The 107763-nt window shown below is 40.5% G+C and overlaps 4 protein-coding genes and 2 long non-coding RNA genes across 6 annotated transcripts; 5 read left to right on the forward strand and 1 right to left on the reverse strand.

Annotated features, from left to right (window-relative positions):
• Positions 1-10530: 10530 nt before the first annotated feature.
• On the forward strand, positions 10531-14053 carry LOC138612175 (MAM domain-containing glycosylphosphatidylinositol anchor protein 2-like). Its single transcript, XM_069685488.1, has 6 exons — positions 10531-10614; positions 10709-10823; positions 11121-11232; positions 12410-12506; positions 12593-12668; positions 12750-14053. Exons 1-6 carry the CDS (start codon positions 10568-10570, stop codon positions 12843-12845), a joined length of 543 nt encoding a protein of 180 aa, XP_069541589.1. The 5' UTR covers positions 10531-10567; the 3' UTR covers positions 12846-14053.
• A 573-nt stretch (positions 14054-14626) lies between these two features.
• On the forward strand, positions 14627-17990 carry LOC138611082 (peptidyl-prolyl cis-trans isomerase FKBP1A-like). Its single transcript, XM_069683992.1, has 4 exons — positions 14627-14866; positions 14960-15007; positions 16523-16635; positions 17239-17990. Exons 1-4 carry the CDS (start codon positions 14830-14832, stop codon positions 17365-17367), a joined length of 327 nt encoding a protein of 108 aa, XP_069540093.1. The 5' UTR covers positions 14627-14829; the 3' UTR covers positions 17368-17990.
• Positions 17991-19456: 1466 nt separating this feature from the next.
• On the forward strand, positions 19457-29645 carry LOC138611565 (plexin domain-containing protein 2-like). The gene is made up of 14 exons (XM_069684742.1): positions 19457-19483; positions 20568-20688; positions 22254-22480; positions 23011-23154; positions 23304-23373; positions 24243-24365; positions 24498-24616; positions 24691-24790; positions 24900-24995; positions 25253-25334; positions 26413-26473; positions 26582-26810; positions 27879-28036; positions 28390-29645. Exons 1-14 carry the CDS (start codon positions 19457-19459, stop codon positions 28603-28605), a joined length of 1773 nt encoding a protein of 590 aa, XP_069540843.1. The 3' UTR covers positions 28606-29645.
• LOC138611081 (uncharacterized abhydrolase domain-containing protein DDB_G0269086-like) lies at positions 29202-62617 on the reverse strand. Its single transcript, XM_069683991.1, has 16 exons — positions 62409-62617; positions 60346-60521; positions 51245-51466; positions 48133-48269; positions 44379-44459; positions 42345-42442; positions 39351-39431; positions 39003-39149; positions 38238-38373; positions 37366-37958; positions 33948-36143; positions 31787-31966; positions 31398-31559; positions 30954-31052; positions 30773-30836; positions 29202-29964 (listed from the first exon to the last, which is right to left on the reverse strand). Exons 2-16 carry the CDS (start codon positions 60453-60455, stop codon positions 29951-29953), a joined length of 4320 nt encoding a protein of 1439 aa, XP_069540092.1. The 5' UTR covers positions 60456-60521; positions 62409-62617; the 3' UTR covers positions 29202-29950.
• An 8999-nt stretch (positions 62618-71616) lies between these two features.
• Positions 71617-72767, forward strand: LOC138611835 (uncharacterized). Its single transcript, XR_011309617.1, has 3 exons — positions 71617-71793; positions 71954-72013; positions 72200-72767. It is a non-coding gene; the product is annotated as an uncharacterized lncRNA (long non-coding RNA).
• Positions 72768-85353: 12586 nt separating this feature from the next.
• LOC138612153 (uncharacterized) lies at positions 85354-86321 on the forward strand. The gene is made up of 3 exons (XR_011309622.1): positions 85354-85512; positions 85673-85744; positions 85931-86321. It is a non-coding gene; the product is annotated as an uncharacterized lncRNA (long non-coding RNA).
• The last annotated feature ends 21442 nt before the right edge of the window (positions 86322-107763 follow it).

Raw genomic sequence — 107763 nt, forward strand, 5'->3', positions numbered from 1 at the left:
GGAGGATGTTTCTGCCTGCGCTCTTTAACTCTTTAAAGTGCATTCTTACAGAGGTGGAAGAGCTGAATGTGCTGCTAAAGGATGGTCCAAGGACCAGCACACTGTGGTGGCTATCTGGTAACCATGGAGATTCATGGCATCACGTTGAAGTAATGGTCGGTCGAATCCCTCAAGACTTCACCATCCTGTTTGATGCCTCCAGGACCTTCACAAAGCCAGGACACATCGCTATTGATGACATAGACTTCACCAACTGCACCCTGCCAGGTGAGCTTCCTGCTCCAGCGACACACTTTACTATTTTATCCCTTGGCTCCTTTTTTCATGATAATTGATATTAGTCTTTGATATCATTTTTTTGTCTTCTCTCTAAGAGCCCCAGCCCCAGTGTCCACAGAATACGTTCATGTGCAGCAACCGTGTGTGTATAGAGCACAACCAAGTGTGTGACTTCAGCGATGACTGTGGGGACGGGTCTGATGAGAACAACTGTGGTGAGATGCTTGATTATATAAGGAATACTGAAGCACTGATACAGTACACTCATATACATAAAGTCCCTGCACACTATACAGCCACTCCCTGTGTACTTCCCCCTGCCATCAACATCAATTCATAATTTCCTTTTTCAATCGTTAACAGTAGCAGACTAATCGTTAATGTTATTGTTTGTTTCAGCCCCACACCTTCACAGTTTGATGTTCTGAGAAACAGTTTATAAAATGTCCTCCTCTTCTTCTCTTCTTCTGAAAATGCCAACAATGTAGAGAAACAAGGTTTCGAGCAGCGCTGCAGCTTCGAACAAGGCATGTGTTCCTGGGCAGAAAGTGATGTGGACACACCTGGAGCTGAGTGGACACGTCACAAAGGACAGGAAGGCTGGCCCAAACATGGGCCTCCCAGAGATCACACCCAAAACTCTGCTGCAGGTCTGAGTCTCTCATTACACTGAGATAATATTTATGGGTCCGAATAACTTGACTTGATAGTTGGTTCCTCTCATCTTATTAACTTTCTTTAACGCGATACTTTAACTTTCATTGTATTTTTAACTTTTATTACACAGGTCACTACATCATCCCCGGGGCTCACCTTACAGAGGATGGTCACATGTCAGAGATTCTCTCCAACACCTTACTGCCCAGCTCCAACTGCACTGTGAGTATGATGAGTTACGCAATATTGTAGTACTCTTATTAAAGTGCTAATATCGAAGATCTCAGTTTTGTTCTCTTTGGCGATAAATGGTAATTGCAGGAGCACACTTCCCAGATATCCAGACAGTGCAGCATGTGTGACGTCCACGGTTGGCTCTTGATTTTCCTCGCTGACGGTCGCTTTCCTTTTTAGACTGTTTGCCTTCATCTGAGCGTTGAATTTGTTTCTTTTTCTTTGGATTTTCACTTATGTTTGAAGTTGTATCTGTAGTCATCGATCTTTTCTTTGTTTGTTCAGCCATAGTAGATTACTGTTTACTCGCAGCACTTGCAGAGACCGGAGAAGCAGCCTCTTTGTTTGCCAGTGGGCCCAAAATACACACATGCACAAACAGAACCCTATGGACATGCATTTAATGAAGACATGTCAGAGTGAGGGGGCTATGCATGGACCTGCGCCCCGAGCAGTTGGGGTATTTGGTGCCTTGCTCATGGACACCTCTACAGTGCCTAGGAATGGAACCATACGTAGTCTTTACCGGGACTTGAACCTGTCACCCTCCAGTTTCCAAGTCCCTACAGACTGAGCGACCGTCTACCCCATTATATGAATTTATTACTTATTGTTTTCAGAGAAAATCACGTCACTGCGATGTCACTTCCTGTATCCATGTAGGTGCGACTCTTCTACTTCGGCCTGGATGATGCCTCAGCCAAGCTGACAGCTCAGTCCAGGACGCAGCACTCTGGTCGTGACGACACTGTGTTGTGGCTCAGGGAGAACTCACAGTCTTACAGCTGGCAGAGAGCAGAGGTCACGTTCTCCTCCTCCTTCAATAGCAAGGTCAGTGAGGTCACATACAGATAATGAATTACAGATTAGACTTCAATCAACCATCTCATTCATGAAAATGTTCCAAGATTTCTATCATAGATCAAACTCTGCAGGTCAAAACTCTGTAGAGTGTTTTAGCTTCTTTGTTAGCTCGTTGTTTTGGTTTTACAGCCGTAACTCTCATCATTGTTGTCTCTAGCTGCAGCAGGCAGATGTTTTCAGCTGTATGCTACCTGCCTAGCAACAAACAGACAGACACTATTAGCATTATCAAACATAGAGTTGAGACCAAAAAACAAACTACATGGAGAGTTAAAGTGGGTGTTTGGTGCATTAAAAGGCCAGAAACAGAACTGCTATGCTAATGCTAATGTTGCTCAATGTGATAATGAATTGTTGGTATTGGTAAATGTTCCCAATTCGCCAAAGCTGATGCGGGTGCAGACAGACTCATATCAGAGATGTTTATGGTCAGAGAAAGTAGAAAGCATTACTTAACAGCCATAAAAATTCAGTATCCAATCCAGCATTCTCTTGACTTTAATGATTTGTTTATCACTGATAATCCTGACAATAAAAGTAAATTGTAGCATCAAGGTCAGAATGTTTTTTAGATCATTTCCTTCTCAGATTGTCTTTAGATATGAGCGAGTTGACGGCCGCAGAGGGGTGGTTGCGCTGGACGACATCTCTTTCTCCAGAGAGTGTGTATTTGATCCTGAAAACAACAAACTGCCTGACACAGCACCCACCGCTGCCCCAGCAACATCCTCTAACACACCCGCTTCTCCTGCCACATCAGCTAGACCCTCCCAGCCCTGTCAGGTAAACTTATCCACATTACAAGCTCAAAGCTACAAATGTAATTCTGTATTCAAAGTATTACATAAAACAAACGTGTCAAAAATAATTCACATCCACCGTCCTCTTTCTCTTGCAGGATAATGAGTTTTTCTGTTGGCGTTCAGCTGGAGAGAAGTGTATTCTGGCTACTTTAAAGTGTGATTATCATCCAGACTGCCCCCAGGGGGAGGACGAGGATGGCTGCGGTGAGCTGCATGTGACACTTACTGTATTCACATTGTCTTTTCCTCTGCAGCACAAAATGTCACAAAACCAGATGACTGAGAAGCTTTTCTTAAGAAATGTGTGATTCATGAATCAGCATCCGTCTGCCTTTTTTCTCAGCAGTATTATTCACGCTTCGTTTTAAACTTTCAGGTCCGTGCACATTTGAGAGTGACCAGTGCAAATGGACTGACACCAGCGCTGGACCGAGCAGGTGGCAAAGACAGAAAGCTAGTAACAACACTGAGCTGCCGACTGATCACACGACAGGCGCAGGTGACTTGAATGGCTTACTGACTGAATAGGTCGTTAATCTTATGGACCCACAGAACAAGTGATATTGGAAATAACATGAAGGTCTCTCATTGTTTTTTCTCACTTCAGGACACTACATGAGAGTCAATTTCAGTCAGGGCTCCACACAGAGTGAGGCCCGACTCCAGAGTCCCCCACTCCCCCCTTCATCTTCCTACTGCCAGATTAAGTAAGTGATAACTTGTTATTTACTCGTGTAATCATCTCTGATGTTTGTATATTTTTTTAAACAGTGGAATAATTAAAGTATGAATTGCTCAATGCTCCCCCACCTCCCCTGACTTTTACCACGCAACTGTCTTCCCAATCCAACACTGTCCCCTTCTTCCTTCCTCCTTTTCCAAACGCAGGTTTCACTTCCACATCAGTGCAGAGAGTGCTGGGTCACTCAGAGTGCTTATGCAGCAAGCTGAGGGGAGTGAAGCAATCCTGTGGTCACGCAGTCACAACACGGTCTCCCACTGGACCCCAGAGCATCTGCCTATCGGCCTGCAGCTGCAGCCTTATAAGGTGTCTAAAGCCCCTTTCACATATGAACCTGATGATGTACATTACCAGGGAGGCAGCATGTGAGAACGCAAATCTCAGAATCAGTCGCCCTGGACATTAAACAGTCTTAAACCTGTCTTAAAGTCTGTTTGATATCTGAGCGGGCTGATGTGTGAACGCAACAGCTAACAGCCCCGGCCGTTTAAGGCGAGCGAGTGGGCGTGTTGATGATGCTGTTCACATTGCATGGTGTTTTGCTGCTTCATACTCTTCTCTGCTTCCCTCAGTAGCATGTGTATTATCTTGGATTGGCCTTATACATGCCGTAGTGATATCAAGACAAAAACAGACACAGTTATGAAAGAGTCCTCCTTCTCCTCAAGCAGACTCACCTGACATACAAACATACATTTAGAACTACGATATATACAATATATCTTGGAGCATCTAAGATGATATTGATTGTATAAGTAATTGCACGATTGTTGACGACAAAGAGGGCGACACCATTTTTTAAAAGGTAAAGCAAATGCATTACAAAACAAAAAAGGAGTGTGGGATGTGAATGTAAGTGGTGTCAGTAGTGTGGGGTGTCCATGAGGGCGAGGATGGTGTGTGAATGTTTGAAACTGCATAATATGTTCCATTCTATGTACATGTACAGGGTGTTTAAATTGCGATGCAAAGTTTCCTTTATTGTTGAGGGCACTTTTTCTTTAAATGCATACATTTATTAATTCAATTATTAATCATTTCTACTCCAAGGTTTCATTCAGTGGCGTGAATGAAGTCACCTCTGGACGCCACATGTTTGCTGTTGATGATATCTCTTTTCTGAACTGTGAAAAATCCTACAAACCACCAGGTAAATGAGGCTTCATCATCTTCAGCATCACATGTTTATGTATTGGAACAGAGCAGCTGCACAAATTGTCTCAAGGTAAGATTATTGGGATGAAAGTTTGCTAATTTCCAAACTCTTTTTTTTCCCTCCTCAGCTCTGTCCGCCTGTGGCTGTGCTTTTGAAGACGGTCTGTGTGGTTGGGTGCAGGGGGCGGCCGATGAGTTGGACTGGCTCAGCAGGTCTGGTCCCACTGAAACCCCCAACACCGGGCCAGCAGGAGACCACACAACCGGCAAAGGTCAGCTTAATTCTAGGCTGTATTTGTGAACTTTAAACAGACGTTACACTTCAGGATTACTGTTAATACATGATGCATCATTTCCTGTGTTCAGAATTTTCCTTGAATGAAGCTTTTGTAACTTTTGCTGAACAGTAGACACGGTGACACATGAGTGACTACACAGCACAGTTACTGGAACAAATACTGTCACATTAGCACAAGCAGAGATGAGTCTTGATAACGGAAAACTGACTCATTAATGTCAGTAACACAGCTGTATTGGTTATCCTGGCCCGAGTAAGGCATCCTGTACCCATCCCTAGGTGTATAGAAATAAACTGCGGAGCATTTATCTTTCTATTATTTAAGGACAAAATATCTTGTGTCTTCTTTTTAAGTTAAACATTTCTGGCTACAGATCTATGATGTGAAAAACTGGAGGTAATAACAAATATCAGCTGACTCGCTTCAGGAAAAAATAATTACTTGCCAAACAATAACAGTTTAGTTTTACAGTGATTTCCGACAAAACTAAGTAACTAAAGAAACAAAGGAGTCAAAAGATGATTATCAGAGCCAGAACAAACATTAACTCTACCACCAAATGTTTTTTCTGCCTCTTCTCCTTTTTATAAGAAATACCAGATTTTCTCACTTCTTAATTAGACCTCTTAAAAGTGTTGAAATTAAACTTCAAATTAACTCTTCTATTGTTTATGTTGTTTCTCAGGGAATTACCTTTACATCAAGAGTTCCTCACCAAGTGTGAGGGGAAATACGGCCCAGCTGAAGTCCTCACTGCTGCCACCTGCTGGTGAAAAAGGCTACTGTTTCACATTTTGGCACCACATGTTTGGAGCGACTGTTGGCTCCTTGAGGGTGCTTCTACATGCAACAGATCCCTTGAATAAGACTCTGGTAAAACATGCATGAAAATTGAAGTTATATTAGTTTGACTGTGTTGAAATAAAGAGACAAGCGAGGTCACAGAAGGCTACTTTTTTTCCAGCCATAAATCTGTTTGAGTCTGGACGCTTTACTTCCCTTTACTACTTCAGAAAAATGGCTCTGAGGTCGATTGAGAAATATTTGTCACTGTTCCCACATGGTTTTGTCTCTGTTATGATACTTTTTACACAGTTGTGAAATACTGATTGCAAAATAACATTAATGCATTATATAATGAAGTGCAAGCTGCTCAGTTTCAGTACATACTCGGTGTTGCAAAAACCTCAACATCCTCTTTGAGACGAGTGAATCAGCCTCTTGTCCTTCCTGTAGGTGTGGCAAAAATCAGGAAACCAAGGGGATGAGTGGCAGCTGGTGCAGATCCACGTGACCCTGCAGAACGTCCACCAAGTGATTCTTGAGGCCACGGTGGGAGGAGAGGCAGGAGACATAGCCATTGATGACATCTCTTTTATCAGCGGACCATGTCCTGCCTCTGGTAATAAGACTGAAGCTGCAGAAAAATGTGCATTTAAATTGCCAGTTTGCTGATTTTCATCCTCAGTCCTATCGTGCTTTTATGGGGAGCTAATGCCATTATGGTAGAAAAATCAATGTTCTTGATTGGAAAACGGTAGTATTCCACTCCAGCGTCTCTCGCTGGGCCGTTCCTTTCAGAGGGAGGAGCGCAATGCATGCTGGGTTTTGTAGGAATGTAGAATGGGCGAATCAGAGTTGTTTGTACAACTTTCTCCACAGCTATGGCACCAATTTCAAATATTATTGCTTCTTATCGATTACAGAGAACAACAGCTTTGACTGACAGTGGCTTTTTCCTAGGGATGAATTGCTCCTTTAAGATCATAAATGTTTTAGTAACTTGTTGACTGTTTCAATGTAACTTACAGCAGATAAGAACCACATTTTCTCCTCTTTCCTGAATCAATTGAATTCTGTGTAGCCGGAGCCTGTGCCGTAGAGCTCTATAGTACAGGTCCAAAACCTTACAAATACATAATTTATACCCACTGTAGTTTATTTCAGTACATCTCCATCAAAGAGTTTGTCTTGCTGTCTTGAACTCTCCCTAAAGAGCCAAATCTGCAGCTGACAATAGTCATGAAATGCACAATTTCCTTCTTCCTCTCTGTTTCCTTTGCTTGCAGAAATGTTTATCTTCTGTAAAAAACAAATGTGCTTAAAGAACACTTTTTTTTTAAATCACATTTGTTGACAATAATAAAAGTATGAATACCACCAGCCTTTTATTTATAAGAATTGTGAGTAGATGTCATAACTTCTGGTTCAGAAAAAGAATGAAATTAAAAGAAAATACATAGTAAACAGTGAGGAATCAGAAATCAGATGTTCTTGTACAATTTAATCCCACGTTAATATGCATACAGAAAATAATAATAAGAAAAGATTTTGAAGCACTCGGAAACCTCCTGTTAAGTCAGTTAGATTGGGTCTCATGCAACATGTTTGAGCAATAATGAGCACTATACTTATTTTTTCTACAAACCTCTTATATAATGTGTCCTTCCTCATCATTTTCTTGTAGATTTGTGCGACTTCGAGGAGGGGAGCTGTAACTGGCAGCAGCTGACTTCAGATGACTTTGACTGGATCAGACAGTCGGGATCCACCTTTAACCCCAACACCGGGCCGGACAGCGACCACACCACAAACACACCCACGGGACATTACTACTACCTGCAGTCCTCTGCTGCCGACCGCGAGGGCCAGACGGCCAAAATGTCCTCACCGCTGTACCCTGCAGGTCAGACAGAGCTCTCAGCTGCAACTTTAGTTTAGTGCATCTCACTTAACTCACTCAGCTTATTGATCACAATCTGTTGGGTTTTCTTCATTTGTAAGGGATATAACTAGAAAGAACACTGAGCCTACTTGAGTGCAGGAGGACGACTGTATGCAAAATTCAGCCTTATCAAACAAGACAAAACATGACTCAACAATTCACTCACATATTTCTTTCCACCGTGTTGCTCTGAGTTGCTAAGTAAATCTAGGTGATACTTCAAGAAGTGCCTCAGGTAACAAACACCAAAATGATGTCATTGTAATGCAGTAAGAACTACACAAACAAGTTACTTTGAATGGTTTACTTTTGTCATCTCACAAATGTCCTTAATCCATCTCATTACTTTGTTTAATCTGCAGTCCAAATCTCAAATGAATTCAGTTTGCTGTCATTTAGGACGAAGAAATGCAGAAAATCTTCACTTTTGAGAAGCTAGAATCATGAAATGTTTGAGAGTTCTGCATCAAAATGACAAATACATCTTTATCAAAGTAGTTTTCATTTTCTGTCGGGCAACTAATTGCTTAGTCAGCTATTCATTTCAGCTTTAATTTGGTTAGTTTGTTGGTGTGCAATGATCCATAATTAGTTATTGAATTGATGTGGTGTAGAAAAAAACGAGTAAAGCATAAAGTAGCAAACATTTTAAATACTCATTAATATGTAATCACAGTTGAAGTAGAAAGTGTACTGTGGTTTACAGGGGTCGGATGTGAACAAAAAGTAAACTGTGCTGCTGTGTTTCTATACAAAAATAATACTGTTTCCTTCCTCTGCCCCTCAGGTAAAGGAGCATGTGTGCAGCTCTGGTACCACATGTATGGCGCAGACATGGGGATACTAAACGTTTACCAGCAGAGTGAAGAAGGAAAGCAAGCTCTGATTTTCTCTCAGACAGGAGACCAGGGCCAGCTGTGGAGGTTCGCTCAGGCGTCACTTCTGCCTCGAGTTCAGCCTTACAGGGTGAGTCACAAAGATCTGCCAACAACTGTCCAGTAAGACAGAAGAATTTTTAGGAGAAATATACATAGACAATGCTGGAAGGTAACTACATTTACTCAAGTACAATATTAAGCTACCACTACTACGTATTAATACTACTGCATTTCAGAGCGTTTATTTTGACAGTTTTAATCATAGATTGTATAAAAAGATGGACGACATGACAGCTCCCTAAAAGTGAAGTCAAAACATCTCTAGCGCCCCCTGCTGACTGGCTGCAGTATAGCTCATAAAGCCCGCCTCCTCCATGGTCATAGATGGGAGTCAAACTATAAAATCAAAATACACGTCAAATAAATGGTTTCTGTTGTAATAGTTAGATCTTATCATGCTGACTTATGTCCAAGTGTTAATTTTTCTGCCAAGTTTATTTTTAATTAGTTATTTGATGCTGTAAAAAGGATGATTGACAGCTTTGTTGACAAATCTGGCTCCTGCAGCCGATCTGTTCTGGATTAGCAGAGTAGAGGAGGAACAACGAGAGGAAACGTAACTAAAACAATCACTACAGTCATTGAAGTTTCCATATTTGTGAACATCTGCTTCAGACCAACACAAGAAGCTGTTCTGCTGTTAAATACTTCAGTAAGTTAAGCGTGTGTTCTGGTTAGCGAAAGAGGCTAAAGTGGCTCCACCCGCCTATCTCTAATGCGCAACTCTGGCTCCAAAGGACGTCACCAGCCAAGATGGCAGCGCCTATCACGGGGGGTATTTTGGCATCAATTCCGCACAATGAGAGCAGATGGAGACGCGTCGTCTATCTATATATACAGTCATTGTTTTTAACGCTACATTTTTTCAACAGCTAAAACTAATAGTTACTTTGCAGAACAAGCTTATGTATTATGGATTGCTACACAATAAATATAACCACCCAAAATTATACAAACAAGTTAGAGTTAGCTCCACCTCAGCCACAAGCTATATACAACAAATGATGCTAATATGATAATGCATATGATAATAATAACTGCTTATGTAATAAAATGCAAGTGGCATGAGCCCTTAAACCCACATAATGAGACCTTTGACTTGTTGATCTTGTGAGACTTAATATCTTAAACTCCTTCCAAGTATAATATAAATTGAAAATATATGTTTATATTTAAAGTAGGCACTTTCAAATGTTACACGTTCGTGTTTCAGATTGTGGTGGAGGGTGTGAAGGCTGGCCCCACTCAGGAGGGAGACATGGCTTTTGATGACGTTCAGCTGACAGACGCTCAGTGTCCTCCTCATGGACGCTGTGACTTTGAGAGCAACCTGTGCAGCTGGACCAACCTGAGAGGAGGAGTCGACCAGGGAGACTGGCTCCGCGGCAGAGGAGCCTCCCCAAACCCAAACACCGGACCCAGTGTGGACCACACCACCAACTCCACAGACGGTAATGTTCTGTACATGTAATTCCAGGATTGGACAGGATGAAGTTCAATCAAATCGAATCTATGGAAAACTACAGAAATGTGATAGTTACAGGAAAGCAAGGCTCATTTTGTGTCCCAGAAACTCAAATGCTTTTCATAAGAATGCATACAGTAGGAACCCCACAGACATAAACAAGAAAAACACAAAAAAAGACAAGACGCTCATCGGGTAACTTGCTCCCGAGGACAGGGCCAAAGCAACAAAAAGCACCCTCTGTGTATCACTGATCTGTGTCTTAAGCTGGGATCTTGCCTTGCTTCCTCCAGGATTCTATCTGTACGTGGATAGCTCAGTGGGTGAGTGGGGATACATGTCCTTCCTGATCAGTGATGTGTTCCAGCCGTCCACTAGAGGTCACTGTCTGTCATTCTGGTATCACATGTATGGCAGCCACGTTGGGACTCTCAGAGTTTATGTAAATGACAGGTAAATGTTTGAGAAGAACAAACAATAAATCTGATCTGTACTCTGATGACATTTTCAGTACATTCATTTAAATGTGTGACGTCCTCACGCATAGAAAAACGCATGCTGGTGGCAACGAAGAAGGGACTCTGAAGTGGATTGAGACGGGAAACAAAGGAGACCAGTGGCAGGAGGCCAGAGTGGCAATAAAACATGAAGAGGCATTCTGGGTAATAACAAGCTACAATTAGATTTAAATGTATTTTGTTTTAATTCAACCTTTCAGTTTGATCAAATCAGTTGTTCTTCAATTAGCTTGAAAGATAATCAAATGAAAAACAACTTTATTTACATCCTGAATAAAATACTACATATAGCAAGTTAAGAGCAAGTTTTATTCACATGAAAGTCTATATGAAGGTAGCTTTTTTTTTTAACAGATTATAAAATAACACCAGTGACTACTAATGTGTCTGATGATTTTTGTGACAGCTGTGCTAAATTTAAACTCTCTTTCTTTGTTTCAGTTTGTGTTTGTGTATCAGAGAGGGATGAATACAGGTGGGGACGTGGCTCTTGATGACATCACCATCCTCCCTGGGGGCTGCTACTCGGAGCCTCCTATTGACCCTCCTGATGGTAATAATGGTCATCTCAAACTCTTTTTTGCTAACATAACTGAGCAGACACTTATTCCTGAAGTCAAAGTTTATTTATAAAGCACATTTAAAACAACCATAGTTGACCACAGGCATAAAACACAATATCAAATTAAAGAACCAACACAAGTAAAATGAACAATAAAAACACAATACATAAGAGTTAAATATAGTTGCATAATAAAATGTGAAGCTCCACTAGAATTTAAAGCCAACTCAAAGAGGCGGGTCTGAAGCAAGGATTTAAAACTTTCAAGGGTCCGGGCAGTTCTGATATTGACAGGTAGACTGTTCCACAGGTTTGGAGCATCTGATGTGTTGACCTCAGTGCTCTGACTGGAGCATGATGGTGCAACAACTCTGATAAATTGGATGGTGCCAGCCCATTTAAACAAGATGTTAAGATGTTTTTTTTTTTACTACAGGAAACAAGATAGAATCATGTTCTTCTGATGCAAATGTTTTTGTTATGAACTGACAATTTATCTGACATAATAACAATTATGCAAAAATCCTTAATCCCTGCTTAGGACAGATGTGCTTTTGACGACATTTTCTGGAAAGATTTTTTCTGCATCATTTGATAAGCCTGGTTTTGATTCATTATTTTCTCAATGTCAAAAATTCGTATGAGAACGCCAATGTGTGTTTGTCCTCCCTTAAGATTTATGGCACTCAGCTCCATGCAAATTCCTTCCTAATAACAACATTAATCTTTAAAATTGGTCAATAGTTATTTCCTATTGAAACAAACATTATGCAAAGAGGTGTAAACGGAGAGTTTGGTAGGGACTATTCAGCCACAGATTAATTAGTTGTGTTGTGCTGCAGGACAGTGTTTGTAGGATTGATGCACCAAGTGTAAAGGTGTAGCTACTTCAGGGTTTGACCTTGCGGGGTATACTTGTTAGTAAGATAAATTCAATGTTGATTTTTTTGTCTTTTTGTGGGTATCACTGAAAATGGAGAATATCATCAGCCTCATCCTGTAAGAAAATGTTAGTTTTAAAACAGTCCAATCAGTTAATTTCTAATGCAATTGCTTTGAGGTTTGGGATGTTAACACCTTCATGCAGGGGAGGAGTGTAATGTACAACGACATGCATGCTAGGAAGGAGTCGATGTCAAATGTTGATCATGTTTCTCTGTGTTTGCAGACATGTTGTCTGTAGGTCTAGCAGTCGGTCTCACTCTGCTGGCTGGAGTCGTCATCTCCATCTTCCTCTTTATGCTGAACAGGAGGTGGAGAACAATGTAAGCGATCAGACATTTACATAATGGTCTTAGAACACAGAAAAATGCAGGTTCATGCTTGCTGAGATTTCCGCCTGTTTTCTTAGGAATCACCCGACGATTATGAACAATGACGAAACTGACCAACACTCTGCATTGGACCTCTCTGACTGCAAAATAGATGTAAGTAACAGGGTTTAGTAGGAAAACATCTTGACTGGTCTTCACGGCGCTCAGGTGAATAAAATGTTTGTTTCTTTGAAGGGCACACAACATGAATCCGACTTGTCCTTCTTCAACAATCTGTATGATGCATCGTCCAGTGCAACTGACACCACCATTGCTTCATCTGATGCTTAGTCCAGATTAATGACTACAATTAAACATATAAACCACATCTAGTTAATTAATTATGCCTTTGATCTCTCAGATATTTGTCCTCCATTTAAACTGTTAATAAAACAATGAAATACTGATGTTAGGTGCATTCTGCTTAGAAAATGGATCAAAGGAATGTAATGGCAGTTCAGTAAGGAAGGATCAATGGCCTTTACTTTTAATATTAACATATTTATTAAATATTCTGCCAAAGAGAGAAACAGGACTGCTTTGCTGAGGATAAGTGAAGCTTGTACTATGAAAATGTAAACACTATGTAAATGCAAATGTAACTGACATCCTTTGTTAACTTAAATAATGTTCTTCGTGTGAAACGAGCAGAATGAGTTCTCCTGTTGGGTTTCGTTTTGGTGGTTGATAAGCAGCCGACAAATTCTGAGTAAAGTATTTTTGCCTAAACCTTACAGTGTTGTAGTTTTAAGAAGCTGTACGTTAAGATGACTGTTTTTCTGCTTTTTTTCGACTGCTCACATTACAACTCTCTGTTTTGCAACAGTTAATGACTGCATCATGTTTGGTTATGTGTATATTTATAGCTTTAATGACAACAAGAATCGTAGCAGCAGGTCACATACTATTACAGTGAAGTGCTGCTAATGCATCAGTATTGAATATTGAATTTTATCATGCATAATAATATTTTACTGTTGACACTTCAAACACATTTTGTTGATAATAATTTGGCTCTATTGCATAAATTGAATCTTAAATTGCTTAAATTGTAGCAAAGAAAAATAATCAAATCCTCACATTTGAGGAAAGTTTTAGCATTGTTGCTTTAAAAAGGATAAGTGTCAAAACTTTACAAACATTTTCATCATTCTTAAACCTTATACTTTCAAACATTATCTTACAAATATGGTAATTTTGCCAATATAAAAATGCACCTGTTGTAATAACCGTTTTGAAAATGTTGCCTAAGATTTTTGGTATTTATGAATACTTTTATCAGTTATGGAAGGAGGCCAAGTATTTGTACACACAAGGAAATGACTCCAAGAACAATTTAGAGGAAGATAGACAAGGAAATCAAAGCTTAACGAAGATAAGTGCAAAATAAACATGAAACTACAATGTACATTCATGTATGTGAAAAAAATATGTACGTGTATATCTATACTGCATGTAAGTTTATATTAAAAGTCAACAATATACTATGAGTAAATTCTCAAAACCTTGTATAACAACTTTTTAAATTAAATGAATGTATAAACTGGCATTTGTTTTTCTTGTGAAAATAAAGCTATAAAAACATAATTTATGTTATATGTTATGTTTGTTAAGCATAAGGCCTTTAAATAAAAACACAACTGGTGACCACTGATCACAGAAAAACGAGTACATGTTGTTCATGTACTTGCATTCCAACACTTCCTACAGTCGGTGCGGACTAAACCATGTTCACCCATAAGCGGGGTGGTGGTCCCTGAGAGAGTCTAGTATCGTTTAGGATACAATAAATAGTCCGCCAAGCTATTTAGTTATCCAACGGATAATGTTTTCCTACATTGCATATTAAGTAAAATGTTTAAATTGTTTTTAAAAGAGCATTTTATCCGTCTACTTCTTTAAGATCCTCCCCTGTTTGGCACCCTCGTAGACAAGCTCTCTTTCCCCTTTGTACAACGCCCCTGCCATGCCGCCTGTTTTAGAGTCATTAAGGCAAAAAATAACCAAACAAACCTATTTTACATTTCCCACTTGTGTTATTCTATGTTAAACAAGCACCCACATTCAGACACACACACCCTCACAAGCAGTAAAACACGACACACATTGCTGTGAGCCTGGAGCCATCTCAGCTATAGCGAGATCATTCATGCGCGATACATGTTACAGTCTTCACTGAACGAACCAATCACGTTGCCTGTAAGGGAACACACTATTACACATAGAGCTCGTGCTCAAGGAAGTGTGAGAGAGGCAAGAGTGCTCGGAAAGAACAATGGGAGTCGACGTGGAAATCCTAAGACCTGGAGACGGTTAGTTCTGTATTATTCCAGTGACTTGGTGTTAGTAAATTAAATCATCTTATATATGCGTTCCGTTTTTAACGTTCGTTTTTCTCCCTCCAGGAAAGACTTTTCCGCAGAAGGGACAGACGGTTTCCGTTCACTACGTTGGTAAGACAGCCCGTTATTTCATTGCTGACTAGTCAAAGGTTACTCTATTCAACCCCTTTCTTCTATAATACAAAATATGCAGGTTCACACTGTGGGAAATGGCGTATTCGGTTTCTTGTCGGGAGATCTCGTGAACGCTGGATAAGAGGGTCGCCCCTCTCGTGCCTGTGCAGTATTATGAAGCACGAGCGCTGTAGCCACGATACAGCTAGCTTAGCTTAACACAAATATTGGAAACGGGGGCTAGTCTGACTCCTTTTCGGGCAAACAATACCTGCTTACCAGCATCCTGCTGTGCTCAATGGAGGCTTTTTGTTTGTTCTACTTCTACAGTTAACATGAGTTCACCAGTCTGATCTAAGCTAGTGGTTTCCCCTCTGCCAGTCTTTGCGCCTAGCTAGTTAAGCTAACCCTGCTAATGCTGTAGCCTCATATTGTATGTAACGTTACAGGTAGTGGTGCTTTTATATAATGGCAAGGCAAGTTTAAAGTGCTTTACACAGTTAAAAACAGCATTATGACAGCCATAAAAAAACATTAAAATAAATGAGACACAGAGAAAAAAAAAGAAGCAAAATATAAAATAAAAAATAAGTTCAGGTCCGGTCAGAACACTACAACAGTAAATGCTAAAAAGGTATTACTTTGACTCCTTCCTATCCTATCCCTAGTACGTTAAAGACATAATCTCGAAGTTCTCAGTTTTGTTCTATTTGGCAACACCTAGTGGCAATAAAAAGGAACTGCGGCCACATGCGTCCCAATTTAACTAGACTTTCACGGTTGTAAATCATGATTTTCCTCACTGACGGTCGCTTTCCTTTTTAGACTGTAACTTCATCTGAGCGTCAAATTTGTTTCTTTTTCTTTGGATTTTCAATTATTTTTTATTTTTTTATCTGTAGTCATCGATCTTTTCTTTGCTTGTTCAGCCATAGTAGATTACCGTTTACTCACAACACTTACAGAGACCGGAAAAACAGCCGCTTAGCTCCGCCTACCCTCTCTGGCACACCAACCACTGCTGGGTGATGGAAACGCGTCACTAAGTGGGTGCTGCTTGTGATTGCGAATGTTGCACCAGACACCGACTCCATAACTATATACTGCAAATGCAAAGGCTTTCATCAGTGAGCCATAGGCTCAATCACCATTGTGTTACCTCATTCTGTGATAGTTAGTGACTGTGATTTATTTAATGAAAATCTTAGGGATTATTACTTTAACTTATTCTCTTATTAAATAACCTTGGTCTCAGTTATTTATGAGTCCTCTTAACTCTTTGTTTAGTATTATGACATGTCTATTTACTACCCAGTGTTTTCCATAACCTTGGAATCAGTTATTTCCAACACAGTCCATCCCTTAATTTTGATCAATTCATTAAAGAGTTGAAATACTACAAAATTGTATTTGTTTAAAGGCTTCAAAAGCACTTCGGACAAGCTTCAGTATTTGTGGAGCGATAGTGTAGTAATTGTGTGCTTAGTTTTTGTTTTATTTTGTGCTTAACAGGAACGCTGACAAATGGAAATAAGTTTGACTCTTCCAGGGACCGATCCGAAGCCTTCAAATTCAAGATTGGATCTGGTCAAGTCATAAAGGCATGGGATGTGGGTGTAGCCCAGGTATGCAAAGGAATTTAAAGGGGTACTTCATATATTTTATAACAAATCAAGATGAGCTCAGTTATATCTCAGGTTACTATCCAGCCTTTGAAATAGAGCTTGGCAATATGGCCCCTTTTTTAAGGTTATTTATTGTGAAAAAACCCACACGACTGTGGACTGTCAATCCAAAGAGGTTCAACTATGTAAGCCAAGCCTCTGACATCCTATGATAAATCAGTTTCAGCATTGGTAGAGCAGAAAAGTTAGCTCATGGATTCAACTGCTCCTACTGTTTGTAGATATCAGGCTGATGTTAAGAAAGCACAGATAGCTGACTAGCTAGTGTTAGCTACAAAACAAGTAGAAACAGACAAAGTTTGACTTTGAAGAAACGTAGGATCCCTGTGTTTTTGGAGCTTAATTCTTACCATAGACTGAAGGTTAGGAAGCGTCAGCATCTTGACAAATCTTTCCTTAATATAACTCTTGCAATTACCCCAACTTATTGGAAGAGCGTTACTGTATCACTGGAATACCCCTTTGACAGATTTGCCAAAAAATACAGGTCAGGTTCAATATTGAAACTATATTAATGCAACTTGTTCCTCACCTCCTCCACAGATGAGCGTAGGAGAGTTAGCCAGGCTGACCTGCTCGCCGGACTTTGCGTATGGCAGTAGAGGGTTCCCTCCCGTCATCCCAGCGAATGCCACTCTCATTTTTGAAGTCGAGCTGCTGGGTGTTAAATGAAAGTTGCTCTTCAGAGTTTCTCATTCTACCCACATCTCTGACACAAATAACTGTTTAATTTAAAGGTGCTTTTGGTAGCATTTTCAACAACAAATCTTAATGTTTGAGACAAATGTGAAAAACTGTTCTGAAATCCAAACCAGTGGCACTTAATCTGCAAACATCATATTTGTCCAAAAATGTATATTCCAGTGTCTCAAAGCAGTTAAGTGATGATGAATAATGTGGAAAATGTATTTGAAACACCTTTTTAATGAAGAGCTTATTTGTTTTTTCTAGTGTGATCCCTTATCCATGAATTCCCTCAGTAGATGCATTCAGTTGTTGGTTAAAACTTTAACACAATATAAAGCAGCACTTCATGTGTTTGGAAACAGTACTGGTTTATGATTTCATTTTTCATCACTGCTTTTATTGCCATTTATAGGAGGAATACATTTCCAATTTCGTCCCTTCTACTATTACCCTCTGATCTTTTTGCCATAGTTAAAGGCCTGAAGTGTCCTTGTATTGTGGCTTGACATTTGTTTGGTAATGTTTTATTCCTTCATGTCATGATCCTTTAGAAATTGTCTTCTCAGTGGGTTTATTGCACTCTTGAATTAAAATGAAAGTATACAATATTTATGCTTCGTTCCTTTTCATTTACATGATATAACAAGTGGTTGTGATTTTGAACAGCTGCACTGGAATATGTTATCTATGTTAATATATATAAGTTGTCTGTAAAGTTCTTTTATTCCGTCAGGTTTGTAAGTCATTGACGCATCTGAACTGTAACTAGAAGTGTTTTTGGTGTCTTGTGATAATGGCAGGCTTTCAAAGCTTAAACCACATTAAATATTTGCCTTGTAGGGATTAACATGGCAATCCCTACAAGGCAAATATTAAGTAATGTTTTCATGTAAACAGTATTTGTTTGTTAAACTAAATTTATTCTGGGTTTAGATGGATACAAGCAAATCAACTGCAGCCATCTGCACCATTTAAATAATATAGTACGACTCCAAGTCCTGCAACCAAAGTATTACTTATCCACATAACTGCTGCTGGTTGAAGTGGAGGCCATTTTTTACTATACAGGTCCGCAATTGGCAGTAGGATTTTCTTTGCTGATTATTATCCTGATTATTTTCTCAACTAACCAATCAATTACATGGTTTTATTTTAATATTTTCAATGCCAGACTCTGACTTGTAACTTAGCATTTGAGACAGTTAAGTAAAGAATCCACAACATTTAGAAAGTCTAATTTTCATCAAATTATCAAGATGACAAAGTGCCAAATTACCAATTTTCCAAATCTCAAAATCTTTAATAATTTAAAATATAGGCGGTTTATCGTCACGTTTCAGACAATGGCACCACCAAAGTGCAGTTACAAGAAAGAACAAAGGGCATGAATACCTATAAAAAATAACACACAAAACAAAGATGAACATCGATTTGAGTGAATAAGAGAATAAAAGACTTATTCTCAAGTTAATACACTGAAAAAAAATATAAACGCAACACTTTTGTTTTTGCTCCCATTTTTCATGAGCTGAACTCAAAGATGCAAGACTTTTTCTATGTACACAAAAGGCCTATTTCTCTCAAAAATAGCATCTTGATATGCCACACCTGTGAGGTGGATGGATTACCTCGGCAAAGGAGAAGTGCTCACTAACACAGATTTAGACAAATTTGTGAACAATATTGAGAGAAAAGGGCCTTTTGTGTACATAGAAAAAGTCTTTGAGTTCAGCTCATGAAAAATGGGAGCAAAAACAAAAGTGTTGCGTTTATAATTGAAATGTATTTATTTGGATAAACCCCTTGAGATGTATCATCTTGTTTTCGAGGGGGTCCAGACATATAAAAATACATGGACTCAACATACAATCATAAACTCGACAATACAAAAATAATAAAAATAAAAATACAAAAAAATACAAAAACCAAAAAAAAGCTCAGACCACAGTTAACATAATGACGACATCAGAATAATACAACCACAAGAAGGCCACAATGGCCAACACTGATACTGAGACAACAGCAGATAATGAATACAATCAATTCACCAAATCAGAAAGTTCTTGCAGCTTCAATGAAAACGAGAGCAGGCCAAATTAAGGTGAGAAGACAGAGCACGCTTAAAGATAACAAATGAAGAAATGGATCTGATATTAGTCGGTAGGTTATTCCAATCTGCTGGTGCTTTAAACATAAAAGATCTTCTGCCGAAAGATTTATTGACATTGGGAACAGAAAAATAGAGATGGGCAGAATGTCTGATATGATAAACTGCTGTAGATAAGGTGGATAATTCAAGTAAATACATTTGAATATAAGTTGCAACCAGTGCTTATGTCTTCTCACATTCAATGTTTATGTTTTTGTTCAGTGTAGAACTGTATGTTAATCTAAATATGAACACACAGGCTTCAGTGTATTTATTTATGCATACAGATTCTAAATCAGACCATTAAGGATCACACCACACTATCATTTATAAATTAGTCATCCTCATCACTCTTTAAAATGCTAAAATAACTTCATATAAATGATTGAAATGTATATGGTGTCATAGGTTGTTTGAAATTGTCGCCATCTAGTGAGGAGATGTCAGAAATACATCAAAGGCATCTTATTTTATCCTATTACCTCTGCTGCCTTCAATTGCTCCAAGTAACAAACAAATATAGATGTAACATTACAAGTTTTAACCGGCAACAAAGTTGACGTCAAAGGATCCATTTTTATATGGAAAAATTTTTTTTTTTTTTATTTAATTTTTAAATGCATTACATTTACGTGTAACATAGAGTTTTGACATTTTGACATTAGTACTTATAATTGTGTAAAGGCAATGAATTTGTCCTACACCCCTGGTTTGTTCTCAAAATAGTGCTATTTACGACTGCACTTGAAGGCATCGTTTCTACGAGTACAAGCTCTCATCACCGTCACGGTTTCATTCCAGAGAGGACGCAACTGGCGCAAAGATGGTTAGGGGGCAATCTTAAAGGTTAAAATGGATATAGATGATGAGAAAAGTTATATAGGGCTATTTAAATATTTAGGTTTGCATTGTCAAAGTAAAGTTATTTTTTCCGTTGACGAGAGGGCGCTTAATTTTTTTTACATGGCAAGTTTCAACAGTGAGACGCACACTCACATGGCGCTAATTTAAGAGTGTCATCCCCAGTTCTTTAAAGATGCGCGGTGAACTGAGAGGAAGGATGGCGATGACACTGACCAAGACAGTTAATGTGATCACAGGACTGGTCATTGTTTTTCAGTTTCAATTGAGCTTCCTGAGGTTTAAGTCCGTTTACGGTAAGTCATTAAAACTGTCTTTAAAAAATCTTAAATAACAGTTTTGGGATTTTTATTTAATTACTGTTATTATTTATTTATTTTATATTTATCTATTATTATTATTATTATTTGTTGTTGTTGTTGTTGGTCTGTTTGTCTATCTTTGTCATCGTTGCTGTTGTTTGTACACATTACCAGTCATGTTTATGTATCATCCTTGTCAAGCACTTCTCTTGCACAAAGTAGTTTTTGTGCAGCAACTATTCAGAGTAACTGCAACTATTTTGTATAATGTATCAGAGACATTTTATTTGGTTAACCTTTTATTTAATCACGTAAATGCATTTCATATTTTAGTGATTTTAGTGATTTATATATAAATACGTCAGTACACCAACTAGCTAACCTAGCATTAATTAGCTACCACTAAACCTTTAACATTAGCATTTAACAAAGGATTTCCCAAAATGCTTACATGTGTTAGTGTTATTTTATAGCCTATATTTTATATTTTAAGTTTTTAGTGACTTAACACAGCGTTATTCAGAATTCTATTTTTAACCCCAGATATCTTAAGAAATCATAATAAATGTTATTGTAATTGTTGGAGCGAATTTTCTTTTCATATGTGCCTCCACCCGCTACTGATAGAGACTAATAGAAGGTGTAATTAGGTTCAGGTGCGCAGATGTTGCAGCTGTTTTTGACTGTGTGTTTTGTGTGTTTTATTTAGTTTATTTTAAGTAAAGTTAAGGAAACATTTGGCTAGACATCAACAGAAATTAATGCGCTGTATTAGACACAACACCCACTGCTGCCCGGACTCACATGCCTGGTCCTGGACCTGCTGGTGTGAAGAATGTGAAGCATGCTTTCACCCTCTGCTGTGAAGAGGAAAGTTAGGCACACTGTTGTCACTGGAGGGGCAGGATGACGGGATGACCACCATGTCTGCCACATGGTGCAGGAAGGGGGGGTTGTTTATGTCCTGTTGCATGATAGAAGAAGATGCAGGAGTGTGGATGTTTAAGGAGGCGTTCTGCAAATCTGACATAAAAATGTAGATATTTCCTTTAATCGTAAGAATAATACTCTTAATTTGCTGCATCATTTAATTGAATGGAAATAAGTTAGAAGTCTTGAGCTTTATTTTATACAGACTTTCCCCTAAAGGTAGCCTGATGTATTTTGTTTCTTTGGACTCAACACTGGAGATTTAAAATTAAAGTTCAGTTGGGTGAATTTTTATAAATAAGATGACTGAAGGTGAATTAATCAACACGTTTTTGCATAATCTGTTGCCAGTTTAAGTGATTTTTAGAAGCTAATTGTCAAACATTTGACGACTCTAGGTTCTAGAATTAGAATCTATTGCCTTTCTTGGTTTTATAGTTGTTGTGTTTAAAAAGTAAATTTGTACTGAGGATGCACCATATATGTATTTCCCATATCAGCGTTAGCATTTATATTCTATGCGTAGTAATAATAAATGAGTAATGGTTATTAATAATAATGATTGAAAAATGCTGAGTCAGAAAACATGCAATCAAAACAATAATGTCTCCTTCCCTGCTATCCATCAGGACTTTACCGTACCGACTCGCAGAGCCTGTCTCCTCCTGAGGGAAGGTCGTATGTTCTCTCAGAGAACAACAAGACCAGCGAGAGCAGGTGGGCTTCCAGGCCCAGGTCTGGGGCCCCTGGCTGGGCCGCAGATGAGAGGGGTCTCTACAGAGACCAGCACAAACCAGAGGAGTCTGATCCAGACCTGCTGATGGAGGAGGGACATGACAATTCCACACAGATTGTGGTAAGGATATGACGTCCAGCATATGAATAAAGGCCTTCACTGAAAATGACAGCACAGGGATGTCTCACTTTGGACGTGATGTTAGTTTTTAAACACTGTTCCAGTTTCTGCAAATTAGACCATAAAAACACAATCAAATTAAATTACATTGCATGTGAAATTCATGATTAAGCTGTCTGCTATAAAATTCAAAGTGTAGTTTCCTGGAAGAAAAAGTAAAGAGATTTGGACCAATTTTCCAAAGAAATATATCTAGAAAGGTTGACGGACAAATATTTATTACACTGGTTCTAAACTGTCCGTCTTTTGTGTCTGTAAATGTTAGTATTTGGGAAGTAAGAAATTGAGCCTCATATCTTGTCTTTAGAGTTAACTGTCTTGTTCGTTTCATGAGCGTTACCCGTTTAAATACCTGTTGAAAGTATATCCATCTTATATTTAAAAAAGATATATTAACAAAAAATTGCTCTTATTTTTTTTGTCCATGTAATGTATGTTCAAAGTAAATCCATGTCTTCATTTTTGGACAGGACATTGATCACGCCTACTACACATCTAAAATCTATGGCCCTGGTGACGCAGCCGGTAAAGAGCTGTGGGTGAACATCGAGGAGATGAAGGAGGACGAGTGGAAGGTCTCCGGCTTCCTGTCCAGCACCCACAGACAAGCCGAGGTATAAAATCAGTCTGTGTGGAAATTGAATATTTAATGTTTTATGCAAATACCTCCATGCAGAAGAAGGACAATCAGCTTTTAATTTGTGTGTTTACTTGGCAGCGACCTTCTTCATCATACAGTTTAAATTTGACTTTGCCTTCACAGAGAGTGAATCTTTCCTTTGACTTCCCTTTCTACGGTCATACGCTGAGAGAAGTCACAGTGGCAACAGGAGGTAAGGAGGGAAATAATTGAAAGAATACAATACCCTTTGTCTAGTAGGTAATTTTTATTTCACTATTTTGCTTGTACTTTTATTCTCTGTCTGATTTAGGTGTTAAAATTACAAACTACTTTATTCTACGAAGCTTTCTTTCCTTAAAGGAGCAATTCTCCCCTGCAAAAAGCCACTGTCAGTCAAAGCTGGTGTTCTCTGTAATCGATCGCAGAAATAATATTTGAAATTGGCGCCAAAGCTGTGGTGAAAGTTTTACAAACAGCTCGTGGTATCGGCCATTCTACATTCCTTCAACACCCAGCATGCATTGCGCCCCTCCCTCTGAAAGGAACGGACGCTGACGTGAAATACTACCGTTTCCCTGCAGGCAATGACTCAGAGCGCTACAGAATCTGAAATACGACGAGAATATACCGGTGGATCGCCTAAAAAATCTTCAGGTCTGCAGTCTACATTTCAAACGTGACGATTTTGAACGAGACATGACATCAGAGGCGGGCGCCCTAGATTGAGGAAGTGTAGTTTAGCGAGCTCCCTGGCCTCCACCAGATGACGCGTTTTACATAGTCTGGTGGAGGTTTTCCAGGGCCCATTGGAGAAGCAGATAGTGTCCTCCAAAGGCACAGAGCCAAATTGCATTTTTTTCTACCATAACGGCATTAGCTCCCCATAATAGCATGATAGGACTGAGGTTGAAAATCAGCAAACTGGCCCTTTAAGTTTTCTTTTCCAAGACGCACAAACCTACACCTCTGGTCTCTTGCTGCTCTGTACGTCTGGTTTCCAGCAGAGAGGGATTACTCATGGATGATTCTCCTGCTTTGCATAAATGACTAATGGCAACCTCTGCCCGTTCCCCCTCTCAGGTTTTATTTACACTGGAGATATAATCCACCGAATGCTCACAGCCACTCAGTACATCGCCCCTCTGATGGCCAACTTCGACCCGAGTCTGTCCAAAAACTCCTCTGTGTTTTACTGTGATAATGGTAAGAGACCAAGAGGGAGGAATTTGCATTACCATGTTTACTCTCATTCTGGCTTTTGTTTGCTGGTCTAGGGAAGAATATTAACACTAAATATATCTGCATTGGTTGTGTTGATATACGTCTCCTGTGTAGGTACTGCGTTAGTGGTTCAGTGGAACAAGGTTCACGTCCAGGACAACATCAGTCTGGGAACTTTCACCTTCCAGGCTGTTCTGCACAGCGACGGACGCATCACTTTTGCATACAAACAGGTAGCATTTACTCTTCTTTGTGCTCTTATATTGGTACTAAATGTGTTTAAATATATTGCAATTTTTCTTCATAGATTCCTGTAGACATCAGCGACATCAGCACTGAGAATCATCCGGTCAAAGTGGGCCTGTCAGACGCTTTTGTGGTGCTGCATGCGATAGAGCAGATCCCAAGTGAGTGAAACGTTCAGGCTGTTAAGCTTTGTCCAAGTACCAATTCAACTTAGTAAACTGGATCCCACATGTAATTAATTATCATCATATCCTCTCTGACGTGCTGCAGATGTTCGAAGGAGAACCATTTATGAGTATCACAAAGTCGACATCGTCAAGTCCAAAATCTCCAACTCGACGGCTGTGGAGATTTTTCCTCTCCCCAGTGAGTAACTCTTAAATAAAATATACAAAGAGACGAAATACAGATTCGCATCTATGCTCTGTTACACATTAACATTTTGTTCTTTGTTAGCTGTTGAAAGATAAAACATGAATGGCCTATTGTGACAACACAGAGGCAGCAGTTGCACGTTAGCTCGACTGTGCAGGACGGCCTCTGAGATGCGTTCATGTTCAATTTACACAAGTCAAAGCTGTCTCCTCCTCCTCACTCCTCTTCACGTGTGTCATTGTTCCCAGCATGCCTCCAGTTCTCCAGCTGTGGTCCATGTGTCACTTCTCAGATTGGCTTCAACTGCAGCTGGTGCAGTCGGCTACAAAGGTGAAAGTGGAAAGGGTTCAAATGCGAATAAAGTTTCACTACATTTATTTTAATAAAAGAAAATGTTCCAAATGTTTTATATGCAAATTAAAACAGACCACTATTAAAGTACTCATAATGATAAATGATCTCGGTTCAGGGCAGGCATTAATGGTACATAGTTTAGGAATATAAGGCCTTTGTACAGTAAGGAACTTTTTATTTCATTATTTTTAACTTATCTGATGACTTTGACTTTTTATTTCATAATTTTTGCCTTTTATCTTAAAATTCTTTAGATTTTTTATCATATAATTATGAATTTTAATCAGACGATCAACTTTTATCTAATTTTGGCGTTATCACATAACTGTGATTTTTTTATCTAATAATTTTGACTTTTTAATCTCATACTTTTTTTTTTTTAACCCTTTATTTAACCAGATTTGTCTTTTATAAGGGAGACCTGGCCAAGAATAGCAGCAACAAGGTTTCAACAATTAAAACGTATCAACATAAAAGCACATCGATTTACTGACATTACAAATGATTGGATAAAACATTTACACACAGACAGCCTGGACTATGTTTTGCAGTTTAAGTTCAGTTTGTAGATTGTTCCATGCGGTCGGAGTCGGCTCTCTTTCCCTGTTCGGTTCTGAGTTTGAGTCAACAAAATGTCAAAAGTTCTGAGAGCGGAGATATTCATTTCCATCATTACGATTTAAAAGACCAGATAAATAGGCGGGAATTTTAACAAAAAGAGCTTTGTAAAGAAAAACATACCGGTGACTTAGGCGGCGTCTACATAAAGCAGGCCAATTCACTTCTGAGTACAAAAGGCAGCGGTGAGTAAGAGAGCCACAGTTTGTAAGGAACCTCAGTGCCCCGTGATACACGCACACATGAAGACACTGAGCAGAGGCATCACCATAATCAATGATCATAATCTACTTGACTTTTCATCACACAGTTAGGACGTTTTAGTACTAATTATGACTCTTCTGCTGTCACAGCATCTTGTATGTTTGTGAGGGTAAACCTTTTTATTACGGCTCTGTGCTTTCCATAGAATGATAATATTAACTTCCTGTCTCAGGTGCTCCAGCGGCTTCGATCGTTACCGGCAGGACTGGGTCGACCTCGGCTGTCCGGAGGAGGTTGTATTTTTTTTTTAACCTTTCATAAAACTGCAGAAAGTTTTGAGTCAGTTAGCACTCGTGTCTGTCCGCACAAAAAAAAAAGTGTACCGATGTTTGTTTCTCCAGAGAAAAGATCCCCGGTGTTTACGCACGACTGACCTCACAAACGCCACATCCCACCACTTCACACATTCCACCACTCCTGCTACAACCACCACGACGCAGCGGAGGACCACCAGCGTGACCTCCACCCCCCAGAGCAGGACATCCTCCGTCCCAAACCCCCCATCACACGACAGCTCAAACAGACGAAAAAAATCCTCTCCACAGCCGCCCACCAGCAACCCTGCAGAAGGTACACTGACAAAAAACATTCACATCATCTGCTGGAAACAAGATGTGGATGTTTTATTAAAACTGCAGTATTAAAAAAAACTGTATTTGAGTTTAAGTCTCATCATATAGGACAGGTTACAGCTCAGGGCAGGTGTCATTACGTTGTTGTTGAATAGTGTCCTCCCCTGTGTGTTGTGTAAAGTCTGACAGAGTGAGGGTCAACTGGTCAGCTATTTCCCAGCCCTCTGTGAGCTCATAGCTGAGTGTATACAGCGCCATGTTAAATACTGCATAGTGTCCCCAGCTGCTGAACGATGACTCAATGTATGTGCTTAGCTCTGATTGGTCAGACTGTGGGAGGCCCGCAGTGGCTGCTGTTTGTAAGCTGAAAGCTACAACTGTAAAAAAAGAAATCTGCTTTTGAATTTGAATAAAAAATAAGTTTTGAATTAATGCTAAAGGAAATGAGGACAGAGTTTGGCATAGTTAGTCATTTGAAGTAAAAAAAAACCATTTAATGCAAAATGCATTTTACAGTTCTTGATTTTAAGCTTTCACTGCAAACGGCCCACACGTTTCCTTTTGTTACACCTGAGGGAAACCAAAAAGATCTGTGCATTATTTCACTTGTACTCAACATGATTTCAGTGAAAACTTCCAGTTAAATTAAAAGGATAGACTTTAAAGACTAATGTAGTAGCAGCTCAGAGAGCTTCTCTGTTACAGTAACATTGATATGGTCTATTTCTTTTTTCTGTGAAGTTTATTTTAAATCCTTACAGGACCACGCAAGTTTAAAAAAACACACAACATTCTCTTAATTTAAATATGTCATCACTTTTCTGTTTTTTTAGACGACACTCAGATGTCTTTGCACATCAACGGACCACGTAAGTCTTTATTTTTCACTCAACACTCTTTTAGCAGCTGGCCATGTCGATTTTTCATATCTGTAAAACCTTTTTGGATTGTTAAGACTTAAGGTGTCAAACGCCAGATAGTTTAAACTTCTACGCACCGTGGTTTTGATTCAATGATATGATACGACTGTCGCATCACTGAGAGTCCCAACCTCACCTCTGTGCAGCAGGAGACGAGGACACCACAGCAGCGAGTGACGAGCGGCTGCAGGTCGGTCTGCTGGCGGGCATCATCATGGCGATGGTCATCATGGCAGCAGCCGTCCTCACGTCCGTCTACATGTACAACAACCCCACATCCAGCGCCAGCCTCTTCTTCATGGAGGTCAGTGACATCTGACTGCTCTGCACCTCTTTTTGTATTTTTCACCATGTACTGCACATCACAGCACCTAACTGAAGTGATGTCACACGTCATCCTTCTATGTGCACCAAAGTGGAAAGTAACCTCTTTAAAATGGAAACATCTACCAGCCCCCGACAGTCAAGGCTGAATCTTTATTTTGTGTCTGAAATGAACCAGCCACTTTGATATTTTCTCTGGTCAGTTGTTCCTCCTGGAAAATTACTCTTATGATATCGGTCATCACAAATCATACTGCTTAGTCTAATAAATAGTTGTAAAAATGACTTTTTCCTGGAACAAACCCACATGTATGTTAATTTTATGTTTTTCAGCGGCGGCCGACTCGCTGGCCAATCATGAAGTTCAGGCGCGGCTCCGGTCGGCCCTCGTACGCTGAGGTGGAGGCTGCTGGTCAGGACAAAGACGGCACAGTGGTCATCGACCCGAAACAATCTTTTGTCATGATTCATAGAAGAGAGAGCGAACTAAAGGAAGGGTTCATAGTTCCTGATCAGAGGGAGCGCTTCCTGGTCTCAGAAAGCTCCTGACCAAAACTACATATCCCAGAAGGCTTTGGGAAAGAGCTGGTTCTCTACAGCGGGAAGCAGTACTTCCTTGAAGGAATGCTTTAAAGGACATAATGAGAGCATTCAGAGTGTAAAACACCAAACCTCCAGGAGGAGATATTTTTTTATGTACAGTGTGGCTTCATGTTTGCGTTGGCTGGTGAGCCGTCGGCCTGTTAGAAGATGTTGTTCCTTTCCTCAGGACACTTGTTCATGTTTGTTACAGAGAGCGAGAGGGGGATGCTGCTGAATGTTTGTATTTCTCTCAAAGGCGGCTGTTATTTTCCAGAGTCTTTATGTGTTGTTCCCACACCTTCTTCACAAAGAGGAATGTCATATTCAGGTGTTATTTCCTCATCTGAAAAATACAGACTAAATTCCTCACATTACACCCACCTTCACCTGAGGGGCAGACAGGGTGCACAGTGTTTTCACTGCTGTTGGTGTCAGAGCTGAACATATTTTTACAGAGGTACAAATGTCTGCAACCTTTTTAACTTTAACTTTATTTTCTGAAATTAATAATAAAACAACATATTTGCTGACTGCTTGCTGTACAGATATGTACACTACAGCAGTGCAAACAGCCACAACCATGGAAAAATACAGCTCTTTTTATTTTGGACATCATACAGTCTCACAACAATTTTCTAACATGATGAAATTGCTCCCAGGTGTGTTTAAATGTGTTTATCATATATCTGTAAAAACAGTGTTAATTCAGGTTTTAATCAGTAGCTGTGCTGCTGATAATCAGTGTCTTTTCAGTCACTGTAAACCATATGTGTAATGTGATTTATCAGCAGGTTAATTGGCTCACTATTGATGTTAATATGAAGTCTATTTTAGTTTTATAATTAGAACATAAACAAGATTTATTGTTCACATGTTGTGTAAGGTTAAAATGTAATCTCACTTTTTAAAATCTAAAAAAGGTTTAAACTCAGATGTTAATGATTTCCTTGTTCTTACATGTGCAGAGCTGAGGGTTTGTCTGCTCCTGCTGTTGACAGGATTGGTCAGTGCTGATACATTTTAAAAACTGTTTGGTAATCAATCTGAAAATAAAATTGTTTTATCTACATCACATTTCCATAACATGACAGAAGAATCAACATTTTCCTGCACTATCAGTGACACACAGCACAAATACACTAAATACACATACAGTAGGAGTGTCTCGTGTAATTTTAGGCATGTTTAGTTTTACATGAGATTAAGGCAAAGGGTTCCTGAAGGGGTCACTTAAGACTGGCCTGTAGGTCTGCAGAGCGGCAGGGTCAAGGCACGGCTGTGTTGGAGGTTTCACAGGTCCTTGGTTGATAATTTAGGTTTCCTTATCTGAGAGAGACGGAAGAAATTAAAACAATGCATTTATTGGAAAGTGATCTGAGAGACTGTTGAAAATGAAGAATCAAATGTCAGTAAAATAACACTTTTATCTTAGATGTTTCATTCATGTCAGCAAAATGTAGAATACTAAACTAAACTACAGTACATTTTCATTTTATGTCCATAATTTGCATTAACATGAAAAATCAGAAAAAGCTTTTCTAGTGTTTAAGTCTCCAACGTTTACCAAGATAAATCAAAGCAGCACATTTTGATTTCCTGTTTAAATAAAAACAGAATATAATAATAAAACATGTATTTTTCACAGTAATGTACTTCATATAAAGGATATGCATCAGTTCCTCTTGGTACAACAGACAGACACTTTATTGATCCAGAGGGAAATTTAGGAACAGTAAAATCCCGAATATAAGTCGCACCTGAATAACAGACGCTGTCAGTTTGTGGGTATCCCAGAGGGAAAAATGTTTTCTATGGTATTTATTAATAAAAACATGTATACAAGTTATTTCAACACTATCTGCGGTAGCTGACAGCCTACGTTAAAGATGGTAGTTGTGAGGGTGGCGGCTGCAGTGGCGGTCATGACGGTGCATGTCCGGGAAGAAGCATAGTTAGCTCAAAGCTCCATCATCTTAGTGTAATACCTCTCTCTGCATTTTATACTGGTACATTGGTCACACTGGGATATAGGACCGGTAATTACGGTAATTACAAAGATGTTTGTTTATACTCAGACAAATAGAACATGATGCCCTGTTTACAGTCAGTATGTTGTCTGGAATATGTTTCTCACCCTTCACAGGTGGTGGTGCAGGTAATCTCCTCCTAAACTGCCTGGATGAGTCCAGGGTGACAGGCTGCAAGAAGGAGCAGGTGAAACAGGTGTGTTTTTAATATTCTTGTACATGTTTGACATCATGTTGTCGCAGTTACTCTCATGATGAGATGTATATGAACAGATACAGGTATGTTACCATTACTGGAATGGTCCTGGTCTTAGCAGGGCGTGACTGTGTGTCCACATTGAGGCCTGCGTTCTTCAAAGCAGCAATTCTGGACGAGATGTCGTAAATCTGGAGAAGAAAAAACACAAACACGTATGAAACATTACAAATTGACAAAGATTCGGTCTTATAGGTACTATAGGGGTGGTTTCATTCTATGACCTTTGGCCTTATGTAGGAACTGCAGTCAATCAATTGCCAGATAACTCCAAACTTCATCAATATTTGTTCTGCAAAAATAAAACTGCAAATTTCTAGTAACTTATGCTAGACGAGGAGTTAGGCAACCTTTGCTGCTGTCGCATGCACGTCTTTCTGTCAGTCTGCTTCCTTTATGAAGACTCCACAAGCACTGCTTAAGAGCAGTCAGGGCTAATATAACCAGCAGAGACTTTCTATCCAGCTTCAACACACCTTTTGATCAGACTGCTGAACTTTGGCAGCTGCTGAGGCTACCTGCTCCTCCAGGAAGGACAGCTCCATGTCAGACGTAGCGCCGCTGATGCCCCTGGCCACCTCCTCCAGGTCACCAAGCTCCGCCTCCAGACTGTACACCGAGCCCGCTGCCACGTACACCTGCATTCCAACACATGATTTACTTCAAACTGTGGTATTTTGATTTTAAAACAACACTAATTGTGACGAGCTTCAACCGGTGTTACAGGAAAGTCAACTGTTGATGCGAGGACGTGCAAACAAGTCTGTACAAAATTATTAATGCACACTTAAAACAAACGGCACCTTAAATCTAATCAGCAGCTTTACCATTTGATATAAAAATGTAATCACAAAGCTGGACTTACTTTCTCTTCTAGTTTGGAGAACTGTTGGTCCAGTTTCTTGGGGTCAGTGTTGGGGGGCAGTGAGGGGATGGAGGGCCGGAGCCTGTCTCCTCCCTTCACTCCCTGCAGCAGGTCTTCAGCGGTGTTCAGCACCTTCAGGACCTCGGTGGTGACGTTGCGCAGAGACACTGCCGAGTACCTCTATAACATGGACAGACATGCAAGGGTTAATTTAAGGCTCATTATTATCTTTGTACACCTGATCTTTTGCTGTGTAAAATGTTAATGAGATTGTTTTAACGCTCATCTAGAGAGTTTAGCTGATGAGCAGGTGGCCAACGTGGGCCTTATGTTTTGTAAACGTCACGTAAACAACAGCAAAATTTAACCACAAAAACATCAAAGCAATGAGCTATAAATCTTACCTGTTCTATCAGAGTTGATATAAATTCTATAGTTTTGTAAAGCTCCATGTCACTATCCTACAGCACACAGAGTAAGGCAGAAGGAGAGAGGAAAACAGAGGACAGGCAGAGGGAGAGAAAGTCAGCATCAAGCAGAGATGTGAAGTGATTAGTTAGCTGGCAAAGAAAAGTTTATAAAGAGAGTTAGTCGGATCAAGTTTCTGCACTCGCTTTCTTTAAAGTGAACCTGAGATGATGAGTCAAAAATAGAACACAAAAAACATTAACTCCCACTAACTAGCACCTTCTTATCAGTAAGAACTGTCAACTTTATTCCCTCAATTTGACCGCTATCATTAGTTTGCTATCATTAGCTGCTATAAGCTACTAGCTGGTTATTCCTTACCACTTAAGGCTCAGAAAAACCCTCAAAGTAGATATCAAATAATATAAAACCTCAAATTTATATTTGGCATATTGAGACAATGGAGGTTTTTCAAAACACAACTAAGAAGAGTTGGTCATTCAGAAAACTGTTTCAGTAATATCAGTTGCAAAACAAATCTATCATCAGTTTGCTAACATTAGCTGCCATAAGCTAATAGTTGGTCATAGCAGACCGCAAGGGATGTAGCAGCAAAATCCCTGAATGTATTGAAAGCTACTGAACTTTTTTTATTTAGAAATATTAAACAAAAGGACATGTTGTAGTTATGTGGTAGGTGTGATCTGGTTATTTTCATTTTAATAAAAGTCTGTTAAATCACTGTCTATCGCTGAATGAGGTAACACAATGGTGATTGAGCCTGTGGCCCACTGATGAAAGCCTTTGCATTTGCAGTATATAGCATTATTACAGACTGGGCGTCTGTGGCGACTTTTATGGAAAAAATCACAAGTGGCGCCCAGTTAGTGACGAGTTTTCCATCAGCCAGCAGTGGTTGGTCTGCCAGAGAGGGTAGGCGGAGCTAAGCGGCTGCTTTTCCGGTCTCTGCAAGTGTTGCGAGTAAACAGTAATCTACTATGGCCGAACAAACAAAGAAAAGATCGATGACTACAGATACAACTTCAACAATAAGTGAAAAAGGAAAGCGACCGTCAGCGAGAAAAATCAAGAGTTACAACTGTAGCAAAGAGAGTCAGCTGTGGACGTCTGGATATGTAAGTGTGCTCCTACAATTACAGTTCATCGCCAGAAGGTGCCGCCAAAGAGACCAAAACTGAAATCTTCAAGATTATATCTTTAAATTTAGTAATGTCATTTACAAACATAGCATTTATTAACATTAGCAAACATTAGCTAGATGTGCTGCAAGACCAAGAGAGGCTGCAGCAGCAAATTTGCATGTATTGGAAGCTATTAAACTTTTAATTTGGAAATACTAAAAAATAATTGGGTTTAGCCAACATTAGCTAGTGGCCATGCCAGACCTCATGAGGCTATAGCAGAAGAACCCTTCAGTGTTAAGAAAGCTAAACTTTGAATGTTAATTCATAGATATCAAGAAAGTTACGTAGTGAACATTTAGTAATGTCACTACAAACACATCAATATTGCTTGATAACAGTAGCCAACATTAGCTACTTGTCATGCCAGACATGCCAGTGTTAGTGGTGCTTTTAATTGCTAATTAATTTTCATTTGTAAAATTAAGTGTGTGATATTTCTAATGCAAAGTTAACAAATGCTATATTGCTGCTGTTAATCTGTTAGTGGAAACTATAAAATATAGTGTACTATAGTTTGTCTAAGTTCTAAACAATTGCAGCCTACTTACGATTTGAATCTCCTCTGGCGATGGGAACGCCTCCTGAAGAGAGGACCTCCTGCTCTGCACTTTGTTGTGTACTTTTTGTTCTTGACTCTCCTCAAGCTTTTCCTTCGTGTCTGCAGCCTCTCCCTGTGTCTCCATCGTCAGTCGCATGGTCGACACTTTCCCTCCTCTGTCCTCTTGTCTGTCATCATGCAGTCCTATTCTTTTACATAACTGTTTGGCCTCAAACGTCTCGAGCATCTCTTTGATTGACATAACTGTTGATTTTTTCGCTGGAGTTGTTTTCACTTCAGTATCTTTTTTCTGCACCTTCTTTTCTTTCCCACTTGCAGCATCTCCACTCTCCTCTTCCCTCGAAACATTTCCTCCTGGTGTTTCCTTCACAGCTGATTCCGGCATCATGTTTTCGCTGGGGCTCTGCAACTCTTTTTCACTTCCTGTCTCCTTCGGTGCTTCTGTGCTTTGTGCATCAACAGCCTGCTCCTCCAATCCACTTTCTCCCTCTTTTTTTACATTTTCATCCACTTCTTGTTGCTTGAATTCACTTTCTCCCTCTAATGTGACATTCTCCACCACCTGCACTTTCTCCAATCCACTTTCTGCCGCTATTTTCACATTCTCCTCCGCCTGCGCTTCCTCTGGCTCTGTAATTGTATTCCCATTTTCTGCTGCTTCGTCCTTCATCGTCTGAACCTGCATGTCCTCCAAAGTCATCATCAACATGCTGCTGATGATTCTGTCAAACTCTTCGTATTCCTCAGAGTGTTCTTCTTCTGACTCCCAACTCCCCTGACTGTCTTTGTTCGCTCCGATCTTATCCTCTTCCTGTCTCTCGGGCAAATTCTCTTGTTGGACTTTTGTCTCCTCATTTTTCTCGCCCTCCGCAGCAGGTTTTAACTCCATCTCTTGTCTTTCCTTTGTGTCTCTTACCTTTGCACCCTCATTCAAAGCCTCACACTCCTCTGTGCCATTTCTCTTTTCCTCCACCTGTGTTTTATCGTCTTGAGCCTCCAAAACTTCGTCAGATGTGACATTTTCATCACCGTTCCCCTTCTTTTTTTCCTCGATTTCATCCCTTAAATCAAACATATTCACATCCAAGTCTTCAAATGATTCTTCCTTGTCCTGATTGTTTCCCTCTGCGTCCTCCCACATACCGCTTTCAACCTCTCCATGCACTTCCTGCTCCGTCACTCCAACCAGACTGGCCAAATCGCGCAGTTGAGCGGCCTGGACTGCTTTCTCCGCCTGCAGCTTCCACAGCGTCTCTTCGTCTGTGGCCTCCTCCTCCTCTTCACCTCTGCCCACTCTGTCTAGCTCGTCCTCGGTGGATGAAAATTGGTTGGCGTTGACTTGATGAGCTAATCGGCACACTTTCAATGCCAGCTCCTCATTCTTCCCCTCCTCCTCCTCCTCCTCTCCTGTCCTCATGTCTTCGTCCAAAAGGCCAACACTGTCTAGCTCATCCTCTGTGGACGAAAATTGGTTGGCGTTGACTTGGTAAGCTAATCTGCACACTTTCACCGCCAGCTCCACATTCTTCCCCTCGTCCTCCTCCTCTCCTGTCTTCTCTTCATCCGCGACGCCAACTCTGTCCATCTCGTCCTCTGTGGAGGAGAACTGGTTGGCCCGAACTTCCTTTTCCAGCTGGCAGAGTTTATACGTGAATCCGTTTGTCTTTTCCTCCCTCGGCTCTTCATGTTCCTCCTCCATGTCCTCATCCTTGTCTCCCTCTGATTCTTCTTCACTCTGGCCGACTTTGTTGAGCTCGTCATCGGTAGAAGAGAAGTACGTGAGTCTGGACTGAGCGACGAGTTTGTTCAATCTGTAATTCATCTCCTCATCGTCTTCTTCTTTCTCGTCCTCGTCTTTCTCTTCATCTTCCGTTCTTCCTCCGTCCGACTCGATCTCCATCCTCCTCAGCCGCTCGTCTTCTTCATCTCTGTCCTCATTTTCTTCTTTCTCTTCCTCCATTTGTCCGTCATTAGCAGAATCTCTCGCTCCATCCACTTCTTCTACTTCTTCTTCTTCTTGAACTCGGCCTGCTAGCTCTTGTAGTTTCAATGTGAGCTCCTGCTCCATCTGATTGGCTCCTTGTCCTGTGATGTCACTCTCAGGTTCAGGGGTTGTCATGGCTCCAGAGGTCAGAGTGTCAGGGGTCACAGCATCAGAAGGATGGTTGTCGTTTTTGCTGTTATCCTGTAAATGGAAGAAAAATGTATTTAAAAATCGAATGTTTATTTCTGTGCTTAAAGTGATAATCTCTAAAATGTTCATGTAAATGTTTGTTAAGTCTCTATCGCTGAATGAGGTAACACAATGGTGATTGAGCCGATGGCCCACTGATGAAAGCTTTTGAATTTGCAAAATTACGTCTGTGGCGAAAATCACAAGCGGCGCCCAGTTAGTGACACGTTTTCCATCAGCCAGCAGTGGTTGGTCTGCCAGAGAGGGTAGGCGGAGCTAAGCGGCTGCTTCTCCGGTCTCTGCAAGTGTTGCGAGTAAACAGTAATCTACTATGGCTGAACAAACAAAGAAAAGATCGATGACTACAGATACAACTTCAAAAATAAGTGAAAATATGAAACAAATTCGACGCTCAGATGAAGGCAAACAGTCTAAAAAGGAAAGCGACCGTCAGCGAAGAAAATCAAGAGTTACAACCAGAGCCAACCGTGGACGTCACACATGCGACACTGTCTGGATATCGGGGAAGTGTGCACAATCAAACACACACACACACACACACACACACACACAGAGACTGTTAACACTAAGGAGGAAAAATCTTTCAACCTGCTGCTTTTCCAGCTGTTTCTCTCCATCGAAAACAAGCAGGCACAATTTTACATTAAACTACGGAACGTGGAAATACGGACCCCCGGCAACCTGAAGACTGAAGTTTCCCCTTCATCATTATTTTCTGCTAGTTTTCCTGTTTTTGCTTTGTGTATTTTTGTCGCTTTGGTACTGAAAGTGGAGCCACCGTTGTAGTTACAGTATTATAAAGAGCAGTGATGGTTTTTTTCATTACTAGTAGAAGTGGTGCTTGTAAACATGTCTGTTGTGGAATCAGGTTTTTCCAGCTCAAAAACAAACCAGACTGGAAGGATTAAGAATTATTTAAAAGATTGTATTTTACTTGTAAGTGTTATCGGCATCAGTGCCGCCAAAGGGAAAGAAACTAAGATCTTCAAGATTACAACTTTAAGAAAGTGTGATTTCCCCTCATGTTCAGTATAATGTAGATAAAGTATTTGAGCATCTTACAAGTGGAGAAATTGAGAAATGTAACAAAACTTACACGTAGTTATGTAAAGTCTACTTTGTTTCATCATTATTTTCTCCTCTTTAAGAGATCTTTCCATCTCATGTCAGCAGTTTGTAGCTAAATGCAATATATACTGTATATGTTTTTTACCAGCACAGAAGAAGACGACTCTTTTTCACTCTTCTTGTTCTTCTGTGATTTCTCCACTTTTCGTACGTCCGGCTCTGCAGCCCCTTTGTTCTCTTCCTGTCTTGCTCCTTCCAGGTTAAAGTTCACATCGATGATGCTCGTCCTGCGGGATGTCGGTCGCCTGATCTCCGCGGGCACCTTCATCTTTATAACACCCAGCAGAGGTTTGTTAGGCTTCCAGTTCCCCTCGGAGTCAGACAGCACGTTGTCTCTGCTGTTCCTGCGGCCCATCTTTGGAGAGAGCATCCTGTCTCCGCTGCCTCGGCGGCTCATCAGCGGGGACAGGATCCTGTCGCAGGTGTCCTGCAGGTTGATGTTGGAGTCCATCATCTTCCTATGGATTTCCTGGATGGCGGCGCCCAGGGAGCTCTCAGGGTCCGGTTTGGTTTCGTTGTCGGAGCCCATTCCTTCGTAGGCGGACACCACTGCAGACTCCCTCTCCAAGGCGCTGTAGACCTGGCTCTTCCTTTTGGTCAGCAGGCTGGGACGAGACAGCTGGGCGCTCTGCAGGGCAATCCAGTTCCCGTCCATGCTGTGGAGCACTGCGGACACACCTTCACATACAAAAATAAAACACACACACACATGAACATATGCCACAAAAAGGAGAATCACACATGCAGCAACAAAAACAAACAGTGGAGGCAGGTATTAGCTGACTGTTTCATACAACAGATGACACAATAACTCAATTATTGGTATCTCAATACATGTAGTACAAGCAAAACTATAGTTTGCTAGTGATAGCAAACAGAATATTTTAAGTGCACAAAGATGACATGAAAACTAAGAACGATTGTTGTGTTTAAGAAGTTAAAGAAATGAGATCTCACCAGCATTGTCCAGCCGGTCTACACTTTTCCAAGCCGTCATAGCCGGCCCTCCATCTTCCTTCATCGACGCCTGTGAAGAGTCTTGGATCACACCTGGAGAGTCGTTTTCCAACAGTGAGTAGGCTGAGTGTGACCTCTGAGAAGAGACGCGACAAACACGGATCGATTGAAAAGCTGAAAACAAGAACTACATCCCTGCTGTGTCACCTATTCTAGTTCCATCTACAGTCATACTGCACGCTGGCTGCAGCACTGAGATAAAGTCGGCAGAGCATGTGGACAGTTTGACCAGCAGAGGTCAGCACATATCACCATACAGGTGAGAAGATATGTAGTGCAGGAAACACGACATATCCTTTTGTCTCAGTGATGGAGGATAATCAGATGCTTTATTTCAGTAAAAGTACAAATACTACAAACGCTCCATTACAATTACATGCTCTTATTTTAATATCTCAGTGAGGTAAAAGTATCATCAGCACAGGAACACAAAAGGAAAGTACTGCTCAGAAAAATGGTGACTGATGAGCTCATACGGGTCATTATCAGATACTGATACATGAATGTGTAAGCAGCATGTTACTGATTGTGTCCATGCGGAGCTAATGACGTAGACTTTATATACAGTTTGGTTCTTTAGTGTTTGACATGCTGCACTTTAGTGTGTAGCTTTCTCTTTTATCAAACACTGGAAAGTTTAAACTGTTACGTTTTGTGTTATAAAACGTATGCGATCGTGTCTGTGATGCATTTGTTTCTGTTTACAAAGAGGCCTGGTTGCTGTTTGACGGAGCTGGTGGCATGATCGCTGCTGGCCTGGTGATGCTGATGAAGGTCAGTGTTGTGTTCAGCTGGCCAGTCCTTGACATAGTCTGCCCTCATGTCGGACAAAGCCTTCCTCCGATTGATAATCTAGGAGAGACAGAGACCTGATTAGTACTGCGAATAACCACACAGAAGTATCTTCCTGTTTCCAGGCAAATAAATGTTTCTGTTTAAATATGTTTACAAGGTATACATTTAAATGTTTAGCCCACAGCGTTCACACAGAGTAAATCAGCCTGATTACACAACATAAAACAACTCTACAAAGTTTAGATGACTGACTCTTACTTTTTGCACAATAGTTTTGGCCAGTTCTTCAACGAGCTCTCCTTTGTGCTCTCGCAGATAGTTCGCCTCATTCTGCTTCTCCTGGTGAACAAACACACAACTAAGAAAGCTATTCAGCACCACGCACACACCAGCACACACCGTAAGCTGATTACTCCTCTAACGATACGTGTTCAGTTCAAAGCTTTGGGATACTTCAGCAGATTAGTGATGGGTCGTTTCCTAACATATTATTGTGGTACCTAAGGAAGTGGCTGCAGAACCAGAAGCACAATGTGCGATCAAACTTACAGACTTGTGTTGACGTTATAAATATTTGAAGAATTTATAGCAGTGGTGGTCATCAAGTAGAAAAGCGTCCCTTTTGTGTCTCTCTGGAGCCAGTTTGCATCCCTTTGTAGTCCCGAGGGGGATCTGTGTTATCATTTGTGTCTCCTGTTTTTGTTTTGCATGTCTTTGTTGTAGTTTTGTGTATAAGTGCAGTTTGTTGTCCCTTGAAGTCACTGTGTGTCTCTCTGGAGCCCCTTTGCGTCTGTTTGTGGTTGTTTAGTTGTTTTGTGTATTAGTGTAGTTTAACCTGCCACATGTAAGAACACAAGGCATGACAGAGCCTCACTGAAGTAAGTGTTATCAATAGTTTCTTTTGAAGGACAATCAAATGTAATGACTTCTTGTTATTTGTTATTTTACAAGCCTCCAAAAACTGACTGTGGTTGTTTTGATCAATGAAAACTACTTTATACATTCAGTATGACCAACGCTGTCGGCACTAACAGAGCTTAAGGCAACAACAGATATGAACAATTGTGCATCATCAGCATAACTATGAAAGCTAATATCATGCTCCCTCATCATATTACTAAAATGAAGCATGTACAGTAAGAACAGCAGATCTGTAAGGAATGACAAACATTCTGTCATGTTTCTCTGACTCACGTCCCAAACATAGAAATCTTTCTGTAATGTGTTTGAGCCGGTTTAGAACATAACAATCTACTGAGTCATATGTACTTACAGGACCGTTGTGTAGTATTTATTGGCATTTAACGGTGACGTTGCAGATTGCAACCAACAGACCCCTCCCCTCACACTACCCCATCATCACAAGTGTGATGGAGAATCTACAGCGGCTGGGAAAATGTGCAAAAATCTTATAAACGCTGTTCTTTGTGAGAGCAAGCTATGAGCTGTTATTAGTGGTGAAACCTCTGATGGAAATCTTTCTTCTTGTATCTTGCTTAAAAACAGAAGGTTTGTTCTGACTGTGTGCGAGAAGTGGACGTAGCCACTGTGTCGTCGCCCATTGATGTTGGTGTCCGGATTTGAACCCTTGAGTTTGGCAGTTTGGCTGTTTCCAACCCGGTTATTTAGAGCCAAAAGTAACCCTGATTTGGATGACAGGGTGGATACACAGAGCTTCACCTTTAATGCATATCTACGTCTTTATCCTGATCTAGAGGTCGCTGTGGCAGCAGCTTGTTAGTCACAATGTAGCCACACCCTACAACACACACAGCTTTAATGTCTATTTAACTCTAAATGGGAGCATAGCTTCATGTTGGTGTTGATGTAGACTTAAAAATAGCAGTTGAGACCATAAAATTCATTGGATTTACTGAGGTTATAAATCAAGTAGGGATAGATCGATTATCGGCCAGGCCGATTATTGGCGCAGATATTCGGCATTTTGACGCATATCGGCATCGGCACCGTGTCCCTAACAGCCGCAGAGAACTCACACACGGTGGAGAGGAGAAAAAGTTCATTTCTTTGCAAATTTTATTTAACTTTGTTTTATTTACTTAATAAAACTTCAGGAAGTTATTTATTTATTTATTTAAATTTTCAGTTCACTTTATAAGAGATGCTGCTGACCCTGGGAACTCCCTGCGCTTTTTGTTTGTTTGTTTGTTTGTTTGTATGCTTAAAGGCATTTAAACAAAGTTAAGTGTTGGAGTTTGTATTATTCAAAATTTTGACGCTAATATTTTCACTTTTACTGCAAATGAATATCGGCTCCAAATATCGGTTATCGGCCTCCTTGACTACCAATAATCAGTATCGGTATCGGCCCTGAAAAAACCATATCGGTCTATCTCTAAAGTCAAGTCACAAGTAGTCTCTTCACAGAGACTTCTAAAAGTCTGACTACATCTTCACATGCTGACGTGAGATATAATGCAGTTAGGTGCTTCAGAATTGGTTTTGCTCTTCAGACCCTCCTCAGGGTTATGTGCACGACTTATAAACAGTCTTTGGATACAGGCCTAATATATTACGAACAATTCCACAGTAGAGATTAAGCTTCTTAAGTTGAGGTTTAATGACGGCCGTTTGGAAAGCCCACAGGGCAAAGTCCAGTTTCTAGGGATAATTATTTTCAGGATAGAGTTTGGGACACGGTTGAAAACACTCTTTGGAGCTTATTAGAGTAAAAAGGACGACTGTTTGCTTAAAATAACAGAGTTCTGGGTTTGATCACATGCTGTGAATTCACTCATGGCTGCCTGCCTGTCACATGGCTGAATGCACAGTTGCCAGCAGCTCTGATTTTGTGATTTTACTCTAAAAAAAAGATGGTAATTCCTCACATTTAGGGGCAGCAGCTTGGTTTGGACAGCTTCAGGGTGGGGGCTGGATTTAATAGTGTATCAATAGTAGAACTCAGTATTCTAGAGTTATTTTTGTCCTCTGTAATGATCTTAGAGATTTAAGCTCTTCTGTTTTCCATAATCTGACTCTGACAAAAACAGACAAGTCAGATTAAGGAGAAACTTAATGAAAGGGCTGCAGAGGGTACTTATAAAGTAGACAAATAAAACTGCAGCTTCTGTTCTGTCTGAAAACGATTTGTCACATGTCGAGGAAGAAGACAAATGCTAACAAATTAAAACAGCAGTTTTTAGGACTCAAAGTGCAGCTTGTGTAGATAAGCAATTAATCAATTAATATATGATGACAAAGTAATAATAGAATATAGATAACATTACTAACCTGACTGGAAGTGTCGAACTCAGCCTTGGTAATGGCCTCGTCTATGGCCTCCTCTGCCACCCGCAAGGCCACAGTGAATGTCTCTTCCATGCTGTGCTCTAAGGAGAAGGAAATGCAATAATTACTCGTTAACTTGATGGTCAATTAAATAAAAATAAAAATCTAAAACATGATTAATTTGGTACAGGAGGACAGGAGGGAGTGACTGCATCCTTTACAGTTCAATTCTGCTTTCAACTCGTGTGTCACTAATCTGTTTCTGACCGTGTCCCTACAGACAGAGACACGAGCATAAGGCCTCTGCAGCTTTATATTCATGTTACAGTCACTTCATCCTGTTAGTGCATTGAACTGGGAGAGTGAGGATGAGGAGTGGGGAGCAGGGGCAGAAAAAGAGGAGAGCAGAACAGACTTTAAAACATCTGTTAGAGATGCTAAAGATTACATCAAGAGAGTCATAACCAAGATCATTTGATGGTCAGTCCACTGTTTGATCTCCTGTGAAGCATTACACTCAGGCAGCTGGGGACAAATACCAGTTTATGGTTTCTCACAATGACCTCAAAATAACCTTGAACTGAATAATGTGGCCTTTGAGAGTCAGTTTATTATGGAGAGGGAATTAAGCACTCACTACTGCAAAGCTGAATTACCAACAAGGGAGATAAGGCAACTTCCCCGAGGTCCCAAAGGCGACACATTCACTGTGTGGCAAACAGTTTGGGCTCATTTGATTCAATTATTGAATTTGACACGAGGGCTTTGTTTTGTTTGTAAAGCAATGCCAAATACAACAACAAGGTGGAGGCTGCTATGGAGGGAGATCTTTTGGGATTCAGGTACAAACGAAAAAAGGGTGTGGGTCTTTGAACAATGAAAACAAAAGATGGATGACGACAGATACAACTTCAACAATAAGGGGAAAACCAAAGAAAAAGAAACAAATTTGACGCTCAGATGAAGGCAAACAGTCTAAAAAGGAAAGTGACCGTCAGCGAGGAAAATCAAGAGTTACAACCGTAACAAAGGGAGCCAGCTGTAGATGTCTGGATGTCGGGGACGTATCCACCCGCAATTCCCTTTTATCACCATTAGGTGCCGCCAAAATAGAACAAAACTGAGAACTTCGAGATTATATCTTTAAAGCCCTGTCTTGTAAAGTGTGTCAAAATCAAATATTAACAGACCAGTCTGACATTTTGGGAAATACTCTTATTTGCTTATTGCTTGCATGTTGCTGCCGGCTCCGCCGATTACACTGACGCCGTTTCGCCTCTGTTACTACCTCCGACGCCGGCTCAGAGGCAGAACGACTCTGCCTCATCATTCCGCCTCTGTGTGTTTTACATGAAAGATGATACATTAACAGAGGCGTAATAATCCCGCCTTAACCTGTCAGTGTTAAAGGGGCTAAAGACCAGAAACAAGGAAACAGCTAGCCTGGCTCCGTCAGGGATGACAAAATCAAAATCCACCTACCAGCCTCCCGAAAGCTCGCTCACCCACACACAGGTCTCCTTTAATCCTTTAAGGTGGTCCTGTGAATCTCATGTTGCTACCTTTGGACAGATACCAGGCTGGCTGTTTGCTGTTTCCATTCGTCACACTAACCACTTTCATCTGTTTGGTAAATATGAAGCTACAGGCAGGAGAAGGTGCAGATCCTCTGATGTAACTCTCAGCATGAAGCTGACATCAAACCGTCACTTTAATGTCTATAAAATATCAGAAACTATTACTACTATAATTTTACAGCACCACTAATATGTGAGTACATACAGAATAATGCATAGGATTTGGATTTTCACATTTCAAGCCTTTAAGATGAGAGAAAAAAGCCCTTAATCAGGATCAACTCAAAGCTTATAGTATTTATTTTCTTTCTTCTGCTATAATTGCACATTTTACTTGAGGTGCTTTACATAAACATAAGTCAATGGGGGAAAGAGGATATGTTGTGATTTTTGTGTGTGTTAACAGAAAATGTGTCACAAAAAAAACGATTGGTGAAATAAACATAAAACATGTCTGCACCTTCAGATTGTCTGTAGAAGGCTGAGTCGCTCCCACAGATGCTGCCCTCATTGCAGATACTCTCCTCGTAGGCACTGCCCTCTGCGCACAAACACACACACATGCACAGATGTTAAAATGAGAGACAGATACAGGAGAATCACATGAAATTAATCATCCTGTCATTTTAAGTTTTAAATTCTGAATGAAATAGATGATGGGGTATCTGTGCTGTTAATAAGGACATGTATGAAATGTACAATTTGGAGTTGGGAGCAGAAGAGAGCTGAGTCACAGTGTAGAGTTTCCCCTTCCAACCCTCAGCCCTGAGCTCTTTTCACGTCATGTAAATATTCATGCAACAATGCAGCCGTTTGTGGTTATGTAAGTGCATTAGAGCGGCCTCGCGTGTGGCATTACCAGGGGACCTCATCTCTCTGCTGCAGTCGCTGGTTCAGAGGTACGGTAGAGTACACAGGGTCACTTCCAATCATTTTATAGGGCAAGCACAGGACTTAAACAAAGTGATATTAACTGTACTTAATTTGAAAATGCAGACGTAATCTCCTGTAGAGAAGCTATAGAAAAGCATCTGATGCTAGATGCTAGATAGAAGAAATGAAGCTCTTGTGTGTATTTGAGGACCTGGAGGATGGCTCGCGTTGACCCCTGACATCTCTGTTGTAACATCTAATGCATGCGGACACATTTTGCCCAGAACAGGAACATTTAAAAGACTCATGAGCAACACTGTGTTCTGTTCCACAGCAGCTAAAGGTCACAGTAACCCCAAAGGCACAAAAGACCCCGTGGACGAAGGTGAACTGGCAGTGGCATAAATGTTTGTCATTGTATTATATACTACTAATGTGATGTGTATCATACTGTACTGTATATGTACACGATAGCAGGTTAACTCAGATAGAAGCTACAATCCTTATTCCCTAAGTCATTCTTGATACTAGGGCCACCCTCTAATAGTGGACCCAACGTCAGTCGATTAACAAGTCTGCCAAATTTTCATTGGTCGGGTAGTTGGAGGAAGAAATCAAACTCCATCGAGAAGCTGTATCTGTTGTCTGAGCCTTCCCCTTTAAGGAACGTGGCCTTTAGGGTGACTTATCAATGTGACATAGCCTCTGCTGCATATTCTGACAAGCTTTAGGTTTAAGTGAAGCGCAGTAAAAGGGCTGTTTAATGTGTTCACTACACTAAGTGACTAACACACACGTTTTATGCTGTCTCACAAGTAACGACCACTGTTTTATACTAAGATAGTGAGCTAGTTAGCAGCTACATGCAAGACTTTAGCCAGCTGAACCAGCCCTCGGGTCAAAATGTGTCCAGTTCTCTGTTTTATGGTCTAATACATGCAAAGCTAACACTGCTACTCCAATTAGCCTCATGTGGACTTTGTGTTAAGTTATAATTAGCTTATTTTGGCATGCTAACTACCAATTGTCACATATCTGCTAAACCTCAGCATGTCAACAGTGTCACTGTAAGCATGTTAGTATGCTAATGTTAGCATTAAGCCTTAAACACAGCTGTGACAAAGTTAAGTCTCAGAGCCGCTAGCACAGCGGCAGACTCTTGGTCTTGTTTTTGTTGATGCTAGGTTATTCTTTCTTAATGGAAAATTTAAATTAAATCCAAATAATATATTTATGTTTTTGTACTTCTGATTAGCATAATTTTGAATGCTAGCTGCTTTCTAAATTGCTCTTTATGTCTGTATTTCTCCTTTCTCCTCAGGGTAATGATGTCATTTGGCCTTACTCCTAAGAAGAGGACATCTCTGTGCTATATAGTCTCTGTGCCGTATCGTCTCTGTGCTATATCATCTCTGTGCTGTATCGTCTCTGTGCTATATTGTCTCTGTGCCGTATCTATCGTCTCTGTGCTGTATCGTCTCTGTGCTATATTGTCTCTGTGCCGTATCTATCGTCTCTGGGCTATATCGTCTCTGTGCTGTATCGTCTCTGTGCTATATTGTCTCTGTGCCGTATCTATCGTCTCTGGGCTATATCGTCTCTGTGCTGTATCGTCTCTGTGCTATATTGTCTCTGTGCCGTATCTATCGTCTCTGGGCTGTGGCAGCGTCTTGAGGTGAATGTTTCAGTGGTAAACAAATACTCGCACAAGATGCTGCCTTTACCCCCAGTTTTAGTGACCAAATTCTAATGCTGTTCATTCAGCTCATGTTGCTCTTGTGCAAGGCAACATTAGCAGGTTTTCCATGATTCAGACTATGCAGATCGGATTTGGCAGCTGAATTAACACGGCTGGGTGAAAAACAAATTAAAAAGTGTGATAGTGTGCATTCTCATAGAGTGCATGTGAGCGGAAAAAAGGAGCCGAATGAGACGCTGAGCGGTGGCCTGATGGTGGTCAGCCCGCATCAGTCATCCTCCCACAGGGGTCACAGCTCTGCATCATCTGCAGCCAGCGACCTCTCCACCACAAAACACTCGTAATACTCCGAAATCCCTTGTCCGTTCAATCAGATCAGAGAGACTATCTAATGGCCAGAGGACGCACTCCTCCGATCTGTGACTATACGAGCGGGCTGGAGCATATGCTGCTGGGTGAACAGTGTTATTGAAGCACTGTAGAGAACTATGAATACATTCTCAGCATGGATGGCTCCAGAAAAGCTCCGAACCCTGACTGTATTTATGCTTCAGCTGCAAAGGACTGTTTAAAGCAACACGCTACTTCTATATAGACTCAGGGAAATGACTGAGACAGCTTTTCTGCTAAATCTAGTCTGTGTCTTGCAGTAGCTGCTACATGCTCCTTCATGTTCACCAGCTAGTCGCAAACTTTGTCCGTCTGCTGTTTGCTGCTGAGCAGGTAGTGCAGGTAGGGTTTATAGAGCTTTTTACTGCAGTTGCCAAAAACCAAAACAATGGGCCTTTTTATAAAGAGATTCTGAAGTAATGCTGTATAAAAGCTTTACTGTTAAGCTGGCTTTGTTTTTTTAAATAGAACCAAACAACGCTGTCATATTGCTGCCTGAGTGTGTGATTTCACCCAGCATGTCAACACTGAAGGAGCAGAATGAGTCATTTGATCTGTTGTAATTAAAATAATCTTAACTAGAAACCGAATTTTCACAGGTCCTGCAGGGCAAATATAAGATGATAACATATTACATGGAATTCACTTCAAATTCAAGTTGAAACAGAATGTGGCACCAGAGTCGTACCATTTGTACAAAAACAAGCTCTTTACAAAAAACACAACTGCTGACGTATGATATTGAAGAAGCAAACAAACATGAAATAATATTTGGACTCTGGCAGCAGCAGGACTAATCTGCTGAAGTTATGCGAGCTGAAGCCAAGCAGGAGCTTAATCCTGTTTCACTCTCCTCCTAACTTCCTGTCCTACGCTGCTCTGAGGCGTCAAACTGCAAAAAAACAAAACAGACTCACCGACGTTTACACACCAGGAACATGCATCAGTGTGTTTACTGCATGTAGACACATATTCTTATAAAACACAGTGTGTTTCATAAGAATATGTGTCTACTTGCTACATGTTTGATCCTCTCTACGTTAATCTGTTTACAGAGTTCAATACAAGATTAGTTTTATGGAAAATATCTGAACACAGATTTCAGAATAAAACATCTTAAAATGTGTCAAATAAGTTTGTTTTCTGCTTCTGTCCAGAGCAGGTTAACCATTAATGTTAAATGGCATCAACAAATATATAAATAATTATTGTAGCTGCCACTGGGTGAATGAAATGAACGGTTTGGTGTTACCTGTAAGCTCTGAAAGTGCACTGTGCTCCACCAGGTGCTTCCTGTAAAGAGTCTTCAGCACTTTGGCGCTGCCGAACCTCTTGAAGCGCGTCTTCACGTTGGTGTAGAACCACTCCAGGGACTGCGTCTTCAACAACCTGAGAGAGACACAGACATGTGTTAGAGAGGCTTATGCTACATGTCTGAGTATTAAACGTCAGTAACTCACACCTTTTGTTTTACTTGTATAGAAGATAAGCGCACAGAACATTTCAGAGACAGTGTATGGTGTGTGGGTTTTAACAGCAGGGACATAGAATAGCATATTATTATTTGAGTATATGATAAATACTATATAAGCTTTCTTATTTTGTAGGAATTACAGCAAATGTTAAATGTCTAAAAGGATGTAAAAAGAAAAATCTAAAATCTAATATGTTTAGAGAGAACATAGAAACATAATTCAGGCAGAAGGCTTAACCCCTCACATATGTTTACAGTCCACATTAACAAACTGAACTTCAGGTATGAGTAATGTTCTGCATGCTTAATGGACTGAACTGTCCTGTGAACACATCCAGCTGCAGGCATCTGTGCAGGTTCACCTCTGCTCTGCAGCTAACCAGCAATTTAGGCCAAGCACTGGCAGGAGCCGCTGTGTAAAGCATGTTGACAGGATAGTCACCTGGCCTGAGGACCTGCTCCTACTAGTGTGTGTTTGACTGTGTGTGCATCTGCATCATGCATAACTATGAATGTTTATGTGCAGATTCAAACCAGCTGACACTGTAACCTTCTTTAACCGTCAAAACAGTCAGTAAGGTGAGTGACGCAAGAGTGTCTCACATTGATGTTTACAGGACAGAACTACCACAGTGGCTCTAAATAACAGACTGAAAAACATGGATCTGACAGATGAAGCGACAGCTGTGCAGTTTCCTGACTACTCCTCTTGAGGTTAGAGGGAAAAATACCCACCAGCACGTAACACAGGAGAGCATACAGAAATAAATGCAGAATCTGTAGGCATGTGACAACTTTGGGAGTCAAAGCGTTCTGGTTTCTGTTTGCAGTCCGAGTAGTAGTGTCCACTAATGTTTCAGCAGGCATTGGCTGTATGCAGGAAAACAGTCTGTGTGGACAGCAAAAGAGGTGGAACGCAATCCGGGCACTTCAATTAAGCTTTAAAGGAGCAGTTCGCCCCTGGAAAAAGCCACTGTCAGTCAAAGCTGGTGTTCTCTAAAATTGATAGAAGCAATAATATTTGAAATTATTGGCACCTCAGAGCGGTACAAAATCTGAAATAGGACAAGAATATACCGATGGATCGTATAAAAAATGCAGTCTATATTTTAAGACATGACATCAGATGTGGGCGTCCTAGATTGAGGAAGTGTAGTTTAGCGAGCTCCCTGGCTCCCTGTTCTCCACGGCCCATTGGAGAAGTGGATAGCGTCCTCCAAAGGCACAGAGCGAATTTTACTTTCTACCATAATGGCATTAGCTCCCCATTATAGCATGATAGGACTGAGGTTGAAAATCGGCGAACTGGCCCTTTAATTAATCTCTGTTATCACCTATTTTATCTTAAACAATTATGCCGATTATCTCATTTAACAAACATGCCGACATGCAGATAGAAATGTGCTCTTAGACGACTGTAAACAACGCAATCGTTGTCAGACGACAGCTGACGAGTTCCAAGACTGGGCGAGGTCAAATGATCAATTTGTGCCTTCCGGGGTCATCATGTCAAAATCAGCCACCTACAGTCTAAAGATCCTGTTTTACTCCTTGAAAGTTGCACCGTCAAATTTGTGAGCAAGACAGATTTCTTAATTTTTAGACAGATATCTATGTTGCACAGCTGCTCAACAGACTACCATTGATACCATTTTTTATCATAGGAATGGGCCCCGCGAGAAATTAATCTACAGTTTGCTCCAGTTCTACAGTTGGTCTTGTAGGTTGTTCACATTTACATGTATCATTCATCCAATAGGTATATTATCAAAGTGGTTTTCCAGCTATGTGTCTCTATATTTCAGATGAAAATGAACTAGGATTTAATTGAATGTTTATGGGAGACAGCTGTAGCAGAGATATTCATGTCAGCGTGTTTAATGAGTTACCATCTGCTCACTGTGGGGTTGAGTTGCAGTGTGAAGGAGCTGAGTGAGTGTGCTGACAGGAGAGGACGCTGAAAGTCTCAAAGTGTGACCGCCGTTAAGAAGATTCAAACCAGTTCAGTTTGTAACATAAGCGCAGGATTACGCCTTCTTCCTGACTTACGTCTTCTTGTTCTTTCTTGGTGTTCCACCTCATATATACTGATTACATACATCATGACAGAAACAACAAACTATCAACTCTCCTGTCAGAGAAAAAGATATCCACAGGTGTAGAAAATAAACACATTTATCCTTATGAGAGATGAGATCAAAGTAAACAATAAATAATATATAGTTATGACTTTCTACCTTCTTCCCAATGCATGCTGGGAAATCTATAGCCATTCAGAAATGATCCAGAACAGATTGTGTACCGAGTGTGTGTGTGTGAACAGAGAATAGACTTAACATGCATTGTATTTAATTCACTGCAATTAAATCCAATTTAACATGTACTTGCAACACAGTGAATGCCCTCCAGAAGAGACTGTCTCAAAGAGTGTGTTGTTACTTGGTCCATTACTTAAGTGTGGATGTTCAGAGAGCTATAATCTCAACATCATGTAAAGTAGTTCTTTTGTAGCGTACCCGAAGCTTTAGAAACACACTGACACTTTCTTTTAAAGGATAAGACGGGTAACACTTATTTATTTAACACTTCAGAAAAACAACATTTTAGAGCCTTTTTACAGATTGTTTTTGATGCTCCACATCTTCAGCGCGATAGCCTGGAAAGTCTCTTTCTCTCTGTCATGTTGTGTTTGGCTCAGATAAAATATCAAGCTGGAGGCAGGCTTTATCCCGCAGTGCATCTTAGTGACTCTGTTGTCTGTTATAAGTGCCTAATCCGTCTTTCCGACAGCAGAGTAAGACTTTAACAACATCAACGATTTCTCCGTCAGACTCTCATTCTTAACTTCGCACACACACAAATGCACACTTACTAACACCGCCACCCTTACCTGCTCTTCTCGCAGGAGGAGCAGAGCCAGGCTTTCTCCCGCTTGCTGTAGACCCGGCAGGCCTTGCACACGTTGTACTTGCAGTCTCGGCACTTGCGCCTCGGGTTGAGCAGGAAGGTGAAGGGCGAGCAGCAGCGGATGCAGCAGCGCTGGTTGAAGAAACCCTGCCGTGACAGCAGGAGGCAGCGACTGCCCTCGTCGTCCAGCTCCTGCTTCAGCTCACTGCGGGGAGGAGGGGGGAGGGAGAGGGGATGGTTAGAGGGTGACAGATAGTGAAACCGGGAATGTGTGTGAGACAGAGAGTAATATATCAGGGGGGGGACATTTAACTGTGGGTTTAATGAGTGGGATACAGTGGATAAAACAGTCGTGGGTTTACTGAGACAAATAGGATGAATATTACAATAAGGGAAATGAAATGCACGTAAACACTGAGCACGACACACTGATCCTCGACCTCCCTTTAATGAAATGGAGCAGAAATTAAAGTGGTTTCACAAAGTGGGTCAATCCATCATTTTCTAAACATCATTTAAAGGTAAATTGAAAAAACTTTTACAAATGTCTGATTGAATATTAAAGCCGAGGATTTATCATCTCATATTCATGTAATATTAATTCATTTGTGCTCATGTAAAGGTTAAAGAAGCAGCGTGTTTCCGTCAACAGCAGCAGCAGCAGCTTCTCTGTCTGCTGTTGTGCTGCTGTTTGAGAAAACAGCAACACAAGGTCCATTTAGCAGCCGCTCTGCAGCTTTTGATCATATGAGCAGTTTTCAGCTATTGTAGGAGCTCACATTTGCATTTTTATTCAATCTGAACCTAAACACATCGTTGCTTATTAACACGTGCAGCAGAGCAACATAATTACCGTAAAGTTCGGTGTATAAGATGCACTTTTAATGTAGCTGAGCGCAAGTTCAACCCGGAAGACTGTTCATGCTCATTCATTCATTAGCATCATTCATTCACGTCACGTTTTCTCTCTCCCGCTCTGTCCTTCCTGTCTGGTGATCAGCTGATTATGGGCGTATACTATTTAAGTACTAAACCAACCAGATTCAGCCTCGACACCTGTCGACCAATCATCCTGCTGCTGTCAAATTTTAAATCTGTTCTCCTCTCTTCCTCTTCCGTTTGTCATTTCAGCTCGATCATTGCGACCCTCCTCCACCCTGTTCACCTCCAATCCATCTCATCAGCTAAAGTTGTCAGGTGACGTCACATCTTCACATTAAACTGTTGGTCCAAGCCACTACGTCTCCTATTTACAATATGCCACATTGCTGTTTTGTGTTTTCCTCCCTGTTTTAATCGAGGAAAACTAACTTGATTGTTGCTAACGCTTTGTCATGGACATGCTACGTCATGATCGACAACTATAAACGTTACTGTAGGCTGCCAGCTACGCCAGCTACAGCACTGGTAGCTAGCAGGATTGCAAACTCGACATGGCGAGCAGTATCAAGCTACTAATGTCCACAGTGGATGAACTCAGAATAAAGAAAGTGTTTTTGGCAAACATAAAACTTTAAATGAATCCTTCTATTGTGGTGAAATACTGGATTACAAAACGTGTTTAGGCTGTTATGAAAGGTTTGTGAGTTAGGTCAACAGAATCCCTTTATTCAGTTCAGTCTTTCAACTAGCAGTGATGAAATAATAGTAACCTAATCGAAGTAATTTCTTAGCTAAATCATAATCCCTTCTTCAGGATACAACACAGGGCAGGGAGAGGGAGGCTGAAGTGATTCAAGAAGTGAACAGAATACTCTCTTTTGATTTGTGCACAAGCTAAATTCAATTATTCAGGGATAAAATGACTTCATGAGTAATAGCAGTTTAAAGCTTGCTAGAATGTCAACTTCATGCAGGAAGTTTCTTATGTTTAAATGAATACATTCAGTGTAGAAATCAAGTGATATTGAATTTGTTCGAATTACATCGTACACTAACATCTTGGGAAGAGCTAAGTGCATGTGAGTGGGGTGGTAGAGTGAATGAGAGAGGACTGAAGTGTGTGTGCACGAGTTACATGAAGTGTCGGGGACCGGAGCCGCGGAAGAGCACAGAAAAGAGATATCGGTAGCTGTATAAACAACAGAACTAATGTACAGAGTTCAGGCTGTGTCTGTGCATAATAAAGCCTACGACTCCTCAAGACTCGAGCCTCGCGTGTCTTGCTTGCTGTTTGCTGCTGGTGTATTAAAGTGATGGGAGTTAGCCCCGAATCTAGCTACAGCTTCGGCCCTGCAACAGAACAACAATAAGTCTCCACTGTGCTTTCTGACTACGATCGGGACGCTGCTACGGTCAGGAAAAGCAGGAAAGGTTAACAACGGCTTGGCTTGTAATTTTCCTCCATCGGTTTGTAGCAGGCAGCGTATCATCGCCATCTGTTGGAATACAAGGCACACTACTTTAAACGTGAGAGCATTCTGGGACTCTGGAAAGCAGATTACTAATTTGTTCGTGGGCAAGCGTTTTCTGCTGTGCTTCAATTTTGAATTTGATCACTGCAGTTCGAATGGTTAATATTTCACCAGGTTTTCGCACAATATATCACATTTCAATTGAAAAGTGACAGCCCTAATTTCTACCACAGTTTGATGCATAAAAATTCTCCAGAAGTCACAAGAAAAGGAAATAAAGAGGGACTGATGGAAACTGGTGTGAGAAGCGCTGGAAGGAGAGTGTCAAAACAAATCCATTATTTTCACATCAGCCATGACTGAATCATTGATAGGTGAAAAATGCTGACACTGATGCAGTCTGACAACGTGAGGACAGAGGCAGGAAAAAAAAGTCACTGTAGGTTTTAAATTTGTTTTCAATTTTAAATTGCTGAAATTCAAAATTAAATTCCATATCTTTTTGTTCCCCAGACGCAGCTTTTGCATCAGCAGTATATAAGCAATCATATGATCAGCAGTATTTACCGTAATATTCAGTGTATAAGACGCACTTTTAATGCACTTTCAAAGTAGGCTGAGTCCTTTATACCGGTGCGACCAATATACCAGTATAAAATTAAGAGAGGTATGTTATTGTGTTACGGTATTTTACCCAGACGATGGCGCTATAATCTAGCTAAAGTTGTTGGTTGTTAAACGTCACATCTCTGCATTAAACTGGCCCAACGTGCTACAACGTCTCCTATTTACAATATGCTGCAATGCTGTTTTGTATTTTCCCCGCTGTTTTAAGCGACGAAAACTAACTTGATTGTTGCAAACGCTTCGTCACGGACATGCACTGTCATGATCGCCATGGCAGCCGCCACGCTCACAACAAACAACCTTAACGTAGGCTGCCAGCTACTGCTAGCTACAGCACCGGTAGCTAGCAGGATGGCAAACGCGACATGGCAAAAACAGATGGTGGGCTGTAATGTGTGTGTGTTTTGAATGTTTTTTAAATGAAAATAAATTGAAATTGTGTTGAAATAACTTGTATACATGTTTTGATTAATAAACAGCTATAGAAAACCTTTTTCCCTCTGCGATAGTCCCAAAACAGACTGCGTCTTATACTCCAGTGCGACTTACTGTATATTTTGGAGACGTTGAAACCAGCAATAGAAAGTGAGAAACAATGAAAACTATTCATATACACTTACTGTTTTTTTCTTCTCTATTAATCACTTAATCTGTGTGAAATGTCCAAATGCAGTGAAATATTATCCTCATTATATTCTAAGGCCCAAGTTGCCGTTTTTAAATGTCTTGTTTTGTTAAGAAATGTGGTCTAAAACCCAAATATATTTTTTAAAAGATCATCAAAATTGTTGACAATTAATTTCCTGTCTTTTGACAATACACACATATTGACATAAAACATTCAGTTGAACCTCTAAATACTATTAATAATGTATCCTCATGGTGATGCAAAGATATAAAATAATGATTGAATGTTTATCCAGGATTAATCCATGTGATTAAGCTCTACATCTGACAGTACAAGTCATTTTTAAAAGCCACATTTCGGGACCGTTCTGACAGCAGTAACCTTCAGGCCACATTTTCTGTAACTCCAAACTATTAAAATTTAACAGTGTCTCTGAGATGTTTGTCTGACAGAGAGACAGATGCCCTCTCGCTACAGCAGCACACTCCATTACTGAAGGTATAAATAACTCTGAGGCGGGCCAGACACTTGTGCACGTTCAAACACACACTGTCATGATGCAAGAGAGTCAAGTAACTTGCAGAAATATAAACGTGCAACATTATCCACTGAAAAACACCTCTGACTCGGCACAACGCTGCAGCGAAGAACAGTTAAAAGTGAAGCAACAGTCACTGATCTCTATCTGACTATCTCTCTCTCATCTGCATTCTTATGAAACATGAAACATCCATGTTTGCTCTGCAGAGTCTGCAGCTCTGTCTTCACACAGCCTCGTCTGAAGGAGCCTTGTAGCTGGCGGCACAAAAACAGAACAAACAAGAAGAAGCTTGAGCTGTGTCAGCTGCAATAATCCTCAGGAAAAAGTCTGTTTCTCCAACATAAACTGATGTGACGTGCGCTGAATTTTTTGTGAATTCATATTTATTGAATCTTCTTGTGTGTAAAGATTTGAAATGTGTCATTTTATAATCTTGTGTATGTATAATATAGCTGCTGGGCTGGTTAAACGCAGGTTTGACTTATCCCTGCAGAATCATTACCATGCCATAAGGTTCTAATGCAATGGAAATGATGTGTACGACTCTCAATAAGAAAATGAGTAACATACTCTATAGTAATTGGTTGGATCGGACTATTGACAGCAACTCCATCATAAAAATTGAGGACAGTAGAAAGGAAAATTCCTGTAACACCTTTCCAAATCAACCAGGATTAATATCCTTGCTAAAGTTTACACACGTGTGTATGAGTACGTGTGAATGTAATATGGAGGTGCAAACTGTTTGCGTGTGTTGGCACAAGAGAGAAACACATGCCAGCAATCCCCAAATCATCAGCTGCGTTGGCAGTGAACCAGCAACTGTGGCTTTTCCTGGAAAATGTGTTTTTCTGCTGAAGGAATTAACAACATAAACACAATCTATCCATTGTGCTGTATCAACAACAACTATTCTTTTCAACAATGGCCATGTTGGACGTCCATAGAAGCCCTCAGCATATCAAGAAATTATAAATATTCCAAGGATTTCAGCAAACATCAAACAACATCTCTCTGTCTGTTTGTTTCCTGTATTTCAGGATTTTCTGTGTGTGTGTGCGTGCGTGTGTGTTTGTTTGTTGGCACGAGAGAGAAAAACATGCGAGCAATCCTAAAATCCTCAGGTGCGTTCGCAGTGAAACAGCTACTGTGGCCTTTCCCACAAAGCATGTTCTTTAGCGGGGAGAATGAACAAAAGTAGTCTGATTGTGCTGAGGGAACATTCAGTAACTTGAGTTGCTTATTTTTTCGCCTCATATGTGGTGATATTTATTGAAAAACCGAAAATGTAGCTTCAAAGGAAGTGACGTACTGTTACAACAGAACTCACCAACTCATTCTCAAACCCCATTGGCTCACAGAGCTAGTGCTTGAGCACGGAGGTCACGTGAGCCCAAGCCCAAGCCCCATTGGCTCTCAGAACTATGTACCTGAGGAAAGAGGACTGCATTCGGACCCTTCTCGTAATCTGTTATTTTGTATTGCGTTATACTTATAAGTTAAATTTCTAAACAGACTAGTTTATTAGTTCACGTAACAAATTGACTCCAAGAGGTATAAAATAAAATAAACACCCAATTAACAAGAATTCTAAATGCTATATGTATATTTTTGAGTATTGTAGGAGCCGTACATGTCATACAACTTTAATGAAAGCAGCATTTACAACAGGACTGTAGTATTAGACTGCATTAATTAAGCTAGGTGTACGTAATCAACTGGTAATTGTTTGTATCTCACAGGTGGGTGTAACAAAAAAAGATACACGACGTGTTTGCAAGTAAAGTCGATATATGAAGACGTGCACATAAGAACTAATCACTGTTCAAAACTGAAACAGGATTAAAATGGATTACTTGAAGCCATGAGTAGATTATAGTAATATGCACTCGCTCTAAGTAGCTGTTGTGAATATTGCTGGTAGTTATAATGACCAACGTCCTAAGCTAGCTGTTCCCTTTTCTTTGAAGGGAACGTTATTATGTAAGGTAAACTGTTGCAACAATATAAGGCAGGACAGATTTTATCAGCTTTAATATCCGTTCCATTATAAACGAGTGTTATTTCAGCTATCTTTCACAGACACCTTTACCAACATTGTGTCTGTTGATGCAAGATTAAGCACAGATAAGATCAGAGTAAACAGTGACAGTTTATCTCTGCGGGAGACTGAAGGGAAGCATCCTTGTGCAACTTCAGCCACAAAAAAACTGCAGCAAAATTCAACAACTGTGTTCATCGTAAAGTCATCGGTATTCTTTTCTGTACTACGACTCCCGACACTCGATTTCCAATACTCGACTGTCAATCACTCATAGCTGTTTATCATTCAGTGAGGATCCTGGATTTTGTCTGAAGGGGTGAAAGGGAGAGAAATTAAACTGCATAATGCACATAGAGCCAAACCAACGACTAGAGGATTGAGGAAGCGGTGTACACTAGGGACTAGGGATGTAAGAGGTACATTTATTACTATCCTCAGACATAACTACCTGTGGCACCGACAATTGTGCCCACAGATAGTAATACACTGTCCAGTGTCTATTACGCACTTGAGAATACAGCCATGTGATCCAGCAGGAACAATAAGTAAACAAACATTTACAGCGGACCTTTCTTTGATGGTCAACACACAGAACTTTGCTAAACATAAGATCCTGTCCGGGCCTGTTTTAAATAATGAATGAGTAAAGTTTCGTTTCTGCTCAAAAACAGTCAACACGTTGGGGCGCTGCTTAGCTCGGTCGGTAGAGCAGGCGCTCCATGCACAGAGGCCACAGTCCTCGTCGCACTGATCGCAGGCTCGACTCCCGGTCTGCTGATCATTTGGTGCATGTCATTCCCCCACTCTCTACTCCCAACATTTCCTGTCTATCTTGAGCTGTCCTATAAATAAAGCCAAAGGCCAAAAAGAAACAGTCAACAAGTTAACAAAAAGGTCAGGCCTACACCAGTCCTGATTATGTAGGAGACAGTTTGTCTACTTTGGTGAAGAAGTAGCAACATGTCGACAGCGGAGAACACCGACAGTACCGGGATGTCCCAGGAGCAGAGATGTGCAACAAAACTTTTTTAACTGCTCGTTTCATTTTGCTCTCGTCTCAGGCTCAACTCAGCCAACAACAACAAAACGTGTGTTTCCCAGATATATATGTATATTTTAAAAAAGACAACATTTTATTTAACCGTTTAACTGGTTTATCCCTAGTGTACACCGTGTGTAACATGAGGGATTTACCACATCCATGTGATATCTGAAAATGGTCAGTGCACCTCTTCAAAAGAAGGAATATGGTGTTTCAAATGCTGTATTTTAGCTGGTTTAATATAATATAAGCCTTCTTGGCCTCTTCACAAATGAAGAAACAGCAATGAATGTGCACAAAAACTTCCCCCTTTCAGCCAAATATGCGTTTGAGTTTCATCACACCTGCAGCATTGAACAACAACAAGATTAGCTGTAAGTAAGCACGTTGCTGTCACACCTGAGGTTACAGAAAGAAGAAAGCTTGACACGAAATCGCTTCAGGTTACACGGACATTGAACCAGAAACCTTCCAGTTAACTGGTCTAGAGCCTCATTTACAGTTAAGAAAAGCTAACTAGATTAATCATACTTTCCTTAAAGGGACTTCTATTCTAACGCATTATTTGGTTAATTAAGTACAGGAAGCAGGAGGCGTGAGGAGCAAGTAAAAGAGTCACAGGGAAATGACATAATCACGTTTTACCTGTGACTGACTTATGTTCGTAATAATTTCCCACTACAATGTACCCATCTCCTTCTCAGACTAAATTCAGACCAAGAGTACACACAATTAGCATTTGATTCTGTCTTTGTGCTCGTGTTCTGAAGGCCGGACAAAAGCTTTGAGGAAGTGAGTCTGAGTACAACAGGAAAGGGCAGTCACTTCCTGTCCAGTGTTGTTGAACAAACTTGAGAGGCGGGACGGAAACATAAACACTGATGTCTGAAAATGCCTCAAATGCAAACTGAGCCGCATAAAATCAACAGTAACTTAAGATCAGTACGTGAACGTATACTGCTTATACAATATAAGAAATTAAACATTAGTCTGAGTTTCAGAGGAAGACCACATGTAAAGAAGATGGACAGATGAAAATTAAACTAGTTCCCTCAGCTTGAAGGAACTTTATTGCAAGTTAAAACTCATTATTTCAGATTAGTTAAGTGTTTAAATGGCCATTATCGGTCGTGACAGGGAGCACAGACATGTGTAAGGATCTACTCTACCTCACGGTCCATCAAGAACGGCTTTTGGTAAGAGGGAAAGACCAATGTTTACACTATGGCAGTAATGCCTAGTGGCCGTAGTAATTATAAAGGGAGCAAATCACAGAAGGAAGTAAGGTGATGTAAGGGTGGGCGGACGGGTCAAACAAACACATGACTGACTAACTGCGAAATCAAAGTCAACATTGTGCATTTTAAGTACATAATGTCACTATATTTCCTTCTTAGATAGTTTCCGTAAGGGGCCGTGTTATACAAGGGGTTTGTTGGACACTTGGGTGAACTTTAGAAAGCTGTATACACAGTGTTAGCGGATAAGGATAATCATATATTTGGAGTCCTGTTTCTTCAAACCTGATAATATAAGTCAAATATTCACTCCTACCAACCCCTGAAGGATCTACCTAGCTCTGTAGCTGCTAGATGCTTCAATATGTTGCTCAAGCTGGTTCCCAACTTAGTCTGTTCAGGTTGTGTACAGTATGTTTTTAAGACCCTTTTCACTAAAAGCAGCTTCCTGCAGTGGCCAAAACAAACACAATGAGAGATGTAATAGTGACGCAAAATAGTAAAGATGAGTTCTGTAAAACCAAAATAACGAGCCCAAAAGACACTAAAACGTAGAAATCTGTGAAGCAACAGAGCAACAGAGGTGAAGCAACAGAGGTTCAGAACTAACCTGAGTCGCTCCTCCTCTTTCTTGCGTAGCTTCATGTCTCTCTGCACCACCTGCAGCACATGCTCCGCCTCGTTGTCCGATAACCCCGACAGATCCAGCTTGCGTCCCATTGCTGACACTCCACCTCCAGCTGTCGCTCGACCCCTCTGACCAGTCAATCAGCTCGCTTTTATCATCTAAAGAGAGGAAAAAATACAGGAAAACAAGACAAATCAGAGCAGGGAAAGACAGAAAGTCCTTGTCCTGAGCTAAAGGGGTCTTGGGATTAGACACCAGAACAATAAAATGTTACAAAAATAAGCTTCAGAGTGCTAATACTAAAATGAATCTATAAAGAAGGAGATTTCACCTGCCTTAAGGTGTCTATAATTTATTATATCAGCAAATATTGTATCTATTTCAAAAGAATTTGATAAGAAAATATCGTATGTGATTCAAACCCCTAATAAACACCTCTATATGATGCACCTAATAAAGTGAGTATTTTTGTTTAAAGATTACCAGTACAAAGCCATTAAATCATATCTTTATTCATAAAACGCTCTATGGTTGACCTTCTCACCAGAGATTATTTTGAAATATTGCTTGTAAAGTGCAACTGCATCTGTTCAATATCTTACACTGAATGAAATACCTTCATCTGTTTAATAAATGTGTTAACTGCATGAAATGCATTTTAACCTTAAAGCCCACACTCAGATACCCTCATTAGGCGTTAAAGAGAACAGAACTGTGTCCTTATTAGAACTCCAAACTCGTTTTGAGCCGCTTACACAAGAAAATCTGGGCTATTAGCACTGAGCAGGATTTAGGTTTTCTGCAATAGCATTCCTGAAGAGAAAATCCCTTTCTTTATGTCACTCTTAGTCAGACAGAAAGGCCAGAACTGCTTCTCTATGACTGAAGCCTCCATGACAGCAGATCAGAAGTGATGAGAATTACAGAGTGACAGAGTGAGGACTAAGCAAGAGGCTAATTTCATTTAAACTATTGTAAATATTAGGGATGCACAAGATTATTGGCACGTTATTAGTATCTGCAGATAATGGCTTGAAAAAAATCATTTTTCTGCTCATATTTTCCGCCAATAAAAAAACGCTTTAATCATGCCTAAATGCTCGATGATTCCCTAAAAAAGCTTGACGTAATGCTACGACGTTAACTCGCCTGCACCACACCTCTTCCATCATGCTTGAAGATGGGTGCAGGTTATGGCAGTATGGCAGTTTTTGGACACTACAATAAGAGTCGTCATGATATTCGGTCCGCCACAAGGGAGACTTGATGTTCTCTGCAGTTAGGTGGGAAAAAACATGTGCCATGTATATCTGTATCGAAATCGGCAAAAAATCCAATATTGTGCATCCCTAGTATATGACTACTTTTGTGATCCAAACTAAATATCATTAACACCTCTGAGCTGCTGAAAAAGGCCCAACAGAGACTGCACTTCCTGAGGGTGCTGAGGAAGAAAAACATCTCGCAGAGACTACTGGTGTCCTTCTATCGGTGCTGCATCGAGAGCACACTGACCTACTGGATATGTGTGTGGTACAGCAGCTGCACAGTAGAGGAAAGCACTCCAGAGGGTGATCAAAACTGCTCAAAAGATCGTTGGCTGCCCTCTCCAATCACTGGAAGAACTACACAACTCCCGTTGCCTCAAAAAGGCGCACAACATTATTAAGGACAATTCACATCCTAGACACACTCTGTTTGAACTGCTGCCGTCAGGCAGACAATACAGAGCATTAAAAACAAGGACAACTAGACTTATGCTTGACTGTGAGTGACGGGTGCTTTTTAGTGGATTTATTTTCTTATTTATGATGTACAGATTGGTTGACACTTTTAATTTCGTTGTACTTGTTACAATGACAAATAAAGATATTCTCATATTCTCATTCTAACAGAGAAAACACAAACAGAACAACAGGCAAATGTGATTTTTGTTGTGGCTGCTGACAACAGACAACATACATATAATTTTTAAAAAGTTTTTTTCTGGATTGTATTTAATAACCTTTTCATAAGAGTTACACAACATTAAGTTGAAAACTCACCGATCTCTGAGGCTGCTGCCCCTCCCGATGGGAAACAGACCACAGCTGCACCTTCAAGACCGCACAAAGGGAGAAAAAAATGACTATAAAGTCCGTTACTCCTGTAAATAATGTGTGAGCTGTCGCCAAAAACAACTATAAAAATACGAAGTCCCAGTTATTCCTAAAGACACATCTGATTTAAATCTTGTCCTTAGTACCTCAGGTTGAGGAGAAGTTTCACAACAGGTCTGATCCCTGCAGCCAGTCCAGGTTTCTGAGAGAAAATCAGGATCAGCGTTTCTCCTGAGCCCAAAGGATTAGGAGACATGGAAGTGATGAAAGTTTGAGTTAATTGTACTTAATGAAAAAAATAAGATTAAATACCTAATTAAAACTGAATTCTGATGACCAATGTAGCGGATGTATCATTTTAGAGGAGATTCTTTCTTCAGAAAAACTGGGTTTAGTTTCATGGATACGTCGATACTACACATCTTAATTTAGGACCAACGTCACATCTTTGTGTTACTGTAATAAACGTGATATTTGTGGCTATGACTAGCTTTGGGGGTCTGAACAGCAGGGCCATCAACATAACGAACAATAACAAATTTATATTTTATACAGATAAATGAGATATTGCATTGGAAGTCCTGTAACGACCAAGCGGCGGTGTTGAAAAATTTAAGCCAATGCGGAAGTGCAAAAAACTGCAGTTCCTCGAGTGGCCACCGGAGGCTGGCTCTAGAAAACAAGAAATAACATTACAGCAGGTAGGAAAATGCCAATTTTTACAGCAGTAATAAACATGTTTACAGCCTGGTACAAAAAACTGTTTTTATAATTAGCTAATTTTATTGTTCACGATAACTGAACGGGGGTTGAATTTTTATAACACACCCGTTTTAATTATATTAAGCCTTAAATTATAAGGGCCGGATAACTTGATTGAAAGGTGGATCCTGCTGGTTGTCTGCTAGACGTCAACACAGACACAGAGCTCAACTTCACCTGTTTGTGTTGTTGGAGCCTTTTGGTGATTTTTTCAATGTTTGGACAAATAATCTGTTTCTCTGTGGGATTTAAGGAACTTTATGGCCGTGCAAGAAGTCTGAGCTCCAGCTTTTCGGTGAGTTAAATGCTAGTGTTATTATATTGAAATATTTTTAGCACTAAGTAGCAGGTATTCTGTGCTCGCTTTAGCTGCTTGTTAGCCTGTGCAGTGTTTGTCAAACATATATTTAATCGTCGGCCAGTAAATAGGAGTCGGGAGTTGTTGGCTTTTCCCCGGAGAGATTACAGCGGACCGCAGTGATGAAGAGACCGGTTATTTTACGTTTCCCGTTACGTGTCGACTCGCCGCTCTCTCACCGGGGCAGCGAGCAGCGAGTCCGCTACTTCTTTAGTCTGATAACTAAACACCTGCAGTCAGTCACCGTCACAAACAGAATCTCCTCCTAGAAAAGTTAAACTAGCTCATTCATTATTTATACAGTCTATGTTTAATAACCGCTAGCTACGCTGAGTAGCATATAGCCTAGCTTCATAGCTGTAGCTGGCTGATTCATGTGGCCCGCCCATAGAGCTCAGCCACAGGGTTTAGCTCGGTCGCACTCCGCCTCTTTGCCCGTCTGTGGATGAGCCAGCGCTGGCATTTCCAATATGGCGACCCCCAGCACCGGCGAAATTCGGGCTTCAAAACGCTTCTTCAGAAACCAATGGGTGACGTCACTGAGACTACATCTATTATTTATACAGTCTATGGTTACCACATGTATAACACAAGCACAATTAATTTATAAATTAAAATGCGTAAAAAAGTACACAAAAGCTACCAAGAAGAATTGAAATCCAATTTAAAGCCAACAAAAACACATATGTGGATTTACTCAACATAACATCCCTGCTAGCTAGCAGCTGGCTGCCAGTTGTAGCTAACGTTAGCAAGAGGCAAACAGCACTTAACAGAGGTAGCTAACTTTCAGCTCAGAACTCTCCCTCACATTAATGCAGCTCGTTAAGACAGCCCAGCTCAGCTCTTCTTCATCCTCGTCAACGTCCTCATTATCCTCCATGTTTGGCATCACACATCCTCCACCACATTAGCATCATCATTGCTAGATTTAGCAGTCTGTGATCGTCACACACTGAAATGATCTCCTCTCCTCATTTCTTGTCAAACAGACGCGGCCCATATTCAGTTTAGAAACACAAACCTTATTGTATTTTTCCCTGGACTATGAACTGTAAGAGTATTGACTCTTGAGCGCCACCGATTGGCACACACTTCTTAATTTAAACAGACGTCTACCGCTTTCCTTTTTAGACTGGTTGCCTATATCTGAGCATCCAATTTGTTTATTTTTCTTTGGATTTTCACTTATTTTTGAAGTTGTATCTGTAGTCATTGATCTTTTCTTTGTTTGTTCAGCCCAATGACTGTATATATAGATGGACAACGCTTCTCCATCTGCTGCCATTGTACGTAATTGATGCCAAAATAGCCCCTGCGATAGGCGCTGGCATCTTGCGATGGGGACGTCATACGGAGCCAGAGTCTGCGCAGTAGAGATCGGCGAGTGAAGCGGCGGTAGCCACTTCCGCTAACCCAAACACACACTTAACTTACCAAAAAAACAGCAAGGATCCCCCACACCGGCGTGTTTAATAGCAGAATAGCTTCTCTGTGTTGGTCTGAGGTTAACGTTCACAGGTATGGAAACTTCAATGACTGTAGTGATTGTTTTAGTTACGTTTCTACTCGCGGATCGTCCTCCGCTCTGCTCACCCGGAACAGATCGGCTGCAGGAGCCTAATTTTGTCAATAGAGCTGTCGATCATCATTTTGACAGCATCAAATAACTAATTAAAAATAAACTTGTCAGAAAAATTAACACTTTGACGTAAATCAGCATGATAATAACTAGCTATAATGACAGAAACCATGTTTGAGAAAAATTTATCGGGCGTGTATTTTGATTTTATAGTTTGACCCATGTCCCACATGTTAACATGGAGGAGGCGGGCTTTATGACCTATACTGCAGCCACTCAGCAGGGGGCGCCCGAAATGTTTTGGCTTCACTTTTAGGGAGCTGTCATGTCGTCCATCTTTTTATACAGTCTATGGTTCAGCCATAGTAAATTAGCGTTTCTTCGCAACCTTACAGAAACCGGAAGTGCAGCCACTTACCTCCGCCTATCCTCTCTGACAGTAAAACTCCTGCTGGGTGATGGAAAACGCTTCACTATTGTGTTAGCTTATTTGGTGATAGATAGTGACTTAAGACATTTATTGAAATGAAAAAGTTTGAGATTGTCTCTTTAAATAAACTTGACTTGGCTAAGAGTTAATTATTTCATTTGTGAATATTTAAAATGCATTACAGTTAGAACTGTTCTGAAAATCATTTCAGCCAATCATGTGCATCTGCCCTCGTCAGCCACCGTACTCTTGTGCCTGACCTTGTTGTTCCTCTTTCTTTGAAAGAAAGCGGCTGCTAAGTTGTGAGTATAAAAAGAGCTGTGTGTTTCACAACTGTGTCAAACTTTACAGGTTATCAGTCATGGACAGAAGTGTGCTGCTGGTCCTGTTGAGTCTGCAGGCTCTGCTGCTCATCTCAGCGTTCACTTCTACTGATGCAGCTCCTCTGGCGACGGATGATCAACAGATACAACTGGTAAGAAGATCCGGCAACCACAAGGAGCTTTTGTTTCCTTCATTCAACAAGATTATCAAGAAAGAGATAACAAATGGAACACTACTTTTTGATAAAACAATGGAAAGGGTGGTTTGTCTGTATTCAATAGTGCAATGTTTATTCTAATTGTATTATGCAGGAACAAAAACAACATTGGAAGTCGACCAGTAATGGAGGTCCACCCAAAATTGGAAGCCGTCGACCTTGTGGGGTTCAGCTTATCTCTCTTCTGTCTGTTCCGCAGTACAATCCTGCAGAAGCCTTCTCTTCTGCTGATGCAGCTCCTCTGGCGACAGATAATCAGCAGATACGATTGGTAAGAAGATCTGGCTGCTGCGAGGAGCTTTTCTTTCCTTCATTCAACAAGATTATTAATAAAGAGATGGTAATACAATGGAAATGGTGGCTTTCTGTATTTAATAGTGCAATGTTTATTCTATTTGTATACAGAAACGACATATGAAGTCGACCAGAACAAAAAGGCCATACAGACCTGGAAGCCGTCGACCTTGTGGGGTAAACTCACGTTACTTTCAGTTTATTTCTCTTCTGTCCGTCCTGCATTACGATCCTCTAGTATCTACGACTTAAAATGTTACTCTTAAAATATGAACATCGTCATCTGCTCATTATTGCAGAGTTGGGGTTGGTGCAGGAGTATGTATTGAGTAACAGTGTTCTCTCTCTTTGTCTCCTAAACAGAAATTAGACTGAAGAGCAGCTTCAGGACCTGAGCTCTCCACTGCTCATTGATCAAACTGTGAACCATTAACGCGAGGAGAGATCTCATCTGCATCAAAGCATTTCATTTTTGCTTCTATTTTGAATTTAAATGTGACTTTTTTTAAATGAAAAAATTGTGAAGATTGTTAAAGAACATGTTAATCGATTATGTTATCAGTTTCAGAAGGTACATTTACTAAAGAAATACGAAGGTGGATTTGTTGGGTACTTTTACTTTCCTTGAGTATTTCCATTGCTATCCTAATTCATACTGTACGTTACTCGTCATGTTAAGGTTTCTAGTAAAACAAAACAAAAACATGTGATTAGCATGAAATACAATGTTAAATATTAAACCAGTGGACGCCTTGTTGTTGTTGTTGTTTCATTCTTCTTCCCAAACCTCACAGATGGTGTCATTTTATAAGAATGAGCCCAAAGAGGTTAAATAATCCATCATCTCACAAAAAAAGAACATTAAAAACCGGGCCAAATAATAAATGCAAACTTTCATAGCCAAACTTCTTAAAATCTTCTGACCCCAGTGGTGAATCTGGTGAGCCTTTGAGGGGGCCTGACCCGCGGTTTGAGCAGCACAAAGGCAAAAGTACCAGACATGATATATAGAAGTAAAATCCAGCTCCACCTCAAGCAGATCAACAGTAAAGATGTTGATGCATCAGTGTTAACAATCAAATACTGTCATATACAGTAATATATCACTCTCAGGGTCTTTTACTGCTGAATAAGAACTTTAACTCTTTTATTTTGGTGATCATTCTTTTTTTGTTTCACTTATAAGAAGGCTTTAAATGAAGCACTTTTACTTGTAATGGAGATTTTGTTTCATTTTTGCATCTTGACTTTTACTTCTATGAAGGATGTGAGTGTTTATTCCACCACTGGGTATCAGCATTTGGTCAAACTGCTGCGAAATGATCGTTACAGTAAAATGAATGAAAAATAACCACTGTTGATGTGAGAGGAGAACAACCTGAACTGCAGCAGTCACGTTCATTTAGTCTTTCATGGCTGCAGATCTTTCCTTCTTTGTTCTGTCTAATTATGACTATAACATTAATCACTTTACATCCCGTGTTTTGTTACTTAAACAGCTGTTTGTGTAATTAAATAGTATTTGCTAAGTTATTCTGCCAGTAAAACCTTTCAGAATGTAAATAAAATGTGGGCTCATCACTGCAAACTGACATAAAGGGAAAAAAAAAAAAGGCTGATAAAAGATCCCAAACATATTTAAGCTTAATTAAGAAGTTAGCAGCTCTAAAATGTAACATTTCTTAAAGTAATTTTAAATATATTTTGATTAAATTCTTTGAGTTTTGTTAAACGTGTTATTCTGTCATAGCAGAAGTGTTGCTCTGTCTCCACCTCTTGTTGTTGACAGAAATCACACATACAGAAAAACAGAAGCTGGACGAACGTGTTGATATCAGTGTTACATTCCTTTCAGGAAGTTGCTGCACATGCTCACTTCAACCCTTAATAGAAGTCATGTTTTAACCTAATCTTTGCCTTAATCCCCAGATTAAACCTAAACGAGGCCTCCCGCCTCACTGTGACTTCACACACAGATGATTTTGTCTGAGACCATCAATTTTCAAAGATACAATTGGATTTTTGCTCCATATAACCATAGCAACCACAAATATACTTTCAGATGTCTTTTACCTGATGGTATTTTAAATGATCAAATTGACCACTTAAATAATGACGGTATGATGAGGTCATTTTCATCAAGGTGTCATTTCTTTTTAAATAGGTAAGGGTATAAAGCCCTGTTCATTATGTGACATGTTATTGGGCTTTAAATAAACTTGACTTGGCTAAGAGGAAATTATTTCACTTATTAATATTTAACATTTATTACAGTTAAAAATAGGGATGCACGGTGTTGGATTTTTTGCGACATCCAATATGCCGATATTTTCCAACCCTTTTTGTTGATTGCCGATTTTGATAGCGATACATTAGGCACGTGTTTTTATCCACCTTACTGCAGAGAACATCAAGTCTCCCCTGTAGTGGAATTGAAATCATGGCTACTCTTATTGTAGTGGCCAAAAACATAAAGCAGACATCTTGCACCCTTTTCAGCCAGTCATGTGCATCTGCCCTCGTCAGCCACCGTACTCTTGTGCCTGACATTGTTGTTCCTCTTTCTTTGAAAGAAAGCGGCTGCTAAGTTGTGAGTATAAAAAGAGCTGTGTGTTTCACAACTGTGTCAAACTTTACAGGTTATCAGCCATGGACAGAAGTGTGCTGCTGGTCCTGTTGAGTCTGCAGGCTCTGCTGCTCATCTCAGCGTTCACTTCTACTGATGCAGCTCCTCTGGCGACGGATGATCAACAGATACAACTGGTAAGAAGATCCGGCAACCGCAAGGAGCTTTTGTTTCCTTCATTCAACAAGATTATCAAGAAAGAGATAACAAATGGAACACTACTTTTTGATAAAACAATGGAAAGGGTGGTTTGTCTGTATTCAATAGTGCAATGTTTATTCTAATTTTATTATGCAGGAACAAAAACAACATTGGAAGTCGACCAGTAATGGAGGTCCACCCAAACCTGGAAGCCGTCGACCTTGTGGGGTTCAGCTTATCTCTCTTCTGTCTGTTCCGCAGTACAATCCTGCAGAAGCCTTCTCTTCTGCTGATGCAGCTCCTCTGGCGACAGATAATCAGCAGATACGATTGGTAAGAAGATCTGGCTGCTGCGAGGAGCTTTTCTTTCCTTCATTCAACAAGATTATTAATAAAGAGATGGTAATACAATGGAAATGGTGGCTTTCTGTATTTAATAGTGCAATGTTTATTCTATTTGTATACAGAAACGACATATGAAGTCGACCAGAACAAAAAAGCCACCCAAACCTGGAAGCCTTCGACCTTGTGGGGTAAACTCACGTTACTTTCAGTTTATTTCTCTTCTGTCCGTCCTGCATTACGATCCTCCAGAATCTACGACTTAAAATGTTACTCTTAAAATATGAACATCGTCATCTGCTCATTATTGCAGAGTTGGGGTTGGTGCAGGAGTATGTATTGAGTAACAGTGTTCTCTCTCTTTGTCTCCTAAACAGAAATTAGACTGAAGAGCAGCTTCAGGACCTGAGCTCTCCACTGCTCATTGATCAAACTGTGAACCATTAACGCGAGGAGAGATCTCAACTGCATCAAAGCATTTCATTTTTGCTTCTATTTTGAATTTAAATGTGACTTTTTTTTAAATGAAAAAATTGTGAAGATTGTTAAAGAACATGTTGATCGATTATGTAATCAGTTTCAGAAGGTACATTTACTAAAGAAATACGAAGGTGGATTTGTTGGATACTTTTACTTTCCTTGAGTATTTCCATTGCTATCCTAATTCATACTGTACGTTACTCGTCATGTTCGGGTTTCTAGTAAGATAAAACAAAAACATGTGATTAGCATGAAATACAATGTTAAATATTAAACCAGTGGACGCCTTGTTGTTGTTGTTGTTTCATTCTTCTTCCCAAACCTCACAGATGGTGTCATTTTATAAGAATGAGCCCAAAGAGGTTAAATAATCCATCATCTCACAAAAAAAGAACATTAAAAACTTTAGTCTTTCATGGCTGCAGATCTTTCCTTCTTTGTTCTGTCTAATTATGACTATAACATTAATCACTTTACATCCCGTGTTTTGTTACTTAAACAGCTGTTTGTGTAATTAAATAGTATTTGCTAAGTTATTCTGCCAGTAAAACCTTTCAGAATGTAAATAAAATGTGGGCTCATCACTGCAAACTGACATAAAGGGAAAAATTAAACAAAAAAAGGCTGATAAAAGATCCAAAACATATTTAAGCTTAATTAAGAAGTTAGCAGCTCTAAAATGTAACATTTCTTAAAGTAATTTTAAATATATTTTGATTAAATTCTTTGAGTTTTGTTAAACGTGTTATTCTGTCATAGCAGAAGTGTTGCTCTGTCTCCACCTCTTGTTGTTGACAGAAATCACACATACAGAAAAACAGAAGCTGGACGAACGTGTTGATATCAGTGTTACATTCCTTTCAGGAAGTTGCTGCACATGCTCACTTCAACCCTTAATAGAAGTCATGTTTTAACCTAATCTTTGCCTTAATCCCCAGATTAAACCTAAACGAGGCCTCCCGCCTCACTGTGACTTCACACACAGATGATTTTGTCTGTGACCATCAATTTTCAAAGATACAATTGGATTTTTGCTCCATATAACCATAGCAACCACAAATGTACTTTCAGATATCTTTTACCTGATGGTATTTTAAATGATCAAATTGACCACTTAAATAATGACGGTATGATGAGGTCATTTTCATCAAGGTGTCATTTCTTTTTAAATAGGTAAGGGTATAAAGCCCTGTTCATTATGTGACATGTTATTGGGCTTGAAATAAACTTGACTTGGCTAAGAGGAAATTATTTCACTTATTAATATTTAACATTTATTACAGTTAAAAATAGGGATGCACGATGTTGGATTTTTTGCGACATCCAATATGCCGATATTTTCCAACCCTTTTTGTTGATTGCCGATTTTGATAGCGATACATTAGGCACGTGTTTTTATCCACCTTACTGCAGAGAACATCAAGTCTCCCCTGTAGTGGAATTGAAATCATGGCTACTCTTATTGTAGTGGCCAAAAACGGCCATAAAGCAGACATCTTGCACCCTTTTCAGCCAGTCATGTGCATCTGCCCTCGTCAGCCACCGTACTTTGTGCCTGACCTTGTTGTTCCTCTTTCTTTTAAAGAAAGCGGCTGCTAAGTTGTGAGTATAAAAAGAGCTGTGTGTTTCACAACTGTGTCAAACTTTACAGGTTATCAGCCATGGACAGAAGTGTGCTGCTGGTCCTGTTGAGTCTGCAGGCTCTGCTGCTCATCTCAGCGTTCACTTCTACTGATGCAGCTCCTCTGGCGACGGATGATCAACAGAAACAACCGGTAAGAAGATCCGGCAACCGCAAGGAGCTTTTGTTTCCTTCATTCAACAAGATTACCAAGAAAGAGATAACAAATGGAACACTACTTTTTGATAAAACAATGGAAAGGGTGCTTTGTCTGTATTCAATAGTGCAATGTTTATTCTAATTGTATTATGCAGGAACCAAAACAACATATGAAGTGGACCTGTAAAAGACCTGGACGCTTTCGACCTTGTGGGGTAAACTCACGTTACTTTCAGTTTATTTCTCTTCTGTCCGTCCTGCATTACGATCCTCTAGTATCTACGATTTAAAATGTTACTCTTAAAATATGAACATCGTCATCTGCTCATTATTGCAGAGTTGGGGTTGGTGCAGGAGTATGTATTGAGTAACAGTGTTCTCTCTCTTTGTCTCCTAAACAGAAATTAGACTGAAGAGCAGCTTCAGGACCTGAGCTCTCCACTGCTCATTGATCAAACTGTGAACCATTAACGCGAGGAGAGATCTCATCTGCATCAAAGCATTTCATTTTTGCTTCTATTTTGAATTTAAATGTGACTTTTTTTTAAATGAAAAAATTGTGAAGATTGTTAAAGAACATGTTGATCGATTATGTAATCAGTTTCAGAAGGTACATTTACTAAAGAAATACGAAGGTGGATTTGTTGGGTACTTTTACTTTCCTTGAGTATTTCCATTGCTATCCTAATTCATACTGTACGTTACTCGTCATGTTCGGGTTTCTAGTAAGATAAAACAAAAACATGTGATTAGCATGAAATACAATGTTAAATATTAAACCAGTGGACGCCTTGTTGTTGTTGTTGTTTCATTCTTCTTCCCAAACCTCACAGATGGTGTCATTTTATAAGAATGAGCCCAAAGAGGTTAAATAATCCATCATCTCACAAAAAAAGAACATTAAAAACTTTAGTCTTTCATGGCTGCAGATCTTTCCTTCTTTGTTCTGTCTAATTATGACTATAACATTAATCACTTTACATCCCGTGTTTTGTTACTTAAACTGCTGTTTGTGTAATTAAATAGTATTTGCTAAGTTATTCTGCCAGTAAAACCTTTCAGAATGTAAATAAAATGTGGGCTCATCACTGCAAACTGACATAAAGGGGAAAAATTAAACAAAAAAAGGCTGATAAAAGATCCAAAACATATTTAAGCTTAATTAAGAAGTTAGCAGCTCTAAAATGTAACATTTCTTAAAGTAATTTTAAGTATATTTTGATTAAATTCTTTGAGTTTTGTTAAACGTGTTATTCTGTCATAGCAGAAGTGTTGCTCTGTCTCCACCTCTTGTTGTTGACAGAAATCACACATACAGAAAAACAGAAGCTGGACGAACGTGTTGATATCAGTGTTACATTCCTTTCAGGAAGTTGCTGCACATGCTCACTTCAACCCTTAATAGAAGTCATGTTTTAACCTAATCTTTGCCTTAATCCCCAGATTAAACCTAAACGAGGCCTCCCGCCTCACTGTGACTTCACACACAGATGATTTTGTCTGTGTCCATCAATTTTCAAAGATACAATTTGATTTTTGCTCCATATAACCATAGCAACCACAAATGTACTTTCAGATGTCTTTTACCTGATGGTATTTTAAATGATCAAATTGACCACTTAAATAATGACGGTATGATGAGGTCATTTTCATCAAGGTGTCATTTCTTTTTAAATAGGTAAGGGTATAAAGCCCTGTTCATTATGTGACATGTTATTGGGCTTGAAATAAACTTGACTTGGCTAAGAGGAAATTATTTCACTTATTAATATTTAACATTTATTACAGTTAAAAATAGGGATGCACGATGTTGGATTTTTTGCAGATATCCAATATGCCGATATTTTCCAACCCTTTTTGTTGATCACGCCAAGTTAATGTCATAGCAATATGTCAAGCATTTTTAGGGAATTATCGAGCATTTAGGCAGAAATAAAGCTTTGTTTTATCAGCAGACAATATCAGCAGAAAAATGACATATCGGCAGATGCCGATATGTCATTTTCAAGCAAATATCTGTTGATCCCGATAACATGCCGATAAAATCGAGCATCCCTAGCTAAAAATCTTATGACAATCATTTCAGCCCGTCATGTGCATCTGTAGCATGAAATACAACGTTAAATATTGAATCAGAGAGAGAGAGAGAGAGAGAGAGAACCACAAGAGTGCAAAACAACAACAGTGAGACACAAAGTCAAAAGGGACACAACATGACCACAAAGCGACTAAAAATGGCCTCAAAACAATTCCAAAAAGGGAAAACAACCCAGAGACACTTAACAACTGCACAGACCCTGATCAGACTTGGGGCCTATACCACGAAGCGAGTTCAACATACCCAGGGTCTCTCTTCCTGACCCGGCGTCTCTTAACCTGACAAAGGAGATCGCGCTAAGCGGTCACGCGACGCTGGTTATCAACTCCATAAGTCCACCCAGGGTTTCTATGAGCGCGCTCACATCAAAGGGCCGTTGTCTAAACGCGACAGGTCTAACGTCAGCTGATCGGCATATTTTACAGATCCAGAACAAACTATGTTTTTATACAGATGTGAAGAAATGACACGTAATCCAGACTAAATCCACTCAGCTGCAGCTGCTGAATGCAGGAAGGACAAATAGCACAAAAAACAGACTGTGTACATGCACAAATATAATAATATCACTGCTCCATCATTGGAGCACCATATATTTTCATAAAATCAGACGGTAAAGCGGAAGTGTTTGACCGCTCTCTCTCCTTCCTCTGTAACAACTGGAGAACACAGGGGAAAAGGACTCAAATGCACGACTCAGAACTCAGAGGTGAAAGTTCAAAAGCTCAGTCTTTTAATCAGGCAAAGGTTGGGTACACATGGTAGGCAGTCAGACCAGGCAAACAAAACAGGCGAGGATCAGGCAAAAAGGCGATTCAAAAAGGCAAAAACAGAGATGGTACAGGAGGATCAGGTAGACACGAGGGAATAACGCTGCAACGTACAAAGACGAACTGGCAACTCGGAAGGGGAAACGCAGCCTATATACACAAGGAGGGCAGGGCTACTGAGACACAGGTGGAAACAACTGGAGAAGGGACAGGTAATCACAGAGGCAGGAAACACAAGGACAGGATCTGAAACAAGAGGAGAGGCGAGTACTTGCAAAATAGAACAGGGAACAAACACTTTGGATGAATGACTAGTTTTTATTTTTCTAGACATTTTTCACCATCATTCTGACAACTTTTTTCAGATGAATTTCCGATCAGCTTCCAGGAACCAAAAGAAGCAAACTCATGTTGAATCCTCAACTTTGTTTTTGTTTAGCGAAGAGGACCTGATCCTGATCATTGGTTGGTTCGACCTTTGGGAGGGAAAGAGATGCACACAGAGAAATGTAATGTTTAAATAATATCTACTGCACCAACTCTCTTCTGCCTTTTCAGTTATAAACAAGGTATGATGCCATTTGGTTCATTATTTCTTGAAATGTAGCTTCCTAAAATGTTGCAAGAAAGACAAAAACAATAACAATGGTCATAAAGTAAAGAGAGCTCACCTTGCCAAAGAGGTGACATGCTCCTGGGTTTCTGAAGCAGCCTCCCCACCAAGGAAATCTTGGCGTTACTCCCTTTGGAGGTTTTCTCTACAACGAAAAGATTAGTATGAACTCTCCTCTTAGGTCAGAGATATGTCTGATGTTTGAGCTTAAACCATCAAATGAGCAAACACCAGGTGATTTGACTCTTTTAGGACACAAAGTTTTTTTTCACTCAGGTACCAGGAGTGTATTTTCTTACCGGCCGCAGAGACTCATGGAGTGGTTGTCCATCCTTCATCAGAACGGCTGCATCAGTAGAAGTGAAGGCAGAGATGAGCAGCAGAGCCTGCAGACCCAACAGGACCAGGAGCACCGTTTTGTCCATCGCTGAAGAAGTGAAGAGTCTGAAACACACACAGGTATTTATATACCCACTCCTAAAAACCTGCGTGTGGACAAAGAGGAAACAAGGACAGGAAACCACAACTTTACATCAGCAGAGAGACGTCTTAACATCACATGTTTACTTGAATTACAATAATTCACAAGCTAAATATGTAAAGTTTTTGTCAGACAGTAGGTACAGGACAGAAATGTTTGTATATAGTACATATAGTGTGCGTAAATAACTGTTTAAATTACTTTGTTGTTCTGGATAAAGTTGTATTGTATTGGTTGTTGGATGGATGAACATGTAATGAATGTAGTAATGCAGCTGTTAGCTTCAGTGACAGTAAGTGATGCATGACGTGCACTGTTGCTTAATTTGTCTGCACTTTAATTTCACCACCAACCAGTTCCATCAAAACAAGTAAACAGGAAACATGACGAAAATGACAAAACATCTAAAATGATCTATGAAACAGAGACATCCTCATCTCCTGGATGTTTACCTCGTTACAGTTCCCCTCATTGCAAATCATACGATAATTACACAAACCCACATTTTCTTCTGCTGTTATACAAAACATTTTGAATTGATTGATTCAAATTTACCAGATCTTCATTAGCAGAGTTTGCTCTGTGTCAGGAAATCATAGGTGTACTGTATGTGTGCAGGTATAGCACTGATTTTTATGGCTGCAAGCAAGGTTTAAAAAATAAGACTTAAATCCAAATGTTTGGAGTTTGCTGCACTGCAGACTTAAAGGGAACATTTAAAAGCAATAATCCTGAAGATTTCATTTAAATAAGGAAATGCCTCACAGATGGTGTCATTTTATAAGAATGAGCCCAAAGAGGTTAAATAATCCATCATCTCACAAAAAAAGAACATTAAAAACCGGGCCAAATAATAAATGCAAACTTTCATAGCCAAACTTCTTAAAATCTTCTGACCCCAGTGGTGAATCTGGTGAGCCTTTGAGGGGGCCTGACCCGCGGTTTCAGCAGCACAAAGGCAAAAGTACCAGACATGATATATAGAAGTAAAATCCAGCTCCACCTCAAGCAGATCAACAGTAAAGATGTTGATGCATCAGTGTTAACAATCAAATACTGTCATATACAGTAATATATCACTCTCAGGGTCTTTTACTGCTGAATAAGAACTTTAACTCTTTTATTTTGGTGATCATTCTTTTTTTGTTTCACTTATAAGAAGGCTTTAAATGAAGCACTTTTACTTGTAATGGAGATTTTGTTTCATTTTTGCATCTTGACTTTTACTTCTATGAAGGATGTGAGTGTTTATTCCGCCACTGGGTATCAGCATTTGGTCAAACTGCTGCGAAATGATCGTTACAGTAAAATGAATGAAAAATAACCACTGTTGATGTGAGGGGAGAACAACCTGAACTGCAGCAGTCACGTTCATTTAGTCTTTCATGGCTGCAGATCTTTCCTTCTTTGTTCTGTCTAATTATGACTATAACATTAATCACTTTACATCCCGTGTTTTGTTACTTAAACTGCTGTTTGTGTAATTAAATAGTATTTGTTAAGTTATTCTGCCAGTAAAACCTTTCAGAATGTAAATAAAATGTGGGCTCATCACTGCAAACTGACATAAAGGGGAAAAAAAAAAAGGCTGATAAAAGATCCAAAACATATTTAAGCTTAATTAAGAAGTTAGCAGCTCTAAAATGTAACATTTCTTAAAGTAATTTTAAATATATTTTGATTAAATTCTTTGAGTTTTGTTAAACGTGTTATTCTGTCATAGCAGAAGTGTTGCTCTGTCTCCACCTCTTGTTGTTGACAGAAATCACACATACAGAAAAACAGAAGCTGGACGAACGTGTTGATATCAGTGTTACATTCCTTTCAGGAAGTTGCTGCACATGCTCACTTCAACCCTTAATAGAAGTCATGTTTTAACCTAATCTTTGCCTTAATCCCCAGATTAAACCTAAACGAGGCCTCCCGCCTCACTGTGACTTCACACACAGATGATTTTGTCTGTGTCCATCAATTTTCAAAGATACAATTGGATTTTTGCTCCATATAACCATAGCAACCACAAATATACTTTCAGATGTCTTTTACCTGATGGTATTTTAAATGATCAAATTGACCACTTAAATAATGACGGTATGATGAGGTCATTTTCATCAAGGTGTCATTTCTTTTTAAATAGGTAAGGGTATAAAGCCCTGTTCATTATGTGACATGTTATTGGGCTTTAAATAAACTTGACTTGGCTAAGAGGAAATTATTTCACTTATTAATATTTAACATTTATTACAGTTAAAAATAGGGATGCACGATGTTGGATTTTTTGCAGATATCCAATATGCCGATATTTTCCAACCCTTTTTGCTGATTGCCGATTTTGATAGCGATACATTAGGCACGTGTTTTTATCCACCTTACTGCAGAGAACATCAAGTCTCCCCTGTAGTGGAATTGAAATCATGGCTACTCTTATTGTAGTGGCCAAAAACATAAAGCAGACATCTTGCACCCTTTTCAGCCAGTCATGTGCATCTGCCCTCGTCAGCCACCGTACTCTTGTGCCTGACCTTGTTGTTCCTCTTTCTTTGAAAGAAAGCGGCTGCTAAGTTGTGAGTATAAAAAGAGCTGTGTGTTTCACAACTGTGTCAAACTTTACAGGTTATCAGCCATGGACAGAAGTGTGCTGCTGGTCCTGTTGAGTCTGCAGGCTCTGCTGCTCATCTCAGCGTTCACTTCTACTGATGCAGCTCCTCTGGCGACGGATGATCAACAGATACAACTGGTAAGAAGATCCGGCAACCACAAGGAGCTTTTGTTTCCTTCATTCAACAAGATTATCAAGAAAGAGATAACAAATGGAACACTACTTTTTGATAAAACAATGGAAAGGGTGCTTTGTCTGTATTCAATAGTGCAATGTTTATTCTAATTTTATTACGCAGGAACAAAAACAACATTGGAAGTCGACCAGTAATGGAGGTCCACCCAAACCTGGAAGCCGTCGACCTTGTGGGGTTCAGCTTATCTCTCTTCTGTCTGTTCCGCAGTACAATCCTGCAGAAGCCTTCTCTTCTGCTGATGCAGCTCCTCTGGCGACAGATAATCAGCAGATACGATTGGTAAGAAGATCTGGCTGCTGCGAGGAGCTTTTCTTTCCTTCATTCAACAAGATTATTAATAAAGAGATGGTAATACAATGGAAATGGTGGCTTTCTGTATTTAATAGTGCAATGTTTATTCTATTTGTATACAGAAACGACATATGAAGTCAACCAGAACAAAAAAGCCACCCAAACCTGGAAGCCTTCGACCTTGTGGGGTAAACTCACGTTACTTTCAGTTTATTTCTCTTCTGTCCGTCCTGCATTACGATCCTCCAGAATCTACGACTTAAAATGTTACTCTTAAAATATGAACATCGTCATCTGCTCATTATTGCAGAGTTGGGGTTGGTGCAGGAGTATGTATTGAGTAACAGTGTTCTCTCTCTTTGTCTCCTAAACAGAAATTAGACTGAAGAGCAGCTTCAGGACCTGAGCTCTCCACTGCTCATTGATCAAACTGTGAACCATTAACGCGAGGAGAGATCTCATCTGCATCAAAGCATTTCATTTTTGCTTCTATTTTGAATTTAAATGTGACTTTTTTTTAAATGAAAAAATTGTGAAGATTGTTAAAGAACATGTTAATCGATTATGTAATCAGTTTCAGAAGGTACATTTACTAAAGAAATACGAAGGTGGATTTGTTGGATACTTTTACTTTCCTTGAGTATTTCCATTGCTATCCTAATTCATACTGTACGTTACTCGTCATGTTAAGGTTTCTAGTAAAACAAAACAAAAACATGTGATTAGCATGAAATACAATGTTAAATATTAAACCAGTGGACGCCTTGTTGTTGTTGTTGTTTCATTCTTCTTCCCAAACCTCACAGATGGTGTCATTTTATAAGAATGAGCCCAAAGAGGTTAAATAATCCATCATCTCACAAAAAAAGAACATTAAAAACTTTAGTCTTTCATGGCTGCAGATCTTTCCTTCTTTGTTCTGTCTAATTATGACTATAACATTAATCACTTTACATCCCGTGTTTTGTTACTTAAACTGCTGTTTGTGTAATTAAATAGTATTTGCTAAGTTATTCTGCCAGTAAAACCTTTCAGAATGTAAATAAAATGTGGGCTCATCACTGCAAACTGACATAAAAGGGAAAAATTAAACAAAAAAAGGCTGATAAAAGATCCAAAACATATTTAAGCTTAATTAAGAAGTTAGCAGCTCTAAAATGTAACATTTCTTAAAGTAATTTTAAGTATATTTTGATTAAATTCTTTGAGTTTTGTTAAACGTGTTATTCTGTCATAGCAGAAGTGTTGCTCTGTCTCCACCTCTTGTTGTTGACAGAAATCACACATACAGAAAAACAGAAGCTGGACGAACGTGTTGATATCAGTGTTACATTCCTTTCAGGAAGTTGCTGCACATGCTCACTTCAACCCTTAATAGAAGTCATGTTTTAACCTAATCTTTGCCTTAATCCCCAGATTAAACCTAAACGAGGCCTCCCGCCTCACTGTGACTTCACACACAGATGAATTTGTCTGTGTCCATCAATTTTCAAAGATACAATTTGATTTTTGCTCCATATAACCATAGCAACCACAAATGTACTTTCAGATGTCTTTTACCTGATGGTATTTTAAATGATCAAATTGACCACTTAAATAATGACGGTATGATGAGGTCATTTTCATCAAGGTGTCATTTCTTTTTAAATAGGTAAGGGTATAAAGCCCTGTTCATTATGTGACATGTTATTGGGCTTTAAATAAACTTGACTTGGCTAAGAGGAAATTATTTCACTTATTAATATTTAACATTTATTACAGTTAAAAATAGGGATGCACGATGTTGGATTTTTTGCAGATATCCAATATGCCGATATTTTCCAACCCTTTTTGTTGATCACGCCAAGTTAATGTCATAGCAATATGTCAAGCATTTTTAGGGAATTATCGAGCATTTAGGCAGAAATAAAGCTTTGTTTTATCAGCAGACAATATCAGCAGAAAAATGACATATCTGCAGATGCCGATATGTCATTTTCAAGCAAATATCTGTTGATCCCGATAACATGCCGATAAAATCGAGCATCCCTAGCTAAAAATCTTATGACAATCATTTCAGCCCGTCATGTGCATCTGTAGCATGAAATACAACGTTAAATATTGAATCAGAGAGAGAGAGAGAGAGAGAGAACCACAAGAGTGCAAAACAACAACAGTGAGACACAAAGTCAAAAGGGACACAACATGACCACAAAGCGACTAAAAATGGCCTCAAAACAATTCCAAAAAGGGAAAACAACCCAGAGACACTTAACAACTGCACAGACCCTGATCAGACTTGGGGCCTATACCACGAAGCGAGTTCAACATACCCAGGGTCTCTCTTCCTGACCCGGCGTCTCTTAACCTGACAAAGGAGATCGCGCTAAGCGGTCACGCGACGCTGGTTATCAACTCCATAAGTCCACCCAGGGTTTCTATGAGCGCGCTCACATCAAAGGGCCGTTGTCTAAACGCGACAGGTCTAACGTCAGCTGATCGGCATATTTTACAGATCCAGAACAAACTATGTTTTTATACAGATGTGAAGAAATGACACGTAATCCAGACTAAATCCACTCAGCTGCAGCTGCTGAATGCAGGAAGGACAAATAGCACAAAAAACAGACTGTGTACATGCACAAATATAATAATATCACTGCTCCATCATTGGAGCACCATATATTTTCATAAAATCAGACGGTAAAGCGGAAGTGTTTGACCGCTCTCTCTCCTTCCTCTGTAACAACTGGAGAACACAGGGGAAAAGGACTCAAATGCACGACTCAGAACTCAGAGGTGAAAGTTCAAAAGCTCAGTCTTTTAATCAGGCAAAGGTTCGGTACACATGGTAGGCAGTCAGACCAGGCAAACAAAACAGGCGCGGATCAGGCAAAAAGGCGATTCAAAAAGGCAAAAACAGGGATGGTACAGGAGGATCAGGTAGACACGAGGGAATAACGCTGCAACGCACAAAGACGAACTGGCAACTAAGGGGAAACGCAGCCTATATACACGAGGAGGGCAGGGCTACTGAGACACAGGTGGAAACAACTGGAGAAGGGACAGGTAATCACAGAGGCAGGAAACACAAGGACAGGATCTGAAACAAGAGGAGAGGCGAGTACTTGCAAAATAGAACAGGGAACAAACACTTTGGATGAATGACTAGTTTTTATTTTTCTAGACATTTTTCACCATCATTCTGACAACTTTTTTCAGATGAATTTCCGATCAGCTTCCAGGAACCAAAAGAAGCAAACTCATGTTGAATCCTCAACTTTGTTTTTGTTTAGCGAAGAGGACCTGATCCTGATCATTGGTTGGTTCGACCTTTGGGAGGGAAAGAGATGCACACAGAGAAATGTAATGTTTAAATAATATCTACTGCACCAACTCTCTTCTGCCTTTTCAGTTATAAACAAGGTATGATGCCATTTGGTTCATTATTTCTTGAAATGTAGCTTCCTAAAATGTTGCAAGAAAGACAAAAACAATAACAATGGTCATAAAGTAAAGAGAGCTCACCTTGCCAAAGAGGTGACATGCTCCTGGGTTTCTGAAGCAGCCTCCCCACCAAGGAAATCTTGGCGTTACTCCCTCTGGAGGTCTCTCCTATAACAAAAAGATTAGTATGAACTCTCCTCTTAGGTCAGAGATATGTCTGATGTTTGAGCTTAAACCATCAAATGAGCAAACACCAGGTGATTTGACTCATTTAGGACACAAAGTTTTTTTTCACTCAGGTACCAGGAGTGTATTTTCTTACCGGCCGCAGAGACTCATGGAGTGGTTGTCCATCCTTCATCAGAACGGCTGCATCAGTAGAAGTGAAGGCAGAGATGAGCAGCAGAGCCTGCAGACCCAACAGGACCAGGGGCACCGTTTTGTCCATCGCTGAAGAAGTGACGAGTCTGAAACACACACAGGTATTTATATACCCACTCCTAAAAACCTGCGTGTGGACAAAGAGGAAACAAGGACAGGAAACCACAACTTTACATCAGCAGAGAGACGTCTTAACATCACATGTTTACTTGAATTACAATAATTCACAAGCTAAATATGTAAAGTATTTGTCAGACAGTAGGTACAGGACAGAAATGTTTGTATATAGTACATATAGTGTGCGTAAATAACTGTTTAAATTACTTTGTTGTTCTGAATAAAGTTGGATTGTATTGGTTGTTGGATGGATGAACATGTAATGAATGTAGTAATGCAGCTGTTAGCTTCAGTGACAGTAAGTGATGCATGACGTGCACTGTTGCTTAATTTGTCTGCACTTTAATTTCACCACCAACCAGTTCCATCAAAACAAGTAAACAGGAAACATGACGAAAATGACAAAACATCTAAAATGATCTATGAAACAGAGACATCCTCATCTCCTGGATGTTTACCTCGTTACAGTTCCCCTCATTGCAAATCATACGATAATTACACAAACCCACATTTTCTTCTGCTGTTATACAAAACATTTTGAATTGATTGATTCAAATTTACCAGATCTTCATTAGCAGAGTTTGCTCTGTGTCAGGAAATCATAGGTGTACTGTATGTGTGCAGGTATAGCACTGATTTTTATGGCTGCAAGCAAGGTTTAAAAAATAAGACTTAAATCCAAATGTTTGGAGTTTGCTGCACTGCAGACTTAAAGGGAACATTTAAAAGCAATAATCCTGAAGATTTCATTTAAATAAGGAAATGCCTCACAGATGGTGTCATTTTATAAGAATGAGCCCAAAGAGGTTAAATAATCCATCATCTCACAAAAAAAGAACATTAAAAACCGGGCCAAATAATAAATGCAAACTTTCATAGCCAAACTTCTTAAAATCTTCTGACCCCAGTGGTGAATCTGGTGAGCCTTTGAGGGGGCCTGACCCGTGGTTTGAGCAGCACAAAGGCAAAAGTACCAGACATGATATATAGAAGTAAAATCCAGCTCCACCTCAAGCAGATCAACAGTAAAGATGTTGATGCATCAGTGTTAACAATCAAATACTGTCATATACAGTAATATATCACTCTCAGGGTCTTTTACTGCTGAATAAGAACTTTAACTCTTTTATTTTGGTGATCATTCTTTTTTTGTTTCACTTATAAGAAGGCTTTAAATGAAGCACTTTTACTTGTAATGGAGATTTTGTTTCATTTTTGCATCTTGACTTTTACTTCTATGAAGGATGTGAGTGTTTATTCCACCACTGGGTATCAGCATTTTGTCAAACTGCTGCGAAATGATCGTTACAGTAAAATGAATGAAAAATAACCACTGTTGATGTGAGAGGAGAACAACCTGAACTGCAGCAGTCACGTTCATTTAGTCTTTCATGGCTGCAGATCTTTCCTTCTTTGTTCTGTCTAATTATGACTATAACATTAATCACTTTACATCCCGTGTTTTGTTACTTAAACAGCTGTTTGTGTAATTAAATAGTATTTGTTAAGTTATTCTGCCAGTAAAACCTTTCAGAATGTAAATAAAATGTGGGCTCATCACTGCAAACTGACATAAAGGGGAAAAAAAAAAAGGCTGATAAAAGATCCAAAACATATTTAAGCTTAATTAAGAAGTTAGCAGCTCTAAAATGTAACATTTCTTAAAGTAATTTTAAATATATTTTGATTAAATTCTTTGAGTTTTGTTAAACGTGTTATTCTGTCATAGCAGAAGTGTTGCTCTGTCTCCACCTCTTGTTGTTGACAGAAATCACACATACAGAAAAACAGAAGCTGGACGAACGTGTTGATATCAGTGTTACATTCCTTTCAGGAAGTTGCTGCACATGCTCACTTCAACCCTTAATAGAAGTCATGTTTTAACCTAATCTTTGCCTTAATCCCCAGATTAAACCTAAACGAGGCCTCCCGCCTCACTGTGACTTCACACACAGATGATTTTGTCTGAGACCATCAATTTTCAAAGATACAATTGGATTTTTGCTCCATATAACCATAGCAACCACAAATATACTTTCAGATGTCTTTTACCTGATGGTATTTTAAATGATCAAATTGACCACTTAAATAATGACGGTATGATGAGGTCATTTTCATCAAGGTGTCATTTCTTTTTAAATAGGTAAGGGTATAAAGCCCTGTTCATTATGTGACATGTTATTGGGCTTTAAATAAACTTGACTTGGCTAAGAGGAAATTATTTCACTTATTAATATTTAACATTTATTACAGTTAAAAATAGGGATGCACGGTGTTGGATTTTTTGCGACATCCAATATGCCGATATTTTCCAACCCTTTTTGTTGATTGCCGATTTTGATAGCGATACATTAGGCACGTGTTTTTATCCACCTTACTGCAGAGAACATCAAGTCTCCCCTGTAGTGGAATTGAAATCATGGCTACTCTTATTGTAGTGGCCAAAAACATAAAGCAGACATCTTGCACCCTTTTCAGCCAGTCATGTGCATCTGCCCTCGTCAGCCACCGTACTCTTGTGCCTGACATTGTTGTTCCTCTTTCTTTGAAAGAAAGCGGCTGCTAAGTTGTGAGTATAAAAAGAGCTGTGTGTTTCACAACTGTGTCAAACTTTACAGGTTATCAGCCATGGACAGAAGTGTGCTGCTGGTCCTGTTGAGTCTGCAGGCTCTGCTGCTCATCTCAGCGTTCACTTCTACTGATGCAGCTCCTCTGGCGACGGATGATCAACAGATACAACTGGTAAGAAGATCCGGCAACCGCAAGGAGCTTTTGTTTCCTTCATTCAACAAGATTATCAAGAAAGAGATAACAAATGGAACACTACTTTTTGATAAAACAATGGAAAGGGTGGTTTGTCTGTATTCAATAGTGCAATGTTTATTCTAATTTTATTATGCAGGAACAAAAACAACATTGGAAGTCGACCAGTAATGGAGGTCCACCCAAACCTGGACGCTTTCGACCTTGTGGGGTAAACTCACGTTACTTTCAGTTTATTTCTCTTCTGTCCGTCCTGCATTACGATCCTCTAGTATCTACGATTTAAAATGTTACTCTTAAAATATGAACATCGTCATCTGCTCATTATTGCAGAGTTGGGGTTGGTGCAGGAGTATGTATTGAGTAACAGTGTTCTCTCTCTTTGTCTCCTAAACAGAAATTAGACTGAAGAGCAGCTTCAGGACCTGAGCTCTCCACTGCTCATTGATCAAACTGTGAACCATTAACGCGAGGAGAGATCTCATCTGCATCAAAGCATTTCATTTTTGCTTCTATTTTGAATTTAAATGTGACTTTTTTTTAAATGAAAAAATTGTGAAGATTGTTAAAGAACATGTTAATCGATTATGTAATCAGTTTCAGAAGGTACATTTACTAAAGAAATACGAAGGTGGATTTGTTGGGTACTTTTACTTTCCTTGAGTATTTCCATTGCTATCCTAATTCATACTGTACGTTACTCGTCATGTTAAGGTTTCTAGTAAAACAAAACAAAAACATGTGATTAGCATGAAATACAATGTTAAATATTAAACCAGTGGACGCCTTGTTGTTGTTGTTGTTTCATTCTTCTTCCCAAACGTCACAGATGGTGTCATTTTATAAGAATGAGCCCAAAGAGGTTAAATAATCCATCATCTCACAAAAAAAGAACATTAAAAACTTTAGTCTTTCATGGCTGCAGATCTTTCCTTCTTTGTTCTGTCTAATTATGACTATAACATTAATCACTTTACATCCCGTGTTTTGTTACTTAAACTGCTGTTTGTGTAATTAAATAGTATTTGCTAAGTTATTCTGCCAGTAAAACCTTTCAGAATGTAAATAAAATGTGGGCTCATCACTGCAAACTGACATAAAGGGGAAAAATTAAACAACAAAAGGCTGATAAAAGATCCCAAACATATTTAAGCTTAATTAAGAAGTTAGCAGCTCTAAAATGTAACATTTCTTAAAGTAATTTTAAGTATATTTTGATTAAATTCTTTGAGTTTTGTTAAACGTGTTATTCTGTCATAGCAGAAGTGTTGCTCTGTCTCCACCTCTTGTTGTTGACAGAAATCACACATACAGAAAAACAGAAGCTGGACGAACGTGTTGATATCAGTGTTACATTCCTTTCAGGAAGTTGCTGCACATGCTCACTTCAACCCTTAATAGAAGTCATGTTTTAACCTAATCTTTGCCTTAATCCCCAGATTAAACCTAAACGAGGCCTCCCGCCTCACTGTGACTTCACACACAGATGATTTTGTCTGTGACCATCAATTTTCAAAGATACAATTGGATTTTTGCTCCATATAACCATAGCAACCACAAATATACTTTCAGATGTCTTTTACCTGATGGTATTTTAAATGATCAAATTGACCACTTAAATAATGACGGTATGATGAGGTCATTTTCATCAAGGTGTCATTTCTTTTTACATAGTTAAGGGTATAAAGCCCTGTTCATTATGTGACATGTTATTGGGCTTTAAATAAACTTGACTTGGCTAAGAGGAAATTATTTCACTTATTAATATTTAACATTTATTACAGTTAAAAATAGGGATGCACGATGTTGGATTTTTTGCAGATATCCAATATGCCGATATTTTCCAACCCTTTTTGTTGATCACGCCAAGTTAATGTCATAGCAATATGTCAAGCATTTTTAGGGAATTATCGAGCATTTAGGCAGAAATAAAGCTTTGTTTTATCAGCAGACAATATCAGCAGAAAAATGACATATCGGCAGATGCCGATATGTCATTTTCAAGCAAATATCTGTTGATCCCGATAACATGCCGATAAAATCGAGCATCCCTAGCTAAAACTCTTATGACAATCATTTCAGCCCGTCATGTGCATCTGTAGCATGAAATACAACGTTAAATATTGAATCAGAGAGAGAGAGAGAGAGAGAGAGAGAGAGAGAGAGAGAACCACAAGAGTGCAAAACAACAACAGTGAGACACAAAGTCAAAAGGGACACAACATGACCACAAAGCGACTAAAAATGGCCTCAAAACAATTCCAAAAAGGGAAAACAACCCAGAGACACTTAACAACTGCACAGACCCTGATCAGACTTGGGGCCTATACCACGAAGCGAGTTCAACATACCCAGGGTCTCTCTTCCTGACCCGGCGTCTCTTAAACTGACAAAGGAGATCGCGCTAAGCGGTCACGCGACGCTGGTTATCAACTCCATAAGTCCACCCAGGGTTTCTATGAGCGCGCTCACATCAAAGGGCCGTTGTCTAAACGCGACAGGTCTAACGTCAGCTGATCGGCATATTTTACAGATCCAGAACAAACTATGTTTTTATACAGATGTGAAGAAATGACACGTAATCCAGACTAAATCCACTCAGCTGCAGCTGCTGAATGCAGGAAGGACAAATAGCACAATAAACAGACTGTGTACATGCACAAATATAATAATATCACTGCTCCATCATTGGAGCACCATATATTTTCATAAAATCAGACGGTAAAGCGGAAGTGTTTGACCGCTCTCTCTCCTTCCTCTGTAACAACTGGAGAACACAGGGGAAAAGGACTCAAATGCACGACTCAGAACTCAGAGGTGAAAGTTCAAAAGCTCAGTCTTTTAATCAGGCAAAGGTTGGGTACACATGGTAGGCAGTCAGACCAGGCAAACAAAACAGGCGAGGATCAGGCAAAAAGGCGATTCAAAAAGGCAAAAACAGAGATGGTACAGGAGGATCAGGTAGACACGAGGGAATAACGCTGCAACGTACAAAGACGAACTGGCAACTCGGAAGGGGAAACGCAGCCTATATACACAAGGAGGGCAGGGCTACTGAGACACAGGTGGAAACAACTGGAGAAGGGACAGGTAATCACAGAGGCAGGAAACACAAGGACAGGATCTGAAACAAGAGGAGAGGCGAGTACTTGCAAAATAGAACAGGGAACAAACACTTTGGATGAATGACTAGTTTTTATTTTTCTAGACATTTTTCACCATCATTCTGACAACTTTTTTCAGATGAATTTCCGATCAGCTTCCAGGAACCAAAAGAAGCAAACTCATGTTGAATCCTCAACTTTGTTTTTGTTTAGCGAAGAGGACCTGATCCTGATCATTGGTTGGTTCGACCTTTGGGAGGGAAAGAGATGCACACAGAGAAATGTAATGTTTAAATAATATCTACTGCACCAACTCTCTTCTGTCTTTTCAGTTATAAACAAGGTATGATGCCATTTGGTTCATTATTTCTTGAAATGTAGCTTCCTAAAATGTTGCAAGAAAGACAAAAACAATAACAATGGTCATAAAGTAAAGAGAGCTCACCTTGCCAAAGAGGTGACATGCTCCTGGGTTTCTGAAGCAGCCTCCCCACCAAGGAAATCTTGGCGTTACTCCCTTTGGAGGTTTTCTCTACAACGAAAAGATTAGTATGAACTCTCCTCTTAGGTCAGAGATATGTCTGATGTTTGAGCTTAAACCATCAAATGAGCAAACACCAGGTGATTTGACTCTTTTAGGACACAAAGTTTTTTTTCACTCAGGTACCAGGAGTGTATTTTCTTACCGGCCGCAGAGACTCATGGAGTGGTTGTCCATCCTTCATCAGAACGGCTGCATCAGTAGAAGTGAAGGCAGAGATGAGCAGCAGAGCCTGCAGACCCAACAGGACCAGGAGCACCGTTTTGTCCATCGCTGAAGAAGTGAAGAGTCTGAAACACACACAGGTATTTATATACCCACTCCTAAAAACCTGCGTGTGGACAAAGAGGAAACAAGGACAGGAAACCACAACTTTACATCAGCAGAGAGACGTCTTAACATCACATGTTTACTTGAATTACAATAATTCACAAGCTAAATATGTAAAGTTTTTGTCAGACAGTAGGTACAGGACAGAAATGTTTGTATATAGTACATATAGTGTGCGTAAATAACTGTTTAAATTACTTTGTTGTTCTGGATAAAGTTGTATTGTATTGGTTGTTGGATGGATGAACATGTAATGAATGTAGTAATGCAGCTGTTAGCTTCAGTGACAGTAAGTGATGCATGACGTGCACTGTTGCTTAATTTGTCTGCACTTTAATTTCACCACCAACCAGTTCCATCAAAACAAGTAAACAGGAAACATGACGAAAATGACAAAACATCTAAAATGATCTATGAAACAGAGACATCCTCATCTCCTGGATGTTTACCTCGTTACAGTTCCCCTCATTGCAAATCATACGATAATTACACAAACCCACATTTTCTTCTGCTGTTATACAAAACATTTTGAATTGATTGATTCAAATTTACCAGATCTTCATTAGCAGAGTTTGCTCTGTGTCAGGAAATCATAGGTGTACTGTATGTGTGCAGGTATAGCACTGATTTTTATGGCTGCAAGCAAGGTTTAAAAAATAAGACTTAAATCCAAATGTTTGGAGTTTGCTGCACTGCAGACTTAAAGGGAACATTTAAAAGCAATAATCCTGAAGATTTCATTTAAATAAGGAAATGCCTCACAGATGGTGTCATTTTATAAGAATGAGCCCAAAGAGGTTAAATAATCCATCATCTCACAAAAAAAGAACATTAAAAACCGGGCCAAATAATAAATGCAAACTTTCATAGCCAAACTTCTTAAAATCTTCTGACCCCAGTGGTGAATCTGGTGAGCCTTTGAGGGGGCCTGACCCGCGGTTTCAGCAGCACAAAGGCAAAAGTACCAGACATGATATATAGAAGTAAAATCCAGCTCCACCTCAAGCAGATCAACAGTAAAGATGTTGATGCATCAGTGTTAACAATCAAATACTGTCATATACAGTAATATATCACTCTCAGGGTCTTTTACTGCTGAATAAGAACTTTAACTCTTTTATTTTGGTGATCATTCTTTTTTTGTTTCACTTATAAGAAGGCTTTAAATGAAGCACTTTTACTTGTAATGGAGATTTTGTTTCATTTTTGCATCTTGACTTTTACTTCTATGAAGGATGTGAGTGTTTATTCCACCACTGGGTATCAGCATTTGGTCAAACTGCTGCGAAATGATCGTTACAGTAAAATGAATGAAAAATAACCACTGTTGATGTGAGAGGAGAACAACCTGAACTGCAGCAGTCACGTTCATTTAGTCTTTCATGGCTGCAGATCTTTCCTTCTTTGTTCTGTCTAATTATGACTATAACATTAATCACTTTACATCCCGTGTTTTGTTACTTAAACAGCTGTTTGTGTAATTAAATAGTATTTGTTAAGTTATTCTGCCAGTAAAACCTTTCAGAATGTAAATAAAATGTGGGCTCATCACTGCAAACTGACATAAAGGGAAAAAAAAAAAGGCTGATAAAAGATCCCAAACATATTTAAGCTTAATTAAGAAGTTAGCAGCTCTAAAATGTAACATTTCTTAAAGTAATTTTAAATATATTTTGATTAAATTCTTTGAGTTTTGTTAAACGTGTTATTCTGTCATAGCAGAAGTGTTGCTCTGTCTCCACCTCTTGTTGTTGACAGAAATCACACATACAGAAAAACAGAAGCTGGACGAACGTGTTGATATCAGTGTTACATTCCTTTCAGGAAGTTGCTGCACATGCTCACTTCAACCCTTAATAGAAGTCATGTTTTAACCTAATCTTTGCCTTAATCCCCAGATTAAACCTAAACGAGGCCTCCCGCCTCACTGTGACTTCACACACAGATGATTTTGTCTGTGTCCATCAATTTTCAAAGATACAATTGGATTTTTGCTCCATATAACCATAGCAACCACAAATATACTTTCAGATGTCTTTTACCTGATGGTATTTTAAATGATCAAATTGACCACTTAAATAATGACGGTATGATGAGGTCATTTTCATCAAGGTGTCATTTCTTTTTAAATAGGTAAGGGTATAAAGCCCTGTTCATTATGTGACATGTTATTGGGCTTTAAATAAACTTGACTTGGCTAAGAGGAAATTATTTCACTTATTAATATTTAACATTTATTACAGTTAAAAATAGGGATGCACGATGTTGGATTTTTTGCGATATCCAATATGCCGATATTTTCCAACCCTTTTTGCTGATTGCCGATTTTGATAGCGATACATTAGGCACGTGTTTTTATCCACCTTACTGCAGAGAACATCAAGTCTCCCCTGTAGTGGAATTGAAATCATGGCTACTCTTATTGTAGTGGCCAAAAACATAAAGCAGACATCTTGCACCCTTTTCAGCCAGTCATGTGCATCTGCCCTCGTCAGCCACCGTACTCTTGTGCCTGACATTGTTGTTCCTCTTTCTTTGAAAGAAAGCGGCTGCTAAGTTGTGAGTATAAAAAGAGCTGTGTGTTTCACAACTGTGTCAAACTTTACAGGTTATCAGTCATGGACAGAAGTGTGCTGCTGGTCCTGTTGAGTCTGCAGGCTCTGCTGCTCATCTCAGCGTTCACTTCTACTGATGCAGCTCCTCTGGCGACGGATGATCAACAGATACAACTGGTAAGAAGATCCGGCAACCGCAAGGAGCTTTTGTTTCCTTCATTCAACAAGATTATCAAGAAAGAGATAACAAATGGAACGCTACTTTTTGATAAAACAATGGAAAGGGTGGTTTGTCTGTATTCAATAGTGCAATGTTTATTCTAATTTTATTATGCAGGAACAAAAACAACATTGGAAGTCGACCAGTAATGGAGGTCCACCCAAACCTGGAAGCCGTCGACCTTGTGGGGTTCAGCTTATCTCTCTTCTGTCTGTCCTGCAGTACGATCCTGCAGAAGCCTTCTCTTCTGCTGATGCAGCTCCTCTGGCGACAGATAATCAGCAGATACGATTGGTAAGAAGATCTGGCTGCTGCAAGGAGCTTTTCTTTCCTTCATTCAACAAGATTATTAATAAAGAGATGGTAATACAATGGAAATGGTGGCTTTCTGTATTTAATAGTGCAATGTTTATTCTATTTGTATACAGAAACGACATATGAAGTCGACCAGAACAAAAAAGCCACCCAAACCTGGAAGCCTTCGACCTTGTGGGGTAAACTCATGTTACTTTCAGTTTATTTCTCTTCTGTCCGTCCTGCATTACGATCCTCCAGAATCTACGACTTAAAATGTTACTCTTAAAATATGAACATCGTCATCTGCTCATTATTGCAGAGTTGGGGTTGGTGCAGGAGTATGTATTGAGTAACAGTGTTCTCTCTCTTTGTCTCCTAAACAGAAATTAGACTGAAGAGCAGCTTCAGGACCTGAGCTCTCCACTGCTCATTGATCAAACTGTGAACCATTAACGCGAGGAGAGATCTCATCTGCATCAAAGCATTTCATTTTTGCTTCTATTTTGAATTTAAATGTGACTTTTTTTTAAATGAAAAAATTGTGAAGATTGTTAAAGAACATGTTAATCGATTATGTTATCAGTTTCAGAAGGTACATTTACTAAAGAAATACGAAGGTGGATTTGTTGGGTACTTTTACTTTCCTTGAGTATTTCCATTGCTATCCTAATTCATACTGTACGTTACTCGTCATGTTAAGGTTTCTAGTAAAACAAAACAAAAACATGTGATTAGCATGAAATACAATGTTAAATATTAAACCAGTGGACGCCTTGTTGTTGTTGTTGTTTCATTCTTCTCCCCAAACCTCACAGATGGTGTCATTTTATAAGAATGAGCCCAAAGAGGTTAAATAATCCATCATCTCACAAAAAAAGAACATTAAGAACTTTAGTCTTTCATGGCTGCAGATCTTTCCTTCTTTGTTCTGTCTAATTATGACTATAACATTAATCACTTTACATCCCGTGTTTTGTTACTTAAACAGCTGTTTGTGTAATTAAATAGTATTTGCTAAGTTATTCTGCCAGTAAAACCTTTCAGAATGTAAATAAAATGTGGGCTCATCACTGCAAACTGACATAAAGGGAAAAATTAAACAAAAAAAGGCTGATAAAAGATCCAAAATATATTTAAGCTTAATTAAGAAGTTAGCAGCTCTAAAATGTAACATTTCTTAAAGTAATTTTAAATATATTTTGATTAAATTCTTTGAGTTTTGTTAAACGTGTTATTCTGTCATAGCAGAAGTGTTGCTCTGTCTCCACCTCTTGTTGTTGACAGAAATCACACATACAGAAAAACAGAAGCTGGACGAACGTGTTGATATCAGTGTTACATTCCTTTCAGGAAGTTGCTGCACATGCTCACTTCAACCCTTAATAGAAGTCATGTTTTAACCTAATCTTTGCCTTAATCCCCAGATTAAACCTAAACGAGGCCTCCCGCCTCACTGTGACTTCACACACAGATGATTTTGTCTGTGACCATCAATTTTCAAAGATACAATTGGATTTTTGCTCCATATAACCATAGCAACCACAAATATACTTTCAGATGTCTTTTACCTGATGGTATTTTAAATGATCAAATTGACCACTTAAATAATGACGGTATGATGAGGTCATTTTCATCAAGGTGTCATTTCTTTTTAAATAGGTAAGGGTATAAAGCCCTGTTCATTATGTGACATGTTATTGGGCTTTAAATAAACTTGACTTGGCTAAGAGGAAATTATTTCACTTATTAATATTTAACATTTATTACAGTTAAAAATAGGGACGCACGATGTTGGATTTTTTGCGACATCCAATATGCCGATATTTTCCAACCCTTTTTGTTGATCACGCCAAGTTAATGTCATAGCAATATGTCAAGCATTTTTAGGGAATTATCGAGCATTTAGGCAGAAATAAAGCTTTGTTTTATCAGCAGACAATATCAGCAGAAAAATGACATATCGGCAGATGCCGATATGTCATTTTCAAGCAAATATCTGTTGATCCCGATAACATGCCGATAAAATCGAGCATCCCTAGCTAAAAATCTTATGACAATCATTTCAGCCCGTCATGTGCATCTGTAGCATGAAATACAACGTTAAATATTGAATCAGAGAGAGAGAGAGAGAGAGAGAGAACCACAAGAGTGCAAAACAACAACAGTGAGACACAAAGTCAAAAGGGACACAACATGACCACAAAGCGACTAAAAATGGCCTCAAAACAATTCCAAAAAGGGAAAACAACCCAGAGACACTTAACAACTGCACAGACCCTGATCAGACTTGGGGCCTATACCACGAAGCGAGTTCAACATACCCAGGGTCTCTCTTCCTGACCAGGCGTCTCTTAACCTGACAAAGGAGATCGCGCTAAGCGGTCACGCGACGCTGGTTATCAACTCCATAAGTCCACCCAGGGTTTCTATGAGCGCGCTCACATCAAAGGGCCGTTGTCTAAACGCGACAGGTCTAACGTCAGCTGATCGGCATATTTTACAGATCCAGAACAAACTATGTTTTTATACAGATGTGAAGAAATGACACGTAATCCAGACTAAATCCACTCAGCTGCAGCTGCTGAATGCAGGAAGGACAAATAGCACAATAAACAGACTGTGTACATGCACAAATATAATAATATCACTGCTCCATCATTGGAGCACCATATATTTTCATAAAATCAGACGGTAAAGCGGAAGTGTTTGACCGCTCTCTCTCCTTCCTCTGTAACAACTGGAGAACACAGGGGAAAAGGACTCAAATGCACGACTCAGAACTCAGAGGTGAAAGTTCAAAAGCTCAGTCTTTTAATCAGGCAAAGGTTGGGTACACATGGTAGGCAGTCAGACCAGGCAAACAAAACAGGCGAGGATCAGGCAAAAAGGCGATTCAAAAAGGCAAAAACAGGGATGGTACAGGAGGATCAGGTAGACACGAGGGAATAACGCTGCAACGCACAAAGACGAACTGGCAACTAAGGGGAAACGCAGCCTATATACACGAGGAGGGCAGGGCTACTGAGACACAGGTGGAAACAACTGGAGAAGGGACAGGTAATCACAGAGGCAGGAAACACAAGGACAGGATCTGAAACAAGAGGAGAGGCGAGTACTTGCAAAATAGAACAGGGAACAAACACTTTGGATGAATGACTAGTTTTTATTTTTCTAGACATTTTTCACCATCATTCTGACAACTTTTTTCAGATGAATTTCCGATCAGCTTCCAGGAACCAAAAGAAGCAAACTCATGTTGAATCCTCAACTTTGTTTTTGTTTAGCGAAGAGGACCTGATCCTGATCATTGGCTGGTTCGAACTTTGGGAGGGAAAGAGATGCACACAGAGAAATGTAATGTTTAAATAATATCTACTGCACCAACTCTCTTCTGCCTTTTCAGTTATAAACAAGGTATGATGCCATTTGGTTCATTATTTCTTGAAATGTAGCTTCCTAAAATGTTGCAAGAAAGACAAAAACAATAACAATGGTCATAAAGTAAAGAGAGCTCACCCTGCCAGCGACGTGACATCCTCCAATTCTTCTCGAGCAGCCTCCCCACCAAGGAAATCTTGGCATTACTCTCTTTGGAGGTTTTCTCTACAACGAAAAGATTAGTATGAACTCTCCTCTTAGATCAGAGATATGTCTGATGTTTGAGCTTAAACCATCAAATGAGCAAACACCAGGTGATTTGACTCTTTTAGGACACAAAGTTTTTTTTCACTCAGGTACCAGGAGTGTATTTTCTTACCGGCCGCAGAGACTCATGGAGTGGTTGTCCATCCTTCATCAGAACGGCTGCATCAGTAGAAGTGAAGGCAGAGATGAGCAGCAGAGCCTGCAGACCCAACAGGACCAGGAGCACCGATTTGTCCATCGCTGAAGAAGTGAAGAGTCTGAAACACACACAGGTATTTATATACCCACTCCTAAAAACCTGCGTGTGGACAAAGAGGAAACAAGGACAGGAAACAACTTTACATCAGCAGAGAGACGTCTTAACATCACATGTTTACTTGAATTACAATAATTCACAAGCTAAATATGTAAAGTTTTTGTCAGACAGTAGGTACAGGACAGAAATGTTTGTATATAGTACATATAGTGTGCGTAAATAACTGTTTAAATTACTTTGTTGTTCTGAATAAAGTTGTATTGTATTGGTTGTTGGATGGATGAAAATGTAATGAATGTAGTAATGCAGCTGTTAGCTTCAGTGACAGTAAGTGATGCATGACGTGCACTGTTGCTTAATTTGTCTGCACTTTAATTTCACCACCAACCAGTTCCATCAAAACAAGTAAACAGGAAACATGACGAAAATGACAAAACATCTAAAATGATCTATGAAACAGAGACATCCTCATCTCCTGGATGTTTACCTCGTTACAGTTCCCCTCATTGCAAATCATACGATAATTACACAAACCCACATTTTCTTCTGCTGTTATACAAAACATTTTGAATTGATTGATTCAAATTTACCAGATCTTCATTAGCAGAGTTTGCTCTGTGTCAGGAAATCATAGGTGTACTGTATGTGTGCAGGTATAGCACTGATTTTTATGGCTGCAAGCAAGGTTTAAAAAATAAGACTTAAATCCAAATGTTTGGAGTTTGCTGCACTGCAGACTTAAAGGGAACATTTAAAAGCAATAATCCTGAAGATTTCATTTAAATAAGGAAATGCCTCACAGATGGTGTCATTTTATAAGAATGAGCCCAAAGAGGTTAAATAATCCATCATCTCACAAAAAAAGAACATTAAAAACCGGGCCAAATAATAAATGCAAACTTTCATAGCCAAACTTCTTAAAATCTTCTGACCCCAGTGGTGAATCTGGTGAGCCTTTGAGGGGGCCTGACCCGTGGTTTGAGCAGCATAAAGACAAAAGTAGCAGACATGATATATAGAAGTAAAATCCAGCTCCACCTCAAGCAGATCAACAGTAAAGATGTTGATGCATCAGTGTTAACAATCAAATACTGTCATATACAGTAATATATCACTCTCAGGGTCTTTTACTGCTGAATAAGAACTTTAACTCTTTTATTTTGGTGATCATTCTTTTTTTGTTTCACTTATAAGAAGACTTTAAATGAAGCACTTTTACTTGTAATGGAGATTTTGTTTCATTTTTGCATCTTGACTTTTACTTCTATGAAGGATGTGAGTGTTTATTCCACCACTGGGTATCAGCATTTGGTCAAACTGCTGCGAAATGATCGTTACAGTAAAATGAATGAAAAATAACCACTGTTGATGTGAGAGGAGAACAACCTGAACTGCAGCAGTCACGTTCATTTAGTCTTTCATGGCTGCAGATCTTTCCTTCTTTGTTCTGTCTAATTATGACTATAACATTAATCACTTTACATCCCGTGTTTTGTTACTTAAACTGCTGTTTGTGTAATTAAATATTATTTCCTAAGTTATTCTGCCAGTGAAACCTTTCAGAATGTAAATAAAATGTGGGCTCATCACTGCAAACTGACATAAAGGGAAAAATTAAACAAAAAAAAGGCTGATAAAAGATCCAAAACATATTTAAGCTTAATTAAGAAGTTAGCAGCTCTAAAATGTAACATTTCTTAAAGTAATTTTAAATATATGTGACCCCCCCCTCGAAGATGTGGTCACATTTTCTGTTTTTTATTTTTTGTACAAGTAACACTGTTTACATAAGGGTAATGCTGATTTAACTCTGTCATCCAAGGCTTCTATATTGAAAACATATGTTAACCACTGCAGACAGTAGGGGGCAGTAGAGCGCATGTTGAACGGGACTGTCATGATGAAGAAGCTGTCGGAAGCTTGTCATTCTGGCAAGACTGACCAGATGAACGGCAGCAAGTTTTCTCTGCTCATTATTTCTCCTGTTTCACAGGAATATAATCTGTCTGCACGCCCAGCGTACCTGGGCCTGTTACATATATTTTGATTAAATTCTTTGAGTTTTGTTAAACGTGTTATTCTGTCTCTACAGAGAGGACAGCATAGCAGAAGTGTTGCTCTGTCTCCACCTCTTGTTGACAGAAATCACACATATTCAGAAAAACCAGTGTTGCCAACTCCTCGGTAAGGAAATTAGCTATTGGCTGCCCTAGAAGTCGCTAAGTGACGTCATTGCCTAATTTGCATAATTTACTATTTGCATGTAATTGTAATGGACGCTGTAGGACAGAGGAATAACGTCGTGGGAGAGACAGAAAGTGAATAGAAAACACCCTAAATATGTTTAGAACTATAAATGAACTTTCTTCTTTTGATTCTTGGTTTGTTTGTTTTTTTTATTTTGCCATTGAAATAGGCCATCACTTCTCAAAATAACTTCATGACTAATGCTTTGTTTAGACCCACATTACATATATCGATTTTGTCCTGTTTTGTTAAATATTAGAATACCAAATTTGTAAAACAAATCATTTACTATTACATCCCGCTCTGTAAGCCAGGGCGGGATCAGCGGCGGCTTTGCGCACGCGCGATTCATTGCAGTGTGGACGCGGAGTGGTGTGGGTCTCCTCTCCGCTCTGACTGCAGCTGGGACTGCTGCGCGAGGCTTCTGTGAGACTGACCGCCTGTGAGTGCTTTGGGACGGGGGAGGGGCTCACGGCAGCACCTGCTGATCGTTGAGGACAGTGACTTCAGAACGATACGTGCGTTCACGTCAGAGTCTCCAAAACACCAGAAAAAGTAGATTTGTCTTTAGTCGCTTTTGGAAAAAAAAGTCGCCAAGTTGGCACCACTGAGAAAAACAGAGGCTGGATAAACGTGTTGATATCAGTGTTACATTCCTTGTATTAACCCAGCTAGAAATATTGTTCTAAAAACGTTCTGAGAATGTAACATGCAATATTCTTGTCGCAGTTCATCTCTGCCTCACCACTCTGCACCTGCCTGCTTCAATCTGCCAATCAGACACACCCCTCTCATCAAGCCAACTCCACTCACCTGTGCTCTCTGCTCTGCTCCGGCTGCATTTAAGCCCCAGCTCCACTCTCACTCATTGCCAGATTGTTCTCGATGCTTGCACCAGACTCTCCAGCGTTTCTCTGCCTGATCTCCCGGTTTCGACCCTGCTTGCCTCCGACCATCCTGCCTGACCGATCTCCTGGTAATCACCTCAGCCTTCCGTCCCCGACCACGATCCTCGCCTGTCCCTTTTTGGACTCCGCAAGGTGTTCAGTGTAGCATCCCGAGGTCCCGACGCTTCCGGGGGTCTCCTGGGTTTCAGACAGGGAGCCTGCTCGGTGACTGACTACGCCATTGACTTCCGCATCCGGGCTCGGAGGAGCGAGTGGAACCAGGCGGCTCAGGTGGACGCCTTCCTGTTGGGGCTGGCCGACTACGTCAAGGACGAGCTGGTGTCCTACGACCTTCCTGCCTCTCTCGACGATGTCATCGAGCTGGCTTCCCGTGTGGACAGACGGATTCAAGCTAGACACCGAGAGAGACGGCAGGGACGAGGGGAGGGGCTTCCGGCTCCTCGTCCTCCAGCTTCTCCCAGGTCCTAAACTCCGCCCGCCAGCACACCGAGGAGGGATTCTGAGCCCATGCAGATCGGCCGGGCCAGCCTAACACCACGAGAGAGAGAGGCGCCGCAGAGGGAACCTCTGCCTCTACTGTGGTCAGCCCGGACACTTCATTTCCAGGTGTCCGGCAAAAGGTCAGGCTCACCGGTGAGGGAGGAGGTCCCGGTGAGGCACACATCTAAACCCTCCTCAATCTCACGTCCCCTGTGCCAGGTCCGACTGCTGCTACCCCAAGGCTCTCAGACTCTTGCCACACTCATAGACTCTGGTTCAGACGCTAACATCATCGACGACGACCTAGCACTTCAGCTAGGCGTCGGTAGAATTCGCCTGCCAGTTCCTGTTCCTGCCAATGCCCTGGACGGTCACCTCCTGGGGACTGTCACCCACCAGACGGTGCCCATCCACATGCTCCTGTCTGGCAACCACCACGAGACTATCCAGTTTCACATCCTGTCCTCTCCTCGTCACCTACTCCTCCTGGGATTCCCCTGGCTTCGACGTCATAACCCACACATAGACTGGACCACGGGGGCGATCCTGGGTTGGAGCCCTACTTGTCATCAGGTCTGTCTAAAGCAAGCCACCGCTTCCCAGTCATCTACCTGTTCCAGTCCTGCTCCAGATGTGTCGGGGGTCCCCGCTGAATACCTAGACTTTCGAGAGGTCTTCAGCAAAGCCAAAGCAACCTCTCTTCCCCCGCATAGACCCTACGACTGCGCCATCGACCTCCAGCCCGGTTCTGCTCCCCCCAGAGGCCGCCTGTACTCCATTTCCGCCTCTGAGAGAGGGGCCATGGACACCTACATTAATGACTCTTTGGCCGCAGGCATCATCCGACCCTCGTCATCTCCGGCAGGGGCGGGCTTCTTCTTTGTGGCAAAAAAGGACAAGACGCTCCGCCCCTGTATCGACTATCGAGGACTGAATGACATTACGGTGAAAAACCGTTATCCCCTGCCCCTCATCGCCTCAGCATTCGAGCTCCTGGAGGGAGCTACAGTCTTCACCAAACTCGATCTACGTAACGCCTACCACCTGGTCCAGATCCGAGAGGGAGACGAATGGAAGACGGCGTTCAACACCCCCACCGGCCACTATGAGTACCTGGTGATGCCTTTTGGTCTCACTAATGCTCCTGCCGTCTTCCAGGCCCTTGTTAACGACGTACTCAGAGACATGCTTAACAAGTTTGTTTTCGTCTACCTCGATGACATCCTGATCTTCTCCCGATCCAAGGACGAACACATTCACCATGTCCAGAGGGTTCTCCAACGTCTCCTGGAGAATTCACTCTTCGTCAAGGCTGAGAAGTGTGAATTCCATGTTCCATCCATCTCCTTCCTGGGGTACGTCATAGGGAGGGGGACCGTCCAGATGGACTCTGCCAAGGTCTCCGCTGTCACCTCCTGGCCCACTCCGGACTCCCGTAAGCAGCTTCAGCGTTTTCTGGGCTTCGCCAACTTTTACCGGAGGTTCATCAGAGGGTACAGCACGGTGGCAGCCCCCCTCACGGCCCTCACCTCCTCCAAGGTGCCCTTCCGGTGGTCTTCGGCCGCCAATGAGGCTTTCCGGTCCCTGAAGACACGCTTTACGATGGCCCCCATCCTCATAATGCCTGACACCGAACGACAGTTCGTGGTCGAAGTGGACGCCTCCGACGTGGGAGTTGGGGCTGTTCTGTCTCAGAGGGCCGCCATCGACCAGAAGCTACACCCCTGCGCCTTCTTCTCCAGGCGGTTGACCCCGGCCGAGAGAAACTATGATATTGGTAACAGAGAGTTACTAGCAGTGAAGTTGGCTCTGGAGGAGTGGCGACACTGGTTAGAGGGGACCAAACTGCCGTTCCTGGTGTGGACAGATCACAAGAACCTTGAGTACATCCAGTCAGCCAAGAGACTGAAGTCCCGCCAGGCCCGGTGGTCACTCTTCCTGACCAGATTCAACTTCTCTCTCTCATATCGGCCGGGGTCCCGCAACGTCAAGCCTGATGCCTTGTCTCGGCAGTTCCAGGAGGAGGAGAGGGAGGCTGGTGAACCCAATACCATTCTTCCAGCCTCACGTCTCATCGCCACACTTACCTGGGAGGTGGAGGAAAGGGTCAGAGCTGCCATCCAGGACCAGCCCGGACCCAGTTCCTGTCCACCAGAACGCCTGTATGTTCCACCTGACCTCCGGTCCGAAGTCCTCCAGTGGGCTCACAGCTCCAAACTCACCTGCCACCCTGGGATCCAGCGGACTAAGGAGGTCATACAGCGTCGCTTCTGGTGGTCCACTCTGGCGGAGGATACTCGGAGCTTCGTCAACGCCTGCCCCACCTGCAACCAACACAAACCTACGCTCCAAGCTCCTGCTGGTCTTCTGCACCCACTACCAGTACCTCATCGTCCTTGGTCACACATCTCCGTGGACTTCGCCACCGGTCTACCACCATCCAGCGGCAACACCACCATTCTGACGGTTGTGGACCGGTTTAGCAAGATGGCCCACTTCGTGCCCCTGCCCAAGCTCCCTTCAGCCAAGGGGACTGCTAAATTGTTGCTGAGACATGTGGTCCGTCTCCATGGCATCCCAGTGGATGTGGTTTCTGATCGGGGCCCCCAGTTCGCCTCTGTTTTCTGGAGAGAATTCTGCTCGCTCCTGGGGGCCACTGTCAGTCTCTCATCAGGATACCATCCCCAGTCTAACGGCCAGACGGAGCGCAAGAATCAGGAGATGGAGACGGCACTCCGCTGCATGACATCACAATCCCCATCGTCTTGGTCCGAACAGCTCCTGTGGGTGGAATACTCCCACAACACCCTGACCAGTTCTGCCACTGGTCTCTCTCCCTTCCAGTGCGTATACGGCTACCAGCCACCTCTGTTCCCAACCCTAGAGAGAGAGACTTCCTGTCCATCCGTCCAGGCCTTCATTCGCCGCTGCCGTAGGACCTGGATCCGAGCTCGAGCTGCCCTCCTCAAAGCCGCTGGTCGCTATGCCTCTGCCTCCAACCGCCACCGCTCCCAGGCTCCAGAATATCAGCTAGGTCAAAAGGTTTGGCTCTCCACCCGTGACCTTCCCCTGAGGGTGGAGTCAAAGAAGCTGGCCCCCCGCTTCATTGGTCCTTTCGAGGTGGTCAAGATCATCAACCCGGCAGCGGTGAGACTCAAACTCCCCAGATCTATGCGCGTCCATCCCACATTCCACGTCTCCAGGATCAAGCCGGTCCGAGAGAGTGCCCTGGTCCCCACCGTCCCACCTCCTCCACCTCCTCGTTTCATCGACAGAGGCCTCACCTACACGGTCCGCCATCTCCTGCAGTCCCGCCGACGTGGGAGGGGCCTCCAATACCTGGTGGACTGGGAGGGATACGGCCCCGAGGAGAGATCCTGGGTCCCTGCCAGACACATATTGGATCACCACCTCATCAGGGACTTTCATCAGCGTCACCCCGATCAACCCACCAGAACCAGTTATATCCCCAGACCAAGGACTCCACCCCCCCGGCCATCCCATCGCTCAGAACCATCGGATGATGAGTCCGACGCTGATGATGGGTGCAACAATAACCCCTTCTCTGACGCGGACGACGCATTCCCTACAGTCGGGGATGAGGGGATGGAGGTGGACGTCTCGGACGAATATTAATCTCCCGGTTTCGACCCTGCTTGCCTCCGACCATCCTGCCTGACCGATCTCCTGGTAATCACCTCAGCCTTCCGTCTCCGACCACGATCCTCGCCTGTCCCTTTCTGGATTCTGCCTGTCTGCTCCCTTGGCTATCCGGTGATTACCTGATTCAGCTCTACATAGTGAGTGTCACTCTCGTCTCCTCTGTGGCATCCTGCAGTTCTGTGACTCTGATTATCCCTTCACTGAGTGAGTACAAGACTGAGTTTCACGGACGTTACTCACCAGTATCCTTGTTTGGTTCGGCTGAACCTAATCTACAATCCCCACCAGAGACTGTTAAAGGCCAGCGGCCAGAAGACAGACTGTTTTGCCTACTGCCATTGATTCCTGCTCTTGTGTCAATAAAGTTTGTTACCAACGATACCTGCCTGTCTTTGTGCTGCTATTGGGTCCAAACCAAACCCTTTACAGTTCTGGTAATTGAGCGGGTAGTTTCTATTTGGTTCCCAGAATGTTCCTTTTAAACGTTCTCTGAAAAGATTTTCTGAAAGTTGCAGTGAGAATGTTCAAGTCACATTTCGAAGAACGTTTTATAATTCACATTCTGATAGTTCAGGTCATACCAACATCCTGAAAAGATTCTCAGAATGTTGCAGTAAGAATGTTCTACCTTTTTTTTATGCAACATTGAGCAAACGTTTCCTAAAAGGTGTTCTGACATCACAGGCCTCAATAACATCCTGAAAATATCTTCAGAATGTTGCAGTTAAAACGTTTTAGGTTACAAGAACTTTATTTGAAATGATAAACATCATTAAAACAATCTTTGAATATTAGGTTAAAACGTTTTCTTTCAAACGTAATTAGAACTTGTAGGTAATGGTCAAGAACTCGAACCACAGAAAGGAGGACTCAGTTGCATGACTCGACTCAGGAGAAGATTTAAACAAGGTTTAATAACATGCAAAGTTGGGTACACAGGTGATCAATCCAACAAGGAAACTGTATCAAAATCATGAGGCAAGAGGCAGGTCAGAAAAACAAACGAGGTCAAGGCTTACGTGCATCAGAATGCTGTGTGAATGCTGGAACGTGGTGACAAGGTACAACTTGACGAGACATGGGAGACATGAGGTTTAAATACAAGAGGTAATGAGGAGTGATTAGACACAGCTGGGGAAGAGACAATCAGGAGCAGGTGAGCACATGACGGGGGGAGGGACAGGACACAGACCTGAAATAGAGACAAGGGTGAGTGATCTTCAAAATAAAATATGAAACACGAGACACGATACATGAGGGAACAAAAAATTGTAACTTAACTAAGGTACAGAAATGACAGTATTGTTAGCCAATGTTATGGGAATGTTCCCTGCTAGCTGGGAAGTTGCTGCACATGCTCACTTCAACCCTTAATAGAAGTCATTTTTTAACCTAATCTTTGCCTTAATCCCCAGATTAAACCTAAACGAGGCCTCCCGCCTCACTGTGACTTCACACACAGATGATTTTGTCTGTGTCCATCAATTTTCAAAGATACAATTGGATTTTTGCTCCATATAACCATAGCAACCACAAATATACTTTCAGATGTCTTTTACCTGATGGTATTTTAAATGATCAAATTGACCACTTAAATAATGACGGTATGATGAGGTCATTTTCATCAAGGTGTCATTTCTTTTTACATAGTTAAGGGTATAAAGCCCTGTTCATTATGTGACACGTTATTGGGCTTTAAATAAACTTGACTTGGCTAAGAGGAAATTATTTCACTTATTAATATTTAACATTTATTACAGTTAAAAATAGGGATGCACGATATTGCATTTTTTGGCAGATGCCGATATGTCATTTTCAAGCAAATATCTGTCGATCCCGATAACGTGCCGATAAAATCGAGCATCCCTAGCTAAAACTCTTATGACAATCATTTCAGCCCGTCATGTGCATCTGTAGCATGAAATACAACGTTAAATATTGAATCAGAGAGAGAGAGAGAGAGAGAGAGAACCACAAGAGTGCAAAACAACAACAGTGAGACACAAAGTCAAAAGGGACACAACATGACCACAAAGCGACTAAAAATGGCCTCAAAACAATTCCAAAAAGGGAAAACAACCCAGAGACACTTAACAACTGCACAGACCCTGATCAGACTTGGGGCCTATACCACGAAGCGAGTTCAACATACCCAGGGTCTCTCTTCCTGACCAGGCGTCTCTTAACCTGACAAAGGAGATCGCGCTAAGCGGTCACGCGACGCTGGTTATCAACTCCATAACCAGTCCACCCAGGGTTTCTATGAGCGCGCTCACATCAAAGGGCCGTTGTCTAAACGCGACAGGTCTAACGTCAGCTGATCGGCATATTTTACAGATCCAGAACAAACTATGTTTTTATACAGATGTGAAGAAATGACACGTAATCCAGACTAAATCCACTCAGCTGCAGCTGCTGAATGCAGGAAGGACAAATAGCACAATAAACAGACTGTGTACATGCACAAATATAATAATATCGCTGCTCCATCATTGGAGCACCATATATTTTCATAAAATCAGACGGTAAAGCGGAAGTGTTTGACCGCTCTCTCTCCTTCCTCTGTAACAACTGGAGAACACAGGGGAAAAGGACTCAAATGCACGACTCAGAACTCAGAGGTGAAAGTTCAAAAGCTCAGTCTTTTAATCAGACAAAGGTTCGATACACATGGTAGGCAGTCAGACCAGGCAAACAAAACAGGCGAGGATCAGGCAAAAAGGCGATTCAAAAAGGCAAAAACAGAGATGGTACAGGAGGATCAGGTAGACACGAGGGAATAACGCTGCAACGTACAAAGACGAACTGGCAACTCGGAAGGGGAAACGCAGCCTATATACACGAGGAGGGCAGGGCTACTGAGACACAGGTGGAAACAACTGGAGAAGGGACAGGTAATCACAGAGGCAGGAAACACAAGGACAGGATCTGAAACAAGAGGAGAGGCGAGTACTTGCAAAATAGAACAGGGAACAAACACTTTGGATGAATGACTAGTTTTTATTTTTCTAGACATTTTTCACCATCATTCTGACAACTTTTTTCAGATGAATTTCCGATCAGCTTCCAGGAACCAAAAGAAGCAAACTCATGTTGAATCCTCAACTTTGTTTTTGTTTAGCGAAGAGGACCTGATCCTGATCATTGGTTGGTTCGACCTTTGGGAGGGAAAGAGATGCACACAGAGAAATGTAATGTTTAAATAATATCTACTGCACCAACTCTCTTCTGTCTTTTCAGTTATAAACAAGGTATGATGCCATTTGGTTCATTATTTCTTGAAATGTAGCTTCCTAAAATGTTGCAAGAAAGACAAAAACAATAACAATGGTCATAAAGTAAAGAGAGCTCACCTTGCCAAAGAGGTGACATGCTCCTGGGTTTCTGAAGCAGCCTCCCCACCAAGGAAATCTTGGCGTTACTCCCTCTGGAGGTCTCTCCTATAACAAAAAGATTAGTATGAACTCTCCTCTTAGGTCAGAGATATGTCTGATGTTTGAGCTTAAACCATCAAATGAGCAAACACCAGGTGATTTGACTCTTTTAGGACACAAAGTTTTTTTTCACTCAGGTACCAGGAGTGTATTTTCTTACCGGCCGCAGAGACTCATGGAGTGGTTGTCCATCCTTCATCAGAACGGCTGCATCAGTAGAAGTGAAGGCAGAGATGAGCAGCAGAGCCTGCAGACCCAACAGGACCAGGGGCACCGTTTTGTCCATCGCTGAAGAAGTGACGAGTCTGAAACACACACAGGTATTTATATACCCACTCCTAAAAACCTGCGTGTGGACAAAGAGGAAACAAGGACAGGAAACCACAACTTTACATCAGCAGAGAGACGTCTTAACATCACATGTTTACTTGAATTACAATAATTCACAAGCTAAATATGTAAAGTATTTGTCAGACAGTAGGTACAGGACAGAAATGTTTGTATATAGTACATATAGTGTGCGTAAATAACTGTTTAAATTACTTTGTTG

The sequence above is a fragment of the Semicossyphus pulcher genome, unplaced genomic scaffold, assembly GCF_022749685.1.
Source record: "Semicossyphus pulcher isolate SPU_LCO1_2020_fin unplaced genomic scaffold, fSemPul1.0.p SCAF_7, whole genome shotgun sequence".
NCBI classification, from domain to species: domain Eukaryota; kingdom Metazoa; phylum Chordata; class Actinopteri; order Labriformes; family Labridae; genus Semicossyphus; species Semicossyphus pulcher.

Excerpts from the sequence above, each read along its gene's own strand:
- LOC138612175 (XM_069685488.1), top strand. The coding sequence starts at position 10,568 with ATGTATGGCAGCCACGTTGGGACTCTCAGAGTTTATGTAAATGACAG. Across the intron at positions 10,824-11,120 it reads AACATGAAGAGGCATTCTGG|TTTGTGTTTGTGTATCAGAG; the intron begins GTAATAACAAGC and ends TCTTTGTTTCAG. Across the intron at positions 12,669-12,749 it reads TCTCTGACTGCAAAATAGAT|GGCACACAACATGAATCCGA; the intron begins GTAAGTAACAGG and ends GTTTCTTTGAAG.
- LOC138611082 (XM_069683992.1), top strand. The coding sequence starts at position 14,830 with ATGGGAGTCGACGTGGAAATCCTAAGACCTGGAGACG. Across the intron at positions 15,008-16,522 it reads GGTTTCCGTTCACTACGTTG|GAACGCTGACAAATGGAAAT; the intron begins GTAAGACAGCCC and ends TGTGCTTAACAG. Across the intron at positions 16,636-17,238 it reads GGGATGTGGGTGTAGCCCAG|ATGAGCGTAGGAGAGTTAGC; the intron begins GTATGCAAAGGA and ends CCTCCTCCACAG.
- LOC138611565 (XM_069684742.1), top strand. The coding sequence starts at position 19,457 with ATGAAAACGAGAGCAGGCCAAATTAAG. Across the intron at positions 25,335-26,412 it reads TGGTGCAGTCGGCTACAAAG|GTGCTCCAGCGGCTTCGATC; the intron begins GTGAAAGTGGAA and ends TTCCTGTCTCAG. Across the intron at positions 26,811-27,878 it reads CACCAGCAACCCTGCAGAAG|CAGGAGACGAGGACACCACA; the intron begins GTACACTGACAA and ends ACCTCTGTGCAG.
- LOC138611081 (XM_069683991.1), bottom strand. The coding sequence starts at position 60,455 with ATGGGACGCAAGCTGGATCTGTCGGGGTTATCGGACAACGAGGCGGAG. Across the intron at positions 42,443-44,378 it reads CTTCTACAGACAATCTGAAG|AGCACAGCATGGAAGAGACA; the intron begins GTGCAGACATGT and ends CCTTCTCCTTAG. Across the intron at positions 31,053-31,397 it reads TTCAGCAGTCTGATCAAAAG|ATTTACGACATCTCGTCCAG; the intron begins GTGTGTTGAAGC and ends TTTCTTCTCCAG.